Source organism: Ophidiomyces ophidiicola, assembly GCF_022830035.1.
Source record: "Ophidiomyces ophidiicola strain CBS 122913 chromosome Unknown scaffold_36, whole genome shotgun sequence".
Lineage (NCBI taxonomy): Eukaryota > Fungi > Ascomycota > Eurotiomycetes > Onygenales > Onygenaceae > Ophidiomyces > Ophidiomyces ophidiicola.
The window spans coordinates 66,190-206,539 of record NW_026054676.1 but is presented as its reverse complement, the minus strand read 5'-3'; the positions used below and the strand labels follow the sequence as shown (position 1 = coordinate 206,539).

The 140,350-nt window shown below is 43.7% G+C and overlaps 29 protein-coding genes across 29 annotated transcripts; 15 read left to right on the top strand and 14 right to left on the bottom strand.

Moving 5' to 3' along the window:
- Nucleotides 1–15,189: 15,189 nt before the first annotated feature.
- On the bottom strand, nucleotides 15,190–15,879 carry LOZ57_006150 (uncharacterized protein; the record flags this gene model as incomplete). The annotated part of the gene is made up of 2 exons (XM_049255171.1): nucleotides 15,190–15,816; nucleotides 15,871–15,879. The coding sequence occupies 2 exons, from the start codon at nucleotides 15,877–15,879 to the stop codon at nucleotides 15,190–15,192; spliced, it is 636 nt and encodes a 211-aa protein (XP_049105899.1).
- A 10,114-nt stretch (nucleotides 15,880–25,993) lies between these two features.
- Nucleotides 25,994–27,599, top strand: LOZ57_006149 (uncharacterized protein; the record flags this gene model as incomplete). The annotated part of the gene is made up of 3 exons (XM_049255170.1): nucleotides 25,994–26,134; nucleotides 26,193–26,200; nucleotides 26,249–27,599. 3 exons carry the CDS (start codon nucleotides 25,994–25,996, stop codon nucleotides 27,597–27,599), a joined length of 1,500 nt encoding a protein of 499 aa, XP_049105898.1.
- A 325-nt stretch (nucleotides 27,600–27,924) lies between these two features.
- Nucleotides 27,925–31,195, bottom strand: NAT10 (N-acetyltransferase 10; the record flags this gene model as incomplete). Its single annotated transcript, XM_049255169.1, has 2 exons — nucleotides 27,925–28,141; nucleotides 28,197–31,195. 2 exons carry the CDS (start codon nucleotides 31,193–31,195, stop codon nucleotides 27,925–27,927), a joined length of 3,216 nt encoding a protein of 1,071 aa, XP_049105897.1.
- Nucleotides 31,196–32,184: 989 nt separating this feature from the next.
- On the top strand, nucleotides 32,185–35,442 carry LOZ57_006147 (uncharacterized protein; the record flags this gene model as incomplete). Its single annotated transcript, XM_049255168.1, has 7 exons — nucleotides 32,185–32,198; nucleotides 32,252–32,310; nucleotides 32,375–32,691; nucleotides 32,775–33,122; nucleotides 33,180–33,332; nucleotides 33,400–33,830; nucleotides 33,882–35,442. The coding sequence occupies 7 exons, from the start codon at nucleotides 32,185–32,187 to the stop codon at nucleotides 35,440–35,442; spliced, it is 2,883 nt and encodes a 960-aa protein (XP_049105896.1).
- Nucleotides 35,443–35,778: 336 nt separating this feature from the next.
- LOZ57_006146 (uncharacterized protein) lies at nucleotides 35,779–37,785 on the bottom strand (the record flags this gene model as incomplete). Its single annotated transcript, XM_049255167.1, has 4 exons — nucleotides 35,779–36,831; nucleotides 36,893–37,319; nucleotides 37,374–37,609; nucleotides 37,669–37,785. The coding sequence occupies 4 exons, from the start codon at nucleotides 37,783–37,785 to the stop codon at nucleotides 35,779–35,781; spliced, it is 1,833 nt and encodes a 610-aa protein (XP_049105895.1).
- A 1,246-nt stretch (nucleotides 37,786–39,031) lies between these two features.
- VPS8 (Vacuolar protein sorting-associated protein 8) lies at nucleotides 39,032–43,898 on the bottom strand (the record flags this gene model as incomplete). Its single annotated transcript, XM_049255166.1, has 3 exons — nucleotides 39,032–43,071; nucleotides 43,120–43,543; nucleotides 43,593–43,898. 3 exons carry the CDS (start codon nucleotides 43,896–43,898, stop codon nucleotides 39,032–39,034), a joined length of 4,770 nt encoding a protein of 1,589 aa, XP_049105894.1.
- A 929-nt stretch (nucleotides 43,899–44,827) lies between these two features.
- LOZ57_006144 (uncharacterized protein) lies at nucleotides 44,828–45,788 on the top strand (the record flags this gene model as incomplete). The annotated part of the gene is made up of 2 exons (XM_049255165.1): nucleotides 44,828–45,362; nucleotides 45,427–45,788. The coding sequence occupies 2 exons, from the start codon at nucleotides 44,828–44,830 to the stop codon at nucleotides 45,786–45,788; spliced, it is 897 nt and encodes a 298-aa protein (XP_049105893.1).
- A 1,413-nt stretch (nucleotides 45,789–47,201) lies between these two features.
- LOZ57_006143 (uncharacterized protein) lies at nucleotides 47,202–48,190 on the top strand (the record flags this gene model as incomplete). Its single annotated transcript, XM_049255164.1, has 4 exons — nucleotides 47,202–47,274; nucleotides 47,337–47,506; nucleotides 47,565–47,677; nucleotides 47,734–48,190. 4 exons carry the CDS (start codon nucleotides 47,202–47,204, stop codon nucleotides 48,188–48,190), a joined length of 813 nt encoding a protein of 270 aa, XP_049105892.1.
- Nucleotides 48,191–49,531: 1,341 nt separating this feature from the next.
- LOZ57_006142 (uncharacterized protein) lies at nucleotides 49,532–50,242 on the top strand (the record flags this gene model as incomplete). The annotated part of the gene is made up of 2 exons (XM_049255163.1): nucleotides 49,532–50,054; nucleotides 50,130–50,242. 2 exons carry the CDS (start codon nucleotides 49,532–49,534, stop codon nucleotides 50,240–50,242), a joined length of 636 nt encoding a protein of 211 aa, XP_049105891.1.
- Nucleotides 50,243–50,658: 416 nt separating this feature from the next.
- Nucleotides 50,659–51,462, top strand: SOL1 (suppressor of los1-1; the record flags this gene model as incomplete). Its single annotated transcript, XM_049255162.1, has 1 exon — nucleotides 50,659–51,462. The coding sequence occupies one exon, from the start codon at nucleotides 50,659–50,661 to the stop codon at nucleotides 51,460–51,462; it is 804 nt and encodes a 267-aa protein (XP_049105890.1).
- Nucleotides 51,463–52,044: 582 nt separating this feature from the next.
- SNT2 (putative PHD type zinc finger protein with BAH domain-containing protein) lies at nucleotides 52,045–57,215 on the bottom strand (the record flags this gene model as incomplete). The annotated part of the gene is made up of 2 exons (XM_049255161.1): nucleotides 52,045–56,423; nucleotides 56,489–57,215. The coding sequence occupies 2 exons, from the start codon at nucleotides 57,213–57,215 to the stop codon at nucleotides 52,045–52,047; spliced, it is 5,106 nt and encodes a 1,701-aa protein (XP_049105889.1).
- Nucleotides 57,216–61,464: 4,249 nt separating this feature from the next.
- LOZ57_006139 (uncharacterized protein) lies at nucleotides 61,465–64,876 on the top strand (the record flags this gene model as incomplete). The annotated part of the gene is made up of 9 exons (XM_049255160.1): nucleotides 61,465–62,274; nucleotides 62,339–62,521; nucleotides 62,594–63,071; nucleotides 63,142–63,313; nucleotides 63,372–63,533; nucleotides 63,604–64,050; nucleotides 64,112–64,517; nucleotides 64,623–64,743; nucleotides 64,845–64,876. The coding sequence occupies 9 exons, from the start codon at nucleotides 61,465–61,467 to the stop codon at nucleotides 64,874–64,876; spliced, it is 2,811 nt and encodes a 936-aa protein (XP_049105888.1).
- A 5,636-nt stretch (nucleotides 64,877–70,512) lies between these two features.
- On the top strand, nucleotides 70,513–73,643 carry PDE2 (3',5'-cyclic-nucleotide phosphodiesterase; the record flags this gene model as incomplete). The annotated part of the gene is made up of 4 exons (XM_049255159.1): nucleotides 70,513–70,681; nucleotides 70,774–71,628; nucleotides 71,693–72,282; nucleotides 72,348–73,643. The coding sequence occupies 4 exons, from the start codon at nucleotides 70,513–70,515 to the stop codon at nucleotides 73,641–73,643; spliced, it is 2,910 nt and encodes a 969-aa protein (XP_049105887.1).
- Nucleotides 73,644–74,543: 900 nt separating this feature from the next.
- On the bottom strand, nucleotides 74,544–75,535 carry LOZ57_006137 (uncharacterized protein; the record flags this gene model as incomplete). Its single annotated transcript, XM_049255158.1, has 3 exons — nucleotides 74,544–74,809; nucleotides 74,891–75,056; nucleotides 75,359–75,535. The coding sequence occupies 3 exons, from the start codon at nucleotides 75,533–75,535 to the stop codon at nucleotides 74,544–74,546; spliced, it is 609 nt and encodes a 202-aa protein (XP_049105886.1).
- A 1,303-nt stretch (nucleotides 75,536–76,838) lies between these two features.
- Nucleotides 76,839–77,260, bottom strand: GNG1 (Guanine nucleotide-binding protein subunit gamma; the record flags this gene model as incomplete). The annotated part of the gene is made up of 3 exons (XM_049255157.1): nucleotides 76,839–76,901; nucleotides 76,967–77,024; nucleotides 77,103–77,260. 3 exons carry the CDS (start codon nucleotides 77,258–77,260, stop codon nucleotides 76,839–76,841), a joined length of 279 nt encoding a protein of 92 aa, XP_049105885.1.
- A 2,194-nt stretch (nucleotides 77,261–79,454) lies between these two features.
- TIF32 (eukaryotic translation initiation factor 3 subunit A) lies at nucleotides 79,455–82,740 on the top strand (the record flags this gene model as incomplete). The annotated part of the gene is made up of 4 exons (XM_049255156.1): nucleotides 79,455–79,496; nucleotides 79,567–79,791; nucleotides 79,855–82,229; nucleotides 82,281–82,740. 4 exons carry the CDS (start codon nucleotides 79,455–79,457, stop codon nucleotides 82,738–82,740), a joined length of 3,102 nt encoding a protein of 1,033 aa, XP_049105884.1.
- Nucleotides 82,741–83,736: 996 nt separating this feature from the next.
- On the bottom strand, nucleotides 83,737–84,974 carry LOZ57_006134 (uncharacterized protein; the record flags this gene model as incomplete). Its single annotated transcript, XM_049255155.1, has 2 exons — nucleotides 83,737–84,319; nucleotides 84,373–84,974. The coding sequence occupies 2 exons, from the start codon at nucleotides 84,972–84,974 to the stop codon at nucleotides 83,737–83,739; spliced, it is 1,185 nt and encodes a 394-aa protein (XP_049105883.1).
- Nucleotides 84,975–85,632: 658 nt separating this feature from the next.
- Nucleotides 85,633–86,316, top strand: naa20 (N-alpha-acetyltransferase 20; the record flags this gene model as incomplete). The annotated part of the gene is made up of 3 exons (XM_049255154.1): nucleotides 85,633–85,801; nucleotides 85,856–86,087; nucleotides 86,148–86,316. 3 exons carry the CDS (start codon nucleotides 85,633–85,635, stop codon nucleotides 86,314–86,316), a joined length of 570 nt encoding a protein of 189 aa, XP_049105882.1.
- Nucleotides 86,317–87,850: 1,534 nt separating this feature from the next.
- On the top strand, nucleotides 87,851–89,252 carry LOZ57_006132 (uncharacterized protein; the record flags this gene model as incomplete). Its single annotated transcript, XM_049255153.1, has 2 exons — nucleotides 87,851–88,044; nucleotides 88,121–89,252. The coding sequence occupies 2 exons, from the start codon at nucleotides 87,851–87,853 to the stop codon at nucleotides 89,250–89,252; spliced, it is 1,326 nt and encodes a 441-aa protein (XP_049105881.1).
- A 626-nt stretch (nucleotides 89,253–89,878) lies between these two features.
- Nucleotides 89,879–90,561, bottom strand: RPO26 (subunit common to RNA polymerases I, II, and III; the record flags this gene model as incomplete). Its single annotated transcript, XM_049255152.1, has 4 exons — nucleotides 89,879–89,912; nucleotides 89,976–90,095; nucleotides 90,152–90,457; nucleotides 90,518–90,561. 4 exons carry the CDS (start codon nucleotides 90,559–90,561, stop codon nucleotides 89,879–89,881), a joined length of 504 nt encoding a protein of 167 aa, XP_049105880.1.
- A 370-nt stretch (nucleotides 90,562–90,931) lies between these two features.
- Nucleotides 90,932–92,651, top strand: LOZ57_006130 (uncharacterized protein; the record flags this gene model as incomplete). Its single annotated transcript, XM_049255151.1, has 2 exons — nucleotides 90,932–91,013; nucleotides 91,069–92,651. 2 exons carry the CDS (start codon nucleotides 90,932–90,934, stop codon nucleotides 92,649–92,651), a joined length of 1,665 nt encoding a protein of 554 aa, XP_049105879.1.
- Nucleotides 92,652–92,927: 276 nt separating this feature from the next.
- LOZ57_006129 (uncharacterized protein) lies at nucleotides 92,928–95,285 on the bottom strand (the record flags this gene model as incomplete). Its single annotated transcript, XM_049255150.1, has 1 exon — nucleotides 92,928–95,285. The coding sequence occupies one exon, from the start codon at nucleotides 95,283–95,285 to the stop codon at nucleotides 92,928–92,930; it is 2,358 nt and encodes a 785-aa protein (XP_049105878.1).
- Nucleotides 95,286–97,743: 2,458 nt separating this feature from the next.
- Nucleotides 97,744–101,495, top strand: LOZ57_006128 (uncharacterized protein; the record flags this gene model as incomplete). The annotated part of the gene is made up of 4 exons (XM_049255149.1): nucleotides 97,744–97,759; nucleotides 97,816–98,160; nucleotides 98,215–98,372; nucleotides 98,448–101,495. 4 exons carry the CDS (start codon nucleotides 97,744–97,746, stop codon nucleotides 101,493–101,495), a joined length of 3,567 nt encoding a protein of 1,188 aa, XP_049105877.1.
- Nucleotides 101,496–102,441: 946 nt separating this feature from the next.
- ERV46 (ER-derived vesicles protein erv46) lies at nucleotides 102,442–103,861 on the bottom strand (the record flags this gene model as incomplete). The annotated part of the gene is made up of 3 exons (XM_049255148.1): nucleotides 102,442–103,375; nucleotides 103,430–103,610; nucleotides 103,669–103,861. 3 exons carry the CDS (start codon nucleotides 103,859–103,861, stop codon nucleotides 102,442–102,444), a joined length of 1,308 nt encoding a protein of 435 aa, XP_049105876.1.
- Nucleotides 103,862–104,510: 649 nt separating this feature from the next.
- MEX67 (nuclear mRNA export, poly(A)+RNA binding protein) lies at nucleotides 104,511–106,800 on the top strand (the record flags this gene model as incomplete). The annotated part of the gene is made up of 3 exons (XM_049255147.1): nucleotides 104,511–104,975; nucleotides 105,165–106,691; nucleotides 106,756–106,800. The coding sequence occupies 3 exons, from the start codon at nucleotides 104,511–104,513 to the stop codon at nucleotides 106,798–106,800; spliced, it is 2,037 nt and encodes a 678-aa protein (XP_049105875.1).
- An 8,049-nt stretch (nucleotides 106,801–114,849) lies between these two features.
- Nucleotides 114,850–117,285, bottom strand: LOZ57_006125 (uncharacterized protein; the record flags this gene model as incomplete). The annotated part of the gene is made up of 8 exons (XM_049255146.1): nucleotides 114,850–115,002; nucleotides 115,074–115,711; nucleotides 115,768–115,875; nucleotides 115,935–116,331; nucleotides 116,389–116,424; nucleotides 116,478–116,490; nucleotides 116,545–116,884; nucleotides 116,952–117,285. The coding sequence occupies 8 exons, from the start codon at nucleotides 117,283–117,285 to the stop codon at nucleotides 114,850–114,852; spliced, it is 2,019 nt and encodes a 672-aa protein (XP_049105874.1).
- Nucleotides 117,286–118,821: 1,536 nt separating this feature from the next.
- On the bottom strand, nucleotides 118,822–121,440 carry LOZ57_006124 (uncharacterized protein; the record flags this gene model as incomplete). Its single annotated transcript, XM_049255145.1, has 4 exons — nucleotides 118,822–120,275; nucleotides 120,332–120,872; nucleotides 120,935–121,080; nucleotides 121,143–121,440. The coding sequence occupies 4 exons, from the start codon at nucleotides 121,438–121,440 to the stop codon at nucleotides 118,822–118,824; spliced, it is 2,439 nt and encodes an 812-aa protein (XP_049105873.1).
- Nucleotides 121,441–127,928: 6,488 nt separating this feature from the next.
- On the bottom strand, nucleotides 127,929–129,351 carry YDJ1 (Type I HSP40 co-chaperone; the record flags this gene model as incomplete). Its single annotated transcript, XM_049255144.1, has 4 exons — nucleotides 127,929–128,239; nucleotides 128,310–129,128; nucleotides 129,194–129,263; nucleotides 129,316–129,351. 4 exons carry the CDS (start codon nucleotides 129,349–129,351, stop codon nucleotides 127,929–127,931), a joined length of 1,236 nt encoding a protein of 411 aa, XP_049105872.1.
- Nucleotides 129,352–133,537: 4,186 nt separating this feature from the next.
- Nucleotides 133,538–134,498, top strand: LOZ57_006122 (uncharacterized protein; the record flags this gene model as incomplete). Its single annotated transcript, XM_049255143.1, has 3 exons — nucleotides 133,538–133,771; nucleotides 133,895–134,395; nucleotides 134,454–134,498. 3 exons carry the CDS (start codon nucleotides 133,538–133,540, stop codon nucleotides 134,496–134,498), a joined length of 780 nt encoding a protein of 259 aa, XP_049105871.1.
- Nucleotides 134,499–140,350: the final 5,852 nt, after the last annotated feature.

Genomic DNA, 140,350 nt, shown 5'->3' with positions numbered 1-140,350 from the left:
TATGATCATGTCTCTGATCATTGTTTTTGTAACTTAGTTAAATCCTGCAAGACAGCTTGCAGGTAGTCTTCATAGTCTCAGACTGCACAAGACTATAATGAATAATAATAATAATAATAATAATAATACATCTTTTCATTGAAGTCTGAAAAGCTCAAATTAAAATGTATATTTCATTAAAATATTTATCATAGTTCATTTAATAAGAGTCATGAAGCATAGTAGTGCAAAAATCAATGTAATTAAAGCATGATTATTGATGGTGATTGAAAATGATGCAATGTATAAGTAAGATCTAGATGTTATTAATAATATTTTGTTAATTTACATCTAGAAATATGACTTAACAACTCTCTGAACACATTTCAATCATCAATAAAGATCTAGAAACAAAATAAATGCATAGTAGTGTGCAGGCAGTCATATACAATCATTCTATTCATTTAGAATTTTTATATTTAATTATTTGTGGTGACATTCTGACAAAATGTGATGAACAGAATCTGTTGTAGTTTATTTACATTTGAAATTTTCATGTAATTGTTTTTGTTTCCATCAACAACAATTATCTTAATCACAAAAATTTATCAGAGATTATTATCAAATCATATTATCTTTTTTTCTCAATAAATTTTTTATTTATCTATCATGTCTAGTTATTCTGTCTCTGAATTTTTTATTGTTTCATTCACTGATGATCAATCTCTTGTTGATGAGAAATTCTCAGTGCCACTAAAAGACATACTTAGTGAACTGAGACAGAAGCATTTTTATGAAAAGAATTATATTTTCTATAAGACTTCAAAGCATTCTACTTTTATATAATGATGAAATTTCACACTGAACTATAAGAACAGCTTCTGAAAGAAGTGAAATCATTGACACTAAAACAGTAGTTAATGAAGAGCATTCTACTAAAAGAGATATCATCAGATAACAGAAAAATCTGACAGAGAATCTGCTGTTATTTACTGATTCTGTAAGACAATACTTACACATTTGTCATGTTCACTGTAGACTAGGCCTGCTCCAAGAGCTAGTATCTTATTAGTTAGCATAGTTCTAACCTCACTAGTACTTAAAGCCATGCTGGTCTTCTTTCACAGAAGGTTAGCAATGAGTTCTTCTCTTACTGTGCATATAGCAATACTACTTTGATACTATAAGTGCAACTTAGTTATCTTTCTTACACTGTAGACTTGATACATTGTTCTTTAGCATCTATCTTATAGACTGTCACCTCACAGTTCTCATCACTAAAAAATGTGAAATGATTCATCAAGCTACTCTGTTAGAAAACTTCTTTCTATTCTACCTTCCCAACATTGATGCATTTTACACAACAACAAACACAATTCCATTCTGTTGGATACAATTAGATACTATGACTGGAATCAGAAGTGGAAACAAAAAGAGATAAATGAATGTAAACTCTGACAACAATTCACAAATTGAAGTCTCTATCACTGTCTCTTAAGAAGAACAGATGAGTCAGACTATAGCATCAGAGACTATAGCTGAAACTTCTTCAATGAGTAATTAAGAAGTGTCAGTAGTGCAAGTTGAACACTTAATTGACACTCTAAATAAGTCAATAAATGTTGACATCTCAGAGAGAGCAACTTCAAGAAAACAGACATCAGAAGCTGTTATTTCAAAACAGAAAAAGAACATTACAGTCCAGAATCTTTTTTATGATGCAGATCAAATCATCATGAAGCTTGAGGCAAAGCTCAATCTCATCAAGAAAAAACAAGACATTCAAAGATTGAAAAATCTCATTAAGAACAATGAAATCTTCAACAATTCTTCACTAAAGAAAAGAACTGAATGAAATCAAGAAACAACATCTTCTACATCTTTCTTCAATCTAAGACTCAGAACACAATCAATTTCTTCAGAATTAATCATGAAGAATATCAAAAATGCAATGAATGCATGAGCAATAGTGCTGAAAGCACAATGAAAGAACTCTTTCTGCAACAGAAGTGCAAAAGACATAGATTCTGTGTGTGCTCTGATTCAAAAAGTGGAAAAAAGATTCATTGCCCAGACTCTCAAGAATTTAGAAGAGTTTATCACTGTCTCCAAAGTCTTCCATCTCTACCAAGAGAAATACTTCAAGAACAATGATAAACACAAGATGTTGAAAACCATTCAACACTTTGAATCAAAGCTATTGACCAAGTGGTCACATAACTTTAAAGATTCTGAGGAAAGAAGCTCATGAGAAGACTTAAAAGCATGATTGAAACATTAAATTGTGAATCCAGAACACACTCTTAGAGATGCAGAATGTGAATATCTAACACTGATGCAGAAGAAAAATCAAAAAGTGCATGACTTTATTATGTAATTAGAGACTCTAGAACACAGACTGAAACACAAATATGATGAACATCAGAAAAAGTCACATCTCTATTCAAAGATACTCAGTGAAGTACATGCTGAATATGACAAGTATGCAGATAACTTTGATGCACTTAACTATGACACACTAATACAAAGACTTGTCACTGCAGAGAGAAACATCTCAGAAAAGCATAAGAAATTAAAGCTCAAAACATTTTCTTCATTCTTCTTCCATCAGAAAGATAGTAAGAAAATCTACTACAAAGAGAAGAAAAAGAGCAAGTCATGAAACAATAAAACAGATCAAAACTCAGAATATGATAATTTCTCAGCAGACAAAAGCAGTGGAAAGTGCAAGTTTGATAACAAATCAGTATCATATTGTACTTTTCACAAGCAAAAAGAGCACACAATCCAAGATTGCTTGATTCTGAAGAAACAGAAACTGATGAGCATCATGTCAAAAAATAAATAAAAAAGTTCATTAATGCTGTGATGATTCTAGATTTATGCAAGAAGTAGTAAAGTCTCATGTCTTTTCTGATCACAATACAGATTTAATTAGTAACAGAGAAAGAAACAGTTCTGATCTTAGTGAACTTAGAAGCAGAAGCAAACTTTATTGACTAATACTGAATTAAATCAAAAAAACTGATTAATGACAGAAAACTCTCCAAGCTAGTCAAAGCAATTGATGAACACAAAATACACATCTATGGAATTCATCATCTCACTGTCAGCACAACTGACAGTAATGAGATTACACAGTCAGTGAGTCAAGAGTTTGAAAGTGTTGATCTAACTGATTACAATATGATTTTAGACTACTCTTGACTTAAAGAAATCAATCCACTGATTAACTGACAGAAAAACAACTGAACATATCAGCAAAACATCTCTGAAGATCTTCAAGAATCAGAAATTATCTCAGCTGAAGAAGCTATGATGAAAGTTATCACAAAGACTTAAACTTATATGATTTCAATTGATGAAATTCTTATCACAGACAATGATCAAGATATCAGTGCACTCTACAGTATAAATGTTGCAGACACTGCATTGAAATCTCTCAACTATGTTATGTCACTCACACAAAGTTTCTTCAAAGATAATGCCAGCATCACAATTAATGGTGCAAATGTTGCAGATTTCATGTCAGCATTGTCTGACTACATTACATCATATGCACACATCTTCTCTGAAGAAAATGCTGCCAATCCATCTAGACCATCAAACACTGAACATGTCATAGATCTGAAGAAAGAGAAGAAATCATCATTCATGCCAATCTATAATCTGTCAGAAACAGAGCTTGTGATACTTCAGAAATACATAACTGATGCACTGAAGAAGAAATGAATTCAATTCTCAAAAAGCTCAGCTGAGACATCTATACTCTTTGCATGAAAGAAGAATGAAGATCTCAGACTCTGTGTAGACTATAGAGATCTTAATCACATTACACTAAAGAATAAATATTCATTACCATTAATTAATGAAATGTTAGACAGATTGTCTGATGCTAAGATCTACACAAAACTTGATCTCAGAGATGCTTACCATCATATCTCAATATGTAAAACTGATAGATGGAAGACTACATTCTGCATCTGTTATGATTATTATGAATATAGAGTAATGTCTTTTGGTCTTATCAATGCATCTGTCACTTTTCAAGCTTACATAAATGAAGCTCTTGTGAATTTACTAAATGTGTGCTGTGTAGTCTATCTGAATGACATTCTTATATATTCAAATAGCATGAAAGAACATAAGATGCACACACATATGGTATTAGAGCACTTGAAGTGTGCAGTACTGTTTGTTAAACAATTTAAATGTGAGTTTGCAATGGAAAAAGTCTTCTTCTTGAAGTTTGTCATAGAATTCAAGAGTATTTCAATGGAAATGGATAGAGTGTTGACCATTCTAGACTGATCAACATTCAAAAGCATTAAGAAAGTTCAATTCTTTCTTGAATTTGTGAATTTCTACCATCACTTTATTCATGTCTATTCACACATAGCAAATGCACTCTTTGAGCTCATCAAAGAGGATACAAAGAAGAGATGATGCAACTTTGACTGAACAAAAGATGCTCAACATGCATTTGAAGAACTAAAAAAAAGCTTTATCACAGCATCTTTTCTAGCACACTTTGACAATCAGCAGCACATTCAGTTAGAACTAGATGCATCTAATTATGCAGTAGCAGCTATTCTTACACAACCTCAAGAAGATGAGCTATGACACTCAGTTGTTTTCTGAAGTAGAAAGCTAATTGATGCAGAAATCCACTATGACACTCATGACAAAGAACTTTTAGCTATAGTAGCTGCATTCAAACACTGAAGACACTATCTGAAGAGAAGTCAGAAATCAGTACATGTCTTGTCTGACCATGCCAATCTACAGTTCTTTATGACAATCAAGAGCTTAAACAGACATCAGACAAGATGGATGGAAGTGCTTAGCACATATGACTTCATATTACTGCATCATCTGGATAAATTAAACTCAGCAGATGCATCAAGTTGTCAATCAGATTATAAAGACATCTACCATGATGAGACTCTTCTATCTACTCTGCAACAGAAGATCAGATATGATGTTCAACTAGAATGAAATCTAGAGAACAACAAACAGTTGACTTCTATAGTAAACTGTGTCAGAATGCATGATCAAACACTGAAAGTGCAAGAAATGAATGAAAACACAGATGTTGGCACAAGTTCTTCTCTTGTGTTGTGCTCAATACAGACAATAACACTGCTGAAAGACATTAGAGAATCAATTCTTATGTCAAGACTTATAATTAATGCTATCATGAAGTCTGAGACAGTCTACACTGAAATGTCTGAATTCTTAACCTCTCTATTGCTGCAGCTCCAAGAGCTGAACACATTTGTGTCCATTCAAAGAAGAGAGATGGAGAAGAAAGATGTCTTCATGACTGAAGATGTAACATAAACAATTTTCAAAGATAATGTGCTACAGACAAATAATAGAACATATGTATTTAGTCAGCCAGCATTAATCAATAAGATTATATGCTCAAATCATGATGATTCACAGAAGAGTCACTTTGGAATGAAACATATCATTGAAGTCATTTAAGATAAGTACTATTGGCATGAACTTATCAAGAATGTAGTGGATTATGTCAAGACATGTAATATCTGTCAGAGAATCAAACTCAGAAGACATAAAACACATGAAGAATTAGAAACTATTTCAATGTCTTCACAATTTATGAAGTCAATCTTAATGAACTTCATCACAGAGTTATCTCTCTTCAATTGAAGAGACAATATCTTTAATGCCATTCTAGTAGTGGTGGACATCTATACAAAATTCACTCTATATCCACCATGTAGAAAAGACATTGATGCAGAAGACTTAGCAGAGCTATGCTATGAGTGCATCTTTACTATCTATGATACATCAAAAAATTTAATTTCAGATAGAGAATTTCTATTTACAAGCAATTATTGGTCAATTCTATGCTTCTACTTTGATGCAAAATGAAGATCAAGCATCACTTACCATTCTCAAACAGATGGTCAAATGAAAAGACAAAATCAAACTCTGGAACATTACTTACAAGAGTTTATTAATTATCATCAAGATGATTGAGTGCAATGGCTATCTATGACTCAACACACATACAATCAATTAAAGCATAACTCAATGGGAGAAATACCAGCAGTTGCATTAATGGAGTATAGACCAGAGTTACATATAAATGTGGACAAATCATTAGAACACATGGCTCCAAAAGCTGTGAAAAGAGCAGAGTCATTACAAAAGATGTGCAAACATCTTGAAAAAACACTCCAAATTGCCCATGAAGTGCAGAAAAAGTATTATGATTCAAAGCACATATCATAAGTATTCAACATAGAAGAATGGATACTTCTCAATGCAAAAAACTTAAGCATGCTCCATCCAGCTCAAAAACTGGACCATAAGTATATAGAATCATTTGAGATCATTGAAAAATGGAGAAAACAATTCTATAAGCTTCAATTACCATCATCATTTAGAAGTATTCATTCAGTATTTCATATCTTCATGCTAGAGAAATACAATAAAAGGGAAAATAAACTACCACCATCAGATTCAGAACTGATGAATGGTCATGAAGAATATTAAGTAGAAGATATTCTTGATAAATGTACACACAGAAATAAAATTGAGTATCTGATTCACTAAAAGAGATGAGAATCAGAAAATGACATCTGAAAATCAGAAGAACATATTCAGAATACAGAAGCATTAAACTTCTTTGAACAACAAGAAACATTTGAAGAAGAACACTCAAAAAAGCATCAATGAGAAAGAAAAACAGCATAACTGCTGCAAAAAACACAAGAAAGTATTTCATGTTATGTAAGAATCATAAAAAACAAAACTTCCAAAGACTTTTGTTCTTGTTATTCAATAAAGAAAAGAAAAAGAAGTGTAATGAAAGACTTTTTTATTGATTAAACATCTAAAGATGGTCACTATGTGAACTTAAGAAACTAGATACAGAAAAAAAGTGCTGAAGTGCACAAAAAATAACTCTTTTTTGAGTCAAAGCTCAATCTTTCTGCAAGTCAGAGATCTTCTGCTCATTATGAATGATGTGAGCAGCATGACAGACAGCATGATGAGCAGTAATGATGTGAGCAGCATAATGAACAAAATAATGAGCATAATAAATAAGATAATGTTTTAAATATGTCTGTACTGACTCAATCTGCTTTTTCTCTTCTCTCTCTTCTCTGACTCTACCCCTCTGCAAATGCAGAGAGATGCTGAAGATGACTGCAGATAGAGATAACACAGACACTTGAATTCTTGCTGCTAACAGATTTCATTCACAGATAACTGTCTTATATTTAATATTGATCATGATGACAGCTTCATAAACTCAACATCTTTCCATGTCAATTAAGACAGCTGCATGTGCATGCTTACTGTGCTGTTTTGTAGCAGAGGTGATCAGACATTGCATCTTATGCTGAAGATTTAAACACTCAGTAGAGATGATCATGCTCAATCTATCAGCATAGTAGATCAGACTTCATAAATTGAAAATTTGTCAGAGCTCATTCTCCAAACTGACAATCTAATAGTTGTGTCAGCAAGAATTAGAATAATCTAGACACTAAAAGTGCACAGAACTTAATAAATTCTAGAGTGCTGATGCAACTTAGTGCTAAAAATGCATCAACAGACAATCATCAAAAATTCTCACACATACAAAAGATATAGAGTTCTTATCAGAGTATATGAACAGTATGCTCTCTGACATGCTTTGCAACAGTGACATCCAGACATAACAACACATAAGTTGTCAGAGTTGACAAGCAGAGAAAGACAGCGGAAGCATAAAGTATGACTACATCAAAATTGATTAGTGAATGTTTACATAAATTCAAAAATCAAGACATCAAAAATGCCATGAAGAATATAAACAAAAGCAAAAGTGAATATATCACAAAAGATTAATACTAACAGCAAATAGCATAGATGAGTCAAGAGTCATTAGTAAAATCAAAATAATAGTAGTAAATGCTACTGCACATTAATGTTGTGAATTGATAATTCACAATGCACAAAAACAAAATTCTCATCACATCACTTAGCATCAACAAGAGTGTTAAAGCAGCATGAACAGATCAATTCAGTACTCACACAATGTGAAGAATGATAGATGACAAGACAGCACAGTAAAAGAAGTGATGAGACATAATAATGATGATGATGTGATGATGCTTAAGTGAAGAAAGAAGAAGAAAAAGCTTATGCACTAACATTGTTGATATTCACTAAGCATTAGTGTCACACTAACACTCATGACTACACAATCATCAATCACACTAACATCTGCACTAACACTGATGATGTGGCACCACTAATTATCTAATCAGCACTGGTGCAACAAAACACCAACACCACACCCCAACACCACAACACTATGAGCTCCACCCACACCAACATCTAATGCTATTGCAAATTATTAACTGTACACTTTAATATTCCAAAATTAGAATGCTGACAGCACAATCTGATGTCTAATTATATCACTATGCTACATTTTAGAGTCTCAAGAACAATGTCTACAAAAAAGAGAAATAATTGTCATGCTCACTATAGACTAGATCTGCTCTAAGAGCTAGTATCTTATTAGTTAGCATAGTTCTAATCTCACTAGTACTTAAAGTCATGCTGGTCTTCTCTCACAGAAGATCAGCAATGAGTTCTTCTCTTACTGCACATATAGCAATACTACTTTGATACTATAAGTGCAACTTAGTTATCTTTCTTACACTGTAGACTTGATACATTGTTCTTTAGCATCTATCTTATAGGCTGCCACCTCACAACATTTAAGCTTCATCACACAAAACATAAGTGATATGCACTGACACTATTTAAGTCAGATCTATGATCAATTCAGAAATAGAAAAAGAGATTGTGAGCAATTAATAGTTGTTATGAAGATATGTTATGCTTCTTCATTAGAATTGATAACAGTTGAAAATAATACTCTCTTGATAATTTAGAAAAATGTCTTCATTAAGAAACAGAAGTTGTTGCACATATTATATAGTAAGAAAGCTCTTCATAAATCTGTTCTTCAAACTGTTATATTACTTAATCTTTCATTTCACACTATTGACAACTCTTATTTTCATGAACTGATTGAACTTATTCATAAAAAAGCTGCTAATGAGTCATGACATGTCTCACTGCAGAAAACTTCAAGATCTTTCAACTGATAAGTACAACAAGATCATTAATACTACATTTCAAACTCTGAATTCTACTGCAAAAATGTTTTTTTGCTGTTAATGTATGATTTAGTTCACACATGCTTTTCTTTTTTGAAATTGTTGCATTTTATATAACTGACAAGTGGATCTTTAAAGAAAGATTAGTTGACTTTGAGTTAATTAAAGATTTATATGATGAAGTCAACATAAATGAGTATTTCTACTCAGTTCTAAATATTCATACCATCACAAAGCATTTTCTATGTATAACAGCTGATAATGTCAGCAATAACAATACTTTATGATGATCACTAAAAACAAAGCTCAGTCAACTGAATGACAATGACTGAAATAGTGTGTTGAGCTCTATTTTTTGTCTTGTTCATGTTGTACAACTGATGATGAAGATATTGATAAATACTTTAAGTATTAAAAGTGACAATGAGAACACAGCTTCACAATTCAGTGATGATTATATATTCAACAATATTGATATGAAAATATTTAAAGATACTCTTCAAAAAATAATGCTTCTTAATAATACTTTAACATTCATCCATTACTAATACTTAATATAAACTTCATTCAGATCTGTGTTCACTTACAAATGCTGTCTGAGCATTCTCTGAATGTTGAGAGTTATTTCTTAAACTATAAAAAAAAGAGTGTGTGTTGAATATGATTAGTAATGTAAAGCCAAGATGAAATTCAATATATTAGATGACTGTGTGTGCTCTTTTTCTTTATTCATATCTGCTGCAATGAATTGAAAAAATAAAGAACTGCAAGATACAAAGCCTGACTCTGAATGACTTAAAGTGACAATAGATTAAGTATGTTATATGTTTTCTGTGATCATTCATGATGCTTATTAAGATATTGTCAATCACAAAAAATTCAACTATTCACAGAACATTTTATATATACAGTAAAATATTTAATCATCTAGATGACAGAAAAAAAAAATATCAAGAGAGTTAGAATGAAAAAACACTCTCACTAAAGCTTATAAAACAGTATCTGAGAAGCTTGCTATGTATTATTCAAAAACAATAGATGAACATGAAAAGATCTACTCTGTTATAGCAGTTCTGAATTCTTTTAAGTGAATGAATACACTGAACTCAAGACACTAAAAGTGAGAAGAATGACAGAAGTATTGAGATCTTATTCTAACATTTTATAATGAGTATTATAAATAACATAAGATGTCAGTGCTAAGTTCATTAGATGTAACAGAATAAATTAAGATACTGATTTTACAGAACACTATATAATAATAATGCTGACAACAAAATAATCTAGAATCTGAACAGTGTCTTCTTTGACAGCTTCAGTTATAATGATGCTGATTCTAATGCCATTAGTGAATTTGAAAAATATCTTGATGATGCAGTGACTGCATCACTTATAGATGATGAAATTTCAAACATATGAAGAGAAATTAATCAACAATATTTAACAGTTGCTAAAATAACATAAAACATATTAACTGTTTCTTCTTCTGCAGTGAGTGTTGAGCAAACATTCAATTCAGATTAAGACATCTATTTATATTAACATAATCATTTTACAGAATCAACAGTAAAGCAAATAATGATTGTCAAGCAGACAGAAAATGAATTTTTGAAGAATGAGCAGATGTCAGCATTACAGTCAGATATGAATTGTTTTGTTGACATTGAGAAAAAAGAATTCAATGACTATCAACTTTTAATATTAGAGAATGAGTTGATAATCACATGTTATTTTGAATCAGTTCATTAGAGTGTGTTAAATAATCAAAAAACAAATATTGATCACAAATTACAGATAAAGAGAGAGATACAGAGAAAATTGTAGTAAGATCAGCAGAACTGATCTTTATGTATGAAAATATACTTAATGTGTTATCTCAGACTGTTACTTGTAATTATGTAATCTAGTTTCTAGAAGCTGAGAATTTCAGATTCATTATGACTAGTTTCTATCTCATTCTAGTCTCAGCATGTAGTAGTTAGTTTCAATTCATAGAATCTTCTGAAACTGTTTAGTAAGTTTCATTTGAAATTTTCTAGTCTCAATCTCAATTTAATTTTTCAATCTTCATTTCATTTTCAGCTCTGTTTCTGAGGATTGAGCTCTGTTCTCATTTCATTTAAAAAAAAAAAACAGTTGGAACAGAATCTTAGTTGGGAAATCTCTGTCTCTGTGCTCAGTCTAATTATCAGACACAGCAACTGTATTGGCTATAGAAATTTCAAAGCACAAAGAGCACAAAGACTCAAAGTTTCTAAATATAATAAAATTATTATCTAAAGACATTAATGATAATTTTTTCAGCTTCACTGATCTACTCTTTTAAGAGCAAGAATTAATAGCACAACACTCATGTCAAGATCAAACTATCTATCTACAAAATAGACAATTCTCAACTTTTTATCTGTTCATAAACTTTTCAGTGCAAAATGATGATGACATTCTTATTACAGATGAATTGAATGTTATAAGTAAACAATTTACAATTTAAAGTGAATGATTGACAGCTCTCATTAAGTACAAAAATGCTTGATATACAATGATCACTGATCAATGTCTTGAATTCTTTCAATTCTTCTCTGAACAACACTGTATAAATTTATCAAATTTGAAGAAATGACATCTAGTGTCTCAAGCACTTATTATTTCACTTATTAACAGTTATTTTAATGAAATGCTGAATAAACTTCAACAGTATCAACTATCAACTTATATTATTGTTAAAGTCTATTAAATATAAACTTCTTCACTTTCTATGTCAATTCTCTGAAGAAGTCATTCAGATTCAATCACCAAACACTATAAGCACAGAAATCTGAACAGCTTTGAATGAAGATGACATTATAATAACAGAAGAAATTTAAGAATGACTCACTCTGAGCATGAATAAAAAAAGAGATTTCTATGAAGAACATTAATTTCTTCTAAATAACTTCATCACATGTAAACTTCTGCATCTTTCAAATCATCAATGGAAAGTTCACTCAGCTTGTCTATGAGCACTTAAAACAGAAGCTGAAGACTATTCACATCTGACTTAAATTGATGACACTGATATACTAAAACAGAACTTAAAGAATACACTATAACTATGAGAAAACTTAACACTAAATGAAGAATAATATTCACAACATTAAATTAAAATATATGCATTAATGTGGCTGATCATGTCTACTTTAGCTTAAAAAAAATTTATAAATTCAATGATGCATATAAAATTGATCAACAAAGTCATTATTGAGAAAATGTCATTCTTTTTTGACTTTTTCTACTATGATTATCAATTCTAGCAACAACATATACTTTCAGTGCACATGCTTTCAGTAAGAATACTGATCTTTAAAAAAAAAAATATTCTTCAGCAACTGATATGAAGTTTTTCTTTCTGTACATAATTACAAAAGTAGTTAGATAGAGATAGTAGTTAGTTAGTCAGTGTGAGCAAGTAAATGTGCAGTAGAAGCTCATACAACAAAAGCTTAGTTAGTTGGATGTACTTACTAATAACTATATAAATATATATAAATATATAAGTATATAGTTATATATAAGATTTTGGTGAATGAGTAGAGTGAGAACAGTGATAATAAAGTTCAGAAAACAATAGTATAGAAGAAGTAGTCAATGAATATTCAAAGAAGTTATTGAATTGTTCTGTTAATTACATTTTGCAGTGTGGATTTTGATCTTATTTATAGACTCTGAGTTTAGAGTTTGAGTTATGTAAGTTATGGCATATTTGTCTTGATTTATAACTGTTACATCATGTGTGATGTAATGTATGATGCAGTATGATGCAGTATATTGTGCAATACTTGCAATAGTTTTGTAAAAAGTAGTTATACTTTTTAGAAAACTGAATTATTATATGAGGCATTTTATAAATTCTGATTTCAGTGGCTGATACTTTCTATAAACCAGAATATCTATGATGTAGATTTATAGAAAGTTGGTATAACTGATTATAAAACTTGTTAAAGTTGAATATAATGTGCAATAGTTTATTAATCTTGAAAATAAACTATGCAACAATGAATTTTATGATGTTATTGATGATGTCACATATGATGACATTTCATATAATGTAATATCATATTATGATGTAATTTGCCACCTCAATTTATTATTCTTTTCTTGATTAATAATTTATACAAGCAATACTATGGTGGTAACCTTATTGCTGTAACTCTATTAGAAAATAAAGTTTGAAATAAACTTTTATATAATAAGGTTTGAGCTAATTCAAAAAGAGTTATAGATCAAACTTTATATTTAATCAAGATTTATGTATATGACTCTGTAAATGTTATAGATGTTATACATGTTATACACATGTTATATAAGACAATATATAGTACATAAATTTAATTATATTTGAGAATGTAATATTCTCACATTCTCACAGTCAGCATTTTGAATTCATCAATGAAGCTCAAAGAGAAGAGAAAGAAGTATTCTCTACTATACAATCAAATCACTTACAGACTTTCTGTAGCTTAATGAATCAGATAGTAGTTAGTTCCAATTCTCTTTCAAAATTTGAAAATACTGATAAAAGTTCTATTCTCTTTTCAGTTTCAAATTGTATATTTCAAGTTCCATCTCTAGATTTCTCTATTTTTAAAACAACTTTAATTTTTTTCAAACTATATTTTAAAAGTGTATTTGTACACCAAAATATGACAAAATAGAAAAATTGGCACATTAAGTCAAAATGCATATATACATTTATGATTTATATATGATTTTGATACTAAAAATAGTATAAAATAAGATTATATTTTAAGTTTAGAGGAATTAAGAATTTCTATTTCTAATTGAATAATTTCAATCTCTTTAAATTAAGTCTCATTTTCATCTCTGTACTTGAAATTCAAGTTTCAGTTTCATCTCAGTTTGAACTATCAAGTCCCAGTCTCATCTCAATTCTCTATTAGTGCATTAGAAATGGAATTTCAGTTGGGAAATTTCTGTCTTTACAGTCAGTGACTTTTATTGTGATCTTATCATCATATCCACCTCTGAAAACTGAAACTTATAAAAAGAAAAGAATTAAAATTCTGCACTGCAGTCACTGTACATTTTTCATATTAAAAAGAGATTTTGTAAGAATTTTATTACAATCACAGTGAAGCTGTCACTCTCACTGTAATTCTAATGTCATATTTACATTTTGAGACTCAAAATTTATAAAGAGAGAGAAATCTGTAAGACTCTCTACTGTAATCATCTTACATTCATTTTATTATCTAAGAAAGATTTATAAAAATCTCTTTCATGCTCAAATGATCATACTCTTAGTCATTTAGAGTTTGTAAACTTCATAACTGATTAATAATCTTATTAGTACAGCTGAACACAAAAGAATATGTCACAGATGCTTCTTTATGAAGATCAGTAATAATATATTTAGAAACTCTAGATACTGTTGTAGTAATATAAGTTATCTCTCTCTCTCTCATGACTTAAACTTCTTTGTAACTACTTCTCACTTGATCTAATGTAATCTATAAAAACTAATGATTCATTGCCATGTTATCTGCAGACTGCAACCCCAGTCCTTACAATAAATCTGATAGTTAAAGATAATTAAACTGATATCAGTATTGTCAAGAAAAGATGATAAATCTACAGTTCTTCAATTTCTCTTTTAAGAATCTGATCATCTGACAAGTTATTTACCTTCTGATCAATACAAAGTATGATCATCTGTCATTTTACAACATCATACAAAACATTTTGGAAAGTGTCTGTTTTATTACAGTTTCTACATTCTGAGATCTTCTGATACTTCTAGGAATATTCAGTAACTTAATCTGATTATACAAGATCAGAATATGTTGAGCCACTTCATGATGTCTGAAGACACTTTAATCCCCATCATACCAATTGCACACTGATGACATCTGTATTTTGAACCAGGAATTAGCAGTTAAGACATCTGAAGACCATCTGCCTGAGCACCTGGGGACCCTAGAAGGCTAGAATTCACAAAGTACTACATAGAACGTATGTCTGTATGACAATTTAGAAAAACATCACGAACTTATTGTTACTTAGGTGAATCAGTTAAGGGTACATAGCTAACCCCAAAAATCTTTTCTTTATGAATGGAGCCGTATTCATTTTTGTCAACAACCCAGATGTACTGTGGGCCGCCCAACCCAAAAATGGAGTGTGTTCCATCTTCACCGCCCAGCTGAACTGGAATGAACATTCGGCCAGGTGCTTTCAGTTGCTCTATCAATGCTGGGTGCATAGTAGCTGCTGCAGCTCCAACGTGAATAGCATCATATGGGCCATCCGGCAGCCAGCCCAGACGACCATCACCAGTAACAAATTTAACTTTTTCGGACTCAAGTAGCTTACGGCCAGACTCAGACTTTGTCATATTACTTCGGGACATGTCGACTAGTTCTTGAATATGATCAATGCCGATAACACAACCATCCGCGGGCGATGAAGAGGATGATTTGTCTGAAATAAGATTTGCGAAAACATGAGTCAAGTAGCCTGAGCCGCATCCAATATCCAGAACACGGGACCCAGAATGGAGAAAAGGTAGAAGAAATTCGCAGGCATGGCCATGCATGTGTGGAGCAGAGATGGTGGCCGAATATCCTATGGACTGTGGGGAATCGGCATAGGGTTCTGTTGGTGAATAGTTACCACGGTCAACCTGATTTGTCAGTAAATATAGAACCCAACTGACTGGAAATGAATAACAACATACTCCAAGCATGGCATGCTTGACTCTATCGCTGTTGATAAGGCCGCTATCAAATAGATTGTTGACTAGTTGCGAGTTATTCAAGCCAGAGCAGCGCCAAGCCATAACAGAACAAAATAACTTGAAGAATTTGTTTCGCGTTGATGGTGGGCGAATCAACCTATAAAGATGATGACGTCTAGTATGCTTAGGTATAGTCGAGGCAAAATATAAAAAAAAAGGGCAATTAGCAACGCACTGAGGATGTCAGACCAATGTAGAAATTTTTAGTGGATCATGTCAGTAAGACAGACAAGGAAGTAGTTCATGGTTTTGTGAGTTTGGTTTGGTCTATATTGAAGAACGCCGCAATGTTGGCAGGAAGGGCCATGATGACATTGTAGTTTGCCTCAGTTGGTCAGACATTCCATCAGCCATACCAGCCAGATCTTTGCACTACCATCGGGTTCCCGATTTTCTGAGCTGTTATTCATCACCAAACAACACCTAACGTAATTCCTCACCGAACGCCCGATCTCACCCAACGACCGCTTCTTACAAAATTACCACTACACCTTCAAAATACGATTTTTCAACAACCACATAGTAAAATTAATTAAGCTATTAGTTACAGCAAGTAGGAAAGGAATAAAACATAGAAATTAGTATGATTAATCCATAAATTGACAGAGTGATCTAATAGTTCAATCTTTGCACATGACTGACATTTCTGACTTCTTGAGCTTCAAAGCAATTGCAAAATCTTGCTTTGATGTTTGAGAGCTCAATTGTAAGCTTGTTAGAGCTGTAGAGAGCTTTTCTAAAGCCTTTTTGAATGTTACAGACTCTGCAGAATGTGTAGACAAAGTAGAAGTCTTTGATGTCAGATCTTTTTAACAGATCTTCTGCACAGTCTTCTCTTTCTGAGTCTTTTTGTGCTGTAGAGCTCATTCTTTCTTTGCTGTCTGTTTCAGAGCTTTACATGTCTCTCTAGCATTCTTTTCAGTCTGTCTGTGAGCTGCAGCTGCAGCTTTATTCATCTCTTTTTCAAGTCTTTTTACTAGTCATTCTTCTTCATAAATTGCATGCTGCTCAGCATGCTCAGTAGTCTGATTCTTTCTTAATACAGTCAGTTAAAGCTTCTTCTGTTTCTTCTGTATTCTTTTATTCTTCTTCTTCTGCTCTTTTTCTATGATTTTGACTCTCATTTTCACAATCTTTGAAGAAGAAAAGAATTGAGCTTTATTAGCTTATTTGAAGTTAAAAAGACTTAATACTTTATCATGCTGATGATGCTTCTTTTCAACTTTTAGAGCTGCAGCTAGACCATCTCTTTCAGTCTTTATAATCACTTTTTTCAGTGCTATTTTCTCTAGAGCACAATAGACTTGTCTATGTCTAGAGATGACATTGACTCTCTTCAAATAGTCTAGTAGTCTGTCTACTCTCTGACATGTAGTAGATGTAGTAGACTCTAGAGCAGCTTTCTGAATGTCTGAAGTCTTAAACTGTATAGATTTGAGCACTCTATTAGAATCTAACAGCCAGATGTCAGCATCTGCAAATGTGAATAATATATTTTCCAGCATAAAAGCTGCTGTGTACACAGGTTTGAACAAGATGTAGAAATTTGATTTTGTCATTTTAACAAAGTCCATGTCTTGCTGAAGAAAGTTGTTTAGTTTCTTTGAATAATAGTGCTGTATTGATCCAAAAAGTCTGATATCTAGAGACTGTAAATGATGTGTAGAGCTGAGTGAAAGAACAAGCAGTAGAATCTTATTCTTGTCAGCAAAATCAATGAACTGCATATTAATATGAGAGATGTGTCTGTTCAGTATAAGCAGATGTCTACTTCACTTGCTGTCTGCAGAGTCAGCTTTGGCTCTAGTCTTTTTATTGAATAATTTCAGTCAGTGAATCTCATATTCATCATTGATTCATTCATTTTCTGATGCAGCAAAGTAAGTTTGATTCTTTTCACAGTTAAAATCAGTGAGTTAAGTATTTTGCATGTCTCTAGAATCTCTCTTGTAAATGAGAGCTGATGTAGTGAAGAATCTGTCAGTACAGATGCATGTAAGTAGAGAGATGAACTTCTGATCATCATTCTGTACAGCATTCAATATTTCATCACACTTATAAGCTTGTAAAGAGACTACTCTTTTAAATGTATTTGCTAGTTCTATAATAAAGCCTTTTTCATTGAAATTGTAAATATTCATGGGTTCAAGATTATATTTCTCACTTTTTTCTCAAAGCTATAGAAATTTGTATAGTTAGTCTTAATCCAGTGAAAATCAACATCAAATCAATAAAATCAAGAGATATTACTAGATCAAAAAATGAAGAATAGTATATAGACTTGTCAGCAGCTTTTCTCTTTTGATCAATATTTCATAGAAAAACACTGACAAGCCAATTTTCATGATGTTCAATAAAGTGAGAGACTCAGTTGAATTCTACATCACTTTGTAGAATCTCATTTGCTAGATTTCATAAAAGCTGAGATGTAGCAGAAAATCTGTGATTTGTAAGAGTGTCAATATGCCCTAGAAGAGCTTCTTCCTGTGCATCTGTAAGATTTCTTGAATATAGAGAGGCAGCTTCACACCTAGAGACTTGTATGCCTTTAAAGCAACATGCCAACATAGTTATGTTGATTTCATACTTTTTGGCAGTTTTGGCATAATTAGAAGCCTCCTGTGAGTGCAGATCTTCAATCACCAATTTAATAGCAGCTTCATTGATCATTTTATTGAATTTTGAAAGTAGAGGTCTACAGTAGAAAAATTGATCACTTTGTGGATTAGATTGTTTGGTGATGAATTATGTTAACTGTTGAGCAGGAGTCAGGTGACTTGTCAGATGATCAGATTTTCAAAGAAGAAACTGAAGAACTGTAGATTCACCACCATCTCTTCTCAACCATGGTACCAATTTCATTATCTTTGTCTATTGGGCTGGCAGAGATTTGCTAGGGGTTTTTCATATGTTTTTTTCATAGTCTCAGTTATAGCATGTTCATCTATAAGTAGCCATGTCTTGTTCATTAGGAGCAGACCAGATGCAATATTATAGACACTCAGTCACATGATTATAACATGCTCCTGTGTCATCCAATAGTTATGAGCCCAGTAGTTTTGAAATCTTGTAAAATCATTGCAAATATGTGCATCTGCACCTCCATCTAATATGAAGCTGTTCTGTAGTGAATAGAGTTCATATTTGTCACTCATATTAGTGAAGTTAAAAACCATTACAGAAGTGAAGATAGTCAGATTAGAGAATATCTTGACAACAGCTTTATTAGCATCATCATCTGTCACATCATCTGAAGCATCAACTTCTTCATTAGTATTTGAATTCTTTAATTTCTTTCAATTTGCAATCTTCTTCTTTAATTTTCTTTTGTTCACTGAATTCTTCAATGCTTTCTTGATCTTATTATCAAATTTTGAATTCAGTTTTCAGCTTGTTGATTGAATAAGTGAATTAAAATATGAGCAGTATGCTCAATCATATTGCTCTTCATAAAGATATGTTAAGTTCATATTTTCATTATTCTTCTTCAACAGCTTATTTTGAACTATCTTTTCAGTGAAATATGCTGACAGCTTATTCTGTTGATCTGACTCAGTATTCTTCTTTAATGTCTGCCAAAATATTTAAATATGTTTATAAACATTCAGCTCATGCTCTTTATTTAAATTCTCTTCAGTTAGAAGCTTTGACAGATATAAATAGAAGAACTCTCTATAATACTAAAAGATCACTCTCAGAAACTGTTTAAAAACAAAAAACTTATAAATATATTCACACATATTGTACATAATAGTCTGATTTAATGCTTCTTCATAGTTCAGTAAATATACTTCAATTGCTTAATTTTTTGATTCATTTTCTAGAATTTTGAATCTCTCTATTAGTCTAGGTTTCAATTGAGAAGCATTCATCACATTTCTAGCATATAGAACTTTCAGATGTTCTTTTGCAGTAGCTTCTATATTGTCTGATTCACTTATTATAAGAATTTTTAGAGATGAATCTATACAGTCTCTTATTGTCTTCTGTAGTTCTTGCATCACTAAAACTCTCTTCTTTTAAGTTCTGTATTGATCTCTTTGTGTATTTCCTGCATGTTTTGTATCTGCAGAAGTTGTGATTTCTTCAGTTTTTTCAGAAGAAAGAAAATTCTCTATAATGAATTTCTGAAGTTTAGAATGTGTTTTTTTTATTGAATTGATGTACAATCACAATCAGTAAAAATTTGCTAAATGCTTGATATCTTCAATTCATTCTTTTCAGTTGTCAGAACTATTTAGCATAACAACTCTTCTAGATAATTTGTTCATTTTTAATTAATTATTGAAGTTGAGATGTTGACTCTAGATTATGATTTTCTGTAGACTTAGATTAATAAAATATAGATGCATTAGATCTATGTGAACTCTGCAATTAAAATTTAAGCTTAAATAGAGGGTTCAATGTATGATCTCAAGATACTTAATAATAATCTCTATTTGACATTTGTATGAATAACAAAAGTAAAATAAAGTATTCTGAACATATCTTTAGATAATAACCAAATTCTTGAAAAAGTTCAGGCTCATAACTATTGAATGACACAGAATATCAATCCCTTTGCATATTTCTTGCATGTTTCATATCTGCAGAAGTTGTGATTTCTTCAGTTTTCTCAGAAGAAAGAAAATTCTCTATAATAGATTTCTGAAGTCTGGAACACTGATTCTTTGAATATTGTGCTCATTGAAAATACTCATTGTAAAATTCACCAATATGGTGATGTTGAAGTTTATACCCAAACACCAGCAGATGCTGGCAAGATATTACTACAGAATGTTCTCTATGTTTCTGGCTTTCATATAAATTTAATAGTGCATAGATTGCTGTGTGCAAAGAGTTGTTATTTGGACAATGAGTCTCTTATGATTTATTATGCAGACACAAGAGATATCTTGTTCAATTTGACTGTTAAAGAGAGAAAAATGGTTGTTAAATACAGATCTATTAACATTGCCACAGACAGTATAACAAAGAGTGTCTTTACTGCCTCATTGAGCAGAGATTCAGTTAACAAATCAGTTACAGTATTAATCTCTCATTCACTAGAAACAATGAATATTTAACATTTAAGACTTGATCATTTAGAAAGAGAGTCTCTGACTCATTTTTCAAAAGTATCTATCAACATGAAATTTAAAAAGATCTCTCAGAATTCTCTAACAGTAAAGTGCAGATCTTGCACTCTTTTAAAAGCAAAGTAAATTATATGCAGAATGCTGTTGAAAAAATCTATGTGATCATTTATGAAGATGTCTGTTGATCTCATATAGTTTGCTTCAGATTATAATGAAGATAAATGAACAGTGCACTTATATTATAATTATATTCATCTGCACTATGTGAAAACAATGCAGTGTAAATCTGAAAGTTTGACATGCACAGCAAAAATGATAAGAGTAATTCTCAATTTATATCAATTGACTATCTTGACTATTTAAATTGACAGAGAAATCTCTATGCAGTCAGAACTGACAGCTTTGACTTAAACATATAATATAGTTGTTCAATGTTTGGCACTCTACACACTGACTCAAAATGAAGTTGCAGAGCATGTGAAAGCTTTAATAATGATGACAGTGCATACAATGTGAATTGAAGTCAATTTGTCTGAGAATTTATGATCAGAATGTGTCAAGACTGCAGCATATATTTTAAACAGAATTCTGATTAAAGATCTTGATTGAAACACTTCTCTTGAATACTTAAAGAAATATCTTCAAACTGCAATCTGTTTAACTGAAATTAGACATATAAGAGTTTTTGGCTGTAGAGTGTATTCTTTAATTAAGAATGAACAATACAGAAGAAATCAGAAGCTGACTTTTAGAGTGAAAGTTGAATATCTCATTAAATACAAATCAATAAATATTTTTTGCATTTGAATTTCAGTATGATGAAAGATTATATTAACAAGAGATATTATATTTAATGAAGATATGCTATTCAATTTTAATGAGATCAGCAGTGAGCTTTTATTACAGAAGAGTTTCATTGTGCTGAAAGCAATATCTTTCATTGAAGTAAATGATGTTAATAAGATAAGCTTAAGTAAGCATGACAGTGAAGATAAAGACTCTGTAAAGAATATATTATGTGAAAGTCAGAAGATCATTAATCAGTTAATAAGATTGACAGAGACAATGACTAAGACATTAACTGATCAATAAGAAAAGACATGTGTGTGGTCAATATCAGAGTCAACATTAAAGTTATCAGTTTTAGACATCTACACTCAACTTCTTCTGAATGACTCAATGACATCATTAACTGAAATAGAGATACTGAATCAACTTTCAATGACAGTTAATCATTCTGCTGCAAAAGCTATGGAGACAGTGACTAGTGTTATAATTAATTCATCTGAAGATATAATATCTACTACACTTTCTGTCACTAGCTCTACAGAGACAGTGAGCATGAATGACAGACAATTGATAGTCAATTGTTCTGTCACAGAAGCAGTGAGCATTAATGACAGAATTTCAACAGTTAATTGTTTTGTCACAGAAGTAGTGAATAACTCAGTCAGAGCAAGCTTAAACAAGCAATCTTTATCTTCTAGACAAAGTGCTAGAATAAAGCATCAAAATGCAGATTGAATTGACAAATGAACAGCTTATACAGCAATTCTGCAGCAAACAGTGCAATTGAATTCATTTTATAAAGACTATTTAACAGCTTTTACAATTACAAATTCTAGACTTCACAGAGAGAATCTTTTAAAGTCTCTGAAGCATTATTTTTCAATATTGCAACATCCACACACTGATGGATTTAAGACTGTTATGGATGTGGAAATGGAAAAGCTATGAACAAAGAACTGCTTTGAAGAAGTAGAGAGCTTGAAAAAAATATGTCCAATTTCTTTAATGTGAATTTATACATACAAATTTGATGTTAACAGTTTTTTGGAACATTATAAGACAAGACTCATTTTTCATGGAGATCTGAATATTAATAATGAACATAACATCTACACTGCTACTCTCACTGTGTGAATATTTTGTCTTTTAATGACTGTAACAGCTTATTTTAAAATAAAGATCTTTCTGATTGATGCTGTTAATGTGTTCATTAATGCTTCATTTAATAAATCTGTTTATTGCAGATCTGCAGAAAGTTACAGTAAGAAAAGAAGTATTTGAAGAATTTTATAAGTTTTATATGATCATTCTAAATCTTCATGACTTTGATACAAAAATCTCACTTCAACATTTCAGAAACTAAAATTCTGTCAAATTTATGAAAAATCATATCTATTTATTGATAAGAATATTATTATCTTCTTTTATGTGAATGACATAGTATTTTTATATCACAGAAAGAATGATGGAACATTTAAGCAGTTACTAAAGAATCTATGAATGTATTATGAGCTTAGAGAGATTGAAGAGCTAGAGTGATTTCTAGATATTCATGTTCTATATGATAGAAATGCTCAGAAGCTTTGACTGTCTCAGAACAGTTATATTGAGAAGATTGCTAATAAATTTAATCTTACTTAGTTGAAGCTGTCATATACATCAATGATAACTGTGAATATAGCTTCTTATACAGAGATGCAGAATGCACAACAAATACATGTCTATCAACAGAAGATTGATTCAGCTCTCTACACTGCTATTATAACACAGTCTGATATTTCATTTGCTAGCCTACTGCAAAATTAAGTGATGCTTTGATTAACTCAGAATCAGAACACCATACAGCAATTGAGAGAGTTATTTCATATGCTTTTTCAATAAAGTATTATGCTCTTGAATTTCATGCTGAGAAGAAGTTGGATACTCAGAATAATAATAATATTAATGACATCATAAACATTCATTTAATAATCATCAGTAATTCTTCTTTTGCAGACAATTTAAACTCTAGACACTTCTCTCAGAACTTCATATTAAAGCTCTTTGAAGACTTAATTGATTGAAAATTTTTCAGACAAAAGACAGTTACAACATCTTCAACAGAAGCTTAGCTTCTAACACTATTCTATACAGCAAAAGAGACCATGTGATGGAAATGCTTATTTAAGAATATTACATTGAAATTAGAAAGAGATTTTGATATTTTATGTAATAATTTACAAACAATTTATTTACTGATTTCAGCAGCTCTGCAACTAATTATTAAGCTTCATCATGTTGATATTCATCATCACTGATTATGACAAGCAGTTACTAATCAGAAATTAAATATTAGCTGAATTGAAAGCAATAATATGCCTGCAGATGACTTAATCAAGATCTTATTTAGACAGAAATTTGAAAAATTTATGAAGCAATTGAGACTTATGAATATTGATTATTTAATAGAAGATTCTCTGCCTACATCATCATCAAAACTATGAGAATGTGTTGAGCAGAAGTCAGATGACTTGTAAGATGATTAGATTCTTAAAGAAGAAATCAGAGAACTGTAAATTTGTCATCATCTCTTCTTGATCATGATATCAATTTCATTATCTTTGTCTATCAGACTGGCAGAGATTTGCTAGGGGTTTTTCATATGTTTTTTCAATAGTCTTAATTATAGTATGTTTGTCTATAAGTAGCTGTGTCTCATTTGTTAGAAGCAGATCAGATGCAATATTATAGACACCCAGTCACATGATTATCACATGCTTCTGTGTTGTCCCCATAGCGGGGATCTCTGCACTACCATCGGCTTACCAATTTTCCGAGCTGTTATGTAGCCATTACCACCACCTTGTAGTTTCAACGTTGGTGACAGTAACTACTATGTATTTTGACTACTATGTAGTAAGAGCTTACTATGTTGAATCTACTATATGGTAATAACAACATTTTTAAATCTAATAAGAAAATGATCAGCAGGTGAAAAATTTTCATTCATCTTTTTCAAATCTCTAAGTCACTCACTAACTCTCTTCTACAGTAGAAGCCTACGCGATTTTCTACTATCCTACTAGCTAGGCTAGCAGGCGATTTCTACTATCCTACTAACTAGGCTAGTAGGTGATTCTCTACAATTCTACTAGCTAGGCTGGCAGGCGATTTCTACTATCCTACTAGCCTAGCTGGCAGGCGATTTCTACTATCCTACTAGCTAGGCTAGTAGGTGATTCTCTACAATCCTACTAGCTAGGCTAGCAGGCGATTTCTACTATCCTACTAGCTAGGCTAGCAGGCGATTTCTACTATCCTACTAGCTAGGCTAGCAGGCGATTTCTACTATCCTACTAGCTAGGCTAGTAGGCGATTCTCTACAATTCTACTAGCTAGGCTAGTAGGCGATTCTCTACAATTCTACTAGCTAGGCTAGCAGGCGATTTCTACTATCCTACTAGCTAGGCTAGTAGGCGATTCTCTACAATTCTACTAGCTAGGCTAGCAGGCGATTTCTACTATCCTACTAGCCTAGCTAGTAGGTGATTCTCTACAATCCTACTAGCTAGGCTAGCAGGCGATTTCTACTATCCTACTAGCTAGGCTAGCAGGCGATTTCTACTATCCTACTAGCCTAGCTAGTAGGTGATTCTCTACAATTCTACTAGCTAGATTTCTACTACTGTTTTCATAGTTTTTGTGGACTTAGAAATTTTCTGGAAGATTCTTTGTATGTAGGTGTAATTGTACTTGTGGTAGAAATAGCTAGCTGTACTCCAATACAAAACATTACTAAAGTTAAATACACTTAACCAAGTTAACTCCAATTAACTCTACGCAAGACAACGTTGCGAATACCGACTCAAGTTGTGGCAACCAACAAAGGTAATATTACGCAATTGTAGTTTCAACGTTGTGCTGAGTTACTACGTAGTGGTTACGTTGCCACTACCGTAACATTACGGTATTTCACAGATCTGGAATTCCGGTATGGACCAAACTCGATATCACGTGTTGATAAGATAAGACATATTGGGCAATCTGAACACCTTACGATAACTCTGAGACAACACACGAGGTTGAGGCCGGGGTAGAAGACATATTCCCTGCACCTCTTCAGTGTTGTTTTAGTTTCCACAGTGTCATGTACTCAAGCGTTTTTTCTGGCCATTTGTCTTGATCTCTCAAGCCAGTCTCTCTAGGAGCTTCCCACTATGTTTATACAAGGGACTTTTGTGCTGCTTACTGCCCTCCTGGGTGCTAGCGTAGATGCGCTTTACACTAAAAAGTCTCCAGTTCTACAGGTCGATGCTACCAACTATGATCGCCTGATCGCTAGATCTAATTATGTTTCTGTACGTAATATCCTCCCGACTCTAGGATTCTATACGCCTTTAGCTAATGTTTCCCTAGATCGTAGAGTAAGTCACCCCGTCAACTGCATGTGGATATTCACTCACGTGCTATAGATTTTATGCACCATGGTGTGGCCATTGCCAGAATCTCAAACCGGCGTACGAGAAGGCAGCGAGAAAGCTCGAAGGGCTTGCTAAAGTTGCAGCGATGAATTGCGAGGATGAGGCAAACAAACATTTCTGTGGCTTGATGCGTGTACAAGGATTTCCGACCCTTCGACTAGTAGTCCCTTCTGACCAGCCTGGAAAACCGAAAACCGAGGACTATCAAGGGCCAAGAACTGCGAAAGGCATAGTTGACACCGTCGTGAGTCGGATTCCTAACCATGTTAAGCGCCTTACCGATAAAGATGTCGACGGCTGGCTAGCGGACTCAAATACGACCGCAAAAGCGATTCTCTTTACTGATAAAGGTGCCACAAGTGCGCTTTTACGGACTCTAAGCATCGATTTTCTAGGAAAGATCCACATTGGCCAAGTTAGGAATAAGGAGACATCAGCAGTGCAAACGTTTGGTATCACCAAATTCCCGACACTCGTTCTTTTACCTGGGGCAGACAAACCATCAGTAGTGTATGATGGAGAGATGAAAAAGAAACCCATCTTGGAATTCCTCAGTCAAGCTGCAGAGCCAAATCCCGATCCCCCCATACCTGTCAAAAAGGTCAAACCCTCAAAACCTCAAAAGCCCAAAAAGCCCACAGCTGCGGATAGTCCTTCTGAACCTACCGACAGTGATTCCGCTTCGAACAAGGAGGAGTCTTCTTCTCCCAAACCGTCTGCTTCAACAAAGCCACAAGCCCCAGTGCTTCGTATGCTTTCTTTGAGTACCGAGCTCAAGGCTACTTGCTTAACCCCAAAGACTGGAACTTGTGTTCTTGCTATTGTTCCCATACCAAAGGATGCCACAACTCCGCCGCCACCTGGTGCTGTCGAAGGACTTAATGCCCTCCGAGAAATTGAGCATAAGCATTCTCAACGCAAAGGACACCTCTTCCCTTTCTACCTCGTACCTGATACTATAGAAGAGGTTCCCGATATTAGAAAGGAGTTGGGTTTAAATCCGGATATAGTAGAAGTCATTGCCGTCAATGGAAAACGTGGATGGTGGCGCCGTTATAATTCCGCCGGCGGGTCAAAGTTCGGCATTGTCGAACTAGAGAAATGGATTGACCAAATTCGCATGGGGGAGGGCGAGAAGGAAACAATTCCTGAACAGCTATATCAACTTGGAAAGAAAAAAGCGTCCAAAGAAAAACCTGATAAATCACAGCAAAAAGAGCCAGAACAAAAACAAGAACAGGAATCTGAAGCAGTTTCTGAACCTGAACCTGTACAGGAGTCAACTGAATCAACTGTGCTCCTGGAAGAAAATACAAAAACGGCTGTACATGAGGAGCTTTAGTCATTGTTGTTTCTCCTCAGATTTTCATGCTCTAGCCTGGAATGAAACATGAGTTGTACTTTATTCGTTTCTTGAACTGTATTCGTGATTGCTGCAGAAAAGAGGCAATAAGAAAATTTGCTAATATAATTATCTGCGACTATATATTATTAGACTCAGAAATTCAGGGGAATATTCATTAAGTATAAAATGGAGAAGTTTTGGTGTCTTGTAAATTTAGTAGTGGATCCCATCCTGCATCCTAGATGTGAAAATAGTTAACAGGGCTAAACACACGCTGAATTGCAGAAAATCTATTGTATTTTACACTTGTTTTAACCCGTCTTTACTTTTTCCGTCCTTCCGTTCCCTTTTTGATCTTTTTACGTTCTTTGATACCAATTTCTTTCTCGTAGATATCGCGAGCTGACTCGCCGGCTTTACGTTTCGATTGCTTCGATGTCTTGATGCTGACTGTAGGAACATTTCCATTCTTCCCAGTTGAGGTACGAATTTGCTTTTCCGCATCTTCCCAGGCCGTGGCGCCATGGTCGATTTCGTATCTGACAGTATTGAATTAGTATATCATAGTTCTAAAAATTGAAGAGGAAAGCCTACTGGTCTAAAGGCAATGCATCAATAAGAGCGCGTTGCTTCTCTCTTAGCTCTTTATTGATCTCATCGCCCCCTTGCTTGAGCTCCTCCTCTAGGCCTACATCAAGTGGTTTGAATGTCGTGTCGATAATTTCATCATCATGTACGCCCATAGCATCGTTTGGAGCTACGCCGATGTCCTCAGCAGGTAAGGTTTCGGCAACAGCACCTTCAATCAAAGAGCGGAAATGTGTGGACACTTTTCTGATAATTTTTATGAACATCGCCATCAATTGGGATGCGGCGACATTGAGCTCCTTTTCGACATCGTCAAAAGATTTGCGCTGAAGACCGATAGCAAGGAGAATTGATTGCTGGACACCGGATAGGCTAATATTTAAACGACCAGAAAAATAAAAAACAGCAATGGCGGGGACCATATCAAGGATGACGTGATAGTCGAGAAGGTTGTTTGCATAACTGTCCAAACGCTTAAGGTCGAAGGGAGAAAATGATGTGTTTAGATCGGATTGGGAAATGGGATTTGTTTTGATAGATGCATCAGCTTTAGCGATTGCATTGGCCGATTCCCCAATGCTCAGTGAGAGCACAGACGGGAAGTCCCTGAATTGGTATGATAGAAGGGAGAGAAATCTTTTATGGAAATCGCTTACATAGGCGCTAAGCCATGAGGTGTCGTTTGAGCCTGTAGAGAGAGTCCGAAGCATGACACAAGTATGCTCGCCGGTGAGGTCGTTTGGGGTTTGTCGAAGATATACTGGCGCGAAATCGGACCGCTTCCAGAACTTGTGCAGAGGCGCGGTGAGGCCATAACTCACACCTACATAATCGAGGGAGTCCGGCTTCCTTTCTGACAGCTTTCCAAAGAGTGGTGGCATGGAATAGATATCTCGAACCTGCACATCATCGTCAAGTAAATTGGCATTCTCCAACTCGGCATCGGTTACTCGGACCATTTCTTCAGAAAGAAATTCGTCGTCTTCTGATAAACTGGTGAACTTTCCTTCATAAAAATCAGTTAACAGTTCCAAGGCCCTAGACCCATAGCCCATATTGAGGTAATCGGGATTAGTAGCAATGCGGACAACTCGAGCTCCGGATAAGCCCGCAAATTCTTCATCTTGAAATTGTTGGCTTACAAGCCAGGGGATAAGATCACCGCCTGCTCTCTGGCCGCGGCTCAGACCATTGAGAACGCTTTGCTTGCTAATTCGACCTTCAAGTGCAACTTGCACAACGCATAGGGGCTCGGGTAATTTAGAGGTAGCTTCGTCAACAGGAGGAACAAGAACGAACAATTGATGTGCAGGAGCATCGCTCATCAGCTGAAGATCGTTAGGAGAATTTTTGTAATGACTGGCAACATAGAGTGCCATCATCTGCTGCAGAAATTTCTCGGGAACAGGGTGGAAAGAAAAAAGGGTATCTCGATTTACATAGAGCAACTGGCACTGCGACGGATGCGGACAGCCCTGTGAGTTCATTTTCGATCTCGGTAATGTGGCGTCAAGACAGAGCACTTTGTTCAGCCACTTTTCAACGGCATCCCCCTGAGCATACCTAATGGGCTCGGACAATGTAATTTCTCTCAGGAATCTACCGCCTATGTATTCGCCTTCCGACCGTTTTACTGATTTTCCAGTTGACCTGTCTGCAATGTCCGCACCTTCTTTGCTAGATTTTATGGCCCCTCTGGATTGTTCGCGTAGCTGTTGTATAAGCTTGAGGGACAAAGACCTTCCAGTGCCTTCATAACCATTGATCGTTGATGCCATGAATACAAGATATGGGCCCATTAACTTTCTAACCAATGGCAATGGGATTGCAGCAGCTTCATCAATGACGAGTAGCTCGGCTTGTCCAAGAGCAAACGCATCCTGTGGTTGAATGTATTGTATCGTTTGGCGGTGCTCTCGATGTACATTAACTCGAACAATAGCTTTATTAAAATCAGGATTGGTAGACTGAAGAATTGTATAGTCAACATGATCCAAATATCCTAGGGCATCAAACCCTTTGAAGACGAAATCAAAAAGTGTTTTTAAGTTCTCTGGACTTGGGGAGGTAATAAAAATGTTGCTGTAACCGTGTGCCACAGCCGCTGCAATTGCAACTCCTAGGGCGGCGGATTTACCCCGACCACGAGCTGCGGTTAACGTGACCGTGCTGCGTAGAGTTTTCTCTGCAATAGCATCAACGAAAGTAAGAAGAGCCTTAGCTTGATCGACCGTTTTAGCCAGAGTTACTAATGACCCAACTGGCTGTGTATCTGCAAGTTTATCTTTTATAGACCGAAGTTCCTTCGTGGCAACTGAATTCGCACCATCTGCTGTATCTCCCGGTGGAAGAGGTGCCACGTTTTTCCCTCCTGAAATTGGTAGAACATTGAGTTCATCATCTACCACGAGACATGAATTGCAGCTCCCAAGAGATAATATGAAACGCTCATTGAACCGGGCAACCACATCATCATGCGCTTCTGTACGATACCTTGAATGAATGTCCATTGATAGAGTGTATAGCTGTTTCAAGCTTTTCATGCCCTTCAAAAGTAAAACAACTAGGCCTCCGCCTTCAACAGTCTCAATTGTTCGCGCAAGTAAATTCGGTGTTAAAGCTTCAAAGTCTTGCAATATACACATCCCATATGTATTTCCCAAGATTTTTTCAGTTTCTTTATAGTAGACATAACGAATTTGATTCAGTGTGACGAAAAGTTCGAACGGATCTTCCGTGTTGGGATCTCGAATGCCTCTTTTGACCTCTTTTTTTATCTTGGCCTCACGCTTCTTACGGTGGCTCGAGAAGCCTAGTAAATCCTTCTTGTAGGCCCAAAGTACGGACTTGTTCTGCTTGATATCGACGCTCGTCATGATATAATGGAGATGAACAATTACATCTTTGACACGGTCACCCACCACCACAAAAAAACTTCTCTTTTTCTCCTGCACTCCATTCCGTATCAGGGCCGGGATGCGGGAATCAAGGGCTTTCCGGGGCATATTGCTTTCGGGTCGCGCAAGTGCGGGCTCGAACAATTCTAGCGAGTCGAGCGATGGAATCGGTGGGCGGCGGGGTGATCGTTGTAACTCTGAGAGATAATAGTTTATTCCAGACACAGAACAGTCCGGTTTGCGTAGGAATACCCCCGGCCGTCTCAGAGCCGCGGCATCAAAATTTCAACGGCCTGCGGGATCTCCAAAGCTTCAGATTATTGATATTCGGGTAAAACTACCCCGCGCGACTGACGGCCCCAAAGAGCATGTTTAAACGGTTAATGCGCTAGTCCTATAAAAGACTAGCTTCATATTACAAATAAGGTTTGAATCGCTCGGGACGAAGCGACAGGACTGGAGTTCTCTGTATCTGATTGGACAGAATCTGCCTCTCACTATCATTATGTAAGCGCGTTACTCCCACGAAAAGCGAAAAAGAAAGGCAGATATGCTTAACGGTTGGAGGTTGATCTACGGAGTATTGTATGCAGGACGGAGACTGGACAGGTAGGTCATGTAATTATCCGAAGCTAGAGAGCAGTTCTATCTTAAACAAAGCACAAAATGGTGTTGATGATAGGGCCTGATAGTTAGTTAAAGTGATCTTCCAGGCTGATCCACCCGAGCTTTAAACCTCAAAAAGCACGCGCCGCTTGGAGGAGCTTGGACTTAGATAAAAGTAAACTGGGTTTGGAGAAGCTGGAACGCTGTTAATCAAGATTATCTTTAACGCAGCGCCGGCTCAACCGCACACTCCACAGTGGCTTGAGTTGAGTCTCAACCTGGAAGTGGTTAGACTTCATGCCGTTTACGAAGTCGCCGCGAACATTGCACGCCGAGTCCGGCTCCTCACAATGGCAACGCTGGAGCCCCTTAGCCTTTTTTTGACCCAGCTGGACCTGTTATCCTATGATATCTTCACTGATTAATCCAGGATCGATGGTTTCTTTTTGCTGCTCTTGCACTTGGGATATCCTTGATTGGTCAAAGCGACCATGATCGGGCTTAGGTATGTTCAGAATCAATCGCCCAGTGTGAGTACCAATACTAACGTCAAAACAGCCTATTTGTTCTCAGTGCACTGTTATTACTACTGTCTGCAGATACCTCTTCCGCCCTCGGTTCGCCTCCCTTTGATCCATATCCATCCCGCTCACCAGCTAATTAAAATTTTCTCGAGCCCAGGCCATCCAGCAGAATCAGCAGCGTTCTCTTTATTTTGCTCCGGAATCGTCCTTTTGGTTGCTGGCTTCCTCGTCCCGTCATTTTTAGGTCGCCGAAAGGACCCAGGGCAATGGGAATATATTCCGCTCTCGAATTCTCGGGCCCAGTCTTCGACGTCCGTGCCCTTGGACGCATTTGACAAATTAGAAACTTTGAAAAAGGCAAAGATACGGAAACTATTGCTCAGTATTGCCTTAGCAATATTTATTCTCTGCCTACGCGTTGAGCTTTATCGCCAATCTGTGAGACGCTCGTATTGTGCGTCATTCAACGTTTCGGTATGTCGTGGTGGAACTATCGGATCTTTGAGGAGGGCGACGAGTTGAAAATAAAGGACTGAATTCTGACTCTCGCTTGTTAGGCCTTTATTCCCCTTATTTTGGCTGTGTACGAATTTTTGATCAGTCGGAGGAAATCTAGTTCGAAATCTCCAGATTCGGTTCCAAAGTATTTTACTTCCATACTTTCTACGTTGGTCCTGGCCATAGCCGGCCTTTTAACTACATCACTGAAGGATGGCTGGCGCGGCACCTTCATTTGCCCCATCATTGGGTCCAACTCGAAGATTACGCTGTCTTTCCAAGTGTTGGGATCCGTTTTTGATGCCGTCCTGATTCTGTTGATGGCACGTTTGACAGACTATGCCGGTCCAAGGGATGGGACAATAATAGTGTGGAAAACATCAACTCTCTGGGGATTTGTGCTTTTAGTGAGTTGGACTTTCTCCAAGTTTAGACAGTTTGCGCTAACTCGCTCGAAATTACAGGGCTCAGCCATTATTTGGTTTGCCATAGAAATACTACTACTCAGTGTACCCATTGGAGATCGGCTTTGGGTGCTGTCTCCCTTGCCTTCTTATTTTGATGCACTAAAACAAAGCGCTCTTTTTGCTATGTTCTGTCTTTCAGCGTCTAAGGCGGTAAGTGAATCTAAAGCTCGTCCCTCTAAGTCTAGTCCCATAGATAATTCATCTAACTAAATGTTAGGTATTTGATGCTACGGTTTTAACTTTAACTTTTGTGTTTACTTCTCTTCTCACATACTATTCCCTATTTTCATGTGTTTGGACTTCCTTCTCAGCTTTCCCTGCATTGGATATTGCAAAAACCGCTCTTGTGTCAATTCTGCTACATATTACCGGATACATATATCTGCGATCTAGCTCATCCCCTGATATAGATGGAAAACGCGGCCTACGGCCTAACGGATGGTTACGCTGGGTCATCCTAGTATCTCTAGTGATGTCAATTACCTTTATTTTCGAGCAAACGAAGAGCAGCCCTTTTCATCCCATTGATACTTTTATTGAAAATGCAAAAGGTACTCACGATCGGTGGATAACGAAAGCCAGCAGCAGCAAAAGCTTGAAGGACGCCGTGCTCGAGTACCAGAGGCGCTATCACCAGGCTCCGCCTCCGTAAGCTATCATTATATCTACTGATAAGCCAGTTTACTAATGTACGTGTAGTGGTTTTGACGTATGGTATGAGTACGCCACCAATAGGTCGTCAGTAATTATTGATGACTACGATCAGATTTACGAAGACTTGCTTCCATTTCGCAGTATCTCCCCCAAAAGGCTTAGAGATCTCGTATCACTGATGGTCAATGATCATTGGAATGAGGTATCGTCAGTTGTTGTTCGAAATGGAAAGGCCGAACCACAAGCAGATATTCGACCTACTCATCGGTGGATGGTTGAAGGTATCTCTAGGATGATTGACCCATATTCAAAATATCTTCCCGACATGGACATCGCGTTCAATTTAAATGATGAATGCCGGGTCGCCGTTCCCTGGGAAACACTGGAAAGCATCACAAATACTGGGAACACCAAATCGCCACTAGGTGCAGAAGTGTCTAATTCTTGGTCTGATCATCGGGCAAAGTCGTGGAGTTATAGTGCTGGTGATCCTAAGTCACATCGCATGTTTGTTGACCATTCTTTTAAAAAGGTTTATGATTCTTTTGGCCGGACCCTTTGTTCGCCCGAATCGAAAGCCCGTACTACGATTGTCTGGAATAAGCAGGTCCTCTGTACCGCATGTACTGAACCACACTCCCTTGGCCAATTTATCCGTGATTGGAAATTATCGGCCGATATCTGCCACCAGCCTGATCTATCATTTTTGCATGGATTCTTTTTGTCGCCAGCGTCTTTCAAAGTTTCGCAAGAGCTTCTACCTGTATTCAGCCAAAGCAAGGTTTCCGGCTTCAACGACATTCTTTATCCAAGCTCTTGGAACTATATCGACAAGGTGAAATACGAACCCTCTAACGAGCATCCTGATCCTCCATATTCTGAGAAGCAACCGGCTGCTTTCTGGCGAGGGACAACTTCGGAGGGCCGCAGCAACTATGGAACTTGGAAAGGTATGGTTCGTCAGCGCCTAATCCACCTTGCCAACAACCACACCTCCAATACTGTTTCAGTCCTTCTTCCAACGGCAAAGAAAGATGCGTTTTCCTATCAAACATTTGCTGGTTCTGAAATATTTCAGTCTCTGGGTCTCAACACTTCTATATTTATTGCGGAATCTGTTGCTCGCTGTGCGGGAGAAGACTGTGAAGACCAAACTCGTGAATTTGGAACTGTGCCTCGCACTGACTTCCAGGATCACTGGAAGTATCGCTTTCTTTTCGATATGGATGGTGCTGGGTTCAGTGGGCGCTTTTTACCATTTCTCAAAAGTAATAGCCTTCCCTTCCGCACGTCATTATTCCGCCAATGGCTCGACTCACGCCTCACACCATGGCTGCATTTCGTTCCCCAAGACTTACGATTACACGATTTTTTCAGCACTCTGGCTTATTTTGCAGGGGCAAAAGAACTTGACAACAACGGCAACATGAAAAGAGCGATTATGGAGCCCCACACTACTGCTGGAGAGTGGATTGCTGGAGAGGGGCAAAAGTGGGCAAACACAGCCATCAGAAAGGAAGACATGGAGATATATATGTTCCGCTTGCTGTTAGAATGGGGGAGATTAACTGACGACAGGAGGGATGAGTTAGGATTTTTGGTATAAAAAAGCCCTGTTACTCGGCATACCTTCTTTAATGGAGTTATTTATGTCATTTAATATTATCACTTACTTGGATCACATCGTGTTGGGCCTTTCTTTTGGCATCAATTGGCATTTATACGCTATTAGACATTTCATCGGAGTTTCAGACGTCATCCATCATACGTAAATATTTGGCTTCTATAATAACTAAACTAAGAATTCAATAAACAGGTTTCAACCAATAAAATATATACAAAAGTTGATATATAGCAGTGATGCATTAATCTTCAAAACTTTCGCCAAAATCATAGACCTATATAGTATGGAGTTTCAGTGTGGAAGCGTCCTGGATTGGCTTCATGGGCCAGTCTGGGCAGCATCAACATAGGTCTTGACAATTTTGATTGTTTCAAATGTCGTGTAAGTCGTGCAATTCGTTTGTGTGGCCGTGTCCGGAATTTCCGTATTTTCCGCGGGGATTGAGCTTCGAATGGAGGGGGCTGGGGCTCTAAGAGATTGGCTACTGGCAGCCAGAGAAACACCGCTGGTACTAGAACTAGAGGATTGTTGACTGTGGCAGTTAGATCCATCACAAGGCATGGAGAAGTCATTAGAGGTTGAAGTAGCACTGCTGTTAGTTCCAGTTGATGCTCCAGTGGGCATATGATTAATTGGTGTGGTAGTCTGGGTAACAGGTCCTATAGTAAGCTCAACAGTTCCGATAGATATACTAACATCACAGGAGATAGCATCGCTATCCGTTCCAGTTGATGTGTTGATGGGCTTGGCACTTGTAGTTGATTGCGGATCTGGGCTCGGTGAGGTGACCAGGGGTTGTGTAGCACTACTGTTAGTTCCACTCGATGGTCCAGTTGGCCTGTTACCCACCGGTGACGTTGTCCTAGTATCAGAGGTCGAAATGGGGTTAGTACTAATCGTGGACTGTTGATTCAGGGAGGATGAGCTGCTGGTGGATGATGTGATTTCAGTCGATTTTTCGGTAGGCTGTGGACTCGGCATAGATTGGCTGCTAGAAGACGATATAGCACTGCTACTGGGCGTTGTTGTTGTTGTTCTTGTTGTTGTAGGTGCTGCGGTAGGTGTATTTTCAACCGGTGGAATAATTGTGGTAGAAGATGTCGCCGAGGTCTCGCTGCTTCTTGTTGCCGGTGTCGGTGTCGATGTCGGTGTCGGTGTCGGTGTTGGTGCCGGGGTAGGTTCAGGAATCGCGGATACTTGTGGTGGTTGAACCTGTCTAAAAACCCTCAAGCCATTTACCTCCCAGTAGGCATCTGAGAAGTCATTTGGGTTGTTCCTAACGTAACTATCACAGCTTCCCCTAGTGCTGCAGACAGGGTCGGAGTTCCACACCCCACCAGCCCAGTCACCACAAAAGTTGGTGTTAAAAATCTGGCAAACAATACAGAGTATTAGCTTGATGGGTTACGCAGTTGAAAAGGCAGTGGCATACAAGTCGCTGTTGTTTCATAAACCTATCCATATCACATTCACCGGAAAATCTTGCTCCTGGTCTGCCCCATTTTGTAGGGTCGGGGTTCTGGCTGGTCATGTCACTGGGGATATTTCCACGAGGGAAAAACCAAATTGAAATATGAGCACTAGTCCACTGGATGGCGTACACACCGCCATTTATGTTGTTAAAATTGGTGCCGTAGCTGTTAGCCTGCGTTGAAGAGACAAGGCAGCCCTGGTTGAATGCCTGGTTTGGAGAGTAAACGTTGCAATCCCTTGTCTCAACAATTCCAGTAAAATCACCAGCAACATTTATCTTGCATCCTTCTGTAGTATGCATGGCCATTTTATTCATAGATTGTTGATTGACTCCCTCGATGATGTCAAGCTCACCGTCCCTTGGCCAGACATCTCCTACAGTCCAGCTTCGTTGGAAGTTAGAATACAGCAAGAAAATCAAAGTATGGTGTGTTTCTTACAATGCAGGCCAGAGACCACAAGTTGAAGTGGGCATGTGCTTGATATCAGCTAGAATCAAGCCATGTAGGTATTTGGCTTTTGACACCAAACGCACACTCCTACGGCCAGAGCCAGAAGCAATACTCCAGGAATCGACACCAATGCGAACTGAATTTTGACCCTGACGGACAAGATTGTCTCGAAAAGAGGTATCCCTGTCTTGGTAGCTCACATAACCATTGCTTGGATCGCGAGTCTATGGTAAGATTAGAAACTCTGAAATTCTAGTTTGAATTTATTAGACAAATAATTTACCGAGAAAAAATCAAACTTGTCAAAGAAGTTCGATGGTGTATAACTATCAACCAGCTCATAAGAGGCGGCTGAGAGTTGTGCTAGAGCAGCAAAGACAGTAAGTTGCACAACATGCATGGCGACCTTAGATTTTTACCCGTCTCAGTGCACGGGAATATATGCAAAGCCCAGCAGGAGGGTAGAAAGGGGCATAAAATAGGGCGTTAAGGGCCCGTTATACAAGCCAGGTCACGAAAATAATGTATAGATCAAATGATAAACCGAAAATCAGACGAAGAAGGTCACCGGGGAACAGAGAGCGTTTACACATTGGAGGAGATGCCTCCGTATTAATAGAAACTCGGTAGCCATCCTCGATAGTTTCATATCGCGGCCGAGTAGATGGGTTTCAAGGGCTTTGGGGACGACCATGACGAGATCTCAAGCGGCATTCCATGTAACGCCCCGCGTTACCAATGACAACGCCGGAATTGAACGAGGTCAAGCCTTTCAGCCCTTGAGGACGAGCAGACAAAACGCCCTGCCAGTCGAGCTGGGCGTTCATACTTGACGTAAATAAACAGCAGTCACCCGGCCAAAAGACTGTCCACGGCGTGGAAACCAGTACGTTCCTCACGTCCGGCAGAGCCATCGAAATATCTCAGGTCCCGTTGCCCCAGTGTCAAAATCAGAGATCGGCGGCTAATCGAGGGCACGCCCGGTGTCAAGCACGAGGAAGCGTCATGGGAGATCCCTGTGGCGTTTTGGCGTTGGCCAGGCCGGGCGAGCAGGCGGCATCAGATGATGGCAATGTGTTTCAAGGCCCGTTTCCTCTTCGCGATGCGCGAGCCTCTTTGGCCAGCGCCCATGCTGCCCGATTTGAACGTGCGAGGTGGTCTTCGTCAGTTAGCGCCCGCTCGTGCCAATAAGTCAATTATACGGAGGACTCCGTACCTTGCTACAAACACACCCTGGCCGGCGCGAAGCTTGCCGTCTTCCGCCTGGGCACGGGGGACACTGCCGAGGGCCTAAGAACGCCAGCAGGCTCGGCGTCGAAGTTATTTCGAACTACTCTGGAAAACAGACAGAGGAGATGGCGATGGCGACGGGGAAGTTCCGCGCGATCAGGGCTGTATGACCGCAGCTGTTGCACAGCCGCGGCTAATAAGTTAGTTAACTAGTTAACTAACGACCGGCTCGTCTGCGTGACGCGAAGCGCCGTCGATCTTCAGGCGTCGGATGCATCAAAATACCTGGCCGAGCGCACGCGCGGCTGTCATCCAGAAGCCTCGAAGCGTCGTGGCCTTCCGGTTCCATCTCATGGTTGCCGGGGCAGCTTGCTATACAGCCAGAATCACAAAATCATGACTTGAGGCAAAAGATGCTACGATGTCTGTATGGTACATATCACACACAAGAACTCCTCGCTGCCTTGGAAACCTCGTTGCCCCGTCGCTGGACCCCGAGCGCCGACCTGTCGTCGCCGCGCAAGCTCGTCTGCCAGACAAGAGCGGTGGTAGAGATGCCGGCAGCCAAAAACAATCAATGCTCCCTCTCCAACGCCGCCGTTGCTTTTTGGTTCTCCCGCATCGCCCTGCTCACCAGACCCGGATCCAGCTGGAGCTTCAGCTACCACCTCAGATGAAGATGCCAGAGCCTTCCCTTTCCCTCGCGACGTCGCGCTGTGATCCTTGTTCTCTTCGCCCTGCCTGTCCTGCTTTTGTTTCGCACCAGTGACCTGCTTTGCTACCCATGCTTCCCATACGTGCCCTCCCGATCCAGGGCCCCAGGTTCTGCGTCGGCAAAGCTCACATATTTGCCCTCGCGCCCTCCACCCGCGTTGCCGGAGCTTGGTAACTTCATCAATGTGCACGAAAAGATCTTTATCCAACATTGAATTGGCAAGCGAGAGTAGCGACTCTTCGTAGCTGTATGCTGACAATATGGACGCAATCACCGCTCGGAGTTCCGACAATGACGGGGAAGCAGAGGCAGCACGTTTGAGAAACGCGCGAAGGATGCGTAGAAAAGACAAATCTGCTTTGTTATTAGGTAGACGCCCAGATTTGGTGGTAGCAGTCAGTAGAGCCGTAAACACCTGTTGCACTAGCATTCGAAGAAAAATTGAAAGTTGCAGAGGTTTTCCGTCAGCAGATTGGGGCCAGGAGCTTGCCAAAGGGACATCCTCGCAAGCAGTCCCACCTTGCAATAGAGGAGAGAGGTTTTGTGTGATCCTCATCACAGCTTCGATAAGCGAGAGCCATAAATTTTCATCAGTGGAAAGAGGTAATTCAAATATAGATCCTCTTTTTTGTATATTGACCTCTCCGTATGGTTGTTTCGCCGATTTTGTCTCTTGTTTACAAAGCCAAATTCCCACCCGTACATACTTTTCAAGCGACTGAACAAGATCAACCACAGCTTGTGTTAATGTCACGGAGTTGGAGCTCTCATCGGAATGTTGAAGAACCCCTGATAGGCCGGTCTCAAGGGTGACAAGGTGGTCCGTTAATCTTTTCATAGCATCACCAACTTCCCCCTGTTTTGCAACAAGAATCACGACTGCATCAATAATTCCACTGCTTTCAATTGTGGGAAGTACTGCTTCAAGTTGAAGATCCCCAGATTTCGTAGAGTCGACAAATTCTGCGACGTTCGAAGGCTCATACTGGCACATGAGCTGGATATAACGCTCAATAAGAGAATGGCTGAATTTTGTAGTTGAAGAATTCTCTCCGCTATTTTTCCATTCAGGTCCGATCAAGGCATCAAGGTACTGGTACTGAAGGCTGGGGTCCGGCTCAAGAGCCTCAACAAATACTTCATGTAGGTCAGCAGCTACTGCTTGATTGGTCAGAGCCGCTTCACTAACATCTACATGCGCCAGAGCAGCAGCGTGTTCTTTCACGGCGGAGTATACGTCACGGCGTTGTTTCGCCGTTAGCGCAGAAGTCTGTCGCAGGCAGCCTCGAATGCAAATGAACACATGCTCTTGGTTCTCACTGTCATCTAAGTAGGTGAGAATTAGCTCAGGATACAGTTTTTCGGCACGATAGGTCGACTTTAAGATCCGAAAGAATTTCGCCTCCTTGAAAACGGGTATTAGCTCCAGTATATCAGGAGGACGGTAAGTTGAAAGCAAATATTCTGCACTAAGCTGGCAATCTTCCAGCATATCTGGACTAGGGTAATTACACAGTCTAACAAGTGACTGATGCAAAATCGAGCCGGAAAGCAATATATACTGAGGATATTTCGGAAGATTTCGTGCAATGAACATGTCCAGATAAATTGTGTCGGCTGTTGTAAACTCAGAAGAGGGTATCAAAACCTCGAGAAGAATGCTGATCAAGTATTGACGGTTTATTATTAAATCTCGATTCGTTCTGCTGCTGGGTGATTGTCCCATTTCCGTTTCATCAATGGCACCATTCAAAAATCCGTCTTCGAAAGCCTCATTTAGCATGCTCATAAACCTTGGAGTGTCGAACTCCAACATAATTCGGAGCGACTTGAAGGAACGATCACCTCTGTCACCGCCATGACTTTCAGGAGAGGTAGGGTCAGTTCCAAAGCATAGAAAGCTGTAGATATCCGCCTTCGCTTTTGAAGCTGCAGCCTCATCCAATTCGCCTCCCGTCGGATAAATTCTACTCGTAAGGGTATAAGACAAATATGGGAACATTTTCAGAGCATTTCGGTAACCCTTTGTTTCGCCATTGGGGTCTTCATTAGTAGCAACTATAGCATTTTGGGTAGCCAAACTGAGTAATTCTTTTAAGGGAGAGATGTAATCACCAATAGCGCGATTCCACACATAAATGAAAGCATCGTAAAGATTATAATGCTTACATAAATTTGTAACCTGGTCAATATCAATCGTGCTTGTATCAAGGAGACAGATTGTTTCTTCCAGACGACTGGTGGTATGACTGGTGGAAAAATAGGTAATCAAAGATTTGACAACGTCTGGTGGTAGTGCTCGAATTGTGCCCTTAATAATATATGGCTCCAGCATGTCCAAGAATACACTTTCAAATCCGTGCTCCTCGTACCATGGATATACGTCGTCAAATAAAAACCCATACTCGCCCATGAAGTCACACGCACTGATGCAAACTTCTGCGAGTTCTTTGAGCTGTGGAGGCTGAAGACGTTCCGTGACGGCCCCTTCATTCTTTCCAAACGCATACTTCAGCGAAGCGGCCATCATTTCCAGAAGTTTTTCTTGCACAACCTCATGTCTAAGCTCGTCTTCTTCCGGCAGGCCAACAGTAAGTTTCTCCGACGTGCCGATATAGAACGAGGTCGCAAGGCGAATGGACCCAATAAAATCACCGTGCTCCATTAGTGCGAGAAGTCTATCTGCCCAGTTTGACAAGGTACCAACGGATATGTCATTAAACCCTAGAAGGAAAAGCCTTCCCTTGTAAGCACGAAAACTCATATAAAACGCATCGGCCGTCACCCCATGCATTGTCTGATCATCTTCATCCAAGCGTTCAACAAGGCTGTGAAGCTGCTTTGAAAAGAGGTCAGAGTGGAAAATATGTTTGTGCAGCAAGTCAAATGAGTCTGTCACTCTTAGCGACTTATCCTCTAAGATAAGCAATTGTTGGGTAATTGTTAGCACTGCCAGCACCGACCGACTTATCCATTGAACGGCAACAATTGGTTCGGTAGCTCGCCAACGAGCAACCGGTCTGAATTCAAAAGCTGGAGGCTTGTCCTTGTCTGTAGACTCTGAAGACCCAATCTCAGAGATTTCGAGGATAGTCAGCACGTTGGACCAGCAGTATACCAGCTTCGTTTTGGATATCGCTGTTTCTTTTGCTTTCAGTTTAATGGCGGGAAACCATGCTAACGTCGCCGTCATTGCGCTATGAGCGGGAACTTCCTTGGGCCGTGCTGCCTTATGCTGTGTTTGAGCGACTGGTGTTGTAGATACAATTACGAGAAGGTATGGAGTGAGCATCGCGACCAGACCTAGAGAGTCTGTTCCCTGTTCCACATTTCCTAGGGGTAAAGGGGAGAACGCGAGGACAGTGCTGGGCTTTCTAGAACGACCAACGGGGAGGGTACTTTCGGGATATCTGCCCAAAATCCGAGTCGTTCTTACTGTACGGGTGGCAGCACCCATGCCACGGGTGGCTAAGTGAGAAAATGCCATTCCGTGATCATCGGCAGAGACCAAAGCAGTACGTCTTGTTCCCAGAAATCCGACATGAATCACAGCCACACCAGCGATATGACCATCGCCCCGTTTAAAATCTTGCTGACCAGAAGCTATGGGAGGGATATGTAGGAACGGTTTAGACACCTTTGATATTTCCCACGTAAAAATTGCACCGTCAGCATGGCCTCCAGCCACGGTGGTATTATCGGCCGAGATAGCTAGTGAGGTGACAGCTCCAGATGTAATTGCTATATGATATTAATTTTAATACCTTCTATTTTCAATCTCAAGCTTACCTTTGGACCCATGTCCAATAACAGCTCTAAGATCCTGTTGATAATCGAATACCAGTATGACTCCTTTAGTCGTTCCAAGAACAATGTTTGTAGACACCGCTATACATGTTAGACGGCCAAAATTCCGCTTGCCAGCTTCTGAGAGAACCTGGCCCGCTATCTTTCTAAGCTTCGTCCAACGTACAACATCCCAGGGCGCGGCAGACGGCTCCTCTGGCAGATCCGGGGTATCCGCTCGTAGCTGGCTTGCTAGCGAAGAGTGGCGCGAATGCTGTTGGATAAATGAGGGCGATAGTGGTCGAGGTGAGCCTGGGATAGAGAGGCGGGTTTGGAATCGGCGATCGAAGGGACGGTGAGGGCTATTGCTTACGGCGAAGGGTGACCGGCGACCCAGCGCGCTTCCCGGTGACGACTGGATTGAACCCTGAGCTATTAGTAACTGTAAATTGGTAGAAGAATATTCAATCACTGACTTGGACAGACGGAGTGTCGTCTGGGATCGAGTCTCTGTCGTCAATGCTTCTAGAGTTGGGGCCAGTGCTTTTAGGAGAATCAGCTGTCCCGTCATGGTGTTCTGACGAGCCGTCGGCGTCATCTTTGCTTATAGTTATCGAAATCGGGTCATCCGGTGCGACAAATTCATCGAATTCGCTCTGGCTTTCGACTCCATTGGTGCGTCCATTTGCGGCAGCGATACGTAGGTCTTCCTCTTCATCATGGAGATCAATCGCGTCGTCGCGAACTGCATCATCACCACCCCTTTCGGTCATGGAGCTCATCGGTCGGCTCGTCGACCGACCATCGCTTCAACCTGATGGGTTGACGAATGACTGACGATGCTGCACCGAAGTCCCGAGGACGATCCAGCCGAAGATTCGCAGCTCGTGACCTGCTTCCACGACCTGCTGGGTTGTCAAGAGGCCAGCAAGAATAAAACTGCCTTCTGTTATCGAAATGGAGTGACTGTAGCTTGCCCGAGAAGCTGTCGATGATGCGGCGACGAAATGCCCAGAAGCGTTGAAGTTTGGTCTGGCAAGCTTGTCTTGTCCTCCACAACAGAATATGCACCTTCACACAGCTTCACGGATAACTTTCAAAAATGGCAATTCCAACTACATCTGGCCATGGCGTCTGTTTTACCGTTCGAGGCCGTTCTACAAAGTGCCGTGCTGATGGGTCTTCACTCACTTCAAGCCTTCAAGAGTGATCAGGGGGCATCACCGCTGTAAGAGTCATTCTCAAGATGCGCTGGTCATCGACTCTTTTCGCCGTGCTCTTCGTGGGTCGTTTAATAGAGAATACCCCAGCAGTCATATTGGAACTGACGATGATCATGTCTACCGTTTTTTATCATTCGGCTCCCTGAAAGCTGTGACCCGTCAAAGCATAAATTTCCCCGGTCTACATCTGCTCTATCACATGTTTTCGAAGCTATGCCATCCAGCCCTGACGGCGTCACTCCTGCGAGTCTCTTACTGTCACCTGGGACTTTGGGCATGCCCTTCCGTTCCTTTGCTCTGGTCATCCAGCGCTTGCCCTCTAGATAGAGGGCTCAGTTGCCATCGATATAAGACAGATGGCTTGGCTGGCTCCTTCTCTTTGCTGAAATGAAGCACACGGCTTTGAGATCGTGTGCGCACCGTTCTCTTCCTCATTGTGGGTTCGTCGTGTCGTCTTAACCACGAGCTACTTATATCCTTATTTCACCATGCTTATGCTCTCGTTGATCTTATTGGCATGGCTGCTACCTACCGGCCTGTTCGCCCAGAGCCGTTGCAATGGGCGCTCGGAGTACTGCGATCGTCGCTATGCGGACGTCCGATTTGTTGGCGCGCATAACTCGCCGTTTGTTGGCTTCTTGCCGCAGCACAACCAGGAAATTTCTGTTACAAAGCAGCTTGATCTGGGCATCCGATATCTGCAGGGTCAGACACGTATACATCCTGAGAAGAAGACCCTAAACATGTGTCACACGTCCTGTTTGTTAGAGGATGCTGGTCCTGTTGAGAAGTTCCTAGGGACGATTGGGAAATGGCTGGATAGCCATCCCGACGAAGTCGTAACTCTCCTGCTTACGAATGGCGACTTTGTTGATATCAGCAGATTTGACGATGTGTTTGACAAAAGTGGGATTAAAGAACACGTTTTCGTCCCGTCATCTTCTCCGGGCACCCTTCCTATTGATTCCTGGCCTACCTTGGGCGAAATAATCAAGTCCGGAAAGAGGTTAATCGTATTCCTAGGTTAGTCTACAAACTTAAATAGCCCTGAGCTAAGATATCTGACGGAAATTCTTTATGGCAATAGACTATAAAGCGGATGCCTCCAAGTTCCCATATATCTTGGATGAATTCGCCTACTACTTCGAGACACCCTTTTCAACGACCGATCCTAAATTTGCTCAGTGCAAGATTGACCGCCCTCCAAATGCAAGCCCCGACGGAAGGCTTTACCTGCTAAATCACACACTAAATGTCGATGTATTTGGTGTGATTATACCAGATAGGTTGAAAGCCCCAAAAACCAACGCCGCCAGAGGCGAAGGAAGCATCGGCGCGCACGTTGACTTATGCAACTCGATCTATAACCGGAAACCAAATGTCGTTCTTCTTGACTATATCAACCACGGCCAAGTGATGAAGGCTCAGGACCAACTAAATGGCTTTTAATATTTCCATTTGAGAGTCGATTTCCCGTATTATCGGATGTTTGACCAAGGCTTTTTTTTCGGGTCTACTCAATGGCGGAGTACGCCAATTCTTGTTTCCTGATACCCTCTTGAGCTACATCCAACGATCTTTTCGGCGGATAAATACACCGTTTTGGGGTGTTTAGAAGGAGTACTATTTTTCTTTTCCCCATAGATACCGTACTCCTGGTAGAATAGAAGAAACATTACCATCCCTAACGAGAAATATCTCTAAAGCCATCCTATGGCCAGATATTCTTCACCTGTGACCTAAAAGCCTTATATTGCCTTATAGTGCCTATGACTGACCCCATTCCAGTTGTTTAGATTACTGAGTTTACTATGTTCAGCAGCCAGTGAGGCAAAAAGAAAAAGAGAAGGTTTAAAGGATAGACCATCAATCTGTCATCCTATCAAAAATAATTTTGGATAGGGCTTCCATGTACTTCGTAGCAGGTGACACAACTTATGCCATGAACATTTAGATGTGTGCTAGCTGTATGCACCTCGCTTCAACACTCACTCTCTTTCGTCAGCAAGCGAACGCCAGGGGAACCGTTACCGGCTTTGAGGATTCGAATTAGAACCATGAGGCGCTTCTCTTCAGCTCATGGCAGAAACTCTCTCAATAAATATCAAAAGCTGTGGCACGCAGCGTCTTTAAGATTCGGATCGTAGGTACTCCGTAACTAAACCAGTTAGCTGGGCAAGACTTCAATCCCGGCATTGCGCACATCAGATCCGCCACATAAAGATCGACAACATCCCGATTCATGGCGATGCCTTCGGCTGAAAACTTAAATCTCCTAGTAACCTAAATACCCTGGCAAATTCTTCTGTTTGTGAGCTGTTATCGACACCGTGAAGAACCCTTTCTATGGCGATATATATATTCGTCTTAAATACCCAATTCAAATGTGCTTCTCCTTTCACCGCATCAACGGATGGAGCATTCCTATTCAACAATTGCAAAATCGACGCCCTCGTATCCGCCAGCCTAGCCTCGCTATCTCGTGGCAACCCGCCGGCGATACCTGCGATCTGCAGAAGCACCTAGTTAATTGCATTAGCGTAGCAGAAAACGCAGCCATGCGACTCGACGAGTAAACCTCGCGATATTCAAATGCTTCCTAGAAGCGTTGAACAGGAGTCAAGCGAAAGTATGCCATTATTAACACCAGGGAGGAAATTGATCATCGAGCTTAGTTTGATTAGCGAGGAGGTATGATCACAAAACGACACGAACTAACGGTCGCCATGAGGATGGCTGGCTGATGCCGCGTGGGATAAAAGGCAGAGGAAACACTGATTTCACAAGTCCAATACGTTTTTCTCAGGTCTCAGTCACAGTTCACTCTCATATATCGACCGCATCTTTCAAGAAACCAAGAAAATGGAAGCCTTCCACGATGGTGAGGCTTCGATGGAGGTCCTAGTTATTGAATTCGGTCGAGCAGGTACAGAATGTTAGTGCCCAAAGGTATCCTGCAGGGTTTATATGACCACCTTCGTGCTGACAATATGCCAGCTCTAAAGGATGCTTTGTTAACACTCGATTGCCCTCACACTTATCATACCTTTGATGCTATATATGCGAGCCCACAAGATTCCAAAGCATGGCTAAGAGCACTTAAAGCCAAATGCAATGGTAAGAAGTTTGACCCAGAGAATTTTCAAGTCATTCTTGAGCGTTACCAGGTACTTTCAGATATTCGTTCCATTTCCTGAGCACAGTTAACTGAGTAGGATTAAAAAGGCTGCAGCGGACAGTTCAGCAATAAAGAGCGTTGCTGAGATGATTCAAAACCACCCCAAAGCGAAAGTAATTTTGACAGTCGGGGATCTCAGAGATGGAGACTCATGGCATAGGTAAATGAAACACATCTTGGGAACGGTACATATTTCTAATCTTGTATACGGTGCAGATCCTTCGTGAATGCCCTTCAGACAGCAGAAAGTAGCATGGGATCGGTAGTATTGGGATGCACTGCCAGAGCGCGGGGGAGCCACAGGGATCATTCCACATTTCAAAAACTGGACGACACGATATACGATGGCGAATGGGAGAAGGACGGGCCAGAGGGCTTTGAGCAATACTATCAACGTGCCCAATCTTTAGTTCCGTCTGAAAATCTGCTCAAATATCACGTCAATGAAGGGTGGGAGCCGCTCTGTACGTTTTTGGACAAACCAATTCCTCCAGGGCCGGTTCCGAATATCACCCAAAGTACCAGGTTTAGAGAGAAACTCCGTACTCGCAAGCTTGGGATCTCCCGTTCTGGGTTGAAGAAATTTCTCGACATTGCAACTCACATTGTAATAGCAATGTCGTTGGTGACGGCGGCAACGACAGGACTATCCCTATCCCAGCTGGCATACTAGAAATCAACCAAACGGTCACTTCACGAGCTACCAGGCCGGCCAGTGGAATCAGAATGCGATTTTTGTCAGAAAATGCTGACTACGTCGACGACAGGCTTAGCACCACTGCCCATGGCCGTATAAAACTTTTAGCCCGAGTGCGCGTCCTGCACGGGATGGGAAAGGGGCGGGCTTGTTTCTTCCGACTAGGCACGATGCAGTCTGGCTCTCATGGAAAATGCAGCTTGAACAAGGGCTGGCTGGCATCTGCCAGTTGATGGCTCGAGAGTGGACCCAAGCCCACGCAAACAGGAGAGAGGCGTGTTGGCCGCGTGGGCGACGCTGGAGAAGAGACAGCAGCATCAAGCGTGGACGCAGCGCACGGGCGTCTAGAGGGCCAGGTATTATTCTTTCTGCGCGCAACGAGGTCCGGAGAAGGTCACATTGGCCGAGGCCATTCGGTGTGCGGCAGGGGCGGAAATGCGGGGAGGCGGTGCGATGATATGAAGCGGGCGGTCGCGCACCACAGCTGTGTCTGAGTTGATTGGCGAGTTGAGATACTCCGTAGTTGGTTAACTAACTAGTTAGCTACCTCGTATGTAATATAGTTCGGCTTCATCCATCGCCCAACCTGGGCGGACTTACTGGCCCGGTGGGCGCTATATCTGCTCGTTCCTGGCGGTTCTCCACGACGTTGCATCGCCTCACCGCACAGTACCTAACTAACTACTCCATAACTAGTTACCGCAGGCCAGCAGCGCGCGCGAGCCTGACGAAGCCGTGCTGCAGGCAGACTGGCGGGCATCCCCGCTCCCGTGACGAATCGCCAACACCCGCTGGGTCGGCGGCGAGCGCGTGTGCTGCCAGCGCCTGGTCAACGGCCGCTGTCCGCCAGCCAGCTTCGCATGTGAGCCGTCGCGGTACGCAGCCTGCGCCGATCAGCGCGCTGACCGGCAGGATCGCACGCGCTGCGCGGGCCGCCCGCAGGGGAGAGGTGGAGGCCAGCACTCCGTATTGCGTGCGTCTCTTGCGTCGTCCCCTTTTTTCTGTTCTTCTCCGCGTGACGGCGTGCCAGCAGCCACTCGAGGGCCCGGCGTGGTCGCGCTAGACCGAAGGATTTGCTGGAGCTCTCGAGATACCAGTTTGGCGCAGCCTCTGGGCGGGTGGCATCTGGGAGTGCAGGCGGTTTCGCACTCCGAGCCATGATAGCCACACAAGAGGAGTGGGCGGGAACGCAATCATTGTGGGTGCACCGATGAGTCCCTATATAAGATGCCTCGCGCAGCGCCTGGCAGCAGGAGAAGAAGAGCCCGTCCTCGAGAATTCCTCTGATCAGACAACGCCCGCTCAGACTCAGCCAAAATGCTTGCCCCAGCCCTTCTCCCGCTGATTCTCTCCGTCCTCCCCCTTTCCACCGCCATCCCGGCTCCCGCCCCAGCGGCCCTTGCTGCTCCCCCTAATATCCCCTCGGCCTCTGCCGCCCGCAATGCCCTCAATGGCCTTACCGTGGCTCCAGAAGGCCCTCAGGAAGGGTACTCTCGTTCCCTATTCCGCCACTGGATCACCATCTCCGGTGAATGCAACACCCGTGAGGAGGTGCTAAAGCGCGATGGCCAGGGCGTGACCGTCGACTCCAGATGCTACCCCTCGTCGGGCAGTTGGTTCAGCGAATATGATGGGGAGACCGTGTCCGTCGCAAGTGGTGCGGATATTGACCACGTCGTCCCATTGAGCAACGCCTGGAAGTCCGGAGCAAGAAGCTGGTCTGCAGCCAGACGACAAGAATTCGCAAACGACTTGACAAACCCACAGTTGATCGCCGTAACGGCCAAGTCCAACCGTGCGAAGGGTGATAAGGGCCCTGAAAATTGGAAGCCACCTCGAAGTATGTTGATCAAGTTCTGGCAGAGCATGCCGCGGCTTTTGTTTTATTTGGTATCTGGCTAACATCCCGTCTCAGCCTCATATCACTGTACCTACGCCAAGATGTGGGTTAAGGTTAAGTCTGCTTACTCCTTGTCCGTCAACGAAGAAGAAAAAGCAGCTTTGACGGAGATGCTGGGCACTTGCTAGAGGTATAAGCGTATACTAGGGAAAGGGGCAGGTTCCGTGGCACCGGGCGTGGCATCATAGAGCAACTGTTATCCGCCCTCCAAATATTCTGCTGTAAGGTAGTTAGAGTTCCACAATGCAGCTTCCTGTCAATACTTTTCTTCCATGAGCCCGGAAAAGAAACCGGTATCGCGTCTATATTGCCGCTTGACTAATCGCGGGCCAGGCCGTGTGTGCCTGTAGCTTGGTTGCGGGGTCGCTGCCGAGTGCAGTTTAGTATGGCGGCACTGTAGAACCACCCCGCCACCTTCCGCCATCATCCCTCGCATCAAACGCCAACAGCAAAGCCTCCAACATCGCGACAAACGCGCACTTGTCTTTAAAAATAAACTTGCAATTGTTTATCCCCACTCGCTACCCTCTTTGCACAATTCACAATGCCGGGAGCCGGCCCCCGCCTCTTCTCGTTCGACGATCTTCAAGTCCTCACCCTCGCCCTGCGCAAATACGTAGTCCAGTCCCAAAACAACGCCATAGCGCGACACGATACGTTTCGCGTCGCCATCTCTGGCGGCTCTCTCCCCGTCCTTCTCGCCAAAGCCTTCATCGACACCCCTTCCTCTCCCGAAGACGAACATGACCTTCTTCGTTTGTCCAAGTGGGACATCTTCCTCGCCGACGAGCGCGTCGTGCCCCTCGACCACGAAGACAGCAACTACCGCCTCGTAATGGCCGAATTCGTCAACAAGCTCTCTGCCGAATTTGGCGAGCCCAAGATCCACCCCATCAGCCTTGACCACACCAAGGAAAATGAACCCCAGGAGGTCGCCGATCTCTACCAGGAGGAGTTGATGCATTCCTTCGCCGCGAAGGATAGCGTCAAGCTCCCTGTCTTCGATCTCCTTCTCCTTGGCTGTGGCCCGGACGGCCACACCTGCAGCTTATTCCCCCAACACGAACTCCTTAATTCAACGATTTCCTGGGTCGATGCCATCTCGAATTCGCCGAAACCGCCCCCCAAGCGGATTACCTTGACAATGCCGGTGCTGACGCACGGGTTGAGAATTGCGTTTGTTGCCACGGGAGAAGGAAAGAGGGATATTTTGAAGAAGATATTCGACACTGCTGATGGAAAGCTGCTGCCATGTGGGCTGGTGAATGAGAAAGGTGCAGAGAAGGTGACCTGGTTCACAGACAGCAAGGCTACGGAAGGGGTTGCTTTCCCAAAAGGAAGCTTGTAGGAGTCAGGTTTTAGGTGGCTTAGCAGTGAAACTTTTAACGATTGATGATATGTGAGATCCAATAAGCCCTGGCTTATGGATGTTGCTGTTAAAGATAACTTATTCTTCTGATTGTATTTATATAGCACCCATATGTTATTCTCCCCCGTCGACGTGAAATAAATAGTTTTACCTTCTCTCGGGAATAAAAAGGGCCATGACGCAATTGATTACGAAAGCCAATCACCATGGACATTCTGCAGGCACGATATTGATAGGGTATAAGAAAATAATTGCTAAGTTCTAGTTCGGAGTACCTTACAATATGCTTAAATCAGCGACGGCCAGCACCAGTTGCCCATAACACCCTTGCCTGATCCACACCAGGCAACCTGAGAATGCTGGAAGATTGAACCACTGAAGAAATAAAAAGAGACCTCCGTGTATATCCTAGTAACTCGCCCAGATTCCGAATGTCCGTAGGAACAAAAAGCAGTAGACAAACACAATAATTGAAAAAAAAAAAAGCAAAATAAAAATCAAGTAAAGAGGCAAGAAATGGTGAGGAACTCCGTTGTCATCCTACTCCACCCATTCGGTCTATCACAAAAGCAAATTTTTTAACGATGGACTTGCACTTGCTCCGGTTGCTGGCGGGGGTAATTGGGCACCTGTATTAAGACGCTCAGAGCTTGGAGGTTTCGTGCCAGTAGCCGAGATTGTTTCAGCTTTAGTAGTTTTCCCATGCGGCTCAGAGGATCCTGGAGAAGCTTGGCGCTGAGAGTCTAGACTAGGACGAGGAGCAGCTGGGGCTGGCATAGCGGAGGCAGCCGTCCTTTCAACAGGGTACATTCGAACAGTGGAAGGGCCCTGGGGTAAATTATTGATCTGACTCTGAGGCGAGTAATGCATTGTTGGTGGGGAGGTAGAAGGATAGGCATGGCTTCCTCCGGGTAAAGGAGCTCCACTCGCTGGGGAAGACGAAACAGCAGAGAACATATTCTGGCGCGGAGAGTATGCATGTGGAGGAGGGGGCGGAGGGGGAGCAGGCACACCGCTGGAGTAGTGGGTTGGCGGAGGGGGATGTGGGAGAGATGGAGCGTATCCATTCAAGTGCGAGGCGGGAGGCGGCGGTGGGGGGCCCGGATGAAAGTTCGGAGGAAGTGGAATTCCATTAGACCCAGGGGGTATCCCATTTCGAATAATGGGGGCAGGATAATCACGTTTTTCGAACTCAGGTCGCCAATCTGGGCCATGCGGAGTGCGGGCTGCCATAGGCGCCATATGTAAGTTAGGGTTTGGCTGGGCCTGGGGGTTATGCGGAGATGGTGCAAAAGAGTGATGGGGGTACTCGGGTGGCTTGGTAGTTGGCATACCAGAATCACGCTCGGCGACAAATGGCGAAGGCCGAGCATCCGGGGTAGTTGTTGGTGATTCGGACTTTTGGAAATGGCATTTATGGCATTCGTACAGCAAGACTCCATTGGAAACATTGTGGATGGAGCTTCTGCGACCTGGTTCATTCACAGTACCGTCGTAGGGGCGGCCATTTGAATCGACTCCCGGTCCGTCTCGACTTGCATGGCGACGCCACCATTTGGGACTGACAGTGGCCTGGCAGCGAGAGCAGCTCTTACTTTCCAAATTTTTGCTGCCCACCTCGTTCCCGTTTGCCTCGATTAGGCTGAATGGACGCTCCGGTTTGGGCGACGCCTCTCCCGACGCGTTTGTGCCCAATGTATGAGTGCTCTCTTTGCGTGCATGACCATGGCCTGTTCCATTTACGGTTACAGCACGACGAGCCGCTGCTTGCTGGGTGCCATTCATCGTAGCTCCAACGGTTTGCTGGAAATGGGCTGCTTTGCGTACAGTACCAGTTAAGGCGAGGTCTGCTTGCTTGCATGTCCGAGAGTACAGCTGAAGAGCATTCAAGTCACCAATTCCTGAGAGATCACTCATCTCGTGAACAATTGTCGGTATTGTATGATGCGGACACCACACGGCAGCCGTAGGTGCCCCTGACTCCTCTCCAAGTTTCATGGTGTTCACAGAGTCCCTTCGGCTGACTTTCACGGGTGTGATATCAAAGCCAAACTGGTACTCTGCCTGGTGAGCACATCCCACATGGAACCGTGCGTTGCAAGAAGGAAGCTGACAGGTGATACAAGCGCCAACAGAGGATTTGCATATCTTACACGTCTCCAAAAACCTTTCAGGCGGAATAAGTCCCATCCCTTCTGCGGGCTCGAATGCATCGGCATTTCCGAACTTAATCTCTGGATGCCAAATGGCACATGTAACGTGGATCCAGTTATTCCCAGCTGTCCGTTTGAAGGCCTCTCGAGGACCCACAGGCTTGCCGGCAGCGTCTTGTCGCTGGCGATAGAGTTTAATAGCCTCGGCCACCATTTCTTTCTCTAACCTTTCCTTTTCCCGCTCCCGCTCACTCTTCTTTTTGTGGGTTATTTTAGGGGGCTCCATCAATTCATGTTCTGTCCACGTAACTGGACACAAAATACATTCATATCGGGTCGATATCGTCGGATTATGGTCATTAGAACAGGTGTCGCAAAACCATTTTGAAGCATTTCGTTCGGGGCTAACTCCATAGCAAGCACGGTGCACAGTCAGGCGGCAATCTCGACAGGATAAATGCTGGTCCCCGCCGGGCTCCATTTTCTTACAAATAGCACAAGGAAGTGTTTTGGGCTTGGGGGGTTCAGGCAGAAGATGTGATGGATCTGCTGTTTTCTCAAGCGTTTTCTTCTTTGGAAGTTCGACTGAAGGCTCCTTGGCTGGCGTAACCGAGTCTTTTTCGGTCCTTGCCTTTTTCCTCGGTGGTTCTGGTACTATTTCTTTCGCAGTATCCGACACTACGGGGATTCCAATAGACGTGGCTGTGCTAGCGGTCGTGCTATTGATCCTAACGTCGCATTCGGTGTAAATTAACAACTGAGTAAGGAGATCTTCTTCGAATTTGCGCCTCCACGATTTCGATCCTCCCTGGACAATTCGTTTTGCAACTTCGTCTGGACTCTCCCATTGAACAGCGTACTTTCTCCATAGCAAGGCACATCGCTGACAGAGGGCAACGCCATAAGTGATTCCTTTGTCTTTTCTGCATGAAGGATCGGAAGGAGCAACGCTCCCAGGTAGCACGTACGGTGCGCGGCGCCATCGCCTTGAACTTTTAGTCGAACAGAATTTGCACACAAAGCCTCGCTTTTTGCTAGCGGCCTTTTCCTTATCAAAGGCAGAATCATCGTGGTCATCGGCGATATCGTCGGCCAACTTGGCAATTGCATTATCCGACCTTTTACTTGCCTTTTTGCTGCGCCGGCCTTCAAAATTTCCCCATATCTGACGGCCTTTTGGAGTTTTCTTCCACATATAGTAGAATCGAACAACCTGGCTATGTGGAACGGAAACAACATGCTTAGTAACCAAGCGAAGTTCGGAGCCATATTTCGCAACACCACTTTCAAAAAGTTTGACTTCTTCAGGTTTCAGGTGTGGCTCTTTAAGATCGCCATATCGGTTAATTTTACTTAACTTGGCTAAAGCTGCATCTTTATTGTAATTCTCATTGCACAATATGCTTAGAGCTTTATCCAGGAAATTTGTAGAATATTCTGCAATGCCTTTGGACGATGCAATTGCTTTTGCAGCTGTCATGTAATCGTCTATTAGCTTCTCACGCTCATCGGGACTGAGTTGTGATCCTGGGTCGTCATCTTCTCCTCTGGATGGAAGCTGTGATGCATCCGGCATTTTGAACAGCGTTTCGGCAGTGCGAACTTGTTTTCCATTTACTGACACTGGTTGATCTTCTCCACGGCGTATATAACCAGCAGGCTCATCCATCACCCACTTTGGCCGTTTTGCTCGTTCAGCTTTCTCGGCTTCCATGACGGCGACAGCTTCTCTTGACAGTTTGGTCTCTTTTTTTGCTTTTAGATATTTCTTTTTGACCTCTGGTCCTTTTACGAACTCGATAGGACGACCGCACCAAGGAGGAATGGTAGCTTGATGACGGGAGCCAATTCTTGAACTAGCTCGAGGATAAATTCTATCGTCGTATTCAAGCGCTTCCTCAACTCGACAATGAAGTCCAAGGTAGCGAAAAGGCCATAGCTTCGCCTGCGCGGTCTGTTCAGGTGTCGCCTTATGAGCAACAGTGTCGTTGCCAGAAGGGCTACTACGCTGTGTAGCTTCGGCAACAATGGCAGGGTCTTCTTCATCCTCTTCAAAGGCATCTTGCTCTGCTTCTCGGTGCGCTCCGCCTATGATTGGCGTATTTCTTGCTTCCATTTTCTTGTCCTGAGCGCGGCTACAGGCAGCACAAGCCCAGGCAAAGCCGCGGGCCGGTTTCTTCTGTAATACTGGACGGACGCAATTCATATGATAGGTGCGATGGCATACGGCACAGTCTACGGAATCGACACTAGAAGTCAGGTTAGATGGGATATATGAAGAGAAAGACACGTAGAAGTCATACTTGGCAGCATATTGACTGCATCGTTTGCATGTCTTGACAGCGCCTGTCAATTCTTTCGCGCGACCGCTTTCAACTAGGATAAATTTCCACCTTTCATCCAAAACTTTTTTCACGTGTTGAGGGACATTAATGACCTGGCTGGTGGGTATCACGTCGTAGTAGCGTTGAATATAACGATCATACATCTTATCAAACCAAAAACAGTTTTCACCCTTTCTGTATTCGTCTACATTGCTGATTTCAAATGAGTGTAAAATCTGGCATTTCCCTCGAAGTGACGTCAATGGACAAGTATCGGAATGCATTGAAGCAAATACCATTCGTGGGTCGACGGATCTGCGTTGAATGTCGCGCGGCCGATAGTACCAGTTAACGCGCACTGTCTCAATAGGGCCAGTTGGGTCGTCCTTAGAAGGCTGAAACTCCATTATCCGAGCAAGGTAGTACGGTTCGCCGGGCGGTTCGCAAATAAGGTATACATGATCTATAAACAACCCGAAAGTTAGCATCTATATTTGCAGAAAGGAGATCGGGTTAGAATCATCGTACCATTCGGAGCCAAAGTTGTGCCATCATCAGCCTTAAGTTTCCCATTTTTCAAATACCCGCGAGAGTTATGAAACGACATCATATTTGTCGCACATTCTAGTTCAGCCGAACCCGAAGGAGTAACAATGAATTTTTTGCTCGCTTGGCCCGTACTGGTGGGTGTCGACGATCCCACCGCGGTCGCGCCAGAGCCCGGCTGTTTCCGCTTTTTGGACCCGTTGATAACATTGGGGTTTACGGAAAAGGTCGATGTTCCCGGAATAGGCTCCTTCGTGGAAGAACCATAGTTTGAATCGTTACGAGCTCTCCTTGTACTCACGCCGGCGGGCCTGTCGGCAGATGGAGAGCTTCGGGAGGTGGACTGACCGGTTGAGAACGTCTTTTTGGCGCTGCTGGGCTTTGCAGCGCCTATAGGCTCGAGGTCCAAGTCGAGATCGCGGTCTTCGGCATAATTAGGTCGGGGCAAGCCTACTCGGTTCCTTGATCGGGTGCCATACGGGGCTGGGGTAGACGAGGAGCTAAGGGCGGTTGGCTGTAATTTAGGGGTATCTGCTGCCGAAGAAGCAGATCTGGTTGTGGTCATCGGTTGTGAATGCGTGCTGTCCGCTTCGTCACAGCTGGTGTCTGCCGCGTCGTCCAGTTTTTCGTTTTTGCTTGGGGCCGGCGAGGCGGACTTCGCGAGTGCTTCACTCTCTGTGGAGAGCGAGCCATCCTGAACTGTTGCCATGTGTGGCAGCGACACAGGGCAACGTCAGGGATAACCTGCCAATTGCTGCAAGGCAGGATAAATGCATTCACTGAAGGCGACAGCGTGTCATGCGGCGCGGAGTGGTGAGGCCTGGGAACTGGGAGGAGCTGATCGAGGCGTGGCGGGCGTATACCGTCTGTAATACCGGAAACAGTTACAAAACAGGCCTGCTAGTTATGTAGTATTTGAAAAAAGAAGGGGAAAGTTGGTGAACACGCAGCAGAGAGCGTGACGCGGCGAAACCACACCGCAAATCAGATCACATCAAATATGGGACAAATGGCAAGCACTAGCCTAAGGTCACAAACTGTGCAGATGAGAAGAAAGAAATCGGGGCGTCGGTGGAGCCGAGCCAACCCCGAACCTTATGATGCCAGACAGGCTTTGGCGTTCTCGGACAAGATCAGGCGCAGCAAAGCTGGGCTGTGACCAGATATGAGATAAGACAGATAGCACCAGGGGATGCAAGGCACTAGGGAGAGACGCGGAAGCGGTGTTGGACAAAGAAAGCCGAAGAAGATGCTGGGGTAGGAGGATGGGCGGGAAGGAGAGGATGGGGAAAGTAAGATATCGGTGTGTGGACAGAGGCAAATTAGGGCAGAATAGAGAAAAGGGAAAAAGTAGGGCAAATATTGTGTTATGAAGCAACAGACAAGAGCCCAGGGCAAGGTGGTGGGTTTGTGTTATGAAAAGGCGTGGTGGTTGTGCGTGAATGATACATAATCGAAGTGGCACATGGGGCGAAGAGAAGAGATGGGGAGCTGGGAGGCAGAAACTTTAATGAACAGAGAGGGGGGGAGAGGAAGAGGGTATGCCCTGGACTTACCAGCGTGGAGGGATGGGATTGAAGAGCGGAACAGCAGGATCGCAAGGGAAGGGAGGCCGCGTTGGGAGCGCGGTACGCGATTATCATACAGGGTGATGGAGAAGGGAAGAGAACAAAGGTGCAGAAAGGAAGAAAAAGAGGGTGCAGAAACAGGGCCGGCCAAAAGAAGGGAATGTCCCGACAAACTCACTGCATGATTAGCTGGCTGGCGGTTGACTAACTAGTTCTTATATGCTCAAAGGGAAAACTCATGGGATTGCTTGTCTTCCCGCCCACCTTCGAACTTCCTCGGGGCCTTTTCTGGCGAAAAAGTCTGGGACAGCCAGCACGCTAGTCCGGATCAGTGGGTCAGACACCCTGGTGTCACCCGGAGCACTGATCGCAGCGGCAAAAAGGCGAGCAGCCAGGAGAGCTGAAGCAACGCGCTCCAGGCGTTTCATCTTCCAGGCGCTTGTCGCAGCCGATCGCATGCGAACCCTCACGCCTTGCCCACTCGCTGGCACTCGGGCCTGCTGGCTCCAGCCGCATGCCGTCGAGCACCGCCGTTGACTCCTAACTAACTAACTAACTAGATGTTGCGGTGCAGGGACATGGGGCCAGCTGTGCACGCCTAGTGACTTGGTGTTTGTGCAAAGCGCTTCAAACCGGCCCCATTGGTTACAGATTACCTCCCAGCATTACAGGCTGGAGGCGGGCAGCTATATTACAGGCAATTCATCCGAAGCCCACAGAGTCGCTGGTGTTCAGACGTGGCGTCTTGGGAACGAGCAACTGTGCTGCCCAGTACCGTATTCCGTCACGAAGCAGATTGGGATGTGCCCGCGGGCGGATCATGCAGCTCGAAACACCCCGCCTATTGAGATACATAGCCGTAAGAATAGCTGAGAAGGGCCCATTTCTCGCCAGCTGCATTTGCCCAGGCAAAGCTGGCGCTTTCAGGCCGACCGACGATGCCGCCCTGCTCGGTTGCACGGTTCCTCGCTTGCGTATCCAGAAGCATTGTTTCTTGGCCCTCAGATCTGGACGTGCAGCACAGCGCCCTCAGTTCCCTCAAGTCACAACAGGTATCGGCCAGGTACCACTGCTAGGTCTTCCAAGGCAGCGAGCTACCAGCGTGGTACATCGGGCCATATAGCCATATCGTCAAGGTTCCTAGGCCAGGGTACTGGACGGAACTGCAACTTGTAATCAGCCACGCGCGCCAAGTTCGCTGGCCAATAACTAGTTAGCTGCAGATTTGAACTCAATCACCTCGTTCCCAATCGCCAACCGCGAGCCCCAACACCGCACTGCCCGCCAATCCTGGAGGAGGGGCTCCCTTCGCGGCGAGGAACAGGGCCAGCCGTCGTCGCTCGACAGACCGCCGTTGATACCCCCCCACGATGACCCGCTATATTTCAACCCATGCGTGAATCGGCATCAATTCAGCAAACTAGGGTCCTTCCCGTGTAAACCCATCCACAACGAGGCGGCCTTGAGCTGGCAATTCCGTTTTAATCCCGAGCACGTCCTCTCCATTACGCAAGCACCAGGCCAGGAGTGGACCGCCACAATACATCTTGGGCTAGCTTAAGTTAACAGCGTGCGTCTTAAATGACCAAGTTGCCGCACATTGTTAGTCTTCAACTATGTGAACCAAAATTCTGTTTGTATGTACAGTGTCTTCTTTAGCATGGCATTATTGAGCTAGCCCATCCAAACGGAGGGCACATTGGGCGGCGCACACACCGCGCAGGATTCATTTCTCTCGATGAAACGATGATCTTGCCGCTCTATGCCTTCGCCTATTCTTCGCGGGGCACCCGCTCGCCAGCAACAAACCCGCCCTTTTCTACCACCAGTTGGTATCTTTAGTCTCGTTGCTGCCGACTCACCGATGTGCTCATCTTAATGTGTCAGCGCCTCGGCCTCTTTGCCAATATAGAGCCACCCCAGACACTCTACGTCATAGTTTGCCATCATCTTTCGTTTAATTATAGCTTTGCCCGGAAAAATACATCCAGCATTTTCTCATGAATATCCCTCTCCCGTTCCAACCCCGTGCGCCGGCGTCTGCGCCAAAATGTTCCGCCGGTCGCTCCACCAGCTCCTATGACTGGAGGTTGGGCGAGAATATTCACCTGACAGCGCTAATACTTTTTTGGACTAGTCTCGGAGAGGTGTGGATTACCAAACTTTCTGGGGACGCCTTGGCACCCTACCCACCACAAGCGCCTGGACTGCCAGGTCACCAGAGTCGATGGTATGATAGTGAACCCGCACTAATAATTTGAGACTACGGAGTATCCAGAATGCAATTGCGTGATTCGAGAGAAAACTCAAATGCGTCTGGGCGGGTAACATCACTGCCCATAATGGCGGTATCGCCTGACTTTTTCTGATGAGACCCAGCATATATTCTTGATAGTATATATATTTCTTGATAGTGATTCTCGAACTCTTCTTTCTTTTGTTCTGGAGATTTTCTAACCTCATGAAACTGAGATGACGATGTAGTTGCAGCGATCGATCTTAATCTGAACACATTATTGATCTGAAATATCTTTCACCTAGGAAGATATTTTCTAAAAATACTAAGAATTATTTTGTTTCCAATTAAACCCATGCCTTTTTGTCCCTTAGCCTGTGACAATCTCGCTTGTCAAATAATTACACATGTACTACACCATGGTATGCAATCAAACAAGTCTATCAGCGCATGCAGTATGTATCTAAAGAATTTAACACCATATACCCAGCATAATCCAAAAGACCAGATCTTTTTGATAAAGGGCACACGCTGTTATTCCTCCATTAACAACACTCGCTTCAATATACCAATATATCATAAACAGATGTCCTACTGTTATGAAATTAATGCATTAAGTCCAAACGGTTTGTTAAGCGGAATAATTTTTATAAAGGTTGACGTAAATGAAAAAGTACTATGGAGTATGTGCTACAATGAAAAAAATCAAAATCGTGTGTTTAAAATTCTCCAGCGGAGTCAAAAAAGAAAAAAAAAAAGGAAGTTGATGGTACAATGGTGGTCCCTGTATGACTGAAACAGGCTGGAGAGGCAGAAAGCTAGTTGGCAGTTTTGAAATAAGAATGTCATGACATAGGCCGCGAAGGGCGGATTTTGGGTCATAAGAGTGGTGAGGACGAAGTAACTACTTGGCAAATTTTGACTTTGCTGAGTCTTGAAAATGACGTAATCGGAGTCCGGACCCGGAAAAATACCTCGGAACTTCAGCCTGATATCAACATCGCGTGAAAATAAACAGAGGGATAGCGACGGCGAGACGAACAGGATGTCTATGGAGAAATGACTAGAGGGCTGCCCTTATCTGCTAGCATAGCCGGCTTTGGCTCTTGGTAGTTGCTAGCCAAATTTCAGAACCCATTTTTTGGAGTTGTGCCATGAGTTCCAATGCTACTCGGGGCCTTCAATCAGCTGGCTTTCAAACATCGATTGAGATTGCCCAAAAGCAAAAGCTGTACTCAGCGTCTGCTGCAGGCGTAAAGCGTTCTCGATCAGAGAGCGAAACCCTGTCACCGTTCACCTCTGCCCGTCAGCTCCTTCAGTCGCAAAAAACTCACAATGGTCGTGCACAAGTCGGTTTATCCCGTACCACGCCCATTAATCCAAACAAGCAGCGCCTTGTGGCCAGCGAGATACGTACATTACCAGATGCAGTCCTGCCAAAGGAGGATTTCGCAACTTACACCCAACGCAAAGTTGTCTCCAGCACCCCTGGTCCGTCACAGAACCCTCTACTTTCCCTACGGCACCCCAGGTATGGACTGCCCCAGCGCCTCATAACCAATTTTGAGTCTATGGGTGTGAACTGCATATACCCTTGGCAGGCATCGTGTCTTCTTGGACGTGGTCATCTTACAGCCGAGAAGAACTTGGTCTACAGCGCCCCTACGGGAGGAGGGAAGTCCCTAGTGGCAGATGTGCTGATGCTGAAGCGTATCATTGACAACCCTCGCAAGAAAGCTATACTTGTCCTTCCTTACGTGGCTCTGGTGCAGGAGAAGTTGAAATGGCTTCGGCAGCTGGTAGAAGGTGTGGAGAAGTGTGTGGAGCAGAGTGATAGATTTCCACAGCCACCTTCGCACACAAAGTTACCGCTGAGCTCTGTTCGTGTCACGGGGTTCTTTGGAGGGAGCAAATCCAGGAGTACATGGTCGGATACGGATATTGCCGTATGCACAATTGAGAAGGTCCGTGGATATCAATTAAGTTGTTGGTTCTTCCGCAGATTTAATTCAACTAACAAAAATATAGGCTAATATGATCGTGAACTCTGCTATTGAAGAGTGCAATATTGACGAATTGGGCATTGTTGTATTGGACGAACTTCACATGCTCGATGACGAGCATCGTGGTTATTTGATTGAAATTATGGTATCGAAGTTGCTCCTGCTTCAGCAAGATATCCAAATTGTTGGCATGAGCGCTACTTTGTCGGTACGTCGTATGCTGCATCGTGTGCTGCAGCACATTGAGATACCCGTTCGTTTTTGATAATCTTTGGAATAGAACACAGAAGTACTGGCAAAATGGCTCCATGCAAACTATTATATCTCGAACTATCGCCCAATTCCAGTTCAAGAGTTTCTTGTGTATGAAAATTTGGTTTATCCGGCCGGAAATTCAAAGGAAATTTTGCGCACAGCACTCGCACTGAATAAATCCAACGCCACCGATAATGGGGTACTCGCTGTGAGAGAAATCTCTCAGTCTGTGTATAAGGAATTGGAACGCCCAATTCCTAATGCTATGGTGTCATTGGCTTTGGAAACTGCGACCTCTGGATACGGTGCGCTGGTATTTTGTGGGAGCAGGCAAGCCTGCCATGCAAACGCGCTGCTTATCAGTGATGCAATGCCGGATGAGAGTATGTCAAATCCAGAAATTCTAGAAAAACGCATGGATCTCGTGGCAAGTTTGCAAAGTCTTCCATGTGGTCTCGATCCAGTATTTGAAAAGACTGTTATTAAAGGCGTTGCCTTTCATCGTTAGTATCCCCTCTCCCTATCACTGCCGGCGCCTCAATGAATTGAACCTTGTAATAACACCTACTGTAGATGCCGGTTTAACCACAGAAGAACGAGATTTAATTGCAGAAGGATATGACCGAGGCATTCTTAAGGTTCTAGTTGCTACATGCAGCTTGGCAGCTGGAATTAATTTACCAGCTAGGAGAGTAATTCTTTGCGGTGCTCGAATGGGCCGTGATCTTGTTGGCCCTGCTATGCTGTACGTACATTGGTTTTGTGTTGCTTTGGTTGGTACAATTAATAACCGAAAAATTCAGACGACAGATGCGAGGTCGAGCTGGCCGTAAAGGAAAAGACGAAGTCGGGGAGACGTTCTTATGTTGTACGCCAGAAGACCTTGAGGCAGTTCTTGATCTGCTTGATGCCGAAATGCCAGCTATTGCCAGTGGCTTATCGCCAGAAAAAAGGGGAATTGAACGGTATGCTATAGTACTTGGCTTTTTGAATATCTAGCTGCGATATATTAATACGGACGCTACGATTATAAAGGGCGTTATTAGAAGCCGTTGCGACCCGCCTTGTCTCAGGGCGCGAAGGTATTAACGACTACATCAGATCCTCACTCCTCTACCAGAGTGTAGAGGAAGCGGAACTTTTTGACTTGGTTAATTCAACTCTCAAAGAGTTAGTAGCCTCACATCTACTTAATATAACCGTTGATGGTTCCTACGAACCCACTCGACTTGGCCAGGCAATTGTTGCGTCTGCTTTTACCCCAGAGGATGGCATATTCATCCATGAGCAACTCAAACAGGCACTTCAAGCTTTCGTAATGGATGGCGAAATGCACATCTTTTATATGTTTGCACCACTTCAATCCGGGACCGGCATTGACATCGACTGGCCTGTCCTTCGCGATGAGATTAATGGCCTTGATGATAGTGGGTGTCGTGCTTTGCAATATATGGGTGTTAAGCCAGCATTTGTTAATTCAATGTAAGACCTAATGTTTTATATGCGTTTAGTGACCAGTAGCTAATCCCTCGACTACTTCTAGGGCGCAAGGAGGAGGTATGCCGCTAGATACGAACTTAAGCAGGATTTATCAGCGGGCTTACACGGCATTCCAACTCCGTGATCTCAGCAATGAGGTGCCTGTGTCAGCAGTGGCTCAAAAATACCGCACCCCGCGTGGCAACGTGCAGAATTTGACTCAGATCTGCCACGGCTTCGCCGCGGGTATGGTGAAGTTCTGTCAGCGAATGGGGTGGGACATGCTTGCGGTTGTTCTCGACCATATGCGTGATCGACTACAAGCTGGCGCAAGGGCAGACCTTTTGGAGCTGGCGCAGGTGACGTATGTGAAGAGTCGAACGGCGAGGTTGTTATGGGAGAATGGATTCAAGACCCTGAGAGCACTGGCTGAAGCTGAAGGGAAGGATTTAGTGCCCGTACTGATGATGGTGAGTAGGTTTTGTTACTATTTTTATTATAATTACTGCTGCTGCGTATATACGTACAAACAAATGTATTCACCTCATTGTTGCTAACCTTGGATGCGATGCCAGGGACAACCTCGAAACGGCAAATCACGCCAGGGTGAGGATAAGATGAAAGAAGCGGAGCGGCTGAATGCTAAACTTCTCCGCAAGGCTGAGGTTATTATTTCCTCTGCAAGCAAACTCTGGGGTATGTCCTCCTCTTTCCTCTCTTTCAGAGGTGCACAAAGATACTTTCTGTTTGCGGAACAAGAGAGCCAGGGGCAATGCTAATAGTGATTTGCTCTGTAGAGCGCCAAATGATCGTGGAACTTGATGAGTGAATAAATTGGGTTCTTCTGGGGGTTCTCCCGCATGCGTTGCTCTGTTCACGCAACAAGCTTTCTTAAGATGTGGCGAACACGGCGAAGATGCAGAATGCCAGATATTGCGCCTCACAATAGTAATGGATGGAGCAGGGTCTCTGTAACTACTATGCAAAAGGAATATTTTGAGAGTGTTGTGAATGTTTCCCGTGAGGCGACGGTTTCCGAAGCATACCGGGTTCGGCGCCGAAAAAAGAGGAAGAAAAAAAAGAAATGCATACATACAATGCCAGGCCAGGCTCTAAATGATCCTCGAAGAGCCTAGATGGCAAAAATTGAATTGCAGCCCATTATTCATTGGGTCCAATACGGACGAGGCGTCGAAGAAGCCCGATTGACGAAAGGGCCAGAGCGCACACATGAAAGGTCTTATCTCTTTCTTCCGGCAGAGCGAATCATCGTGATTAAATCATCTGGAACAAAAGTTCAGAAGGCAGAAAACAGCCTGAGGGGCAAAACGGCTTCCTGTGCATAACACCAGGAACCCTGGTACATTGGAATGATTTGTTTTACTCATTTTTTTTTTTGAGTTTTTGAAATAGTGGGAGGATTTGGATCGCCCAAAGACTTCCACAAAAGAGGGGTCGCGCTGCGGTGTCCCAACAGTCCGAGACCAAAATTCCGACGACTCCTCTGGGTTTATATTCTTGTTTTCCCTGATGCCCTGGCCGCCTTTTGGGGTTTACAAAATTCAGAACTGTGCAGATAACATTCTGGACCAGTATAGTGTAAGTGACCCTTGTTGTGCGTAATATTACAAACGTATGTTACGTATGGGTGTATTTTGAAAACAGTAAAGTACAGGCCTTGACACACCTCAGGAAAGACTGGTAGAGGGTAAAATAACGGCGAAAAAACATTGGTTGCCCGTACAAGTGGATATGTTTGGTCCATTCATGTTGCACTGTTTCTTCTTTTTTTTTTTTAATTTTTTTCCTTTGGCTTCGATTCCTTCCTGTGGCGTGGTGAGACAGCCAATCAGTGATCTATAATGCACATTTAGCCAACAATGATCGACGGATGGAGTCAAGTTACTAGACTGATTGGTGTACAGGCCTGTATCGTCCCGTATTGGCTTGCTGGTGAACAGGGTGCATGTCCAAGGGCATGAAGAATGTGACAGGTCCCTCAGACTAGGTATTTTATTACCCGACCTCTGCCTGCGGCCCCAACTGGTAGTGTGCGTACGGTATTTATGGATTCAACTACCCGGAGAAAACATTATACGGCAGAATACCCAAGCCAAATAATGGTAGTTATTTATTCGCAATCAGGAATCCAGAGTGATGGACACCATCGTCCAGCCCCAGCGTACATGGCCCACTAGCTCTGCTACCACGTCGTAACAGGAGCATTTGACGCTCGGAATGACTTATGAACCCAGCAAGGATCCTCGCGCCCATTCCCTTTTCAGTAGCATTGAGCGATGCTTGGGACGCTAGGGCGCGTCTGGAAGGCTTCTAGAAGCTTGACAGAAGCCTGTGGGATTGGCTTGGTTTGTCGAGATTTCCCCGCATTATTCTAGAATGCTGTTTATTACCAGCCAATACAGCACACTCTGTTCACCTCTTATCCCGATACGGTGCAACCAACACATTTGGTCATTACGCAATGTCTAGTACAACTGAAGCACTTCCCCATTCAACGTTATTAATGACGGCTCATATGCTTTCTTTTAAATAAGCTCGACTGGGTGCAAGAGTTTCTTGAAATGCGAAAGGCGTGGTGTAGGGTTTTCGGTCCTTGACTTGGTTTTATTGTTCAGTAGTCCCCCTTTACACAATACCAGCGGATGCTGACCGTGGTGCTTGTTTCTCTTTTCAAGAACCTGTCGGTCCCAACTCCCCTCATCCCAACAGGTAATCAATGGGAATTAATCCTTAATTCGCTTCGTTCATGTAGCAGGATATCCAGGAAAATATCCTACCCGTACGAATGTTATAATATCTGTGTTTTGATAAATTGAAAGTTATATCTTAGATGCTGCAGGGCCGGTACTACCGGATCTAGATCCGAGTCAATAATATGCAGATATGCAGACAATAGAATTAATTGGGGCTTCTTGAACCCATGCGATTTTGATCAAGCTTTTCCTTGTTGGGTGTAGTGCTACTCAATGCCTAACCTAGATATGCAGACAAAACTAGCTAAGGTGACCCGAGATTAGTTCTAAACGATCTCTTCTAAACATACTACCCTGTAAGTAGAATTCTCCACTGCGATATCGGGCAATCCCCACAGTATCATTCGCAAGGAAACAGCAGTGATATTATTAGTCCGCAGTCCAACGGATTCATTTGACGTCAACACCAATATATAATTTAAACTCATAACCATAAAAGATGCCATCTATCTCTGTCAATATCTCATTTTAATAAGATAATCAAAATCAATAAATGCTGGCTAAGGCGGTCAAAAAGTGGTATACATATACATATATGCATGCATAAATCTGCTGGTCCCTCTGATTTGCCAATTCTATTGTTGTGTCGCTCATATGTGCAAACACGACTTGATCGTTTCAGATATAATTAATCAGTAGATTAAAAAGGCCCCAAGTTGCCTTCTCTTAACTGATTGCTATTTCAATCGCTGGTCCCTTTGCACACCATGCAAAAAAGCAAGGGCCTTTTCCAAAATCCAACCTTGTTTTGGCTGGTATATTTGGATGCCTGGATGTACTCAGGGACGGTGTTCTGTAGGGAGTAATAATGCGTAAAACTACCTGTAATACAGAGTCCAGTGCCGTATTAACGGCTCGGTAGGTTGTTAGTGGTACCAGAAGGTCCCTTTGTATTGCTACAGTTGCTTTGGATTAGCGTTGATCGGCAGCACAAAAGTTGCAAGGATGGGTAAAATGGTGGACATACAAATAGAGGTGTCGGATGTCATTATGTCAAGAGTAAATATCAAAAAGCTGAACATAAAGAAACTCATCTTCGTACCCTTTCATCATACCTCCGCCTGTTCTGTCTCCGATAGCGAACCAGTAGTGTCATGAATGGTGAAAGTAGCGACCCCCCCGGCTCAAAAATACGAGATATCCCAGGCTGCTGGACCTGGCCTCAAGAGGCTGGAGGTCCAGAGATCAACAAGTCATGGAATTGTTCGATGAAGGCCTCGTTTCGCAAGCGTGATCTGCAATTCCCGTCAGTCCGCGTTTTGTGCTGGAGGAGGGAAGGCAGGTCAAAGCAACCCAAGAGCGGTTCGGATATGGGGCTATGGGGACAGCAGGTGCTTGACAAGGCGACGCGAGGGCCTGGGTGACGAGAGCCAGCCTACCACGTGGCAGGGAGGAGGCCCAGGGAGCTTAAACTGGAACTTTTGCCAGCTTTCAATATAATAATAATAATGATAATCGAGGCTCCCTGGCTAGAAGGATGCCTCAAGCATCACAGTGGGCGACGGATATGGCACAAGGCAAGTTATGGTCGCAATTATGGTCGGAGCAACATGTGGGCTCATTCAACGTCAATTTAGTAGCTGGTATTGGTCGACTAAGGGATTTAGTAGAAGCTTGGAAGTGGTAACGCTTCATCTTTCATTATTATTGCCCCTCCTGTTGTACGAACAAAAGGACTGTTGTGGGAACCGGTGTATGTTCCCTGTTCCCTCCGAGCCGTCTTTCTCCAGATGTTCCTCAGAACTGTAACTACACCAAGCGGCAGACTGTTTCAAGTTCAACCTACAACAGTTCGGCACTTCGAAGGCAAACAGAACACCCTTTTTTTAAGTAACATGCCACTTGCACAGGACAGCCGATCAGCGCTTCTGAGCGTGTGACGGCGCGGAGGCTCGTCAGCAGCGGACGATCATCCCCGTTTATTGGCTCTTTGACCAACGGCTAGGTGAAGGTTTCGGTGCCTCCCCTTCTGAACCCTAGGAGTCGTTCCTTGAGCGGAGTGGTCCCCGCAACAGCCCTTGCGCACGAAGGAGAACAGCGTCGGGGCTCGATACCGAGGAACACAGGGCCTCCCTGGCCTTAGGGCGGCCCAGCGGCCTTCCCCACGCGCACACAGGCGACTGCTGGGTTGCGCGTTGTCTGCTTCGGGCGGTACGGGCGTACGATACGGCACGGCGTACAGTCATGTCCCGTCACAGTCACGTATTATGATCAACTCGCTAGCGGTATTTGGCAACCCTGCGCGTGGGTCCTTTCCTTCCATAATCCATGCTATCGAACTGCTTGGCTCGCACTCTCTCCACGTCCCTCTTCACCCGGCGGGCGCTGGTTATGTCGCAGTCCGTCTGACGCTCGACGTTGGGCCTTGATTCTCCCTCCACCAGCGTGACTCCAACCGCTCCCCATCCCCAATCGGCTTCGCTTTCTTGACACTCCTTATCGTTTCCCTTTCCTGCACGTTTGCCTCTGCGCTTTATTACCTACAATACTCTACTATATCAAGCCGTAATCCACACTTTTGCGCCCTCGCCGCTTTACCTGGTCTTCGACTGTGGTGCAAGGGCAAGTGTCCACGTTTTCTCGTTGTTTTGGAGCACTTTATCGAACGACAAGGGACATATCATTCTAATTCTAATTTTTCACTAGAAGAGTCCCTACGTAACGCTCGGAATTTACCTTCTTCACCAATTCTAATCCTCCAACCTCACCTCAAGTTATTTCTTGCCTTCTAACAAGGCTGCCTTCACAAAAGACTCGAGCCACACAGCCCGCTTCGCTTCGTTCCATCCCTCGCCGCTCCGATGCATGTATAATTAATTGCCATCAACGCCCTGTGGGTCCTCTGCGAAAACCGTCACGATTGTGGAAGCCGGCCAAAGTTGGTTCTCAGTCGCACGGGCTCGTACCTTCTGCCTCGAATGCGCGGATGTTCCGCATACCGATTCGATCTATTCACGGGCGACGCGGGCGCCGCTGGAACACTAATACTACACTTCTTTGCCCTGGTTGAGTATATGACAGGAGTTGGTCAATGAGGAAATAAGTTCATTCGGGTTTTAAAAAGAAAAACACAGCATCACCTTTTATTTGTGTGCAAACCAGGTGTTTGAGGCTACACTGGAGTCATCAAATCAAACGAAGGATTTTGCTCTTTAAAATAAAGAGAGATATCGACTCCCTTCGTTTTATAACAAGCCACATAAGAGAGAAAATTAAAGACTAGAGACTGGTGAGTTCAAGAGGATAGTGACTCGGAAGAAAGACGTTCAAATAAGGCAGGTAAGCCAGTTTTGAAACTTAATGCGTTTGAAATTGTACTTTGCACAGCCGAACTTCTACTACCTCCACACAGTTCTAGCCTGTGTTTCAATTTCCACCTCGCTGCTGCATTCGTCCTGCGCCAGCTTTTCCTTGTGATCATGACTTATAAGACTTGATGCAATGAGATCTTTACACTCACTCTTCCTGCCTCCAGGTAAAATTTCTTACTCGCGAATTTTTCCCATGTGTGGATTTACTCATTTTCGTCTGATGAGTACATAAATCCCTCTCCTTTGGTTAACAGTGGTAGCCAATGTAACAAGCATCTTCCCTTGGAATTCGCCATTACGCAAACCCGAAGCTCGTCCCTTATTTGTCTTTACTAATGGTTTTATGACATGCTTACAGATCCATATTCCTCAACCCAAGCATGGATCGGGAACAATGTCGCGCCGTCTATGTCGATGAACGAGTTGTACACGAACGATGGATTGCAACATCAGAACACGATTCGGCCCCATCTACTCCTTTTTCTTTGCTAGATGACTGCCCTGAAATCGCTAGCAATATAGAGCAGATTTTAGCTATCTGTAAACAAGGTCAGTGTTTGTTGGAACCGATGAACTCGACGGATCCTATTAGCTCCGCCTTCATGACGCGTCGAATAAGAAGATTGGCTGATTAGATGCAGTGTACCTTTGCAACTCTGGGCAATCGTTCGCTAGCAAGCTTGCCGAGTTACACGAAGAGTCGAGTAAAACCTGTGTACCCATTTTCGCTTTCATTGATATTGCTATCAAAGATGATTCGCAATACATACACCGGCGATCGGTCGCCCACAACTTGTCGCCGCTTGGCAGTTCACCTTCTCCTCTAAAACGCAATCCAACCTTTTCTACAGAATCAGAAGAATTATATGGCTTCCATCTCCTTTCTAGAATTTCTACCGATGTTCAAGACCAAGAAGAACCCAATAATATTGTCCTCGTAGCTATTCTACGATATGTGAAAGAAAAAAATGGTGGCTCTTCTGAGCAGGTCGCTCAGGGTGAGGGGTTGACGAAATATTCAAATAACGGGCCACAGGCGACAAATGAAGCAAAGCAAATACGCCGCTGCCTAGATGCTGGTGCAGTGGATGTTCTCACTTACCCGTTTGAGAATTCCCGGGTGAGGGCTCTTGTTTCACAGGCATATCGAACTCAAAAGGCTGCCCAGAAGGACAGGGCACGGTTTTTGGCCAACCGAAAAGTGCGCCGACAATCATGGGTGGGCTCCAATGACCAGCAGCCTTATGCATATCTTCGAGAGGCCATGGTTTCAAAATTGATGAAACGAATATGCAATCCTGAGGAAGCCATCGAGGATTTCCAGGTTGGACAACTGTCTCTGACAGAGGACCGCGAATTACTGGTTGAAAGAGAACTTGGAAGGTGGAGTTTTGCTTCGCATGATTTTTCTGATGACGAGATGGTCCATGCTGGGTGCGTAATGCTCGAGCATGCGTTGAAAATGCCAGATCTAGAACCATGGAGGATATCAACAGGTATGACCGAAAGAAAAAAGTTAGCCAGCTCTCACCCTTTAGTTCATAACTAATGCTAGTACAGAGGAAATTCGATCTTTCCTGTTATCTGTTCGTGCGGCCTATAATTCTTTTGTTCTCTACCACAATTTCCGGCACGCTATCGATGTGCTTCAATCCCTATTCTACTTCCTTGTTAAAATTGGCGCCCTTCCACCGTTTCCTTTTGAGAGCAAGAGCATATCAACCGAGGGTGGTATGTCTTCGCTCTTTCGACCTTTCGACGCGTTTACGTTACTCATCACGGCTATCGGCCATGACGTTGGGCATCCTGGTGTCAATAATGTTTTCCTTGTGAAATTGAACGCTCCACTTGCACAGCTTTACAATGACAAGTCCGTACTTGAAGCCTTTCATTGCGCCGCATACTCCCAGATCCTTCGAAACCACTGGCCTTCCGTTTTCAAAGACGTTCGACTGCGGAAGCTAATGATTGAGTCGATTCTTGCTACTGACATGGGGATTCATAACGAGTTCATGGAGTCTCTGGGACAACTACAAGAGAAGTATCGGTCTAATAATCGAGCCACCTGCAATTGGGAATCCAAAGAAATTGAGAGCCATCGCTCTTTGTTATGTGCTCTCCTGATAAAATGTGCCGATATTAGCAACGTGGTATGTTTGACTTTTGGGTTGCACCTAAGAGTCTTTGGGACATGCTAACTCCCCTCGTTTAATAGGCTCGCCCTTTTAACATCGCAGAGAGGTGGACGGATATACTTCAGCAAGAGTTTGCCAATCAAGGAACAATGGAGGCAGCGATTGGAATGGAGACTGCATTATTTGGGGGGCCTCCAGAACTGGGAAACTCGATCAAGAAGGCGAACGGCCAAATAGGGTTTATGACTATATTTGCCCTGCCACTCTTCGATGGAATTACTGACATCCTTCCCGATATGTCATTCGCCTCCAACGAAATCAGGCGCAATAAGCTAATATGGCAGAAGTTGATCGACCGCCATAAGGAGACAGTAGATCAAAACTCAGGAACAAGACTTTCACAACTGTCACTTGAAGATAATACTCCCGGACGAGACAATACGGCCGAGGAATACAATCCCACGTCGGTATATTACAAAGTTCCTGAGAAGCCACTGAAGGAATTGGAGCCCAATTCGACCTCTCGAATAGGACGTTCGTCGGATTGTGACACCAATGACCGAGCTGTGAGCAATGCCACTCCTCCCTCATTATTTAATACGGCCAATGAGACGCAAGATCATGAAAAAATTGATCAAAACACGTTCAATGCACTATCTGCATCTGCAGTCAGCAACAGACCTCAGCGTGATTCAGAGAGCCGTCAATTTCACCGTCCTTTTGGCGCTAGTCCTGTGTCGTCCGTATTCAACCAACATAATCGATCCACAAATATCGTCCGAAATCAAAGCAGGAGTTCCTATACAAATAATACCATTACGACCCCCGTTTCGTCTACTACACAAGCCAGCAGTTTAATAACGGCGGAAAGCAACAGCTACGATGAGAAAAACCTTTGTAGTCCGACCTGCGGACAGATCCTTCAACCTGATGCACCAAGCAGCTATGAGTCGAGTATTGGTGATGGTGTTTGCGATGACAATATGGGGTGCAGGCGTCCTTCGACTGCTGGCATACCGGTTGAGTCAAGTCGTCATTGCCGTCAATCTGAACCTGAGAAAGATGGCCGCCCTTCACTGGGAAGAACAGCAAGCTTTATGTCCTCGTTTCTTGACAAGGGATTTGGAAATAATCATCATAATGGCTTTATCCTAAATCACCCCTCGGCCACCTATGGAGGTACTCCCAACATTCCTGACCCACGCCCACCCCTCCCAGCCCATCATACTGTCTCCGATCCACAACAAACCACAGTAAATAGCAGTGGTCCCCCGACTGGCCGAGTGTTGCCTCGTCGGCGATCACGACTGCGACTGGCGTTTTGGAGACGGCATAAGCAACAAACTCCTCCTCTCCCTAACGAGCAGTCTCGATAATTCATTACTCAGGGCTATCGTCACTTCCACGCTTTATATATTTAGCCTATTTAGGATATTCCTCGCATTATTTTCTGTTGATATAATGGGGGTCTATCATCCTTCCGAATTTTCTGACCCACGATATTATTTTTTACACAACACGGGAACCCCTATTTATTTTTCATGTTCTATCACCCGCCCAGGCCTTATATGGCTCCTACTGCATTGTCTTCTTAAAATATGTACATACATACATACCCTTCCGTGCATATTCTCTGACATACATCTTCTTCTGGCAGTGGGGAAGTTGGAGTCGTGTTTCATTTGAGCAGATTCGGGACGTACTGGTTATGTGGGCCGGTCGCTTTACCTTTTCGGTTCTCTTCGCGTATGAAGGAGTTTTTGAATATGGAACGGATTTTAGCCAAAAGGCTTGATGTGGCCTAGTTAGGCCCGGTCAGTTTGTTACTCGACCTTTTCATACCATTATGATGATGATTATTCTTAATCTTTTGTATGTATGTACATGTAAAATATGAATTTTTGATGTCAATTGTAAATGTATATATTAAACTACCACTTGAGTTTCACCTGGATATATCCTAAGGGTTTCAATTTGATGGCAAATTTGGCTGCAATGAATTGTGGCCTCGAGGACAACAAAGGGGAATTCCGCTCAGTAAAATCGAAGCAAAATAATATGCGTCTTACAGAGTTCAGTCCAGGGCGCCATCTGGCACCTTTTAGAATGGTATGGTTGGCATTGAAAACGTTTAGAGGAAAGCATACACGACAAGGCGCATCAGCGGCTGGGGATCTGGCGAGTACCCAGGAATAACGGATCCTCCGCATCCCAAAATACATCGGGCATGCTAGGGGATATTGCCGCAGGAAAAAAATGCTTTCAGAGAAAATTTGTCATTGACAATCCTCACAGATGTCACTATTGACACTTGCTTTTTCGTTATTATATACATCAGATTCGTCAGGAGGTACAGCCATCACTGGTGGTGGCGGCGCTGCACCAGTCATTACTGCAGGCTGTTGCATTTCTTCAGTAGTATTTTCAATTGGAGGTTGCTGCTGTTGTTGGAGCTGCGATCTAGCCATGGCACGGTCGATGTGGCCTAGTCCGCGGTTTGGGTCAATGATGTTTCGAACGAGGGATTTCAGCTGTTTTGTTTCTGTATATAATAATCAACATGAGTATATTAGCATCTAAATTTTGTTGGGGACAAGTAAAGGCAGCGTTTTTGGGCCTATACCCGGAAATCCACCATTGAGTCTGCGATCCCAGAGCATTGTTTCCTGGGTGGCAAAGTCGGCGTCAGATTTATACAAGATGGAGATGGTAAAGGTGCCGCTGGTGCTGGGTATCAGGGCAACTTCGCCTAGTATGGTGGAGAAGGTGGAGAGGAGCTCTTGGCCGTACTAATAGTAATGGTGTCAGCTTCTGATCTAAAAAGGTGGAGCGTATGCATGAAAATGAAGGTCAGGCGGAGAGGAATGTGGACAGTCGTGGGAAATCAAGGCAACCGGGGTTTGACGCGTGGATAGGCGGGATAATCAATATGTGTGGACCGCATAGTCTATCAATCTGTGTGCAATTTGCGCAAAGAAGAAATCCTGTAACTATGTCGAAGGCGGTGTTTCTGGTCCGCCCAAAGTATGCCATGGCGCTCCCACAAGCTCGTATATCAGTTGGCCAGATATCACCGATAGTAGATACCTACATAAGCCGCTCGTAGCATCCACCGGCACTGCGTACAGTACTGTATTGTCACCCGTGGTAGCTGTACTTGTACTGCAGCCCCTCTGAAGAGAGAATTTGAAAGCTGCGCGGTCGCAACCTGTTCAGGAATCTCGGGATCTATGTACCCCGCTGCAGGCGGTGGTCCATAAGACGCCATATTGGAAGCTCAAAGATGATCAATAGACAGTCAAGCAGGGGAGTGCTTAATTGAGCGCGCGAGATTGTGCTTCTGGCGGGATGAAGTTGCGAGAAACTGAGTTGACGTTGAGTGGCAAAGAGAGGACAAGTGGGGCCCAAGTCTGGCCTGCCATAGCACCCTTCGCTATCAAGGGGAAAATCGAGGAGTTTAACAGCAATCTATTTTGCCTCCCCGAACTATCCGCCATGATCAGATTCTACATATTATGTGTCATAAAAGGGCACACATCGATTGGTGCAACGGCGAGGCAACTTCAACGGCGACAAAAATGTGACCAGTATAATTATTCTATTTATGGAACAAACGTCTGGAATTAAAACGGGTTAGAGACTATGTGCAGCAGGAGGATATACAACAATGGTAGTTTGGGTCTCCGGTTCCAATCACTAGAGGGTGATGTATGTATGACACAGCCGCACCTTGCTTTTGCGAAACCAAACCTGAATCGAGCCACTCGAATGCCAAAATCAACGCCCTAAAGGTGGGTTAAAAGATAGGTAATTGCCTTTCTTGTCGTTGTTGTTGCTGCCGCTGCTCGTTCGTGGCCGGTAAACTATTTTACATAAGAGAGATTCAAGGATACGTTGATCCAGCGAGTCTCACGATCCTTGGGGCAGTGGAAACTAGGAAAGGGAGGGATAAATGCTCAAAAAGCAGAATATGGGGAGTACACGAAGCTAAAGAAAGGAAAAGAAAAAAAGAAAAATCGATCGAGAAGGGAAACTATACCAACACTAAGCAAGAAATGATGCCGTTAACAAAAGGAAATATCAGGAATGGTGAACAACCGCGGATCTTGAAAAAAAAGCGAAAAAAAAGCGGCCCAGCAACGCGGTCAAAATAGAAATGATAGGAAGGTAAGAAACCATGTGTCTTAGCATAGGTCCGATAAAAAGGGACCACGGAAACGTAACGTGGACCAAAAAGAAAATGCCTTCCTTTGCCTGTCTGGGATGTATGCTCCATAAGGTTACCGGATATGGATCTTGACAAGGAGGGTCATTGCTTTCGTGGCGCAAAAAAAAATGCGCATTCAAAAGTCTTTAAAATATCATGCTCATTTCAGTACAGACAGAACATGAATAGATTCAATGAAAGGCGTCGGAGTGCGGCGTGAAAGAGGTTCGGGTGGTCATAAGGGATCGGTAAGAAGGCCGACTGAATCGGGTACGATGAATCGGAATAGATTGTGTGTATCAGGTGAAAGTGTCGGAGGCAAGGCTAGGAAGGAAGGCGAAAGTCGATAAGAGCTAATGACCATCTACATTATTATACAGCAGCCAGCGGATTGTTGAGGCGTGTAGGGATCTTCTCGTTTCTCAACCTAGGTAAAGAGATCGACTTGTCAGCATCACAATGTAAAATGTGTGTGAAAGGCGCAATGAATACCTGGCCCCACACTGATGGTACCATAAAATCTCGCGTGTTGTTGCAGTAGTTGATGAGGCTAGACGAAAGAACAGTTAGTTTGAATGGCTACTAAAATTGATGCTCAGCATATTGGGATCAAAGCGTGAATACATACGACATTGAAGCCTCAGTAACTTTTACTCTCGGCCTTTCTAGGTCTTCCTTCAATCGCGCATTGAGCTCATTCAATCGTCTGAGCTTCAATTCGGCCATATTCTGGCGATTATTTCTCCCATCCCCCCTAGGTCGCAAGTTTTCGTAAGCGGCAGGCATGTTGCGCGGCTGATGGCCCATCTGCCAGCGACAATCCCCCAGACTTCAATGCAAGGACTGTGAATCTCACAGGTCGGGTCGCGGCGGTAGTGGGCTTCAGGAGGTCGCAAAGAAGGGATTGAAGATATGAGGGCCAGCTCAGTATAAACTGATCCAATATCGCTGGGCTCTGAGGTGGAAACGATTCAGGGGGTTGACGGGTGGTAGGCGTGAGGTAGCGGTAGTGAGGGCTGGAGAGAGTTCTTCTTTGAGTTGGAGAACGAGCGAAATGGCGAACCAGGAGACAGCAACACACACTGCAGCCAGTATTGGCGGCGAAATTAGCCTTCTCGCAGGTATCAATACGGGCATGTTACGCTCCGAGGCACGCCCAAATGCGCCCGTCCACCAATCGTCTGCGTCTCCATAAATTTCGGTACAAGGCCGGACGGAAACGTACCCCACAATCTCTTGGTCGCGACCGATATAAGCAGCTTTGGCTGAACGCACGCGAAATCTGGTCTCAACTGCGGGTTGTCCTATCTCTGCGCTAGTATTTTCGAATTCACCTACATTGGTTTATTCCCTGTTGATCCTACTTGCCTCTGCTATAGCAGTTTCAGCTGGTCTAAGGGGCAGCTGGTTCGTAAATTTCATTACCATTCGTACTCCGACTAAGCCCAATCGAACCACCCATAGTTCCATGGGTCCGGGTATCCTTGGCGCAGGCTTGGCTGGTTTGCACTTGTTTGGTTTATTTCCTCGCATATCAGATGAAGGTTGAGCAGGAAGTATGTGATGTGAAGGCTTGCGTGATACTTAGCAGGTTAACCCTAACCCTAACCCACTGGTCATCGATACCAGTTACTTTGAGGCTCTACTCCGTATAGACATTTGAAGTTCCCAGAAGTATCATCAGTGCCGTGCCCCGAATTCCTTGAGAGTTTAATGTCAGGGCAATACTGTCTATTACCTAATATAGATAGCACTTGATTTGGGTAAAGCCGCCTGTTTGTCACTAATATTGGTAGCAACTATTCTGAAGAGTCAAACTTCGACATATCTGGTGTCGTATGTACATGAGCTGTAGGATTTCATATGACTTTCAAAAGGTGTAGGCAGTCTCGATAGAAGTTCAGGCGCATATTTAAGAGATGAAATAATATTTTGATGTGTTGTGTAGCTTTGTTGAATAACAAAAATTTCATTGTTACGGCATATGGCGGAATATAGGCATTTTGCTAAATATAGTATCTCCATAAGTTTAGGTATGTACGATCTTTGGTCTCTCTTTCCCTGCCAGGGTTTTGGGGCGTGCATTACATGTGCATATGCACTCCCACAAAGAGGTCTTTGTAAATACGAGCCAAGCCGCACCCATTCGCTATAGGGGCTTGATGTAGAGTGCAGGGTATAGATGAGCGCACGGCAAGCTAGGCCTTGGAGATTTCTTGTCGCCTTCTCTATATATAGAATTTAGGCGCGGGTATTATTGGTATATTGCGCGCTGGTCGCATCAGCTTCCGTGAACATAAAAAAGGAGCAATAGTTTGGTTTCACGAATGGAGTCTGGGTCCCTGGCATTAGAAATTGTTTTCCACCTCAGGTCCATGTTAGGAAGCGTATATCACTAGTTATCTCCTTGCGGGAAATCGGTTATTACTGGGAAAGCTGGGTAAAGTACCAAAAATGACATACGACTTAGATGTACTCTGTATAATCAATGTGAAATACTGCCTGTCGATTATTTCTTTCTATTTTTCTCGACGAAGGTGATATGCACTCTGTCCATTTGTAATGTATATATTGTAGTTTGCAGCCAAATTCTTCAGCACTGTTTATATAGTGATAAAATACAGAGGAGAAGCCGAGAATTCAAATAGAGTGTGCGAGCTCAAGTGATTGTTTCGCTGATCATAGATATTGTTGGACGATTTGGAATCTGGATGACTAACTAACTAGTTAGTTAACTAACTCATCCCCGTCGCTTACTCCCTCTGCTAACGTAAGCAGCCTCGATCCACAGCAAATTTTCGCCTTCTCGTCTCCCACAACCATCAACTACAACGACCCGTTGGATTGCCTGTGAAGCATCGCACTCGGCCGTACATCGCTGCTGCCGCAATAACTTACCACTTATTTTCTAGAATTATATTTGAAACCAGTTGTATCGCGTCGACAGTTTCTACTGCCTTCGAGTCAAGGGGTGCCCAGCATGCCTCCGATACCTCATGTACGGCCTGAGAATGTTCTCAGGGTAAGTTGCCATGTTGATTCACGGCCAATTTTGGACTGGATTTTGGAACTGACTGTTATTTCGATTTTAGCGAGCCGAAGAGCTCATTGCCGTAGGCCAGCCCGCGGCAGCCTTGTCTGTTCTTCACGAACATGTCACATCAAAAAGATCCCGCAGCAGTCCTATTGCGTCTCTTGAACCGGTTATGCTTCTTTTTGTTGAATTGTGTGTCGATCTCAGAAAGGGAAAATCTGCTAAGGATGGCTTGTATCAATATAAAAATATTGCACAAAACTCCAATGTCGGAACTATTGAGGTATGCGCTGTCCTTATTTGTTTTCTTGGGAAATTGATTAGGCTAATCGAGGTGAAATTTTAGATGGTTCTTAAAAAATTCATCGAGCTTGCAGAACAAAAGGTTACCGAAGCTCAGACTAAGGCTGATGAAATCCAATCCTCACTTGAGTCTGCCGCGCCGACATCCAATATTGAAGATCTTGACGCCATTGAGACTCCAGAGACAATCCTTCTTGCCACAGTGTCCGGGGAACAATCCAGAGATCGCACAGATAGGGCTGTTGTCACACCATGGCTCAAGTTCCTTTGGGAGACTTATCGCACCGTTTTGGAAATTTTGAAGAATAACGCACGCCTGGAAGTTATGTACCAGGCGACAGCTCTTCAAGCCTTCCAATTCTGTTTAAAATACACTCGCAAAACAGAATTTCGCCGATTGTGCGAGTTGCTCAGAAACCATGTTCAAAATGCCGCCAAGTATTCTGCTCAGATGCACGCGATCAATTTGAGTGATCCAGACACACTTCAACGGCATTTAGATACTCGCTTTCAACAGTTGAACGTCGCTGTTGAGCTGGAACTCTGGCAGGAGGGATTCCGCAGCGTTGAAGATATCCACACACTTCTTAACCTGAGCAAGCGACAGCCTAAGAACATCATGATGGCAAATTACTACGAGAAACTTACAAGAATTTTTATGGTCAGCGATAATTACCTTTTTCACGCTGCGGCATGGAACCGATACTATAATCTTTTGCGACAGTCTGCGATTGCACTTGCCGCAGGCCAAGGGTCGAAGAAAGATAACCCATCAGTATCGGAGACGGACATGACAAAAGCTGCCTCTTTTGTTCTGCTATCCTCTCTTTCTATCCCTGTCATCAGTACGTCACGGTCCCGCGGAGCATTGGTTGATGTGGATGAAGTGCGAAAGAATAAGAACACACGCCTCACCAACCTTCTTGGCATGCCCCAGCCCCCTACTCGTGCTTCCCTTTTCAAAGATGCTCTCAACAAGGGCTTACTTAGTCGCTGCCGCCCTGAGATCCGTGATCTTTACAATATCCTTGAAGTAGACTTTCATCCTCTATCTATTTGCAAAAAGATTACGCCTATTCTGAAGCAGATCGGTACCGACCCTGAAATGGAAAAATATGTTCTACCCCTACAACAAGTTATTCTTACTAGGTTATTCCAACAACTATCGCAGGTTTATGAGACCGTTGAGCTGAAGTTTGTCCATAATCTTGCACATTTCCCAGAACCGTTCCAAGTCACCCCATCAATGATCGAGAAGTTCATCATGAATGGTTGTAAGAAGGGAGATTTGGCTATTCGCGTTGATCATGTTTCTGGTGTCTTAACATTTGAGTCTGATATTTTCTCTTCTACCAAAGCTCTTCATGCTGGAAGTGTTGCTGGGTCGGCCGAAAGTGAAGTAGGCTCCGTTCAACGCTTGCAGAATACCCCAGCTGAAATTGCTCGGTCTCAACTTGCTCGACTAGCCAAGACCCTTCATGTGACCTGCATGTATGTCGATCCATCTTATAATGAATCGCGGCTCAAAGCGAAACAAGCTGCACATGAAAGAGCTCTTGCTGGCGCTGTAAAAGAGCACGAAGAGACTCTTGCTCGGCGAGTCATTATTGAGAAGAAGAAAGAAGCATTGTCAAATGCGCTACAGAAAAAGCAGCAGGAGGAAGAGAACCGCAAACGAATGCGTACACAACAACTTCAAGAAGCTGAGAAACAGCGCCTTCTGGACGAGCATCGTGAACGTGAGCGCAAACGAATGAAGGATGAACAGGATCGCATCCGACAACAAGAATTGAAGAAGCAGTTAGAAGAACTGAAAACTGGTGTTAAGGGCATCGATGTGAACCAGATTGACCTGGAAGAGCTGGACTCCAATCGCCTCCGTGCCATTAAGCTTGCTCAGCTCGAAAAGGAGAAAAACGATTTGAACGAAAAAATCAGAATCACATCCAAACGAATCGACCATTTAGAGCGAGCATTCCGCCGGGAGGAATTGAAGCACTTGCCAACTGACTACGATGACCAAAAGAAGCGAGATTTGGAAGTATATGAGAAGAACAAGGCAGATACTTTGGAAACTGCCCGGTTGAAGCACAAAGAAGACGTCGCCCTTAAACATCGCCTCAGCCGCCTAGTACCATTTTTCAATGACTTCAAGAAAAACGTTTCAGAGAAACGACACGAGGAGTTTGAAAGGCGCCGCAAAGCAGCGGAACGGGAATTTGAACAGAAAAAGAAGCAACGTATCAAAGAAGTCCAAGAACGGATTAGACGTGAGCGAATGGAGCGTGAGGCAGAAGAACGTCGAAAAGTTGAAGAGGAAGAGCGCATTGCACGAGAAGAACAAGAGAAGGTTGCCAAAGAGGAGGAAAGACGACGGGTGTTGGCAGAGGAGAAAGCCGCCAGGGAGGAAGAGAGAAGGTATGTATCCTGTTGCCCCTTGGCGTATGATAATTCTAACCGATTATGTAGGGCACTGGATGAAAAGGCCGCTCTTCAACGACAACGGGAGGAGGACGCCGAAAAACGGCGCGCTCTTCGCAAGGCTGGCGCAGCACCGGAGCCAAGAGCTCCAGCTCGTGCCTCGTCTCCTGAACGCACTGCTCCACGCCTTAACCTCCCCAGCCGGGGAAGCGGCATTTCTTGGAGGGATCGTCCCAAGCCTGAAGATAGCGCTTCTGCCCCTGATGCAAAATCGGCTCCATCCCGGGAAAACCCCACTTCGAAACCAGGTGGGTACGTTCCGCCGCATGCTCGACAAGGCGGATCCTCAGATCGTCGTGATTTTGGTCGTGCCCGTGCTGCTCCTCCGGAAAGACCTATGTCAAGAAGCCCTGCTCCTCCCTCGTCGTCTCCTGCTCCCCCAGAGAAGCGTATGGAGTCAAAGCCTGGTGTGTGGAGATCCTCAAGAATGACGCAACAGCAGCAGTAGAGAGCGAATTGCCAGCGATTCGGTTTTATGAACGAAGTTCTTGCTACCCTAGAGTGATTCCACGCGCCCTTATGGCTCAGTTTCCCCTTGCCCCATCTTTGATGCCTTTTTCTTTTTTTTCCTCCGGTCAGGTGTTAAATATTATCCATGTGCTTTCTCTGCATTCTCAGGATTCAAAAGTGCATATTCTCTGTGCTTTTAGTTCAATTTAATACTGTTCCGCCTGTCAACCTGTTTGTTAAGCCTTCTAGTCTATCCTCTTCTACCCCCACCTGTTTGTAGCCTGGCATATTTGTGGCTTTTCAAAACATGTACGGTTATGTATTATGTTTTAATGTATGCTACATGATTTTCCACGCAAATGTCTTTATCTCAATTTACACCTTCACATTTCTGCAAATTCGAGTTATCTTTGCGAAAACCGTTGAAAAAAAGAGAAAATTGGTCATGGTACATGGTGCGGCATGGCTCCCGTTTATTTTTGTTGCACCCACCTGACAATTTCTAATTATTTCTTAAAATTGAATTTTCTTTCCCGACGTAGCGAGGTTGATGAGGTTGATGTACGTAGAATGAAAGATTGGGATGAGAAATGAACCAACCTCTTTTGGCATTGCTCTATTCTTCTATTCAAGGAGATCGTATCTCGATTCGCTTTTAAATCTATGTGTTCATGTAGGTGCCAGTACATTGAATGAAGGGATAGAATGGGAATTATAGAGTAAACAAATGTGTCTGGGAGCAAGGTGGAAAACCAAGAAAAAGGAAAGTACATGAATAGTATGCCACCTTGGGCCAAAGTTCTTTTTTTCTTTTGCCTTGTAAACGAAGAACATAGCAGATTGTGGTATACAAGGAAAAGTAGTAGAATAGAGGAGCAAAAGTTTGCCCCAGTCAATGCAAATTATGGAAGATTCGTCGTGCCGTTACGATAATAGTGCAAAAAACAAATAGATATCTCAAAGATAAGAAAAAGGATTTGAAGAAAGTTGATACTTAGGTAACAGTGACCTCAGCTGCCCCGAATAGCCTGTCTCGCCATTCTCCACATACAGCTTCAAACCCACTCACGACGCTCTGGCAAATTACACCAGCTTCCCTCTCAGCGATGCGCGCATCCCAACCACCTTTTTCAATCCATCGAATACCCTCCTCGCGCGCCTCATCCTCTTGTCTCATATCTAAGACAAGTTCGCGGACAGTCTTAAGACGCCGAGAGGCGGTAGAGGTGAGTTGGCGGGACTCGTGGACGGTGTCATTGAGAATGCGTAGGGTGTGTGTGAGATCAGATGTCTGAGAAAGTAGGGATTGAAGAGAGAGGAGTGGTGTCGATTGTGAGTCTGAGCGCAAGTGTGTGGAGTGGTTGGAGTCAGTATGTTGGCGGGTAGAGAGTTGATGCTGGCCTGAGTCAGGAAAGGGCAGGTTAGGCAAGAGAGTGTTGATCAGGGAAACGAGATCGTCGATGGCATCAGAGGAAAGTGATGGGAAGGAGGAGATAAGGAGCGGATGTGTAAGGGTCTGCAAGGAGCGTGTTTGATGCGTGAGATGCGATGCAAGTGAGGTGTGCGCAGTGATCAATCTGGGAAGTATGTTAGTATGTGATAATATGGAAGAGGACCATACTTCGTGTACCTGCTAGCACTATTCTCAATGCTTGCCTGGCCGACCAGTTCTCGCAAAAGACCAATAAATTGATCCACGACTCCAATTTTATCATCGCCTCCCGTGGTCCATCTCACCAGATCTTCAATGCTAGCCATGCGCGCTTCTAACCCCGGTGATAATTCACCGGGATCCTCAAAGTCAGAATCATTGCCGTAATCAGAACCATCATATAAAGACTCATGTCGACGATGCCGGGACTGTCCTTTTGGTTTCTGTCTTGGGGGCTTTAGCTGTTCATGTTCCGAGTCTGAGTTACCCTGAGATATTCCACCCATGCCGATTCCCATATCGTGAATCGACTCGATATAAGCTTGATCATCGGTCCTTAAGGGGCTTGCGCCGTCAATAGAAATCATGACCTCTCCATCTTGCACGCCAGAGGCATCTCCCTCTGAGTATCCATATCCATACGCGTCATCGTCCCACGCCTCCGCCAACTCATCTGCTAAACTACCGATCCCCCCAGCATCGCCATCGCCTCCTACATCCGCGTGGAGGTCCGAGGCAAAGTCGCCCGAAAATCGGCTGGGTGGCTCTATTGTCCCCGAGGAAACTCGCCGTCTGGACATGGTGGGAGACTGGGGAATACACGTTCGCGGTGTTTGTGGGGAATACGGAGGGCTCTGCCCGTAGCCATTTGCAGCAAATCTTTGTGGTGAAGTAGAGGAGAGGTCAAGGCTCGAAGGTCCGCGCCGTCGGCGGGGAGAGTTAGGAGACGATGGCATTTGGTTGTTTTTTGGGAGACGATTGCTCGACCTGCGGGTGTAAATAGACCCAGCTGTGTCAAACTAACGAGAAAAAGTATTTTTCATGAGAGTATATAAAAAAGGAAAAGAAACAAGAAAATGAGTGGAATGTATCAGAGCAAAACCCAGCTTCACCCAGCTTCACGTCTGCATGTTTTGTTGTGATACGTTAATCTCCAGTCATTAATTCACTTGCTTAAGACAAGGGACTCAGGAGAACCACTCAAGGCAAACAGTTTCATGGCCGACAGCTCTAATAGTGCCAGTGTACGGAGTAGAGAACAACCTTTTCCTGGCGGTTTACTAGCTGTGTGTTTGCTGGTCGCGACTCTTGTTTCAACGCCTCAAAACGCAAACACAACGGTCCCAGCCAAGCACCCGCCACTCCCGCGAGAGCAGACCAGCTGGGCAACCCACACTTTGTACATGCATATGGAATAGACTTGCTGTTTTGGACGCCGGACTGTGTCTCTCCTCTATAATGACGTCGATTCGGCGCATGACGGCCTCTGACCTACTTTCTCTCAACCTGACCAACCTCGATCCGCTGACGGAGAACTACGATCCGCATTTCTACCTCTCGTATCTTATGAAATGGCCGTCCCTTTTTAATGTAGTCGAAGATCGGGACGGTAATGTTGTAGGCTATAGTACTGTCACCCCTCTGCTTACCGTATGACGAAGAGACTGACTTGAGCATCTAGTAATGGGCAAGCTTGAAGCTCAACACCCTTCGATGCGTCATTCTGAACACTACACCCCATGGCACGGCCACATTACCGTCCTCACCGTCGCACCCGCATGGCGACGATTAGGCCATGCTCGACGGCTTACGGAAGCACTAGAGCGCGCTTCGGACATCAATGATGCATGGTTCGTTGATTTATATGTGCGTGCAGGAAATAAAGTTGCTGTCGGAATGTATAAAGGAATGGGGTGGGTGCTTTTCTGCTATCCTATCTGCTCTCATCTACTGATGGCGATCCCTTTCTATAGATATTCGGTCTTCAGGCGCGTTGTGAACTATTACAGTGATGATCCGACAGGAATGTCAGGCGGAGAAGATGCATTTGATATGAGAAAGCCGTTGAGCCGAGATAAAGATTTGATCCATCACCGGAAGAATGGGGAAGACTTTCCTGTGAGCCCGGATGATGTCTATTGAGGCAATATCGATGCGTTGTTAACGTTTCATCCTGCTACTAATAATAAACGGGTTCTATTTTTCTAGTAAGTGAAGCTGGATGCGGTCGACATCGTCTACACCCACTTGGGCGCCGCGAAGCACTTTGTGGGTCATTCCAACACTTGACTCGTAGAGTGTTGCGACTGTAACTCCTTTGTCGCAAATGCAGTGTGATGCACATACATATACATATATAGCTCTGGCTATTGATTCAATACGAGACGGGAAGAAACCGCCAGCGCATTTTATCTAGATAACCTTGTCTGTCATACACAGTCAACACTATCTTCGAAATTTTAAATCGATTTGAGACCCAAAACACAACCTAGAGTTTGTTTGATCCCCCGCATTGCATAGTATTCGATGCAAGACTCTTCTGCTCAAGCTACTCTGAATTTTAATTACGACCAGCGCACCAGGCCCCAAAGTCGTTCATAAAGAAATACAGCCAGCAAACATAAGAACTTCGCTCGTCGGTCCGCTAGTTAATGTGCTTGGAGTCTCTCAATCCACATAACTACCCGAACTATGTTGCGAAATCGATATTCGAAGCAATAACCCTCTCAGGGCTGGTGCCATTGTAAAGAAGTTGAATTCTCCTACAAGGTGAAGAGCCGGTGTCTCTTCGTTGGAGGTTTCCTCATTTTATTGGTAACTGGTTGAATCACGCTGGTATTCTTGTGGTATCGCCCGTAATCCGACATTGATTGCTCATTGCTCCCAGTAAAGTAATAAATCGACGAACCCCAACTTCTCTCATCGGATTGCACCGCGAAGACTCACGGCAGTTTCCAAGGGCCAGCGAAACCGCAATTTTCACTACATCCAAATCATCCTTCCTATCTTTGTTAAGAGCATCTAGAGGCTTGTTTTCTTTTGTACTGCAACTAGGCCAGGAGATGGCTTATATTCGGATGATGATGATGAAGCATGCCTAGTGATGGAAACAAAGGTTACGGACAATTAATAGTCAATTGTCTAGCCATTAACCTACGACCACGGAATATCCATCGTCATTGTGCTCATTCATATTCACTAGCACCCACTGGGCAATGCCTCTGCATAGTGAAATCGTGGAAATGCTGGCGGATCAGGGCAATTTTCACCAACCAACTTCCTGGTTTCACTCAGTGTCATTAGTACTCACCTCAACATGGAAGAAATGCTGACGCGCAATCATGGTGATAAACATGCTGCTGATATGGTGGGATGTGCCAACGCCGCTTTCATACCAAAGCGCCGTTTTTGGAGGGTGAATGCTCAATTCTTTTTTGTTCTTCTCTTTGAAGTGAAGCCGTCCATTCCCGGCTTCATGGCTCTTTTTTGATTTCCTTTTAAGCTGCCCATTTGCTGCTTCAAACTCGAATGCAGCATCTGCTGATGATTGCTTGGCCACTACGCTTTCTCCCTTAGGTCTTGTTTCTTTCTTTATCCGTATATTCGCCTCGCACCGCCAGCTTGAAAGACGATGCAGATACAAGGAACTACGTACCATTGTTCTGCACCTCAAGCCATGGATCATTCTGTTCGGGAGAGGGGGCTAGTCGACTCATCGCCTCCAAGTCAAGCGTCTATTTCCCGGGATGAGACAATAGAATCGGGTGAGAAGACTATAACCGATTTTAATAGTGATGCCTTGTCCTTCGATCGTGGCTTGCAAGCTTGGCTGCAAGTTTTCGCTTCCTGGCTTCTCTTCTTTAATACATGGTATGTCTCTAAAGCAGATCTATCATCATACTTGTTAATTCAAAGGTACAAAATTCTGATATCAGAATAACTGCAGGGGCATCGTGACAGCTTTTGGCGTGTTTCAAACATATTACGAGCAGGAAATTCTTTCTCATAGATCTCCTTCTGCCATTTCATGGATTGGTTCAACGCAGTCGTTCCTCCTCCTCTTTATTGGAGCAGTAACAGGGCCACTTTTTGATGCCGGATATTCCAGGCAGCTTTTATTTGCTGGCATGTTCCTGGTGCCGTTTGGGTTGATGATGACTAGTATCTCCCAAAAATTTTGGCATATCTTACTTGCACAGGGCTTCTGTGTTGGAATAGGCTGTGGGTGTCTGTTTATGCCCTGTCTGGCCATTATTCCGCAGTACTTCAAACAAAAAAGGGCATTTGCAAGTGGTGCTGCTGCTACCGGTAGCGGTGTTGGCGGCGTACTATATCCAATCATATTTCGCCAACTTCAGTTGAGAATCGGCTTTGCCTGGGCTGCTCGAGTTCTTGGGTTTGTCTCGTTTGGCATGATCCTGGTCTCTTTTGCTATATTGCAGATCAGATTTCAACCCACCGAGAAACGTTCATTGATCCAGCTTTCCGCATTCAAAGACCCAGTGTATAGCCTATTTTGTGTTTCTCAGTTCGTTGGAATTGCTGGGCTATATAACGTCATGGTATACGTTCAATCATATGCCATTAAGAATCATATTATGAGCGATAATCTGGCATTTTATCTTCTCGCCCTTCTTAACACGGCTTCCGCCTGCGGCAGGGTCCTTCCGAACTATTTTGTCGACTATGTCGGTCCACTCAACATAATTTTCCCCATGGCCCTGGTCTCTAGCCTTCTCGCCTTTTCCTGGATTGCAATTTACTCGTCTGCCGGGATAATCGCGCTTGTGGTTCTATATGGTTTCTTTACAGGCGGTTACGTTTCAATTGCCCCTGTTGTGATAATGACCATCACCCCCGACCTTCGAGACTATGGTACTCGACTGGGTATGTCCTTCATTTTTGTTGCCACTGGTGCTCTGATAGGTACCCCGATCGGTGGCGCGATCGTTAGTTTCATGCATGGAGATTACCTGGGGGTGAAGATATTTGCTGGTGTATGCCTTTTCAGTTCCGGCGTTTTAATGGCTGCTACTCGATTCACAAAAACGGGTCCACGCCTGTTTGCGAAAGCATGATCAACAGGTTACACCTTTGTTCAAAAACGCCGTCAATGCTAGAAAGTGTCTGTTAAGCACTAGAAATCCTGGTTGAAATTGACATTCTAGATCATCGGTGTCTAAGCTAGACTCGAACTCTCGGCTGTGGCAGCATATGGAGCAGGTAGACTTAGATTGGGGGTTATAGGCGGCGCTCTGGCGATTTTGTACTTTTTCTCATTATATTTTGCAATGATATTAAAGTTAATCCGTATTCCGATGGACGTATTTCAGCGATGGAAAGTATATTAAAAGTTTTGGACTTGGAACATGTGGCTTTAGCCTGCATGAGTTAGCAGTCTGTATAATATGTCTAAGAGCACATGTATTCTTGCATTTATGGAGGAGATATTTTGAAAAACGCAACCCCGTATACAATTTTGGGTAAGCGGTGAAACGCTTGTAGAAAAATTTGAGGATATAGACTAGCACCCTCCAGTCACCCTTCCATAAGTAAACCACAGTTTTTAGATATTCACTAAGACTGTGTAAAAATTCTAAAAAATTTTACACGCCAAACTCCATACGCTATGCCAAAGGGAGTAAGGGGAAGGGACACCAGGAACTTTTTTTTTCTTTTTCTTTTGAGGGATTGGAGGTTAAGCTCAAAGCAGTTCTTCGCACGTCCAGTCTTCGTACCTGTATTAAATTGTTAGGAAAAACAAATTTCATTAAGAGCTGTGATCTCAAGTATTAACATACCATCCATCAGGAAGGTATCTCCTCACAATGAGAGGAATCTTCTTTTGATTAAGCTCTCTCAGGGCAATTTGAAGAGGGTCAGTTTCTCCTTCGATATCGACCAATATCGGCGCATTCATGCTATTATATATACAGTTAGCTAGAGCATTAGATGGAAGTAACGCATAGGAACGAACCTGATTTGAAGCGCTCTTGTTCCAAGGACGCGTGCACGCTCATACTTTGTCATGTATGGCGTAGTAGATCGCTGGTCATTCGGCACCTTTTTCTCCCTCTGCTGCAACATCACTTTACTTTTCGAGGCTTCGGCGCTAGCGTCACCGTTCACTGCCCCTGCACTGTCTCCGTTCGTGGCATGTGTAACCGGCTGTCCGTCGCCATTAAGAACGGCGTATGCACTATCCTCTCCATCCTGCTCGGCGCCAGCATATTCCTCTGGTTCATTATCAATATAATCATATTCCGGAGGTTCATAGTCAAAGCTTCGCGAAAATGACTTGTTAGGAGATTCGAGCTTCTCAGGCGGGGGGAATGGTGCTTACCCAGCCTCATCACGGTCTTCGTGGTCACCGCCGTAGTCCGACATATTCAACCACCAGATGTAAATACAAGACGATAACCGGCCTATTGACCTAAAGAACGAAAGGCAAACGAGGGAAGGCGTGGATGAAAACACTTCTCGACGATTCAAAACTTCAGCGCAAACGAAAGAAAGATGAGAAGATCCGATGCTGACTCAGGATAAGGGTTTTTCCGTTTCTTCTTGGCATATCTAACTCGACAAGCTGACCAATAATCGACGACAAGAGCCGCGCCTACCGCGCGGCACAGATAAAGCTTAAATAGGACTGGAGATCCACAAAACAAAAAAGTTGCAGTTCGAGTATAATGTGGAATGTCGATTGAAGCGAAGAATTGTCCCTCCAGGGGACTAAATTCATCCATTTGATGCCATAATGGATAGAAAAAGAAAGGCTATAGATGAGGGCCAATCTCGGTCGAACAAGCTGCAGAAATCAGTTCCAACAGACTGTTCTGGTAAGTAGTTGATGCTAACAAGTGTGTTTAGACCGTACTGATCAGGTACTCTAAGGTGGAGATTACAGTGACCATGTGTCCGATGCTGAATCCGTTTCCTCCTACTACCTGAGTGACAATAGCGACGGGTGTCAGAGCCAATCGAAAACACCCATCACTCCTTATTCTCCAGCGGCATCGATACGATATCCCTCGGACCGCAAAACACATTGCTGTCCGTATGAAAACTGCAGCAAAGCTTTTAATCGACCTGCTCGACTAGCGGAGCATATGAGATCACATACAAACGAGCGCATTTTCACTTGTGAATACGATGGCTGCGACAAAACATTCCTCCGAGCGTCTCATCTCAACCACCATGTCAAGAGCGCACATACCTTGGTTCGAGACTATGTATGTGATCGGGAAGGATGTGGAAAAACATTCGTAACAGGATCAAGATTACGAAGACATCTAGCAGCGCATGAAGGACGAGATAAATACCGATGCGTGGAATATCCGCCATGTGGTGAGACATTCCGAAAACACTCAACGCTGCAGAAGCATGTTACAATGGTTCATCTAAAGCAGAAGCCCTTTCCGTGCCCGTATATTGACCCTGTAACTGGAAAACAATGCCCACAGGGCTTCGATACCGCCGGCCACCTTCGAGCCCACCAGGGAAGAATTCATGGCGGAGCTCGGTTTACTTGTATGGAATGTCTAAATTCGTTGGCTGGGGCTAGTTCGATACCAGAAGAAGAGCCTCTAGTAAGTGGAAAATACAGCTTTCCAACCTACGCTTTACTTCAAACTCATATTCGATCCGCCCATCCTCCAATTTGCCCTGAGTGCTCGCTCGCTTGCTCTTCATCGAGGGAACTACGACGTCATATGGAAATAGCGCACTCCAATCTATCTCTTGAAGAAAGACGTGTGCATCCGTGCGAATATCCCAATTGCGGGCGTAGTTTCACTAAGAAAGGAAATCTAAATGTGCATGTTAAAACGGTGCACGAGGGCGAAAAACGATTTATCTGTGGTGAAACAGATCTCTCCACGTCCAAATACCTAGAGGCCTGGACTGGCCAAGATGCCTGTGGAAAAAGATATGGAAGCAAACTTGCCCTCGAAGAGCATGTTCGAACCTCACACTTAGGCCTTAAGAATGTAAAGGTGGAACGAAGGGAGCAAATGGGTTTGACAGCAATATTGAAATCAAGATCTACGGTCCCATCGAAGTTAGCACTACTTACTGGCGATGGCTACACTGAGGAATCGGGTCGACATATTCCATGCTTGATCGAGGGGTGCCAGTATCTTTTCCGTCGTGATTATGACCTTTGGCTTCACATGGAAGCAAAACATGCACTGCAAGAGAATGATATACAGATCCTTTTCATGCGGCGGGCGATGTATGGTGGCAATCATTGCTTTAATCTCAATTTTGATTCGCTTCAGGTTGACATTCAAGCTCCTGGGGTGGAATCGAGCTATCAAGATGGTGTCGGCGGTGATTTTTTTCTACAGGATACCAATTTATTTGATGGTCAACCCCTCCCAGATGAAAGTGGCGACAGGATTATGACGAATTATGATGATGATGATTGTCTAGAGGCTATTGACCCTCTGTTAGAATATACGATAGCTCAACAATAAGCCATAGGCTGGACTGATAATAAAGCATTGGTTGGTTATTGGATTTTTGACATTATTAGACAGATGCATTACTATCATCTTTTCTAACCCGAAAATTTTATTAGCTCTTGATATCTATTCAAATGTGCTGTACTTCGTACGTGTGATTCAAAAAGTCATGGTCTCATTACCAGGGAAAATTTCAGGTAAAACAATGTATCCAAGTAATGAAGATAGTCGATCAACTGTATGCGCGACGTCTGTATATAATCCTGGTGTCCACGGGGTCCGCCCAGCTTAAACGTATGGGATATCCATTAGCATACTGTGCATTTCATCCTCAAGCATCCAACAAGCTCGACGTTCTTTAGCAAGCTCTTCGGCATCTACTCTTTTTCGCTTTGCGTTGAAAGATGTGACCTGTAAGGGGGGTCTCGCCTCTTGGATTTGGGCGCGCTCAAAGTCAATGAACACCACCCTCTTACTATCCACGTTCCAGAATATATTGCGGACATAGGGATCACAATGGCGTACTCCAAGGCGGTGAATAGCTTGAAGTGATTCAGATGCCATTTTAGAGAGTTTTTTGCGATCGATGCCAGAGCGCCTGAGAGAGATTCCAGCAAAACTAAGAAGCAAAACTTGGGGAATCTCCGCAATTCCGTCATAGGATAGTGGCAGCTTTGAAAGATCTAGGGTTCCAAGACATACTGGGACATGGCGTCCCTGAACTGGAAGAAGGTGTTGATATATAGCTCTTTCGTGTTGTAGATACCGCAGAAACCAGGCAGGAAACCCTTTTCCAACAAGTTTATACCCATATGCAAAAAGTATGACTTCAAATAATGCTCCACGAGAGCCGTGTATATGGAGTGATTCACATCCATCGGATGCATAAAGATCCAAAGGTCGTTCTTCTTTAATGAGTAGTTGATCATGCAAAAGGGATAAAAATGTCGATATATTGATCTGGTGCTTATCTGTCCCGTGGTCATTTACATTCGGGCACGCCTTGTCCAGATTGCCTCCATTTAATAGCCCAAGAAGACACTGTGGCGTACAGTACGGTCGAGACCTTCCCTCACTAAAAGGACGAGTTCGAGGTGATGTTTTGGGATGATAAGGAGGGATCACAACCATAACGTTTGTTGAACGACGCGCCCCCCTGCAAGGAGAATTTGGAGAATCATTAGAATTTTCATCACTTTCTTCGGAACTTTGATCATTTTCCGATGCATGCGGTTGTTGCGATGGTAGAAGTATCAACTTTTTGGCCCTAGTCATTACAGGGGAACGACTAGCATAATCCTCTCTGCTTCTTATCTCGGGTGTATACCCCTCGGTGGCTACTGATTTCGGGGATGGGGTAGTAATATCACTATCATCATTGTAACAAAGCTGCCATGGCTTTAGTAGATCCTCAGCTCTTTTTCGCCAATCCTGTGGACACGGGGGCTCAAGAAGAGATCTGAGCGTGAAGGCTAGAACTTGTCCAACAGCAGTCATATGGAGCTTATTGGGCTGGTCTGTTTGGCCAGCATATCCAGTACTCTCACTCACATCTTTTTTTGGCTGTGACAAGTAGTAGTATACGGTGCCTGGGTCCTCGCCAATATAGAGAAATATAAAGGCTTCGCCAGTAGACACATATCCATACCTAACCCCAGATTTTATCATGTAGGAAAATGCCTGAGTGATTACCGCGGCCATTGTACGGCGAGATTTAATTTTTTCGGACTCGTTTGGCTGGCACTGTAGTACTTCATCTAGATCCATGTTTTTTAGAGAATGCTCGATTATTGACAAGGGAAGTTTATGTGGAGGCTTCAACCCAACAATGAATGCTGGAAGATTCTGACCATTCCCCCTGTTGTACACACAAAATTCGTCTACCAAGGGATGAGGGTTTGAGGCCGGTGTAGTAGGCGTAGCTTCTCCTTTGTCAGTTTTCCGAAGCTTTGCTGGGGGACATTCTGCAGGTGGTTCATCTTCAGTTGGCTCGTCATTTAGGGTATTTCCATGATTTTCAAAGGAAATTTCACCCAACAAATGGAAGCGAGTTCGAACTTCCTCATTTGAATATAGACTAGAAATCAGGGAGCGGACAGGCCGCGAAAGTGTGTCCCGTTGAAAGTGGCGAAGATCCAACTCTGAGCGGGTGGTTTCTGTTCTTAAGCTGGCCCCAAGCTCCGTGAGGAAAGATAGGGATGAAAAGTGGCGTTCCGAGACAAACTCCATGTCCATAAGGCGATTCCAAACACCCTCTTGTTCATCGGCAAAACCCAGCCACTCTGTTATTTTCTGCGGACGAAGTCTGCCGTCCGGTTTCGTCAGAGCACCTTTTGTAGAGTCTTTAGTGTCGCCTACTGTGAGGCCAAGAAATAAATGCGTATGGCAGGTGTCGAGGTACTCAAAAATCGTGGTTGGCCTGTTTAGGATTTGTTGCTGGAAGATCGTGCTTTTCGCATCCTCGAGGCTTTCCCTTGTTTTCTTGAGGGTTTTGGTGGTGTCATGAAGGTCTTTGGTGGTGTTATGAAGGTCTTTGGTGGTGTTATCAAGCTCTTTGGTGGTGCAATGAAGACGTTGCTCTGCGGTCTCCGCACGCTTCCTTTCCTCCTCCAGTAAGCGGCGAAGCTCTCTGACCTCGTCAGACATTTTGCAAAGGCTGATACTTAGGTGTTCCTAGACTTGACTACAGCGACGCAGCTGGCCCTTATCCCTCCTTAGGGCCGGGCTTATTAGTGATATCTTCCGCCGCGATAGGGAGCGTTTCAAGCTTCGGGTAAGCGGGCACTATGCAGCGGGGCCTTATTTTCTAAAGCACGAAATCCCCGCTATCTGGGCCTAGGAGTTCGTAGTAGTTAGGGGGGATGTTGTTAACCTGGTGGGAGAGCATTGCCAGAATACATTTACAATAGGCAACCATCCTCCGCATTAGGCAGCGTTGTCTAAGCCAATCACAGAAGGGAAACTATTACATAAGCAGACATGCTGCCAAGAACGGGTTCGCGTCTCGGGGTTTGCGTGTCGCGATTTATTTGTCGTGTCTGTCTTAGACTTTGCTGCTGAGATTCCAAACGTCCGAGTGTTTACTACGGAGTACTCCGTACTCTGTACTCCGTACTGTCTCGCGATCGGCGCTGTGTGGCGGGCCTATTTTTGGAGGAGACTTCTGGCCCCGTCCGAACCCACCTTTATTGGCATTCTCGCGTGCCCAGGCGTCGGCTGTGTTCCCCCTCCAGCCCAGCGCCTTCTGAATGGCTTCATTTCTGCTTGTCGTGCAGGATTAGCATCAGGGGTAAAATGCAGGAGAACGTCTTACGGCTCCTCAAGCCGTCCGCATCCCGTGCTCGATGCTGTTGCTCAACTTGCTCTTCCCCCCTGGCCCTGCCCGCAAATTGCGCTCCGGGGTAACTAACCTTTAGTTTAATGTAACCACGGTTCCCGGGGATGCTGTAGACGACCCGCTCTCATCCTTTGCCGCCAAAGAGGCATCTGGTCAGTGCTTAAAAATGCCCAAAAAAAGAGCTCTGTTATCAGTAATTGTTTCGGCTCCGCCACACCTTGGGAGCTTGACAATAATACGAATCGCTGGAAAATTATTAGATTTCCTTTGTCAAACAAGGGTCGATCTGACATTGTTCTAGAGAAGCGCCTCTGTTTCTACCAAAGCATGACGCGGCCCAGCCTCAACGTTTTTCGCTTCAAGCCACCACCGCACAACCGGCTGCGCGAAGTTACCAGTCAACGGTGTTGAGCATGACGCCGAGCCAAGCAGGCCGGCTCTGCACTCCTACCATGCGAGTTATGCTTGTCGCAGCCGGTTGACCCGCAGCCTGAGCGTTGTTCCTGGAGATGATCGATAAATCTGATCTGAAGATGCGTTGGGCGCTTCGGCACGACGGCAGGATCATCGGCCGCTGGGTACTGTTCGTCGACGGATTTTAAGGGAAGATGAGCCGGCTGTAGGGCTGTACTTATAAGCGCCGGGGTCCGATTTTCTCCAAAAGAATGCCTGTGTCTATCCATTTTATTATTATTATTTATTCCTCTCCAGTAGCTAGCTCTTTGTTTACGAAGGTTTGTGTGGATGCTCAGATGCACAAGGCGGTAATTATTGGATACAATGCCTCCACCCGGGCGTTTCTTCATACCAACTAACTAGTTATGTGTTCTCTGTGCATTGAGGCGCTCTAAGGGAAGAAACAGCATTGCGAACGGGGATGAAGTCACGTCCGTGCCGTAGTGGCTCGAATAACTATCCTCTGGGCCAACCATGAGGGGCGGGCCAGGTAATAAACATGATACAACCCTCTCTTCCCTGCGGCGATGTTTCCTGGGGCATGGCGCCAAAGCTTGACGGTTTTGGCGGCCAGAGACATGGATGCACGAGCAGATGCCAGAGAGACGCATTTCGGCCCCGTCTCTGTGCTCCCGACGAGGCCAGGCAGCATGCATGTGTGTGTGTGTAGCTAGTAGGTAGTTAGATTGATTGTTCGACTAAGTTACTCCGTAGTTATTAATTATTATTGCCGCTCAGCTGAAGGATGGCAAGGGGCGCCTGGCCGGGCGGATGGGCGTGACTGAGTGGCCGCTGAGCCCCCGAAGCGCCGGGCGGCACTTTGTCTCACTCCGTGGCTGTCCCCATCCGCACTCCGCCAGCTCGCTCGCTCGTTTAGTTCTTCCTTTCTGTCGTCGGCGGTCTTGGTTCTCTCGCTGCCTAGGCTGGCCTGCCCGGTTTTCGCGCTTTTCCTCCCGTTAAGCTCGTTGGCTCAACCACGGCTGTGGTGATCATCGCCCAAACCTTGGTCTTTTCCTCCGTCATCATTCCATCCACATCACCGCCCGCTTTCTGTCTTTCACAAGCCTCCAACTGTCTCAATTCACCTCTCGCGGCCTCTTCTCGTGCCACACAGGCGTTTTTCTTTGTGCGGCACGCAGCCTTTGCACAGCAGTGACTCCAGTGTGCTGCCCGGCTTCTTCCAGCCAAAAAGTTGGAAGCTCGCTTATAGACTCTTTCCCAGTGATTTTTCTGTTTGACACCACACCCTCTTCGCCATGTTTCTTCTTTGATCACCCCCTTTGTATCAGTTAATCAACTCTCCTACTCATCATGGGTCGCTTGAGAGGTATGTGCTTTGCGTCACCCTCGCACACTGAACGTCATGCTAATATTTGACGCCAGTTCTTTCCTTCATATCCAACCGCCGAGGCCCTAAGAACATTTCCTCTCCTCCTACCCCTCCATCAGACTCCGACTATCCCGTAACAGCTCCTAATGGATTTCACGCGTCTCCTCCTGAAGAGGTGCCCGCTCCTCTTTCACAAGATGCCCCGTCAACACTGAAGAAGCCAGATAGAGCAAGTTCACGACCGGTGTCCACCTTGCTCTACCAACAGCAGTTACTGCCCACAGACGTAGTGGAGAACCCTTTACCGGAGTTGGAGCCTATCTTTTCATATCTAAACAGCCAATCGGGCAAACTGTACTATGAAGGCTACTTCTTCAAACTGAACGACTTGGATAATTGTGCGTTACTGTTTTTCTATTCTTCCTTTCTTTCCTTTTACTAACACCTTCTAGATGGCCGGCCGTGTCAGGATAGGAAGTGGACCGAGCATTTTGCTCAACTCGTTGGGACTGTTATTTCGCTGTGGGACCCGGCCGCTTTGGATGCCGCCGACCCTGACGTAGATGTCATTCCCACATTTATTAATCTTGCAGACGCCTCAATAAAAATGGTATGGATAAAATTAATCTCTCCGAATCTTCTGTACCTTCATGCTTTCAGGTACTAATCACATAAATCGCCTTAGATTGAGAGCTTGCCTACCCGCAACCAAGATAGTACGCCTTTACAAAATGTTTTAAGTATTTCAACCGCTGGAAAGAACAGATATCTGCTGCACTTCAACTCCCTAAATGCCCTTACTCAATGGACTGCCGCTATTCGACTGACCATGTTTGAAAATACTCTTCTTCAGGAATCATACACTGGAGCTCTAATTGCTGGGAAGGGCAAGACGTTAAATGGCATTAAAACTATTTTAGAAAAGACAACATTTAAGTATGAAGACTGGGTTCGTGTGAGATTTGGCCCGGGCACCCCGTGGAGACGATGCTGGTGTGTCGTATCACAAGCCGACGAGAAAGATGTGCAGAAGCATAAAAAGATGCAGAAAAAGAAGTCTACCTACGAACGGCCATTCACTCCTCCAAAGGGCAATATTAAGTTTTACACGTCGAAAAAGACGAAAAAAATCAAGCCTGTAGCTACCATAACCGATGCATTCTCCGCGTTCGCTATATACCCGCAATCCCGCTCTCTCGTGGATCAGTCGACTCTAGTGAAAGTGGAAGGCCATATTATAATTCATTCAGAACCAGAAACCGTTGCTGAAGGTTTCGTGTTTGTCTTGCCAGAACTTCATGCCGCCGTATCTGGATTTGAAACCATGCTTCGATGGTTGTTCCCTGTTTTTGACGCTTTCCAGCTCTATGGCAGGCCCGCTCGCTTATTAGCTGATACTGTTAGTACTCAGAGTTTAATGTTCGCAATGCCTGCTAGCAGACGGAACAGCTACTTAGACACGCTAGACGTGGCGGCCCTCATTCATACAGACGGCAGCCGTGCATGGAACGAGCGCGATTGGAGAAAACAGATGAAAGACGCTACATCACGACGTATGACATCTACTACTGCGAGTCGTGTCAGCAGCATTTCTCGGAAGCGTGGGCTTACTCGCGGGAGCCTTTCATCCCAGAATGGAATACCTGTACGCTTTGACGGTGTCAATGGACAGTCCATTGGCCGACGCTTGCTGAACAACCACTCGTCTGACGCATTGTCAATGTCACCTCAGAGAAATAGTCAACAGAACCATCTCTCCAAATCCCACAACCGTACAACATCGGAGATCAGTAGCGCTACCGCCTATCGTAACGGATACAATCCTGACGCTCAACCGCCTTTCGATACAAGACTGTTGGAAGAAGCGGACGAAGCAGCGCCTCCGCCTCCGCCTCATGGAGATTCCCAACGTGCTGATACGCCTGGAGACAGAAGCAGCTCTGACGGCGAAACAAAAGCGGACCATCCAGCGGAGCGTCAAGAAATTCGTGATGCTCTCAAGCCAAGCCCTCTTCCACTTGAAGTCACTGTCCCGCCTGCGTTCTCTCACGACCCCAAAGACATGCCACATATTCAGCCCCAGATGTCTCCAGAGTTGAGGCGAGCTGGAAGTCGGATATCAAGCGGCACTCTTTCTCAAATGGCAGAAGCACAAAAGCTTCACGAACTGGAGAATGACGAAGATACAAAGAGACAAAATCGCCCCTTTGACCTTCAAGGAGGAAGCAATATCCACAGCGATACCAATGCTGAGAAGGCAGCATTTGACGGTAATACCCAGTTCCCAAGGCCCGTCCCAGCTGATGCCTCAAGCTCGCTTTACTCATCACCAGTCAGCCCTGTTAACCCGGCTCTGGATGGAATTCCATTTAACTCTGCTCCTGATGGATCTATTAATGCTAATTTCTCGCCTCTAACCCCGCAACAGTCCCCCAAGAAGCCACCTTATCTGGAAATGAGCCCTCAAATCCACCGCAAACCGGCTCCCCAGCTGCAGAACGGTTCGGAGAGCCACAGTTTGAAAACAGCTTCAAGCCTGGGGAGTCTTCGTCGAACCATAGATATGGATGCTCTGAATCTGGCACTGAGACAAAGGACACCATCGCCCCCACTTCCAGCTCCCATGAGGTATCTACGAAATGTTGAGCCCAAGGTTGAACAGCCGTACGATCAACATTCAATAACAACTCTTGATTACGCTAGCTCTCATAAATCAACTGCGTCCACCAAATCCGCAAAATCAGTAGCAAAACCAAGGATGGGCAAAATGAAGCTCGTTGGGACTCCAGACCCTTCCCTGGATGATGTTATCATTGGTGACGCTCGTTATGTTGCCGGAACGGCCCCAGAGCCGAATCCAGATATCCCCCTAGTCGATTTTGGTCCAACCCATGCTTATAGCCCGGGAACCCGCAGGCCTAGTACGGGAGATACGTTAACTTTGCTGACCCAAAATAAGAATTCTTCTGAGACTGCCTTGAATAATAGAAACGATAAACGTGCCAGTTGGTTTGGTATGGAAAACAAACCTGCTAAATCTCCAGGCCTTGACGAGAAAAGGCGCAGCTTCCTCTGGCAACCGGGCATGGTAGATAATGGCCGCCAAAGCCCTGGACCTGGATTGACACCTGAACAGTTCGTCGAGCAGCGTGCTACTTCAGGGAGCAGAGGCGCCTCACCTGTCTATAATCATCAACGCAGCGGTTCGCGCCCATCAATACCGTCACGTCCCGCCTCTGGAGACTGGGCCAATCAGTTAAAAATGCAGCAAATGCCTCCGAGGCCTAATTCTCGCGGCTCAACCGTCATGTTAAATCAGCCTGATATGACCACTTATCTCTCTGCCCGAGAACAAGAGCATGTTGCCCGTGTTACTGGATCGCCATTTTTCAACATGGACAGGGACACTAGTAAGAGATCGTCTGTAGCACTTGGGACAGGACTTGTGAGCGCCATCGATGCCCGTGAGCGAGAAAGGCAAGCAATGAGAGACGGCGTTAGTGGGCAAATGGTGCAGCAGGCTATCATGCAACGGCAATTCCAAGGACAGTTTCCATCACAATCCCAGCAGCAAATGCTGCCTTCGTCAGCATCGCAATACCAGATGGCAATGAACCAATACCCTATTGGAACTACAGCTGCAAGCGTCTACAACTTTCCAGCTCGTGCAAATGCACCCTCACGTTATCATCGATTTTCCAAGTCCCAAGACCGTCTACAGTTTATGAAATGAACATTTGGTCTGTTTCTTTTGTTGTATCCTACTGTCCACCGAAAGGCCTACAAGTTTCCTTTGCAATATCTCATGCCTCACATCAATGCTCTATTTCCTTTCTTCATTGTTCTCAGCGCTCACCCATACCCTCACTCAAACATACACACACACACACACACACTCTCTCTCTCTCTCTCTCTCTCTTTTCTTACCCCATTCCATTATCTTTTTGCATTTTCAGGGCTGGGAAAGAATTTTTTTTTTGAAAAGAAATTTCAATTTGACGCATGTTTCCTTTGTTTTTGGCATCGATGCCTTCTCACTTGTCCCACATCTGATTCTGCATTTGTGGTTCAGTTTATTGTGTTATGTCGCGCAGCCAATATTTTGAGGTCGGACCTATCACGGCTTTGTTTGCTCCAATTCCTTTAGCAATAATGGCTTTTCTTGAGCTCTTTTTTCAGGATTCTTGTTAAGCCACTCGATGCTCCATGGGCCGGCACATGCTATCCAGAGCGACTATTTTCTGATCTGTCTACAGGAGTATGCGTTGATTATCGTTGAAAGGTCGGCTCTAGACTCTTTACTTCGTAATAACAAACTCGCTCGCCGCTTCTTATTTTATTTGCTCAAAGATTCTCGTGTTTTCATCAAATATATTGTAGCGATAACGAAGCGGGCTGCCAATCCTAAGTTTTTGAGGGCTGGACTAGTCGGCAGACAAGGTTTGCCACATGGAGACATAACTAAATATCCCGTCTAACGCCGATTTCATCTATAAACAGAGAAATATAACGCCGAGTCTAAAAGAAAAAAAGCGAGAAAAGATAAAGAAAGTTTCACTTGAACTTGAATTTCGTATGCTCGCTTAGATAGGCGAATACATCGTGAAGGGCTGTACTCCGTAAACCAGAACGTAAACACATGATTTATACAAGATTTACTCATGTACCCGCAAATAAGCTCAGCTACTATGTAGCTTCTTCACCCGAACCGCGCCTTCATATAGTGCTCGATCGATAGCAGCCGCCACAGTCAACGTTCCGCCGATCACAGCACAAATTCCCGTTAAGAATCCAGAAAAGCTCTTCGTTCTTGCTTCACGGTTAATGACTTTCATTGGTGAGATATCATAATTAAAAAAGACACCTGGGATGCCCCCGGCAGTGTGTATGCGCTCCTTGTGACCTTCAGCAGAGTCATCGCCGCCTTCAACGGAGCGCTTGTGTGACGTCACGGAGTATTGGTGCGTTTCAATGCTGCCGTGCTCGCCAAACTGGATACCTTGAGAGCCCAGTGGTGCGTCATTGGCGAGGCGACTGTGGATTTCAGATGACTGGGAAGCGTCCCAGCCGAGAGGTAGATAGGAGGTTGAGACAACCTTGATGAAATACATAAAGTTATATTTGGGGTCGTTGGTCTCCTGAGAAGTAGAGTCAAGGGGGTTGGTATGGTGGTGATCTGTCCATTTCCATTTCTGCGACAACTCGTCAGGTAATTGGGGGCCGAAACGAAGTTGGTGGATGATATGCGCCATAGTATGCGGTACAGGAGTCTCATAGTAGTTCTTGAGATCGTGGGAGTGCATGTGTCCGTTTGTGAAGCTGCGCCCCGGTGCAATGTGGAAATTGCCAATGACCTTGTTGACTCGAAGAATTCCTTCAATCCGGCAACCCTCGTGTCTCTGTGAGTCAATTTTCGAACCATAGCCTTCTCGTTCACATTGTACAACGCCTTCACCCTTTCCAAACGCCCAATTGCGTAAGGCATAGGACTCCCGAACTTCGTCGCAAGTATTGCAGCAACCAGGTTTCTGAGCATTTTCGGGAGGGATGCCATCGTAGCAAGAGCCACAGTAATTAGGATCAAGGTGTAGCGCAACTTGGTCTTTCTTATTTCTATATCAAATACAAATCAGTAACAGTCTAAGCATAAAAAATCGCTTAACCCACAGTTCCAATGATTGCATATCAAGAACATGGCCGCCTTCGGAGGCCGGGCTGAGGCGGACTCGGTTGATGCCGTGTATGATACCACTCTGCTGCTCGCCAGAGACATCCATAACATCCAGCGTAAGCAGTTCGCAAGGAAGATGAGGAAAAGTTACGTTGAGGTGAATCTCCATTCTCTCTCCTACAAAAGAGAGTCAGCGTCTGCGCAGCGGACCGTGTAGTCCGGAGCAGCTCCATACCTCTTCCTTTATCCACGATTAGCTCTGGAAGCACGACCACTCGTCTATAATCCTTCCATTCCCCCCAGACCAGCAAGATAACCACGATTAATGAAACGATTGTGACGACACCCCCTGACCTCGTCCGGATGCGCGCATCTTCCACGGTTTTCGCAAAAGCGTCCAGCCGGGTGAAACGGGATTTAACTGCCATGACGAAATGAAATACTAGGATTTTCTAAAAGGAGAGGAATGCAAGGGTCCGCAAGTAGCAAAGGAGTCCTCCCCTGAATCTAGCGGGCGGGCGCGACGCAACTAGACAGGAGCTGCTTCAGCAGAGGCGTTCATACCCTTAGCATGTTCCAGCCCTAAAAAAAAAAGTAGAAAGCTCCAATTGAGTCTCTTGCGACCCAGCCGAATTAAAGAGGGTGTGTCCACGCGGGTGTCTACCTCAGCCTTCACATCGTGAAAGGCCACCTTTTAGCTTCGAGACGCTGTCGCCGGCCGCCTCTGATTGGCCTGCCGCTGGTGCTTAATTTCACACGTGATCGCGTCTATTATCCGCCTCTTTTTAAGCGCGGTGACAGCCTCATTGATTAGTCAGATCGCGTGATCCTGTCGCCTTGGCATTGGACCTGCCTGCAAATTGCTTCCTGGAAGCCGAAAACTGCTTGCTGCCTCCGCTCCCACATCTTACAAACGACCCTTTCCCATTCCTTCCTTTCTCGCCCATTTATTCACGCATGCGGTTCTTTCGACGGCCATTTTGAAACGCGAGCAGCGGCCCATCCCTGGGATCCCGCAAATTTCGTTCTCCGCACTTTCGTTTCTAGCAAGTCATGCTACAACTTTCCTCTTCGACAATGAACGGATCTCGCCCACCAAGAGGACCTCGCGCTCGAACCGGCGCCCCTGACCGTGGCGGTATCCGCAAACGAGGCTCTGCACCACGGCTGGATAAGGATGGGGATCTAGACATGGGTAGTGAGAGAAACGTGCGGGGGCGCGGTGCAGGAAAGGCTCGCGGACGAGGTGACCTGTCTCGAAGAGTTACCCCAGCATCAAGACAAGGAGCGACCGACAAAGACAGGACCTTAGACGCTCTTCAAAAAGCCATATTCAGCACCTCGTCTCATGCCAATATCAAACGGGGAAGGGCAGATAGTATGGCCGTCGATGACGGCACATCACAACTCAAAATCCGCGGATGGAAAGGCAGCAAAGCGGCTTCGAACTCTGACGGAGGTATTCAGAGTCTTCTAGCGTTCTTGGAAAAGAAAGCTACACCCCCAGGTCCGAATACTGGTGTCCGATTAAGAATCACAAAGGTATGTGCAAAAACTACGTTTCCACGGTCGTCGGTGTATTTCGCAATATCGTTTTTCGGGGATGCCATCGTCGCCTCGCCACTTCCTATCTTCCGACGATTAAGACTCCGTTATTCAGAATATCTTGCCGCCGACCCCGCTGGTTGACCTCCACCACCAAGGTTTTTATACCTTGCTAACGTTAACTAGTCGCGAGTTGAAGGAGACGCTCTGATTATTTCGGTGCGTCCAGAACAAGCAGATTGGCTTTTACGTATCAATGGATATTCCTTCGCAGGGGCTCCCCTTATCATCGAGAAACACGAGAAACCGGCATTTTCGAAGCCATCTGGCACCCCTTCTCAAGCTGCGCTGGATACAAAAGCAAAAATGACATCATTCCTGGCCAAGAGATACTTTGAGCAGAAAAAGCTGCTCGATTTGTCAAATTTGGGCACCGACTCCGACCTTGTCGATATGGGCATGTTCAACAGTACTACAACAGAATCAAAATTCTTCCCTGCTCTGATGAAAATATGTGAGTTGACATTTGATTCAAGCGAAAAACGAAGGGCTGCAGTCGAAAGTGTGAGCCTAGCTCACAACAAATTGGTCAACGTTGCCCCTGTCACTGCTTTAGCACAGACTTTTCCAGATTTGAAAAATCTAGACTTATCAGACAACGACCTGAAAAGTACTCAGAACTTGAGCAGTTGGAGATGGAAATTTCGGAATCTTGAATTCCTCGATCTTTCTGGAAACGGAGCTAGTTCAGAAGCAGATTTCAAAGAGAAACTTTTAAAATGGTACCCAAAATTACAATATCTAAACAATATAGCTGTCAGAACAGCAGATGAGATTGCAGCAGCAAAGAAGACACCTATTCCAGTTAAAATTCCGTTTTTTCGCGATGAGTCTGCTATTGCCGAAAATTTTCTGAAGATGTTTTTTGTCAGCTTCGACAACAACAAAAATGAACTGCTGAACTTCTACGACAGTCAATCCGTTTTTTCTTTTAATGTGAATAATATGGCGCCTCGAGCGTTGCAAACAGATCCACCAGCAAATTGGGATGCATATATCAAAAAGAGTAGGAACCTCCTAAAAATCAATTATGTTTCTGCCAGAATGTCCCGAGCTTTTATTGGGGTTGAAAATATTCGAACTTTATGGAACTCACTACCTCGAACTCGTCATCCTGATTTATTATCAGACCCAAAACAGTGGCTAATCGAATGTCACCCAATTCCTGGCCTTCCTGACCCAACTGGCCAAAGTGTGACTGGTGTTGGTGGGCTCCTTCTTACTATCCATGGGAAATTTGATGAACTTGATGCGTCTGGGAACCTAACTCAAACACGAAGTTTCGACCGTACACTTGTGCTAGGTCCAGGCCCTGGGCCAGGAGGAATAAGAGTGAGCAACGATATGCTCTGTTTGAGAGCATATGGGGATTGTCAAGCCTGGGTCCCCGAAGGTCAACAGCAAACAATTCCAGCCGTATCATCGATACCGACACCAAATCCCACCACAGCCCAAGTTCAGCGATCCCACCCTCAAGCTAAACCCGGATACGGATTACCCACCCCAGGGAAATCAGATGAGCAAGTTAGAAAAGAGCAGCTAGTGCTCGAGATTAGTTTCAGGACAAAAATGACCCTGGAATTTTCTGAGATGGCTCTTTCTGGCAACGGCTGGAACCTGGAGGAAGCATTGAAAAACTTTGAAATACTTAGGGTAAGATTGCGATTTATGTCTTTACTTTTCTATGTTTATGGACTCGTGCTTACCTATCAAATAGGCCCAGGAACAACTTCCTGCGGATGCATTCCTAGTTGGGTTATGATAACCGTCTACTGCTTCAACCTTAGCGCTTTTGATACTTCAATTTGATATAGATGTGGAAAGCAGACCAAACAATCCTCACCGTGTTTAAGAAACGGTTTTACCTCATCATCTGTATGTTGTGCTGATGGCTTTTGTATGTACATAGATATGTAACTTGCGTTCGGTGTTGGAATGTGGAGGCAGATTGCCTAGTAGTGATCGTGATACATCTTTGCCATGCATTCTTCCTTATGTTCCGGGCTATGATCCCATTTTATAACTTTGAAGTTGTATTTTTTTATGCTATCCCTCGTTCCCATTACCATAAAGCTCAAAAAAAAATTACATAAATGCTAAGTGATGGGGAAGACTTCAAAATCTAGAATACATATTATCAAGAGAATTCTAGAAACAATGAAGTAGTACTGTTTTGACTAGTCGCATCCTTGATAGCAATTCAATAGCAATAAATTTAATAATATAGCTAACCGTCTACATTCAAGTTAGTTTTCGATGAACGGTCATCAAACAATTTGAACTGGAGACTTTTACATGTCCCTTAGCCATATGCTGTAGGTATATCCAGTAAAATCCGTACGGAGAGCTCTTGATAAAATGACAATTTGGTTTCCAATGCCATGATCAGTTCCAATTTTTTTACTTGCATTATCTTTTCAACATTGACGGAAGAATGCTATTAATACAATTGATTTTCTTGGCCCCAAAATTAAATACTTCGATTCTAGTTATTTGGTTTATTGACTCGTTGTGTGCATGCTTATGAACCGATGCTTCATACTACTATGACCTGGCTCGGGAGCCTAATCTAGGCTTCAATAGTGCGTAGATCCCTAAGATACGTAAAGAGGAGTATACAGATGTTGGCTACAGCGACCGGATTCTTCAGGAAGTCCGATCGGTAGTATTGTATGTGATTAAAATGAAAGTCAATGATTCACTACTCATCGGCACTGGTTTAAAGTTGACTTTTTTTTTCTTTGGGATCTGGTCCGGGTGATGTATGGCCATTCATTGCGAATTCCGTTCTTAGTTTAGGTTTGGGCGTGGTTCTTGTTGACCACCAAGTCAATAATAAGCCTGGATTTGCTTATATCTGGTAGCCTATTCGTATTTGTAGCCTTGCTTGTCCGTAGGATTGAGATACAGAGTAAGCCATCTCCATCCGCAGGTATTTGGTGCCCAAGGCAATAGAATATGCGAATCAACGGCAGAGTCCTTGTTAAATTGAGCATCGAAGATATAGTATCCAACGAGGATGAGGAGGGGGGGAGAAGTGGTATCTTATAGCTATCGTGCTCTTCTTCAGTTGCAGCTACATAAACGAATGTCAGTAATTCATGCAGAAAATCAGCAATCAAGGGTATGAAGCAGAAGTTGAGAGATGCGACGTGGAGCACAAGGAGCTTCCATGAGATTTTGCAAGTGACTATCAATAATACATCAGGTAGGGCTCAAGTTCTTGAAATAATGTAAGCACTAGCACCAAGGCACGAGGATTGAATTGGAAAACTTACTCAACACGATATATTTTATACAACTATCATCTTAAAACACCGCCTACACCTGCCCAACCCAGCACGAATCCACTTAGAGCTTCTCCAAACACACCGCCGTTAAACCAAATATCCCTCCACGCCCCCCTTCTCCTATAACCTCTACCCTCACCCAGGCTGACTATTTCACCACTGCCAGGGAAATATGCCCCAACGCCTAGGCCATTGTTTCCATCGTTGTTAAAACCGATTAATAATATATGGAAGAGTAGAGAGATAAAAAGTGTGCCGAGGAGGTAGAAGATAAAGCCGCTAGAGGAACGAAGGCCCAGGATACCGGCAGCCAGGCCAAGGAGAAACGATGAGATGGAATGTAGAGTCGAGAGTGTCTGTTAATTTTATATCAGTGAAGAGTTCACGCCATAAAAGAGATTGGCTTTTGGGAACAGACACGAGTATTGTGTGCCACAGATTCGGGAACAAGAGGGTTAATCAGGAGGGAAAGCTCCTGGCTTGTGGGTGGCATCGTGGCCGGTCCAGCCGTTCTATCAGATATTATATATTGCAAGTTAAAGCTCCGATCGGAAAGGAGATCATATGAGCTGTAATAAACTTGACGGGTGGAGAAAAGTAAAAAGGTCCAGAAGCTCTCACAGACGTATAGAAGTCGAGAACTATGCACAAGGAACTGTTCTATGCGGCCTACTCGTCGTTAAACGCGGTTTGGGCAGATGGACTTACGGCTTCCGCAATAATATTTATCCGAATACACTACTATGCTTATTAATAGTATCGGACGACACAGGAGCACGTGATGATCATGTGACTGAGCGTCTATAATATTGCGTCTGGTTTTGCTCCTAACAAATGAGACATGGATACTTATAGATGAACATGCTATAACTGAGGCTACAGGAAAAACATATGAAAAACTCCTAGCAAATCTCTGCCAGCCCAATAGACAAAGATAATGAAATTGATACTGTGATTGAGAGAAGAAGATGATGAATCTACAGTTCTTCAGTTTCTTCTTCAGAGATCTGATCATCTGACAAATCATCTGACTTCTGCTCAACACATCTCTGTAGCTTTGACAGCAGTGTAGATGATGAATCCTCCTCTATTAAATAATCAATATTCACAAGCTCCAATTGCTTAATGAATTTTTCAAATTTCTGTCTAGATAAGATCTTTGTTAAGTCATCTGCAGACATATTATTGCTTTCAATTCAGATAATATTCAATTCCTTATTAGTAACTGCTTTCCATAATCAGTGGTGATGAATATTAATGTGATGAAGCTTGATAATTAGTTGCAGAGCTGCTGACATCAGTAATCATATTGTTTGCAAATTATCACATAAAATATCAAAATCTCTTCCTAATTTCAACATAATATTCTTAAATAAGTGTTTCCACCACATGGTCTCTTTTGCTGTATAGAATAGTGCTAAAAGCTCAGCTTCTGTTGAAGATGTTGTAACAGTCTTTTGTCTGAAGAATTTCCAATCAATCAAGTCTTCAAAGAGCTTGAATATAGAGCTCTGGAAGAAGTGCCTAGAGCTCAAATTGTCTGCAAAAGAAGAATCACTGATGATTATTAAATGAGTGTTTACAGTGTCATTATTATCACTCTGGGTATTCAACTTTCTCTTGACATGGAATTCAAGAGCATAATACTTCATTGAAAAAGCATATGAGATAACTCTCTCAATTGCTGTATGGTGTTCTGATTCTGAGTTAACCAAAGCCTCACTTAATTTTGCAGTAGCAAATGAAATATCAGACTGCATTACAATAGCAGCATAGAGAGCTGAATCAATCTTCTGTTGATAGACATGTATTTGTTGCTTATCTTGCACCCTCATATAAGAAGCTATATTCACAGTTATCATTGGCATACATGATGACTTCAACTCTGTAAGATTGAACTTATTAGCAATCTTCTCAATATAACTATTCTGGCACAGCCAAAGCTTCTGAGCATTCCTATTGTGTAAGACATGGATATCTAGAAACCACTCTAGCTCTTCAATCTCTTGAAGCTTGTAATGTGCTCATAGATTCTTCAATAACTGCTCAAATGTTCCAACATCCTTTCTGTGATATAAAAATACTATGTCATCCATGTAAAAGAAGATAATAATATTCTTACCAATGAATAGACATGATTCTTCACAAATCTGACAGAATTTTAGTTCCCAGAGTGTTGAAGTGAGATCTTTGTATCAGAGTTGTGGAGATTCAGAGTGGTCATATAAGACACATAGAATCTTCCAAACACCTCTTTTCTTACTGTAACTCTCTGCTGGCCTGCAATAAACTGATTTATCAAATGAAGCATTAATGAATGCATTAACAGCATCAATCTGGAAGGTCTTCATTTCAAAATAAGCTGTTATAGCCATTAAAAGATGAAATATTCATGCAGTGAGAGTAGTGATGTAGATATCATGTTTATTATTGATATCCAGATCTCTGCAAAAAACAAGCCTTGCCTTATAATGTTCCAAAAAACCATTAACATCAAATTTGTACATATAAATCCACATTAAAGAGATTGAATGTATTTCTTCCAAGCTCTCTACTTCTTCAAAGCATTTCTTCATTCATAGCTTCTCCATTTCCACATCCATTGCAGTCTTAAAGTCACCAGCATGTGGATGTTGCAACATTGAAAAATAATGCTTTGGAGACTTTGAAAGATTCTCTCTGTGAAGTCTAGAATTCATAATTGTAAAAGCTGTTAAATAGCCTCTATAAAAAGAATTCAAATGCACTGTTTGCTGCAGAATTGCTGTATAAGCTGTTCATCTGTCAATTTGATCTGCATTTTGGTGCTTTATTCTAGCACTTCACCTAGAAGGTTGCTTTGTGCTCAAGCTTGTGTCAGCTGAGTCATTCACTGCTTCCATGACAAAATGATTGACTGTCAAAATTCTGTCATTAGTGCTCATCACCTCTGCAGCAGAACAATTGACTATTAATTGTCCATCATTTGTGCTCACCACCCCTGTAGGGCTAGCAGCAGAAAGTGTAGTAGATGTTATATCTTCAGACAGCTCAACTACAACACCACTCACCATCTCCATAGCTTCCACAGCAGAATGATTGGCTGTCAATGAAAGTTGATCCAGCATCTCTATTTCAGTCAATGGCATTGTTGGACCATCCAGAAGGAGTTGGGTGTAGATGTCTGAAGTCAATGACTCTGATGTAGATTCTGATGTTGGCAATGCACATGTCTCTTCTGACTGATTAGTTAGTGTCTTAGTCATTGTTTCTGTCAATCTTATTGACTGATTAACAGTCTCATGACTTTCATGTGGTGTATTCTTCTCAGAGTCTTCATCTTCACTGTCATGCTTGCTCAAGCTTGCCTTGTTAATATCACTTACTTCAATGAAAGATATTGTATCCAGCACAACAAAGCTCTTCTGTAATAAAAGCTTGCTGCTAATCTCATTAGAATCAAATAGCATATCTTCATTGAATATAACATCTCTTGTTAATATAACCTTTTGTCATACTGGAATCCAAATGCAAAAAATATTTGTTGATTCATATCCAACAAGATATTCAACTTTCACTCTAGAAGTTAGTTTCTGATTTCTTCTGTATCATGCATTCTTAATTAAAGGATATGCTCTACAGCCAAAAACTCTTATATGCCTAATTTCAGTTAAAGGAGTTGCAGTTCAAAGATATTCCTCTAAGAATCCAAGAGAAGTGTTCCAATCAAGATCTTTAATCAGAATTCTGTTTAAAATATACACTGCAGTCTTGATGCATTCTGGCCACAAATTCTCAGGCAAGTTGACTTCAATTCACATTGTACATGCTGCTGTTGTTATTAAAGCTCCCACACATTCCACAGCTTCATTTTGAGCCAGTGTGTAGAGTGCCAAACATTGAACAACTATATCATATGTTCAAGTCAACACTGCCAGTTCTGACTGCATAGAGGTCTCTCCATCAATTCAAATAGTCAAGATAGTCAATTGATATAAATTGAGAATTACTCTTATCATTTTTGCTGTGCACATCAAACTTTCAGATTTTCACTGCATCATTTCCATGTAGTGCAGGTGGGTGGGTATAATCACAATATAAGTGAACTGCCCACCTATCTCCATTATAATCTGAAGCAAACTGTATGAGATCAACAGACATCTTCATGAACAGACACATAGATCTTTTTGATGGTGTTCTGCATATGATTTGCTTTGCTTTTGAAAGAGCACAAGATCTACACTCCACCATTAGAGAATTCCAAGAGATCTTTGCAAATTTCATGTTGATAGACATCTTCAGAAGATGAGTCAGAGACTTTCTTTCTAGATGACCAAGTCTCAAATGCCAAATATTCATTGTTTCTAGCAAACTGAAGATCAACACTGTCAACAGTTTTTTAATCAAATCTCTGCTCAACAAGGCAGTAAAAACACTCTTTGTTATACTGTCTGTTGCAACATTAATAGGTCTGTATTCAATGACCATTTTTCTCTCTTTAACAGTCAAATTGAACAAGATATCCCTTGTACTGGTGTAGTAAACCATAAGAGACTTGTCATCCAAATAACAACCCTTTGCACACAGCAATCTGTGCGCTACTAGGTTTGTATGAAAGTCAGGAACATATAGAATGTTCTTTAGTAATATCTTGCCAGCACCTGCTGGTGTTTGGGTATAAACTTCAACATCACCATATTCATGGATTTTACAATGAGTATTTTCAATGAGCACAATATCCAAAGAACCAGTGTTCTGATAGTTTTGAAATCTTATAAAATCATTGCAAATATGTGCATCTGCACCCTCATCTAATATGAAGCTGTTCTGTAATGAATAGGGTTCATATTTATTGCTCATGTTAGTGGAGTTAAAAACTGTTATGGAAGTGAAGATAGTTGGGTTAGAGAATGTCTTGGCAACAGCTTTGTTAGCATTACCATCTGTTGCATCACTTGAAGCATCAACTTCTTCATTAGCATTCAAATTCTTTGATTTCTTCCAATTTGCAATCTTTTTCTTTAATTTTCTGTCATTCACTGGATTCTTCAATGCTTTCTTGACCTTATTATCAATTTTTGGATCTGGTTTCCAGCCTGTTGGTTGAACAAGTGGATTAAAATATGGGCAGTACACCCAACCATGGTGCTCTCTGCAAAGACATGCAGAGTTCATATTTTCATTATTCTCCCCCAATGGCTTATTTTGAACTATCTTTTCAGTGGAATATGCTGACAGCTTATTCTGTTGACCTGGCTCAGAATTCTTCTTTAATGTCTGCTGAAATATTTGAATATGTCTATAAACATCCAGCTCATGCTTCTGATTCAAATTCTCTTCAGTTAGAAGCTTTGACAGATACATATAGAAGAACTCTCTGTAATTCTGAGAGATTGCTCTCAGGAATTGTTTGATGGCAAAAGACTCACAGATATATTTGCACATATTGTACATGATGGTCTGATTTAATGCTTCTTTGTAGTTCAGCAAATATGCTTCAATCACTTGATTCTTTGATCCATCTTCTAGAATTTTGAATCTCTCTACTAGTCTAGCTTTCAATTGAGAAGCATTCACTGCATTTCTAGCATATAGAGCTTTCAGATGTTCTTTTGCAGTAGCTTCTACATCACTCAATTCACTTATTGTAAGAATTCTCAGAGACAGATCTACACAGTCTCTTATTGTCTTCTGTAGCTCTTGCATCACTAAGATTCTCTTCTCTCAAGTTCTGTATCAATCTCTTTGCATATTTCTTGCATGTTTCATATCTGCAGGAGTCACAGTTTCTTTGGTTTTCTCAGAAGAAAGAAAATCCTCTATAACAGATTCTCAAAGTTCAGAATGCATTTCTTTTGTTGGATCAACATACAGTCACAATTGATGAAGATTTACTAAATGCTTGATGTCTTCAATCCATTCTTCTCAATCATCAGAACTATTCAGCATAACAACTCTTCTAGATGATTCATTCATTTTTAATTAATTATTGAAGTGAGATGTTGACTCTAGATTATGATTTTTCATAGACTTAGATCAGTAAATATATAGATGCATTAGATCTCCACAAACTCTGCAATTAAGATTTAAGCTTAAATAGGGGGTTCAATGTATGATCTCAAGATACTTAATAGTGACCTCTATTTATATGGGTAACAAGAGTAAAATAAAGTATCTTGAACATATCTTTAGATAACAACCAAATCCTTGAAAGAGCCCAGGCTCATAACTATCAGATGACACAGAAGCATGTGATGATCATGTGACTGAGTGTCTATAATATTGCATCTGGTTTTGCTCCTAACAAACAAGACACAGATACTTATAGACAAACATGCTATAACTGAGGCTATGGGAAAAACATATGAAAAACCCCTAGCAAACCTCCGCCAGCCTGATAGACAAAGATAATGAAATCGGTACCGTGGTTGAGAGAAGGAGGTGGCGAACCTACGGTTCTCCGGTTCCTCCTTCGGAGACCTGGTCACCTGACAAGTCACCTGACTCCTGCTCAACAAATAGTCTAGATTTAGCTTATATAATCAAATGCCCTGTTCAACATCACCACCCATCTGTGCGCTTTTATCCTTTCTACTACGCAAGATTGTTTTCTCCTCGATCAACGCCTGAGCTTGCCTCTCTTTATCTGCCTTTGACAGCGGAGTACTAATGTACTTGTTCGCGTCAACAGTTCCCTATTCAGAAAATACAACAGTCAGCAGGCTTCAAAAAGGAGTGACGATGGTAAGTAGGTGATGGTTCTTACAGTAATCACCGCCCAAGCGAAAGGCTTATCAATGACCTCACTGCTAACTATTCCCTCTTCGTGAGTGCCTTGAGTCTTCGCTCTTTCACTCGCTTCTTTTGCCTTGGGAGATTTCATCCAAACGTTACCAAGGAAAAAGACCGCAACAAGACTGATAGCCATTATCGGGGTGATAGAAATAAAAGCCCATTTCACCGCATCTTTACCTGTGTTGCGAACAAAAGCCTGAACAGCCTCTGGAAGACGATTGATTGCATTCAAGCTCTGTGTTGCGTGTGGATCGATTCGGTCCGAGTTCGTGGCACGGAAGACTGGAGCCATCTTGTTGTTAAACACGCTTCCCATAATAGCCAGAGCAAGTGTACCCCCAAACGGTAAAGAAAATCGCATTACAGACATCGCCGGTGCGATTTTGTCAGGCCAGATACCTGCAGCATGAAGGGTAGCTGGCATGAAACGCATTCCAGTTCCAGCACCCGCAAGTGCCATCATTCCGTTAACGAGTGGAACTTGTCTAGTTGTGATAGCCCAAGTAATAAGGCCAATTCCAACACTTTCGATGATAGTTCCTATACTGAGCGGGTAAAATGTTTGAGCAGGCCATACATTGCACGTAAACATAGCAAAGTAGACACCAGCTATGAAAAAGGTAAGTTATGGGGCCACAAAGGCAAATAAACGTTGATTATATTACCTCCTATTCCGGGGACGTAGTAGAGCAATTGCAAGCCAGATTTTCCCGGCTCGTAAGCTTCAACAAGAGTAAAATAAATACCGACAAAGTAGAAAGCCGAAAACATCGCTTTTGAAGAATCAAGTCAGCTAGGCCAACAACACACAAGATACTATGAATCAGCATACCTGCACCGGTAGCGAATTCAATGATTGCTAAAACGGCCGTATCCCGCTTATGGAAAAGCTCGGATGGGATCATTGCGGTCTGCATTGGAAAGCATCTGGAGAGGAAACGTCCAGGCGAGAGGAGCCATTCATAGAGAAAAAATATGACAAAGAGAATAGCTCCAATAATAAGCGGAGCTAGGACAGCCGCCGAAGACCAGGGATAAGTTGCTCCTCCCCATGAGGTACCAATAATAATCAGGCAAACGCTCGTTACGAATAGAAAAGTACCGCCGACGTCAACGGTGCTGAGACCGTCCATGAATAATGACCGTCGCGAGTTCTTGGTAAAATGCGTGCCATTCACAAGTTCTTTGCGTAACAGGAAAAAGATAAGGATATGGGCAAAAAAAGCAACCTTTTTGAAAAGACAAGTCAGTCAGTCATGTAACGTAAGTGGTATTAATGCCCTTACTGGTATACTCAGAACGAAGCAATAACGCCAATTGGCCTAGTGAAGGATATTAGTATAGACTCTGGTAGTTGCGTCGTGAACATTCATACTTGAGTTAAGTATCTAGGCAAAAATTAGCCAAATTCCTCATCCTGAGACGAAATTAGAAGATCTTACCCCCCAATAACCGGACCAACACTATACGACACACCGGCAACAAACTGAAATATAGTAGTGTTCTTCGCATTATCCGCCAAGCTGACCTTATCAGACAAGATAATCTGGATCAAATTCATTATTCCTGCCGAGCTCGTGCCTTGTAAGGCGCGACCAAGCAGAAGCATCGGCCATGTCTGCGCGGCAGCGCATAGTACGCTTCCAATCAGCATGAAGAACATGGCCATTTGAAGAACCACATGGCGTCCAAAGACGTCAGCTAGCTGGCCGAAGGCGGGAATGAACGCGGTCGATGTCAGTGTAAATGAAGTGACAATCCAATTCAATTCGTCCAATTTGTCTAAAAGGAGAAGTTTGTTAGTTGAGGAGTCTCGGGTCGGATGGGCCCACAGTAAGAGAATACATACTGAAATGGGACGCGATGAATGGTAAAGCTGCAGCCACTATGGTTAAATCCACGGATGCTAGAAAATACGGGAGTAGCAGGCCGCCTATCAGTTTCCATCTATAGACTCTTTTGTCGTGCTTCTCCTTTTTGCACTGCAGGCAAGGGTCCCGATTCTCCTGGAGCACTTCAGCGGGTTCTTCTGGTTTTGGCGTAACATCGGGCTTTCTGTCCTCCTCATTTATAAGTGTGGCTTCTGGTGTAGATGATGGTCTCTGTGATTGTAACTCATGACGGCAGGGCTTCTTGGCCTTTTTCTTTGGAGGTTTTCGCCCTTTTATCTTTTTGTATACCATATACATATCTTGGGAAATCTATATAGCAAGCACGCCTTTGCTGACGGAATGAAAATGAAATAAAGGGGTATCTTGAACGGAAAAGCTTGAAGGCCAAAAGGGTATATGGAAGAATTTTTCGAGTAGTTAAATACCAAAGGAAAACGAGGAGGGAGTATTAATTGTGTGCAAGATTGAAAAAAAAAAAAATAGTCTGCTATCCAAACGCGAGGAAATGGTCCATTATTATATAGAGCCGAGGAGCCTGAAACGAAGCCGATTTCCCTTTACCAATGGTAATGATCGCGAATACGAGGTCCATTAGGGTCCGCCTCGATGAATATCCAAAGAAGCGGCTCTGGCGAGTGGCTGTGACAGCAACTTCGCCCTTTTTGCCGTATCTCGCCCAAAGGCTGGCGATCAACCAGCCAGCTTAGTGCTTAGCTAGCTAGTTAGTCGAATCGTGAAAAATGCCATTTCCAAAAAAGATCGAATCAGGACCAGGTCTGACTGGGCACGCAAAGCTGCGTCGAGCCAATGAGAGATCTGGAAAGCCAAAGAATTTTGCTTAGGCTAGTTAGACAGTTAGTTAGGCGTTCAGCCCTGCTCCGGTCCGCGTGAAGGGGAATTATGGGCAGCGCGATTTTCTCCCTTTCTAGCGGATCCCGGTGTTTAGTCAACAAAAAGTAGTAAGAGGTAACGACGGCCGTAGTTCCGTAACCAACTAGTTTTACCGATCAGGCTCTGCCGAGCAAGATTGCCAACGCATCCTGGCCAGCAGTGAGTTAGCTAGACTACGGCCATAGCCTCCACGAACGAATGACTTCGATATCCCGCCATGTGGTCGACAGCCACCGTCGTCGTCTGTCCAAGGCGTTATCGCCAGTGCTGACATGGAGGTTTACGAAAAATTGCTTCTTTTAGGCTAGCGTCCCGCATCTCCCACGCAGGGTTTAAGCACCGGCGCTAAAATCTTGTCAAAGCCTCATTGCTAACCGCCTTGGGGATAGCGGCTCGCCGCGGTTATCGCGTGAGGAAGTAATTACGAGATGGAAGTGTAGCTAGAGGGGGGCAAATGTCAGCTTGATTCCCTGGGCATAAACTAGGCTTTCCAGGGCTGTGCATCCCCAATTGGACAACAACACGCAACGCACGTAATGCTGAAGGGAGCCATTCCGTGGTGAATAAAGGAGTAGTTGGTCATTTGCTTTCTATTGAATTCTATGATAACAAGCCGAACAGAACCGAGACAGGTTGTGTTCTGGGGTAGGTAGATGTTAATTTCCCTTAGCAGTCAATGCACAATCAGATCTTGAAAATTTACAGTAGCAGATGCCCCAATCCAAAACAGAAACAGCCAATGCATCTAGCAATTGAAAATAAAAGCCAAAAAGAAAGAAAGTGGTATGCATTGAGCAAAATCAAAAAAATCGCTTCACACCCTGGCTTCAACCAAGTAAACAAGAATAAAGATAGAGTAACAAAATAAAAATCACAAAGTTCCCACCAACGCCATTGTTCAACAAATGATCCTAAAAATGAATACCGTACAAAACATCAGTGCTCCGAGGCAGCATTAGCAATAGCACATTGCAAAGCACTGGTCAAATCAACATGGAACAATGGTCTATTCAATCCATGAACAACAGTCATTCTCGGTTTGGCGTACTCAGCGGTAGTAACCAGTTCCTTGTCCAATACCGACATGGAACTGTTCGAATCCGCGCCTTCAGCACGTTTGATAGTCGAGCTGGCACTATCCACACCCGGCGACTCAATATCAGTGCGAGCTGCCTGTATTCCGTGTTCATGGTCCAGGAACTCAGCATGGGCCTCAGCGGATTGGTTGCCCTCGAGGTTGGTAACGCTGAAGATTGGCTTCCACTTATCGTGTACAGCCGGGGTAGGATTTCCGAATCCACCAGACGCGAGTGCTCGTCTGGTCCATCGGTTGTTGACGTGTGCAAAATGCCAATTTACAGGCTGCGGTGAAGCATACATGTCAAGCTGGTTGCGGACGTCGATCAGGTTCTGGACTGAAGTCACATCAACGTTGTTAACAGAGGAGAAGTCGAGAACAACCGCTTTCAATGTGGGTAATTGAGAGCGATCCTCTTCCTGTTGGCCGCGTCGAGGGCCGGGCATGTTCCACGGCCGGTCACCAGGCCGGCTATAGCTGTTGGGATTCGTTCTCCTTGTTTGCTTGTGGATTGAGGAAACAAGATGATCAAGGTAATGATTCGCACTTGGATAGTTAAATCCTTCAGTTAGTCGGTAGATGAAAACACCAGGATATGGCTGTGCAACTTGAATCTCAGGGTTAGATCCATCCTCATGGTCTACTGGAAGGAAGATATTCCGGCAAGCAGAACCCTTGCCGCTCTTCTCCGGCCCAGCCACCAGGTGGTGGTCTCCGACGACCGAATGCACCTTGACTCTGCCGAGGAACTGACCCTTAGCTTTGACAAGACGGAAGAGGAGGATAGCAAGCGACATTGCTACTGTGGTGTAAATTCCATTCTCGATGTTGGTGAACACCATGACGATGACACCAGCAAAGAAGACGACAACTTCCAGGGGCGAACATTTCCAGAATTGGTACACAGTATTTGGGTGGGTGATGAGATCTCCGACTGCGTGAATAATAACGGCAGACAGAGACGAGTTCGGGATGAAAAAGAAGACAGGTGGAAGGGCATAGATGGCAAGTAATACTACCATCGCCGTGACGACACCACCAAGTGGCGTTCGCACACCAGCCTTGGACTGAATTGCGGTTCTGGAGAAGGATCCTGTGACAGGGTACCCGCCAAGAAACGGGCCAAGGAGATTCGCGACACCAATGCCAATCATCTCCTGAGAGGGATCGATGTTGTAATTATTGATTCTCCCAAACGACTTCGAGATAGCAATATGCTCGATGAGCAGAACGATCACACCAGCAGGAATGTCGCCAGCAAAGGTCGAGAGAATATTCTTGTCGAGCTTCGGAACCGAAGCATGTTGGAATCCTACACAATTCAGTCAGTATTGATCTGTTCAACTCTATCGATACGTGGCACATTACCTCTAGGAACGGTTCCCAAAATATTGAACAGTGGCTTTTTCCGGCGATTGATATTGACAGCAGCACTGATTGCAGTGTAAAGCAGAATCACAAGCACCGTGCGAAGGGTGGCCAGGAAAAACCACACCTTGGCGCGAGCTGGGTATTTGCGAGCGCACCATGTGCACGTGTATCGAATGAGATAGAGAAGGAACAGGGCCGAAAGACCCATGGCAGCATCGATCTTGGTCCGGCCCAGGTATTTCAGGGTGTTGATGATCACCTTCCAGGTGGAATCACGAGTATTGAAACCGGAAATGCCCATCATCGATGGGACTTGACCAGATGCAATGCTGAGTGCAGAGCCAGTCATAAAAGCAGAGATTGCGGTCAGTGGAATGAAGTCCACTATCCAGCCGCATCGGATAAGGCCAATAAAAGTGATGATTGCACCGCAAACCACACCAAAAGCAGACGCAAGCACGCTGACCGTCAGTTCAGGGTGGTCTACCCTGATTCTGGTGACGATATGACCGATGAGCGTTGATACGACGGCGACGGGCTATTTGCTAGATTTTAGCGAATATTCAAAAAGGCATGCCAAGACGGAAAGAAGAAACATACCCCGATTGTAATATCCTTTGAAGTTGCAAAAAACCAGTATACCAAGACACCCATGAACGAAGAATACAAACCATATTCGACAGGCAATTCTGCGAGTTTCGCATAGGCCATGCCCTGGGGAACGACAACGGCGCCAACGGTAATACCTGGTCATTCTGGTCAGCAGGCGAGAACGTTATTCCCGACCGATCTAGAGGGGTAGTCTCACCAGCAACTAGATCGCCAAGGAACCATTGGACGTTGTATCTGCCGATCCAGTGGAGGACCGGGAACAAGTTGACGGCATACGAGACCATCTGTCGGCCGGTTGGCACGCATTCGAGGAGGAAATCGACGGAGCTGGGCTCCTCCTCGAGAAAGATCTCCCTGCTAGCAGTGGACATGGTCGATTCACCGCGGGTGACGGAGTCCGCGGCCGAGGGGTCGTTCTCCTCCACCTTGATGCCAAGGACTTTGGCAAGTCCAAGGCCGACCTTCCGCGTCGTGGGCGACGGCGTGTAAGGCATGTTTGAAAAGTGCAGCGTGTAGTATCAGACAGTTGACGAACGACGCGGAGGGGGCCTCTATTTCTATTTTCTTTTTTGTCTTTGTCTTTTTTTTCTCGAACGGTTAGACAGCCGCTTTCCACCCGATTAAATAAGTGGCAGAGTCGTACTATATGGCGGCACAGCCGGACCGCCCGAAAGAGAGAGAGGGAGAGAGAGACTGGTGGCTGGAGGCGGCGGGACACAGGAGACACAGCTAGCTGGTGGATTGCCTGCAGAGGCTCTGGCTGCCCTCGCACAACGTACGCTCAAGAGTCACCAACAGGTAAGACCCAGCACCAGGCCAGGTGAAGCACAATGGGCCCAAGCTCAAATCTCCGCGGGGGGCTGAGTGTGCGTGCTTATCTGGTCCCCATCATTGGAGCGGCGTGATCAGGTGCAGATGGGGTCACAGGAGCCAGGCGCGAACAAAAGGAACGGAGAGAGGAGAAGAAGACCAGAAGGGAGAGAGGAGAGAGAACCGAAAGCCCAGCAGCAGCAGGATGGAGAGCAGAAGGGAAAAAAAAAAACGGTGAGCGACAAGCGAGGCACGACGGCAATATATAATAACTGCAGACGCGGTCAGGCGAGCGGTTAGGAGCCTCGAAACGACGCCGAAGGGAAATTAGGTGTTGCTGGCATTGTCGAAACGGCGATCCTGAATCATAAGCTCGCAGACGCACGTATAGCTCACCAACGTCACTATTATTAACGGTGCCGGGGAGGGAGGAGGAGGCGAAAGGGTCTCGAGAGGGTTGGGGGGGCAGGGTTGGCGGCAGGTCTGCAGCGGGCGGGCCAGCGCTGAAGATCACGCAATCGCGCCGCCCGGTCAACGAGTCTGCGGGCAAGGCAAGATTTGCGAATAGAGTTGGGACAGAGCCCGCGCAGCCGACCGGCCAGCAGCAGCAGCAGCACAACAGCAGCAGCGGCGGCGGCGGCGGCGGCGCGAGGGACGACACGGGGGAGGGAGCCGGGGGGCGGTCAATCTGCTCTGTGCAGGCATGCCGATCCTGTCACGGTCCATTGCAACTGAGAGCAGGGGAAACGACGGCCCAGCGCGCGCTGAGCCAGCGGGCGGCGACGCAGCGCAGCGCAGCGCAGGCAGCAGACAGCAGACCGACCGACTGACTGACAGACAGACGGGCTGGCGGCGTCCCCAATCACAGCAGCGCGCTGCACCAGCCAGCAGCACCGGCGGCCGCTGTTGGGCGCAGCTGCACGGCGGCGTTGCGGCGAGCGCGAGGCCCCCAAAAAAAGCCGCGCTGAGGCCCGTCTGGGGTAAACAGGCATGTCCATTGGTGTTGAGACGTGCCTGAGCCGGGGGCTGCAGATCCTCGCCCGCCGGCATCGAGCAGCAAGTCACTGTGTAGTTAGTTAGTTAGTGAGCTCCCTGATATCTACTTCGATCGCGCGCATCGCCGCCCGTGGACGATCGCCCGGCCCGCGGCACCGACCAGACAAGAATCGTCAAGACGCGGCGCGGCACTCTTAACCCCGATCAAGCACTCGCCATGCCCGCCGCCTCAGCCTCGTCCCGCCAAACTCTCCGCGCCCACATCTCCCTCCCTCCCTCCCTCGCTCCCCTGCACCGCGTATGTCTGACATGCATCCTGCTCTCTCCCTCGTCGACATACATACATACATACATATACATCCCCTGACGCAGCAGCCCGTCGCTAGACAACGCCTCTCCCCCCCGCCCCAAGCCGCATGGAGGAAGCCCACCACGTTGCGCCGTCGTCTTGGCCGCGCGAGATCAGACATTTTCTGCCTGCCCCTGATCCCTGCCAGCCTGCTCGCGCCCTGGTCGCTGTCCGGGGTGCTCGTCTAACAATCTACCGGCTGAATATTAACTAGTTATCTCCCTTTTCGGTCCCGGCTCCTGCGGTTGTTGTTTGTTGTGCGTCTGCGACCCCCCCCCGAAACGACCCCAAAAAACAAAAAAATCCCAAAACCCTGAATCGCCTCCTGGGAAATGATTCCCGTTAGATAAGCTGTATTACACCGCTTCTGCGGCCGCGATGCCGGAGAGCGCAGGGCCGCCTCGCCAAACGGTTTGCGCCGCCTCTCCACTGCTCGTCCTGGACCACAGTAACCTGGTCCTACGTCGTGCAGAAAGCACATCGACTGCCTGCAGCCCAACATGAGAACATTTCTAATAAAGCCTGCAGCTATGTATTCATCCGGGGTTGAAAAGTGGGAGGCCGTTATTAGCTGTAGCCGTTGCACAGGCACATAGAGAAGGGGAGAAAAAAAAGGGACAACCAAGCCCGACCGCCCAGCACGGCAAGCTTCTTCCAGCATGAACCTTTTGGTTCCGGTTAGCCGGCCGCACAGGAGATTTGATTCTGGGTCAAGGCCGCGCTCGCGCAAGACCTGTCAGACGTGCCGCCGAAGGCCGTGGGCAATAATGCTGTTAAGCCCCAGGATGCCCTGCGTCCGCGGGGCACTTTTTCATCAAGTTAAGAAAAGGGGCGTCTCTTGGAACCGGCTTGGAAGCGACCCTTCGGCGAGCAAAAAAAAAAAAAAAAGGTTGTGAATGAAACGAAACTCTATGGACCTGAAGGGCTAAGCTTTTCTTGGTGAAATGTGCCAATACTGCCTCCCGCAACCTGTGCTGCACATAATAATATTAATGGATGCATCTCGAAAAGAAAGAAAACAAAAAAAAAAAGGTTGAGTTGGATTAACGGCACAAGCAACCATGGGTCTCGGTTCATCTATGTATTATGCACGGATGCAGTTATTGAGTGGCTGACAACAACAATAATGACGAACCGATCGTTAGGCGCGGCTGTCCCACTGCAGGCGGGCGATTAGTGCCATCTAAATACTTGTCCTAGCGACTATATTGCTAATCGAATTGATAATAATAATCACATAATGCCTAGCCGGCGGCATCGTGTGGCGATCGCCACCATGCATCGGCAGCATGGGTGGGCTGGTGGCCACGGCAAGCTGTCCTGCTACGTACCTTGACGAAAACTAAGTATCGCAATTTCAAACAGCTCAGTCACATCGCCCATGTACCAAGCAGTAATACTGATGCGCTTTTCCCACTGTGCCGCCGATACGGCGTCGTACCCGCAAGGAAATACGACAGGTGCAATCAGACTATATTTCATGGCACAGCAGCGCAATCCGCTGCTTGCCGAAACACCGACTTCGGTGGCCGCCCTGTTCTGTCAGCCAGGAGCATCTCTCACCTTCTACATGGTCTACGGAGTACCATCAAGGATGAAGTGGAACGGGAGCTGGGGGGGTTAACTAGGTGGGAGACGCCTTTCCCGGTACCAACCACTTAAAAAATGGAACGCTGTCGAACTGGCATCTTCCCTTTCTGCATTGCAGGCAGAACCAAACCAAGGACACACCCACAGCTTCTGGTGAGAGGCAGACGTGGTTGGACGTGCAATGAGGCCAAAACGAAAATGCTTGATTCTGTCATCGCTGATCAGTTCCAGCCCGAATGAAAATTTTTGAGGGTTGAACGGCTGGTCTTGGGCAGTCGTATTCCATCCCAACCTTGACATGCACGGAGCGCATAACGCCAGTTAACTTTTGATATCCCCATCTGCCACATGCAAAATTCCAGCCACACGGAATATTTAGCTAGTGGGATCAAGATCGCGAATTTTCTTTTTCCTTTGCTTTTGTTTTCGGTTTCTTTATAGATTGATGGATGTATGTACGGATGCCCTCTGCATTGACGCATGCATGAGTCTTCTTTCGAGCGATCAGCATGCCCTAAAGCATAAGCCCGTCGTACTGCACTAGGTCCAGACGCCGGTTCTGTCTGAATTCTGCGCCAGCCGTCCTGAAACAAAGCGAAATCATACTGAATCAAAGAGGAGCTCTTTCATCAGCAACCCTGGTCATCATGCTCTAAATTTGCTTTTTCCAGTTATTATTAAAAATTAAGTGAAAATTAATGGGATACAAACATTTTTCAGGGGTCCTTAGTATCCCAGCTTCACTCATCTCGAAGGACGCTGGCATTTATCCATATTCCAATTTTATTCTTGTTGCCCCCTTAAATACCACTTGATATCGCATTATTCCAGCATTCAAACACGCCCCATATCCTCAGACGGCTACCTGGAAGGATTACAAAAGGATACACTTCGTTGTAATTAGTCTGCACAGAGTACTGTCTGGAAAACATGCAAACCATCAGGTCTGTGTGTGAGTACGGAGTACAATTATGCAAGAGAGAGAAATCGGAGATCGCGCAATTGTCACCCTGATGGCCCCATCTTGTGCCCATTGATGTGCTGTCACCACACCTGGAAAATTCCAGATCACGAATTCCATAATAAAGAATTTAAAGGGTTGCCTCATGATCGCACAGGACACAGATCCAAACCGCTATTCTGTTTTTAGTGAATCACACCCCCTGCATAGATATTGTCCAACATGCCTTGCAATAGCACAAACATATTCTTTTTGTTGGACTCGCGAAGTGGTTTTACCGAAATCAGATCGGTTATCTTCTGCCCCAAAAGAGAAAGTCGACTTGCCAGGTCGGTCTTTATTTCTTTTCTACTCCGACTGTTGTATTGATTTGGGCGCCAGGTGAAGTGCCAGTAACGACCTTTGTGTGCCGCAACCGTTCGTCTCCTCAGGCTAAACATTCATATAACTATGTTTTTCGATGTCTTAATTTTGGAGCATCCAGCCTTCTGAGAGTCAAGTCAGAGGGCGGAGCACTAGGAAGATTTACCTGCAGTAGGACACTTTGCCGTAAGCATTTCCAGCCTCAATTTTAATATTGCCTGTATTGAACCTGTGTACCCCTCTTAAAAGTTTCTAGATATTGATAATTTAAGCTGTTAGTCCACCATCAACATGGCCAGAATACTACCAAAAACAGTGTATCGTCCGGTGGTAGGTTATGGAATATTGAAAGTAGGTGAATCATCATATTGACAGCTCAAATACCTTTTAGTAAACGCAAGGCCAGTTAGTAAGGCCCACTGGGTTGAATTATAATACCTCCTTGCCTAATCAACATGGCCACTTACCATGCAATTTCACTGTTACCTCGCCGTGGAGCTTCTAGCTGTTTGATGGGTCTTGATTGCAGCTCTCCCTGCAGAAGGTTAGTTTCTGCAAGCCGTTCTCTCCTCCCAGCGAGCTGGGCCTCTGATCATATGAAAGTTGAGGGCATTGCTGTCGAACCTCTAAAGAATGCTAGAATTGAGTTTCTAAGTGCAGAAAATCGTTGATACGCAGCAGATCCTGGGGAGCATGAAAGGCTGTCCCTAAGGAAGGCAACATTGTTAAGACGTAGGTAGGTGGTTGTCCTGGTGAAAGGAACATCAATGTCCGCCCAGTGAGCCGGAAGTCTGACGAAGGGAATACTCTGGTGTTCATTGTGATTTGGTATTGTCAATGATAGAAACCAGGCTGCCTGTTGGTGATGCGACATGGAGTCTCCTTTGCACCATGGTCAAAATAGATGGGGTAATAGGAGTGTGGGGTGAGAGACTGTTTTCGTATGTATGCTCCATACTAAAGAACACTAGGCCTCATACCACATTCAAATGACTCCAAAGCATCAGCGGAACAACAGCATCTCATCCTATCAACTTGGTTTATCACGTACAGCGTACCATTCTGTCGGAAATAAGTACAGAACTACGGAGTACATAGGTAGCTAAATACTTTCCTAGCCACAGAAAGTACTCAACGCCAGCTACTAAGCCCATAATACTAATGAAATAATGCAATCAAATATACGTCTCTATGTTCAATACCCTCTGGGTTGAGCTCAAAGAGTAACTGGGTCCATCATTGCGCTGCCGGACAGCTTGCTAGCAGCGTAGGGAGGCCTGAGAATATTTTATTACACGCATAAACATGTGTAACTCTATTGGGAACTGACCGAAACTCCGGCATAGTAGAATTGTAATAGGCATCGTCTATGAACCATAATGAACCGGATGCTGATCAAGCAAACCACCCCCCCTCTTTTGATTAGTTTTGGTGGTCCCATCATGGTCTCGTGTGTCATCAAAAAAGGGCAGCGGGAAGAAGCAATGCGCAGTGGAAAAGAAAAACTTGAAGTAAAAAGCACACAACAGGCTCAAGGAAATGGAACAAGCAAGCATCGAGTGATAGAAACCGGGAGCGTAACGCATGTGAAGAATATTATTTAGTGAAAGGGGGGCGCTAGACAGTCTCCATCGCTGTAAGTGTCCACACCCGATGTCAGGAGGAATTTCGATCCTGCCAACACCTGTATCCCATGCCTTGGTTATTTTTCTTTTCCAGAGGTGACAAATAATGGAATGCCTTTTAAAGCTGGAAAACACAAAAAAAGAAGAGGGAAAAAAGAGAACATAAGGAAAATCCAGTATCAACACCGTTAGCCGATCTTCCACCATCCAAAGTATACGAGAAGAAACTCATTTTCCTCGTTTCATGCAACACACGCTATGCAAGGGTTACCCCTAGTGACACGAAATTTATTGCGATGCGCATTGCATTCGTTCCGCACCAGGTGGAATGCCATCTTCTTCATCTTCATCGTAGTTGCCTGCGCCTTGAGCACGGGCACGGGAGCCCTCGTCGACATCTTCCAACTCGAAATCATCAACCATCGAATCTGGTGGGGGCTGCTTTTGCTCCAAACGTGGGGGCAGAACATTTTCAAGGAGCGACAAGTTACGGAGATCCTCGCCTTTCGGAAATTTCACGTTGAATTGGATGTAGAGGTTTCCGAAGTCATGGTGGCGATAAGACGGCATTCCCTGTCCTTTGATAACTTTGATAGCACCTACTACAGCGTTAGTAATCGGCTTCACACAGGGCTGCCAACAAAAACGGTGTTATCGCGTAGTACATACCAGGTGTGATAGGCTCGCCAGCGGCAATGTTAACTGTAAGCCACCGGTCGTCGAGGTGTTCAACATTTATGCTTCCTCCGGCGAGAGCAGTGAGAAGGTCAATGTCAGCTTGGTAGAACAAGTCGTCCTCTTTTCGCTGGAACCGCGGGTGTGGCTTCTGTTCGATTTCGAACACTACGTCGCCAGGCAAGGCCCCTGGGACTTGATCACCCTCACCGCGAAAATCGATCCTGTGACCATTCTTCACGCCCTTATCAACGTGGACGTGAAGAACTTTCCTCTCAACAGTCGTTTTCTTACCCAAGCAACGCTTGCAGCGGTCTTTGTCTCGGATAATCTCTCCTTCTCCACTACAGTCCGGGCAGACGCTCTGGAAGCGCTGAATCATCGGACCCATCTGGCGCATCATGATCTTCATACCAGTTCCATTGCAGCCAACGCACTGTTTGACTGCACCGTCTTTTCCACCACGGCCTTCACATCCCGGGCAAATGACGGACTTTTGCAGAGCCAGTTTGGAGACTTTGCCGCGGTAGATGTCTTCGAGCGAAACTTTATGGACGTGGTGAATGGTTCTGGCTTTCTTTGGCCCCGTCTCCCTCATGCCGCCGCCGAACATACCACCGAATCCTCCACCACCGCCGAAGAACTGAGCGAAGAGGTCTTCGGCGTTCATTCCACCGCCGCCACCCCCTTGCTCCAGTCCTTCTTCGCCAAACTGGTCATAAAGCTGGCGTTTCTGTGGATCTGATAAAACTTCGTATGCGTGTGATAGGTCCTTAAACTTCTCGGCGGCGTCGGGGTTATGGGCATTTTTGTCTGTAGCAAAATTCGCGGTTAGAGATTAAATCCGACAAAGTCAGCTACAAAGGTTGCGTGCCTACCAGGATGATGTTTCAAAGCGCCCTTCTTGTAAGCTGTTTTTAACTCTGCTTCACTGGCAGTGGGTGCAACCTGTGTAATGTTAGGTACGTTGAATGTTCGGTTCTGAGAAAAGCAGACGTACCCCTAAAACGTCATAATATTTGGTCTCTTTAACCATCTTGACTGATAGTTATCGAAGAAGGCAGCGGAAAAAAAAGGGGGGGATGGAAAGGGGATTGCGAAGAGAAAAGATCTCTTGAAGGCGACAAGGCAGCGAGACCTGGGCTTGGTTGAAATCTTATCTCTGTATCAGAAAAACTTTTTTCCAAGGCCACAGAAAACAGAAATTCTTGCTGCGATTAGGTATGCGTGAAGGCGCAGAGGTGGACGGGAGAATCAGCAGAGCTGAGGGAGGAGAATGACCTGTGAACGAAGTCTGGACAGGAAAAAAGTATTTCGTTGGTTGGTAATGAAAAAAAAGCCTCTTTCTGCGGACAGGACTGCGTTTCCTTGGAACCAGATGACCGTAACATTACCACACGTCAACGGTGGATTTACTTCTTAGGTTCAGCGGCTCTACTCCGTACGAAGCGCGAATACGGTGGACACAAGCGATGACATCGAGAAGCAGTCATCTACAACCAAAGCTCACGCTCCAAGATCCGGATACAGTACTCTGGAATGAAGCGTAGGAAGTCTGTTCTCTCTTCCAAATGCATTTTCTACCCGATTTATGACAAGTCTAATACCGTATTGTTACAGAGCCGCCTTACCCAATACGGCTAGCGCCAACCCCCTCAGGTGCGTTCGCCTTCGTTGGGCTTCTGAAGGCTTCCATCGCCTTCGTCGCCGATAACTGCCGTGTCAAGTGCTGATGACCGGAGTCTTGGTGGGGAAGAAAGCTGGCGCGGCCAGGAAGACTTCGAAACAATGCATGCAGGTCTAACAGTACTCACGGACGACTCTCCACCAACTGAGGTCCTGCATCAACAGCCGGAGCAGCCAGTGCTGATTTGCCCCTGGGCGTGGTGGGGATGCTGAGTCGCGCTTATAGCTAGGGCGCCAAGCAACGTCTATCTCCGCTTAAGGCCGTCTTCGGCCTAATGAATCTTCCGATGCATGAACTGAACTGGACATTTATGGAGTAACGTAATTCATCACTGAACGACCTAACCCACAAAGCGACCGATTTTTCTACTGTAGACCTCTACTTTCAAAATTCAATAAAATGACCAACAAAGCTGCTATTAAATTGGCAATTGAAGATCTGCGCTCGCAGAAGGCTCCTAATTATGCCAAAACTGCCAAAAAGTACAAAATCAACATAACTATGTTGGTGTGTTGCTTTAAAGGCATACAAGTCTCTAGGTGCAAAGCTGTCTCTCTATATTCAAGAAATCTTACAGATGCACAGAAAGAAGCTCTTCTAGGACATATTGACACTCTTACAAACTGCAGATTTTCTGCTACACCTCAGCTTTTATGAAATCTAGCAAATGAGATTCTACAAAGTGATGTAGGATTCAACTAGATCTCTCACTTTATTGAACATCATGAAAATTGACTCACCAGTGTTTTTCTACAGAATATTGATCAAAAGAGAAAAGCTGCTGACAATTCTATGTACTATTCTTTGTTTTTTGACCTAGTAATATCTCTTGATTTTATTGATTTGATGTTGATTTTCACTGGGTTAAGGCTAACTATACAAATTTCTAAAGCTTTGAGAAAAAATTGAGAAATATAACCTTGAACCCGCAAATATTTACAATTTTGATGAAAAAGGCTTTATTATAGAACTAGCAAATACATTTAAAAGAGTAGTCTCTTTACAAGTTTATAAGTGTGGTGAAATATTGAGTGCTGTACAGAATGGCAGCCAGAAGTTCATCTCTCTACTTGCATGCATCTGTGCTGATGAATCCTTCACTACATCAGCTCTCATTTACAAGGGGGATTCTAGGAACATGCAAGATACTTAACTCACTGATTTTGACTGTGAAAAGAATCAAACTTACTTTGCTGCATCAGAAAATGAATGAACCAATGATGAATACAGAATCTGCTGGCTGGAATTATTTAATAAAGAGACTAGAGCCAAAGCTGGCCCTGCAGACAGCAAGCAGAATAGATGCCTGCTTATACTGAACAGACATGTCTCTCATATTAATATGCAGTTCATTGATTTTGCTGACAAGAATAAGATCCTACTGCTTGTCCTTCCATCCAGCTCTACACACCATTTACAGCCTCTAGATATCAGACTTTTTGAACCAATACAGCACTATTATTCAAAGGAACTAAACAACTTCCTCCAGCAAGGCATGAGCTTTGTTAAAATGACAAAATCAAATTTCTACATCTTGTTCAAACCCATGTACACAGCAGCTTTTACACCAGAAAATATATTATCTGTGTTTGCAGATGCTGGTATCTGACTATTAGACTCTAATAGAGTGCTCAAATCTATACAGCCTAAGATCCCAGACACCCAGGGAGCTGCCCTAGAGCCTACTACACCTACTACATGCTGGGGGGTAGGCAGGCTACTAGGCTATTTGAAGAGAGCCAATGCCACCTCTAGGCATAGGCAAGTCTATCATGCTCTAGAGAAAATAGCACTGGAAAAAGTGATTATAAAGGCTGAAAGAGATTGTTACCTGGTCTATAAGAGCTATGGAATGTCTGTGCAATTTTGGTTGAGTAGTAGAAGATGTCTTGTTCTTGTTCTCTTGAGCTTTGATGATAAGCTCAAGGATGACTAATTACTAACTAATCTACTTCAGTAAGTATGTACAGGAGGTTCCATGTCAGTTGCCAGAGAATATCTTTTAATGATCAGTGTTCTCACTGAAAGTCAGTGCCCTGTTGCTAGTTAGAATTGATAATCATAGTAGGGAAAGTCAAAAAAGAATGACATCTTCTCAATGACAGCTTTGTTGATCAATTTAGTATGCATCATTGGATATAGAAACTTTTTTCAAGTCAGAGTGGACATGATCAGTCACATTAGTGCATATATTTTAATTTGACATTGGGAATACCATTCTCCATCTAACACAAAGTTTTTCCATAGTTGTAGAGTGTCTTTTGGATTCTGTTCTAGCACATCAGTGTCATCAATTTATGTTAGATGTGAATAATCTTCAGCTGTTGCTTCTAGTGCTCATAGACAAGCTGAATGAGCTTCTCATTGATGATTAGAAAGTTGTAGAACTTTGCATCTGATGAAATTGTTTAAAATGAATTGACATTTCATGTACAAGTCTCTTTTTTCATCTGTGCTTAGTTTGAGCCATTCTTGAATTTCTTTCATTGTTATAACATCATCTTCATTCAAAGCCATTCAGGTTCCTGTTTTTATTGCTGTAGACGTTGTTTGGCCAGCATTGTAGACAGCAACTGATCAGTTGTCACAGCATCAGCTTCAAGAAGACTTCAGGTCAACTAGTGTTGTTATAATTGATAATTTTGAATTTCAAGAGAATGTTCAGCATCAGATCATTAATGACAAGAATTCATTTCACTCTTATACCACTGATCTCCATGTTCATGATCAGATTTCATCAGATGAGCTTTGTCAGAGCATGTTGGGTCTGACTTCTTTGAACCAACTCAACTATATTCATTCTCTGCAGCAAAATCAGAATCAGATTGAGATTGAATTGTGTTGCTATTTCATTTCTGAGGCTCTGTTTGCAGCCTATCTGAACAAACTGATCAATGTGTTTGAAACAGAGAGTGGTTTGTATAGTTGTCTTGTTCTATCAGAGGTCAATAAACTGTGCTCATCAGAGCTGACATGTACATTGCTCTTGAAATCTATATTGATGTCTGAGGGCATCTATGATGATCTTTATGAGATCTTCCATACAGTATTTGCTGAGCAGTTCAAGATGGATGAGGATAAGAATTTTCATGAGTCACTGTATCTAGTTTATGGTGATCAGAAAATGTCAGTGTTCATCTGAGACTGTCAGTATCAGTGATGTAAGGTTCAGAGAATATATGATACTCACTGTTGAGCATTGTCAGTGCCAGCAATGTGGCACCTTCAGCTCAACTTCTTATATATGATGATGAAGATCTTCTATGGGGAAGTTGAGTTCTCTCAGCAGATAACTTCACTGTTTAATCACATTAATCATCTTCACTGACAGCATCTGTTCAGTGAGAAAACACCATTTCATCATCTTGAAGAACTTGTTCTTCATAGTTTTGATGCCTGTATAACAGCAATGTTTTTGCAGTTGATCAGAGACACACACACTGCACTGAATATTGCAGATTCTGATGCAGTATGAGTGATAGTTTCAGATCTGCAGGCTAATGAGTTTGATGATCTGATCAGTCATTTATATTCCATGGTGTTTGCACTGAAGTCAGTATGTCAATCTGATGAGTTGATGGAGAGAATGAAAGATTGTGATGCACATTGTCTCAAAGTCAGCTCAAAGACTCAATTCAATGCTCAGAGCTCTGATATGCCACAGCTGTCTGATGAGAATCATGCAGATGTTACAATGACAGTCCATGTACAGTTTCTTCATTTTGTCAAGACTTATAAGCTGATCAAGACTGGCACTAAACATGGAGATGTTGGGTTGCTGTCTTGAGAAGTTGAGCAGTCTATTTTGCATTTTGTCTGACAATGTTGCTTCAATTATGCAGTTGAGATGTTGTATTTCTGATGACTCACAAACTTCTCTGTTCATGATCAGCTGCTTCAAGATGCTGTTCTGACTAACAGTCTCATCACTGTGCACAGAAGCACTGATCATTTCATGAAGACTGATAAACTCAATGAGTTGCTCAACCTGAAGCTGAAGAAATTGCTGCAATCTCAGAGAATATCAACATTTGGAATTCAGAAGCTTTTTTGGAAGTCTATCTATACTTTAAAATATACACATCAGCTTTGTCAGGCAGTTGAGCATGCTTTTGGGAAGTATACTGATGTGAAACATATTAAAAAGTCAGCCAGTGGGGATATCTGCAGTCTTGCCTCTCTAATATCAGAGCAGTTGCATGTTAGTGTAGAGAGTAGTCATGGATTCTTGCCTGATATGAAGCTGTTCAATGCCTTTCAAAATCTATTCTCCCACATAGCCACCATCAATGCATATATCGCGAAGGTTTTGGAGGCTGGTGGGGTGGGTGTTATTGAAGGGAATGAGAAAGATTTGAGTGAAGTTGATCCATGTAGAGAAGATGCTATTGAGGTTGGTTACCTGATTAATTACCTTCTGTGATTAAAAATCTAACAATTTTGATGTTTAGGGAAGTGAATCTGATCAGATTTTCTGTATGGGTATTTCTACATAGATTATGCTCATATGTAGTAAAATCAGTCATTTTCATTTCTACATACATATTCTATTTACATACATGACCTTGCTGGGCATCTGGCCCAGTGACAGTGTAATCAGGTTGCAATATCATTCAAAACAGTATATATCAGACAAGTTATCAATTAAGGTGGAGACCATGTCAGTTAATGTGGTCAGTTGGTTCTCAAGTTGTGTGAGGTGCACATTAACCTCCAACATATCTCTGTTCTTGGTCAGTTGCATCAAGTCAAACATCTGAGCCAACTCCTCTGTAAATTGGGTGAGGTTGGGCTGGTCTTGATTATTGTTTTCATGATGAGTCTCTGCTGCAGGGGGGTTCTATTGCTGATCTGAGTGGGCATTTTTTGGGATCTGCAGCCCATAAATCTGGTGACTCTTTTTTCTGGGCAAAGACTCTTCACTTTCAGACACACCACATTTGTTAGCAGAGCTGTCTGTAAACTCACATTTGATGACATTCATTCAGCAGTGGAAACAAGTACTGCTCAGATGTTTTTCATTTTTGTGCACTGACAGTTTGTAGACCCAGCATTTCCAACTCTCATGCTTGTTGCAGTAATTGCATGCTGATATCTGCTCAGTACTGTCTGCACCTTCAATCCTGTTGATATGATATAAAGTATCAATGACTTTCAGAGGTATTTCATTTCAAGCAGCTTCATTGTGAGGTGTATACCATTGATTCTTTATAATCTAATCCCAAGTTAGTTTGGGGTTTGTTGCTGAACATTTAACTGGCACATTGACCAGATCACCTTCCTTTGGATTTGAGAATTTTAAACAAAGTATTTGATTAGAGAATGATGTTGTTGACTGTATATCAGCTATGGATCAACTGTTAGTGCATGTGTTCTTTGATACTGAGCAGATAACTTACCAGCTTGCTCCATATTAATGGGCCTTTTGTAAGTATTGGCCTGTTCCACACCAGGTCTGTGTTGTTTATCCGCGTCAGGAGAAGCAAGAGCAGTGTCATGACCAAGTATATCTGGAACATCATTGGTCAGATAATTGGCTAAGAGTTGGTCCTGAGCAGTACCAGCAGAAGAGATTGCAGAATCCTCACAAAACAGATTGTTGTCCCCAGCATTTGGCCAAATATTTGATTCAGACTCAGATCAAGCAGCAAGCATATCACTCCAACCAGATTCAGACATGCCATGAGAATTATTTGTGTCCTGAGTTGGGTATCTTATCAGCAGGCTTGGATCAATACCATTATCAGATGCAGGGTGTCTGGTTAAGCTGGCCAGATAATCAAGAGAGTGATGAGTGGTATCATAACTATTTGATACCAGCAAGTTGGATGAACCTCCTGTTGGCCTGCAATTTTGAAGTGGGATATGGCCAGATGGTGTGGCCATAACCCAAAGATTTTTGTCAGAGTCTGACATTGAAACATCATGAGAAGGCAAAACTTCACCAGATTCAAATGATTCTGTGTCTGAGAGTGAAGACATGTCATGATGAGGGAGGGCAGACATTGCTAATTGTTTAGATATTGATTTCAAAAAAAAGAAAGAATTATTGATTTCAAAAACAAGAAAGAATTATTGATTTCAAAAAAAGAAAGGATTAAATGTGTGTATTAACATACATATTAATTTACAATATATGAATGAACAAACAGAGAGGGTGGGGGCAGGCAGAACATCAGAGCAGCATGAATGATTGGTCTGATGGGTAGAAAGAAATGAAGAAGAGATAGGGGCTGAAGTTGTTGATATCTGACACACATTGAATGTGTTGTGGGTCAGGTGATTTTGCCAGATATGGCTGTTGCCAGACAGCTTGCCAGAGATAAGCAAATATACACTGATATGTGCTATGAAACAACATGATACCCTTAATTACAGTCTACTATATGGACAGAATTGTTGACCCAAGAACCAGCTGTTCAGGATGACTCTTGGAACTATATCAGAAGTCAAGGAAATGAAAGAGTACATGAAAATGATATATGAACATCTGAAGTTGTTCCAGAAATGTCAACAGTAGTCAGTTGTTTCTGAACAGAATCTTGCCCAGCAGGTGTGGCTTGTGGACAAGATCATATAAGAAGAAAGAGAGGTCTGCTCAGTTGGGTATGATTTTATATTGTACTCAGTGGAAAAACAAATCAGGAGGTTTATAACTGCTCTCAATGACAGTGGCTAGTGTTTATATCACTCTCTGCTCTGATAACATGAACCAGATGTCAGGCCCAGTTGTCAGAGATAAATGGGTGAACTACATTGTCTGGACATCTAAGAACACACTTGCTAGATGGGGGGGTTGGGGGAATGATTGGTCTAATGGTTTGCCATTGAGGATATATATCTGGTCCAGGGTTATTATCAGATGATTGTTTGTTGGGCTGAGTTTAGGGAAACCATACATGAATAACCCTTTCCTGCCAAATCTTTGGGTTCCAAGGCCCCCCCCTTTGAAAATCACATTTTCCACCAAAATGGTGTCCGGAGGACCAATCATCTGTCCAGGTCAATAGATTGTCTATTGACATGGAACCTTCTGTACATACTTACTGAAGTAGATTAGTTAGTAATTAGTCATCCTTGAGCTTATCATCAAAGCTTGAGGGAACAAGAACAAGAGATCTTCTACTACTCAACCAAAATCGCACAGACATTCTGTAGCTCTTATAGACCAGATAACAAACTGGTAGCATGTCTTGCTTGATCAGGGACTCTGAGGGCAGCCCAAAATTTTAAAATTCCTTGCTAAATTATGCATGAACTCTAAACATATTTAACAACTAAATAACTAAATTCTCTGAAATAATGGAACCAGCAAATGAAACCAAATTGATTATTAAGTCTCTTCTGAAGTCTGTATTGCAAATAGCTAAATACATACTTAACTATAGCTGAAGTAACCCTAGCTCTCAAGTAATTTCACTTGGCACCCAGCATTTAGCAGAATTCATCATCAAGAATAATGAGATACCATTACCACAAAATCAAACCTCTAACATTTATCAATCTTGTATACCAAAAGAGAACCCAAAAGTGCTCTCACTGAACAGTTCACAGCTGACTCAATCAGAATCAGAGCTCTCTGACATATTTTATTCTGCAGACTGAAACCTGGACCCATCTATAATCAGAACAGCAATTCACAAATTCATCCAGGACACAATGGTAGTTACAAAGCTAACTTTCTATAGAGCATCACTACCAAGCAAGCAAGCCATGTCAGACAGATCCTCAAGCAATCTCTCAAGTAACTTAATCATGGACCTTCCATCTGAAAGTGGTAATTCAAATGACATCCCATCAACAACTTCCAACCAAATGCAGCAGGAACTACCCACCCCAACAACATATGAAGATTCATCTCCAGACCAGACAACTACAGTAAATCAACAATCCATAACCATCCAACAATCTATTACAATCATGTCCTCCAAAGATCCAAACACTGACAACTCTTCAGAACCATCAATTAAAGCCCTGAGGAAATGTGCATCTCATACAAATGACATGAATATGCAACAGATCATAGATGCAGTTACAGCAAATATGCATACAATTATACATTCAGAATTAGCAGCCTTACACAGAGAACCAACTACTTCTGTTCCAACAGCAGTTTTATCAGTCCAACATTCTACTACAAGCAACCATGCACCCCAGCAAAGCTGGAAAATCACTGATATTGGCTATTTCTATCTGGATATGCCACACCATTGGGGCTGAGACATTGCAGACCAAGAAGGAAAGATCTGGATTAAAGATGTATATCTTTTTATCATCAGAATTAAGACTGCAGCTGCCATTAAAGACCCACTGCAGATAGATGCTGAATTGCACTCATGTCTTCATGAAAATGTCATGATCTGGTGGACAGTTGAATTAAATGATCTAGCACACAAAGCTCTTGCCCATGATTCAGTTGGCATTCAGAATTGATGCTTTGCTCTTGAAAAATGTTTCTGGATATCATCAGCACAAGCACAATCTAAATTCAATAGCATTCACTATACAGTTGCAGATGCCTGCAACAGCAAGTCAACAGCATCCTATCTCATCAATATCATGGCAGCAGCTCATCAATGTGGACTAGCCACTTCAGAATTTGCAGTTGTACTGCATGCATGGTGTCATCTTGAAACTTCTCTATGAGTCACAATAGATGAATCACTAGAAGACACAACAATGGACATCTTTCATGAACTGCTGACTTGCAAAGAAGTCAATTGATTTGATCAATATAACATAACACCCACATACCACTCTCCATACAGAGCTGTCACATTTCAGACACCAAATACAAGACATCAGTATACTGCAGATCAATTCTATGGACAGTTCAGTTGTCCACAGAATAATCAACCATGAAGGATGCAGTCAAACAACTGGCCCCAAAAATTTCAGCCCAAGTCAACTGAACAAAGTCCACCACCTCCATCCCATAATACAGTAGGATCACAATGAGCATATATAACAGATCCAGACCCAACAAATGTTGATGAAGATTATTCATATGAATCAGAAGAAAACTCAATTGCCTCTGAAGACAACACATCTTCAGAATCTGACATGGAAGAAATGGATGCTGATTCTCACACTATCTGCTACCATTGTGAAGAAGCCTTTCCTTCATGAAATCAGCTTTTTCAACATCTTCATACATGTGAGCCATCAGCTTATCTCACTAGTTCTGAACAGAATATTGTTGCATTGCAATGCATTGAGCTTGTTCCAGACACACAATGGAACTTCCATCACTGAAAACATGCCACAGCACAAGATTACATCAAGAACACCACCAATCTAGCAACCTGTTGCCTTGACTCAGGCTGCAATCCTACATTAGTTAACCATAAATTCCTCCAGGACCAGGACCTGATGATAATTATCCAAGATGTGACACCTTTGCCCATTAGTGAAATTGATGAGGGCTTGATATTCCATGCCTCAGCATGCTTCCCACTACACTTCCCTGATTTCAACTCAAATGATGATAAAATCATCATTCACATCATGATAATTGCCTGAGTTGTCAACACCCTTTCAGTTAATATACTCATTGGAGTTGACAATCTTGCACCAGAAGACATTATTCTTGATTTCCTTCAATGATGTGCAATATTTGCAAGGGCAGATAACACCCACATATGGCTGATCATCACTCCAAAACCCAACCATCAGCCAAAATGAATGTTGTATGCTGTCTTGACTGTGGACATTCCACCACATTCTCAAATTGAACTATCAATTAGAACCTGGAATCAACAACCACTACCAACAGATAGAGACTATATTTTTCACCCCCAATGCCCTACTTTAACATGTTATACTCAAGTAATGCAGGCTAACCTCTCATTTGCTATTTTAGAAAACAATACTGAGACCCTCTACACTATTAAACATCATGCCCACATCAGATATCTAGAGGAAGCCCAGAAAGGTTTTGTGTATCATGTTGACATTCCAATGCCAGAAACTCTAGCTTGCATACCAGCACAACAACCACCAATAATAAAATTAATCACACCAGTACTAGAGGAAACCAAGCTACTGAATGGAGTCACCATATTCAGCAAATCATCAGACACCCAAAAACTGGCTGACGCAGTCATGGCTCACCACAATGTATGGGAAGACAAAGGGACATTTGTGGACATTCCACAACATCAATGGATGAGGATCCCAATTAAAGACACTGCTAAACCACAAGAATCTGCAAGAAAGTATCCCCTTTCCAAACAAGAAGAAGTCATAATTGACAAGACATTTGATGAACTTCACCACAAAGACCATATGACGCACAGTCTACACCATGCAAAGTACACTTACCCAGTCTTTATAGCATACTGATGGG